This window comes from Salvelinus fontinalis, chromosome 5 (genome assembly GCF_029448725.1).
Source record: "Salvelinus fontinalis isolate EN_2023a chromosome 5, ASM2944872v1, whole genome shotgun sequence".
NCBI lineage: Eukaryota > Metazoa > Chordata > Actinopteri > Salmoniformes > Salmonidae > Salvelinus > Salvelinus fontinalis.
Genome location: NC_074669.1, coordinates 20,714,296 through 20,858,474, shown reverse-complemented (window position 1 = coordinate 20,858,474; position 144,179 = coordinate 20,714,296). Strand labels below are relative to the sequence as shown.

General features: G+C 43.3%; 3 protein-coding genes across 20 annotated transcripts; 1 reads left to right on the top strand and 2 right to left on the bottom strand.

Moving 5' to 3' along the window:
• Positions 1 to 30,891: 30,891 nt before the first annotated feature.
• LOC129855299 (protein ECT2-like) lies at positions 30,892 to 54,707 on the bottom strand. 6 transcript variants are annotated; one of them, XM_055922810.1, is made up of 26 exons: positions 54,493 to 54,707; positions 49,881 to 50,043; positions 49,655 to 49,734; positions 48,948 to 49,043; positions 48,108 to 48,290; positions 47,347 to 47,436; positions 47,101 to 47,208; positions 46,058 to 46,131; positions 45,791 to 45,921; positions 45,524 to 45,639; positions 45,081 to 45,143; positions 44,111 to 44,336; positions 43,018 to 43,142; positions 41,909 to 42,028; positions 41,729 to 41,797; positions 41,538 to 41,648; positions 41,187 to 41,283; positions 40,819 to 40,900; positions 40,603 to 40,681; positions 38,333 to 38,452; positions 37,388 to 37,526; positions 36,249 to 36,403; positions 35,375 to 35,482; positions 34,332 to 34,472; positions 33,334 to 33,684; positions 31,807 to 31,893 (listed from the first exon to the last, which is right to left on the bottom strand). In XM_055922810.1, the coding sequence occupies exons 2-25, from the start codon at positions 50,008 to 50,010 to the stop codon at positions 33,373 to 33,375; spliced, it is 2,955 nt and encodes a 984-aa protein (XP_055778785.1). In that variant the 5' UTR covers positions 50,011 to 50,043; positions 54,493 to 54,707; the 3' UTR covers positions 31,807 to 31,893; positions 33,334 to 33,372. The 6 variants fall into 6 exon arrangements, with proteins under 6 accessions (XP_055778789.1, XP_055778790.1, XP_055778785.1 ...); XM_055922811.1 differs by having other exon boundaries at positions 49,881 to 50,039; XM_055922812.1 differs by lacking the exon at positions 54,493 to 54,707 and adding an exon at positions 51,698 to 52,525.
• Positions 54,708 to 56,557: 1,850 nt separating this feature from the next.
• LOC129855296 (guanine nucleotide exchange factor DBS-like) lies at positions 56,558 to 143,896 on the bottom strand. Of its 12 annotated transcripts, XM_055922797.1 has the most exons (37): positions 143,353 to 143,896; positions 143,015 to 143,155; positions 142,061 to 142,128; positions 141,710 to 141,922; positions 117,787 to 117,870; positions 110,559 to 110,673; positions 106,870 to 106,960; positions 106,416 to 106,535; positions 105,708 to 105,824; positions 105,474 to 105,623; positions 104,728 to 104,852; positions 104,452 to 104,566; positions 104,011 to 104,130; positions 103,632 to 103,823; positions 103,015 to 103,206; positions 99,916 to 100,102; positions 98,609 to 98,715; positions 95,459 to 95,547; positions 82,805 to 82,871; positions 82,274 to 82,389; positions 80,314 to 80,383; positions 80,134 to 80,226; positions 78,069 to 78,161; positions 77,671 to 77,796; positions 76,737 to 76,961; positions 75,997 to 76,089; positions 75,551 to 75,629; positions 74,521 to 74,575; positions 74,278 to 74,375; positions 66,761 to 66,859; positions 63,802 to 63,888; positions 63,086 to 63,160; positions 62,639 to 62,728; positions 62,182 to 62,297; positions 61,405 to 61,517; positions 59,871 to 59,968; positions 56,558 to 59,127 (listed from the first exon to the last, which is right to left on the bottom strand). In XM_055922797.1, exons 4-37 carry the CDS (start codon positions 141,786 to 141,788, stop codon positions 59,036 to 59,038), a joined length of 3,768 nt encoding a protein of 1,255 aa, XP_055778772.1. In that variant the 5' UTR covers positions 141,789 to 141,922; positions 142,061 to 142,128; positions 143,015 to 143,155; positions 143,353 to 143,896; the 3' UTR covers positions 56,558 to 59,035. The 12 variants fall into 12 exon arrangements, with proteins under 12 accessions (XP_055778772.1, XP_055778773.1, XP_055778771.1 ...); XM_055922798.1 differs by lacking the exons at positions 143,015 to 143,155; positions 143,353 to 143,896 and having other exon boundaries at positions 142,061 to 142,166; XM_055922796.1 differs by lacking the exons at positions 142,061 to 142,128; positions 143,015 to 143,155; positions 143,353 to 143,896 and having other exon boundaries at positions 141,710 to 142,053.
• LOC129855298 (lactosylceramide 1,3-N-acetyl-beta-D-glucosaminyltransferase A-like) lies at positions 83,958 to 95,080 on the top strand. 2 transcript variants are annotated; one of them, XM_055922808.1, is made up of 3 exons: positions 83,958 to 84,320; positions 84,523 to 84,632; positions 92,300 to 95,080. In XM_055922808.1, the coding sequence occupies exon 3, from the start codon at positions 92,611 to 92,613 to the stop codon at positions 93,748 to 93,750; it is 1,140 nt and encodes a 379-aa protein (XP_055778783.1). In that variant the 5' UTR covers positions 83,958 to 84,320; positions 84,523 to 84,632; positions 92,300 to 92,610; the 3' UTR covers positions 93,751 to 95,080. The 2 variants fall into 2 exon arrangements, with proteins under 2 accessions (XP_055778783.1, XP_055778784.1); XM_055922809.1 differs by lacking the exon at positions 84,523 to 84,632.
• Positions 143,897 to 144,179: the final 283 nt, after the last annotated feature.

The window sequence follows — 144,179 nt, the reverse complement described above, 5'->3', positions numbered from 1 at the left end:
GCAGTTAAACTGCAAAATTACTGGAGTAAAACAAACAGTGCTATTTTGGGCGCAGTATTTGCCTCATACTGCAGTAATAATGCACTCTAACTGCAGTTATACGGCACTCTGACTACAATCTTTTTTTGTAAGGGAATACACAATAAACTTGTAATGAGGTATCTAGCTAGATGTCTATTTAGCTAACTACGCTAACAGTAGCTCAAATGTTAGCTAGCCTGCCTCACATTATCAAAAGATAGCCACCTACATAGCCAGGAATAATGTTCTACCAGAGAGGTCATTATATTCCAGTATCTCTGGTTATACTCAGTGGTGTGTATTCATGAATGCCAAGGGAAGCCAGGCTTCCCAATTTTTTTTTAATAACAATACAAAATAAAATAAAAAACATTACATAATTTATCTTTCATCTCGCTGTGTATCATCATTTTCCTTCAATTTGCAAGAGGCTGAATGTATCTTACAGGAGAAGCATCCGAAAGAGTGAAACAGCCCCCCCCCCCCCCCCCCCCCCACCCCGTCTCTCTACGTGTAGGCCATCTATCTGATGCTGTCTGGTCCAAACGAGTATGACATTGTTGCCACCCGTAACATTGAAGGCAAGGGAAGCCAGCGAGCATTTGGCCTCCCTTGATAAAAAAAAGTATAAAAAATGTGCCAATCAGCATTGAGCTAAACTGAGCAAGCACGTGATGTGGCGCACCAAAAAAAAAGTGTAAAGGGGAGCCAATTTGGATTTTAGCGTCACCCCTATCAATTTTCAAGTGAGAGCATATGTAATAGACAGAAAAACTTGAATTCTGGCTTCTCGTTGTGTTGTTGTCCTCCAGTAAAATTGTGCCTTTCCTAAATTAGCCATGGATGGAGATAGGGATTTGGACATGTGGTTTTACTTAACTCTCCATACTGGCCAATGATTATAACGGTGATTCTGATTCAACCATTAATTCATACATTGCTGTACCCCCCTGGCCTAGGAGGATGGAAGATGTTGGCTAATGTTAACTATCTAACGTTTCCCATGAATGGAAGTTAGGCTACCGAGCAAGCATTTTAGCCAAATAGCCTAGGACAACAAAAAATAAAAACGTGTACTGTATGACAGGGTGATACAGTTTCGTCAACATGAAAGCGAGTCAACATGCTTTTCTACTTGCACAAACGTGCATGCACGCACACACACACACACACAAGCACAGAAATCAGAACCATGGACAGTCACATCATATTTAGCTTGTGTTGATTGGACTAAATTGTTTTTGGTATATTTTAGTTGTCACTGTATTAGACTAAGCAGAGGTGATTTAATTATTTTGAAATGTTGAAGTTTGAACTGTGCTACAATAGTGGAGGCAGCTCCTGTTTTCTTTGTGACTTGCGGTAACTCTCTGTGGTTCTAATGTCGGGAAACATTAACTTGCTTGACTATGCTGTAGATCATGTAACTGTCTGTTACTGGACAAGCAATATGCTTTGTGGACTTCACTTGACAGAGTTTGCTATCCGGCTTTGTGATAAAACAAAGATGTGGTTGAATTTAGGCCTATATATCACAGTCGCAAGGCATATGAATTAACAGGTTATAGAGCAAACAACGCAATTATCACAACGCATGGGTTGTAATATGGCTTTTCTGGGGGGATGGGGGGGGGTGGCTTGGCTTCCACAGTGATTTTACCCATGCACCACTACTTGTAGTACTCACCACCACCGATCATGACACACCAACTAGAGTTACTGGTGCAGACTTCAGGACCGCCAAACTCCAAGCACCTATTTCGCATACTAGCTAGGGTCCTTCGGCAGGTCATGCAAACTATAGAACTTTGGCTGTGGAGGCCTTGTCATTCCGTTCAGGGCTTTTCAGTCTTCCTTCCTTGGAATAAATTAGGGGCGATGAAACAACGGAGCTCCATTCAATGAAGGGAAGCGAAGTGGGCAGAGGGGCGATTTGCACATGGAACTTGGCAAAAGGGAGCATGATTTGTTGACATAATTGTAATCCAAACCCAACCTTGATTTACTCGTTGTGACGCACTGTGTTTCCAAACGAGACTGACTTTATGACAAAAATTATCCTATTTACACTTAGAAGTCAATTTTGACACTATAATAAAAGTTTCTGACTCATATCGATTCCACATATTCTGTTTTAGGGGCAGTCACTCTTAACATTCAGAGACCAGGACCTTACGAGTGGCTCAGTGGTCTAAGGTACTGCATCGCAGTTCTTGAGGCGTCATTATAGACCCGGGTTCGATCCTGGGCTGTGTAGCAGCCGACCGGGAAACCCATGAGGTGGCGCACAATTGGCCCAGCGTCGTCCGGGTTATGGGATTTGGGGTTTGGCTGGCTGGGATGTCCTTGTCCCATCGTGATCTAGTGACTCCTGGGGCAGCCTGGGCGCATGCAGTTGTACAGTGTTTCCTCTGACACATTGGTCCGGCTGGCTTCTGGGTTAAGCGAGCAGTGTGTCAAGAAGCAGTGCGGGCTTGGCAGGGTTGTGTTTCGGAGGACGAATGGCTCTCAACCTTTGCCTCTCCCGAGTCTGTATGGGAGTTGTAGCGGTAGGACAAGATTGAGGAGAAAAAAGTGAGGAGAAAAAAGTGGTTAAAAATAAATAACATTCAGAGACCAAGCAAATTCAGAGACCAAGCAAATTGTGTCTCCATCAAAAGGGGCTGTACAGGCAAATCAAATCAAATGTATTATATATAGCCCTTCGTACATCAGCTGATATCTCAAAGTGCTGTACAAAAACCCAGCCTAAAACCCCAAACAGCAAGCAATGCAGGTGTAGAAGCAGGCCTGACCTTTGGTGAGCTTTTTGATAGCTGTGCAAACCTTACTCTGTGAAAGGCTGCTACTTATACAATCTACAATGACAGAATATTTTCCCCCTCCTCCCTTTGCAGTACGAACCCTTGAACCTGCTCATGAGTCACAACAAAGCTATTTTACCCTCAGAAATGTCAGACAGCTACAGTAGAGAGGCACTGTTATTATACTTTATAATTATTTATGAACACAAAGGAGGGAGAGTCTGATCCCTGTAAGGTTGTACGACATACCTTAAACAGGTTTGAAAGACACGTTGACTGGAACGTCTTTGAAGACATCTCCAGGAGAAGAAATAAAATGGCTGGGCTCATCTCTTGGTAATCCTAAAGAAGAAGGTACAGGAGGAGGAGTGAGAGTCGTCAGCAACTGACAACTATAAACAGCTAAAGAGCTAAAGAGTAGATGTTAGTTAGGTAAGAGGTTTATATTTAACCTCATTCACAGAGATCTGTAGACATATAAATTGCACAAGGCATCAAGTTGTGTTTTGAGCTGACACAATTAGATATCATGGAGTTAAACAGTCCCTCTCTGGGGTTGGATGTGATGTCTCTATGAGGGGACCCACTGGGCACACACAGGTTGAATCAATATTGTTTCAATGTGGAAAATACAATGGATTTTTTTTAAAGTAAACCAGTACTGTATTCATCTCATTTAAACCAGTGTTGTAGACATTGGAATTAGGATAAAACTTCAACTAAAATACATTGACTTAGCCTAACTAACAGGTTGATACATCAATAGTTTTAACATATTCATCAGAACTATGTATACGTTGAAATTGCATTGAGAATTCCGTATGGAAACGTAAAAAATATTTTTTATCCTGTATTTATGTAACGGGTGTCGTCGTCGGATGAGGAATAATCGGACCAAAGCGCAGCGTTGTAAGTGTTCATGCTTTTTATTTAAACTGAACACTAACAAAATAACAAAGAGAATGAACGAAACCAAAACAGAAAACAACTACCCACAAAACACAGGTGGGAAAAAGCTGCCTAAGTATGGTTCTGAATCAGAGACAACGATAGACAGCTGCCTCTGATTGAGAACCACACCCGGCCAAACACAAAGAAATACAAAACATAGAAAATGAACATAGAATGCCCACCCAAATCACACCCTGACCAAACCAAAATAGAGACATAAAAAGCTCTCTACGGTCAGGGCGTGACAATTTAATTTACAATATATACAGTATATTGGCTAAAGTAGGCTACTAAATAAAATGTCCAGTGGCACACAGATGAAGATGAAGCCATAGGCTACTCACCGGTGACGGCCGATGCGTTCGTCGTGGCAATAGCCTATATAAGCTACTTTGAAAAACAGTGCTGCTGTTCGCAAATTGGGAGAAAATATACTGTATATATATATATATTGGTTCTACAGACAGATTAGTACTGAAGTCCAGAGAGGACATATTAATAAATACAAAAATTCCCTCCTTATGTCGATATCTCAACCTATTTATCTCATAATCACAACATAACAAAAGTGATTTGGTCATTATCACTAGATAATCAAAAGTACCACACATCATCCATTCATTTGTACAAATGCACTATAACCACCTCATCAAGGAGCCCTGTGGCTTTGTTGATCGTAATGTTCCCCCAAGACAACAGGCAATCACATGCAAAGAACAACGCAGCCAACTTGGCTAGTCTTGTTAGCTAAATAGCAAGCAAGCTAGCTTGTTATCTATGCTGGTGGTTAGCTTGCAGAACGGATATGTGTATAAATAAATGGGACACTTTATGTTTTGTGGATAATATTTACATTTACAGTGTAAATATGTGTAAGGGGTCCCTAATGTAAACTGGATGTCTTTATGACATTGGAAAAGCCTATAAGACTGTCCCACTTTAGCTACTCCATGCTGTCCTACTTTAGCTAGCTATAGTTGGTAAAGCTGGACAACTAAAAAAATGACTGAATTTCAAAATGTTTACATAGTATTGGCAACTTTTTATATATTTTGAGGCCCCAGTACACAGAATTCACGTTTACATCACAATTTGGCACAGTGCATTATTTATGACAGTTTTATAACTTCAACATCAAAACAGAAAAAAAGTTATGCCACTGATATTACCATGTGCTTCGCTGCGTGAGCTTGCTGTTTGAAGCTTGCTCTCCTCCCCTCTATGATGTCACACCAATGAAGTTTGTGATTTTGATCATGTAGTTTCTCTAAAAGGGCTTAGTAACAATAGTTTAGATTTTCTCTTGTCAGACCAAGAAATAAACATGTCAGGATTAAGCTCTCCCAGTTAATATGATGTCCAACTCTTTCTGTGCATTTTCCTGGCATGGTTTAGGTCCACTCATTGGCGCATTGAAGCTGTTCTGGCGGCTTGTGGTGGCCTAACATCCTATTAAGACACTTTATGTTGGTGTTTCCTTTATTTTGGCAATTACCTGTATGATAAAACCTAATTTATTTATTTTTAACCTTTATTTAACTAGGCAAGTCAGGTTAGAACAAATTACTATTTACAATGACGGCCTAACCCGGCCAAAGCCTAACAACGCTGGGCCAATTGTGCACCGCCCTATGGGACCACCAATCACAGCCGGTTGTGATACAGCCTGGAATCAAACCAGGGTCTGTAGTGATGCCTCTAGCACTGAGATGCAGTGCCTTAGACCTCTGTTCCACTCGGGAGCAACTAATCGCCACTAATCCACAGCTATTTTTTAGAAGCTATTGATCCTCTGTGACAAAATTATGCTTTCTGGTGTATTTTGAGCATTAAGAGCGGGCTCCTGTGGTTGGCGGAAGCAGTAAAAAAAAAAATCTCTGACTCTGGGCCCCCTATGGGCTTGGGCCCAGCCCCTGTAAGCCTCTGAGTTAACCCTTTCCTCCAGTGGGCTAAATCAGGGTCACACAGAGTGTTTCTTGGTAGTCTTAAACAAATCTACTTTGAAACAAAAGTATACACCTCACACACATGGTTATGATCTTTAAAAAAAACAAGACACCTATACCATGTCAGATATAGAGTTGAAATGTATTACATTTTGAGTTTGCAACCCAATATCACACTTCATATACATCACAGAAGACTGAAATATAACAAAACCCTTTGACATAGAAACACCGGCTTTTGGCTGCTTTTTTTTAAATAACGTTTATTAAATATCAAATTATAAAAAAATATGAATACCATTACACCATGAGGCCACTTGAGGGAAATTTGGACATTTGACTGCAGGAAAGGGGTCTATTTCGGCCCTGTAGTCTATGTGAAAGTAAATTCGGTGTGAGGTTGTATTTATGTAGGTTGCATTGACATGTGGTTTGACCAGCAAAGGACACCATCATTTCAACGTGTAGCTAGGTATACTATAATTCATCAATGGTTGACTGGATCTTTGAAAGTTTAGAAGTAGTTGCCATTAGCCCTGTATATAGGATGCCAAATTAACTTTTACCTATGGATATCGTCTGGTATATGACGGTTGGTTGGTTGATTTAAAATGTAATCTACAAGTTATTAATATGTTGGATTCACGTCTCCATCTCAACCAAAAATGTAAGTTGAAGAATATTACTAAATCAAATCAAACGTTATTTGAAGTGCATTTAAAGTTTGATTTGATTTAGTGCTACTCTTTAACTTTGATTTGTGGTTGAGATGGAGACGTGAATCCATCAATCACTAATGTGTAGACAAACTGGATATTGGATTTGAACGAGATGTATCTTCTGCTTGGATAGTATATATACTATATATTATGAATAACATATTTAAAAGACAATATCCAAAGGTAAAAGTTTATTATTAATTCATGAATTTGGCATCCTATTTATAGAGCTAATGGTAACTACTTCTAAACTTCCAAAGATCCAATCAGCAATGGAGGAATGATAGTATACCTAGCATCACGTTGAAATTATGGTGTACTTTGGGCAAATCAGATGTCAATATAGACAACACAAACCCAACCTCAATCCAAATGTACTTTCACATACAGCTTGTACATACATGTACATATTACCTCAACTAACCGGTGCCCCCGCACATTGACTCCGTACTGGTACCCCCTTGTATATAGTCTTGCTATTGTTATTTTACTGCTGCTCTTTAATTACTTGTTACTTTTATTTCTTATTCTTATCCGTATTATTTAAACTGCATTGTTGGTTAGGGGCTCGTAAGTAAGCATTTCACTGTAAGGTCTACTACACCTGTTGTATTCGGTGCATGTGACTAATAAATGTGATTTGATTTGAGCTTGTGTAACAAAAGTTAGAGTTAATTTCAACTTTTTAATATAATTTAGGTAGTCTACGCAAATGAATATGGAAACTGATCAATGTCTGAATGTGACATGATACCTCAGCTGAATCAAACATAGCTTGTTTCTAAAGCTAAGCAGGGTACACAGAGGTGGGCATCTGGATGGTAGACTGTTTCTTATTGAAGTCCATTACCCCTCAAATACCAGTTGGAGTCAATGAATCATTGGACTGTGGCTTCACATTTTATTTCAATATATTGTACCTCTTTCTATAGGTTGATTCAAACATTCTATTTTACTCAACAAGCTCTCACTGTCTCACTGCTAAATTAATGTTTTTGATGCACCTGCTGCTCTGTGTTGTTCCATTTCTCCACAAGTCAAATGTATAAGTTAAGGGTTAAGTTTAGGCACTCATTCTGAATGGTTATGGTAAGGGTTAAGGTTTGGGATAGGGTTAAAACCCCAAAAATAAAAAACTGTGTCCACAACTGGGATCAAATGCACAACCTTCTGATCCAGAGTTATGGGATTACACTGTCCACAATGCCCTAGCAAAATGCAAGCCTACTCAATGGTAATAGCACTCACTGTTGCCTCTAGTGGCCAGTTTTGAAGGCATTTCACGACGTCCTCAGGACATGGATAGACGTTCAATTTCGACATCAATCTTGAACGACCTCCCTGTTTTACTATCAACATTGAAATAAGGTCAAATAAAACATGTCTAATAAAGTATGACTTTTTAAATATGCATAGTTCTTAAATTGGAATTAGATTGATGTAAAAACCTATTTGTCAGGTTAAGTCAGTGTATTTATGTTAAAGTATTACCCTAATTTCAATGTTTACATAAGTGGTTGAAATGAGGTGAAAACAGTACTGGTTTATGTCTTTTTCCACATTGATTACACGTCAAAATACTTTTACAAATGAAGTTGAAACAACGTTGATTCAAACAGTGTGTGCCCAGTGGGGAGTAATTGAGAATGCTCTTTTAATGTTCATTTGACAAGTGCAGTGCTTTTAAAAAATACATTTAATTGGTGCTGCTTAAAAGTCAGACGCTGCGCTAACAGTTACTGGAGGAAAAAGCATTTCATTCTCAGACAGCTGAAGGAACTCCTCTGTATTCTCTCTCTGACTGGGGCTGTTATCACCTTCAGAGAATTAAAACACTATTACGCTCAAACACATTTGTGAACAATTAGTGTCTTTTGTACACAAAAGCACACACAAAAGCACACACAAAGCACTTCAATTGACTCTGGAAGTTTTGGAATAGGCATTTACTGAAAAAAGATTGGATTAGAGCCAATACAGATGTCAGAAAGGGAGAGGACGAGAGAGAGTGCATACTGAGACTGATCTAAACTCAACCTCCAGAGAGACTTCATAAAAATATTTCTCAGAATAGTCTGCCACTGGCCTTGAACTGTTCTTTAATTATTTGTTACTGTTATTTTTTGCTCTTTAATTATTTGTTACTGTTATTTTAAATGTTTTACTTATCTATTTTTTAGATAAGTAAAACATTTAAAATAACAGTAACAAATTTAACACTTGTTTTTTCATAAAGCTGCATTGTTGGTTAAAGGCTTGTAAGTAAACATTTCACTGTAAGGTCTACACCTGTTGTATTCGGTGCATGTGACAAATACACTTTGATTTGTTTTGATTTGACATGAATTGACTGCATTTGAATTTAGCTAAACGGTTACACAACACACATTATGCAGTCCTTGTGCTCTATTCAATCTGTATCACTGCTTAAGCGTTACAGATTGCACGCTAGAAATGTAAAAGTAAATACAGTGTTTACCGTGAATGCAGTCTCCATAAACATGGGAAAATTGCCATTAATTGTCAAACGCGCTGTAAAGCTGAACTTCCGGGATACGGATTGAACACAGCCCATTGTGTTTGTAAAGGAATCCAATTTCTGGGGGATTGTGGCATGTATGTCATCATGACAATATCTGGCATATTTGTTATTCTCATATTTGTTATTCTATTCTCATTATGGCCAAGTTTAGATGATTCCTGCAGTGAGATCTTCAATGTGAAGCACAGGCCCCTTTAGGATTACATCATAAATAAATCATTAGCATCTTTATGTTCTGTGGACACACCAGCATTCTAATGAAGGAAGGACGCATGCATTAGTAGCAGGGGTTGGAACTGGAATATAACTACATTTTTCAAGGAACAGAAATGGAACCTGGAACGAAAGTGATCCATACTGTTCCGGAACAGAACCATTATTTTAAAAGCATGGTAGCCTGTTAATAACGTTATTTTACGTTCCAGGCATTTTTCCTGGTACCACAACAAAATGCTACAAAGCGCATATGCAAAGCCTATAAAAAAGCATGTCACTCAGCCTGTCATCCTGAAACATATTCGTGTATGCCTGCAAGCTGAAAATCTTTGCCCGAAGCATAGGGTACTGTACTGATGTTACAAGCTTGATTCAGACGATAGGGAGAGAGATTTTTAATTAGCAAGAGAAGAATGGATTAACTTTTACAATGCTAGTTAAGGATACTATAGGCCTAGTTATCACGTTTCACGTTGGATTTATTAACTACAAAAAGGTAAGACGTGTTTTTAATTCTGGCGCTGCTCTGCACACACAAGCATATTAGCTAGATCAAACTTGTTAGCTAGCTAGCTTAAAGGACATTCAAAGTTCCTCCATAGAAGCCGCTCCTCCTAATTATAATTCTGTGGACATAATTCAGATCATGCATGTCATAACAAGATACCCAGTGCTTCAAGCCTCCTCCTCAACCCTCTCTCTTCCCAGTTGCAAATTTTCAGTCACATCTTGCACCGTAGGCCACACTTGTTTGTCCATCACGCATGTAAAGAACTAGCTTGCCTGCTCTATCCGCACTGATTAGTGAAATAACTGAATGAGTTAAATGTAAAAAACTGTTGAATTCACAGGTTAAAAAAGGAACAGAAAGGAACAATATAAAATAATACTTTTTTTTGTTCGAACCTGTTCAGAACTTTATTTTGCTAGTTGAACAGTGGAATGAAACAAAATAAATAGTGGTTCTGTTCAGAACTAAACAATTGGAAATTAATTTAGGTTCCAATCCCTGATTAGTAGTCCCTTGCAAAAAACAACAACAACTACAAATATACATGAGTTGTACCTGATGGCTATAATACACAAAATAAGGTCAATTCATCTATGTCTTTGTTAATTCATCATTGCCATCTTTATTCCTAGTGCGTTGACCTTTCCCCTCTACTGCCTGTGTTGAAAAGACAAGACAGGGGAGGGAGAGGATGTGTAAGAGAAAGCCTTGCAGAGAATGTTAATGAGTCAGTCAGACGTCACAAGAGTAGAGCAGAGTACACCCTGACTAACACTGTTTGGTTGCCACCAAATAACTCACATCAACAAACCAGAGTCACTCGCCTTCACCTCAGCTAGACCCTATAGGCTATGCTGACTACTTCCCCTCCTATACTACATTATCTATAGCTGAGCCTGCCAGCATCAGATCCCTTATCACTAAACCAACATTGTAATGTCAAACCTTCTTTATTCCTCAAACACACAAATTGTTCAGTTATTACTGTAAGACTGTTCTGAAAATCCACATCTACAGGCTTACAACTCCAATGTCTTAAAATGAAATGAGCTTATATAGTGTGTGTAAATGTTCTGTGCTGCCGACACCAGGCTTATGTAAATAAACATCTGCTCATTGAGCAATGAATAATGTGTGACATAGAGGTAAAAATACCTACATTTCTGAAGAAAGTGTATGTGAAGAAAAACCATTTCAGGAAAGGCAGATGATTCCATACTGGAATGGTTGGTTGATTCCATGTTCCAACTGAAATCAAGAATTTATATTATCCTAATTAAAATGCTGTATGAAGTATGAAAGCGGGTGATATGTTAAGAGGAAGGAATGCCCTATGTGAGCTAGAAACCAAGACAATCTCTCACAGCAGAGCTGAGAGCCTCACAAAGTCACAGCCATGGTATGTAAACGTACAGCTGGAAATGGAGCAGAAACAAAATGCCCTAACCCATCATTACTATGGGGTCATACCACCTCAAAAAGCACAAGAAAGAGGGTTTCAACACCCACCATCTCAAATTGTTCTGAAATTGTTTTTGTTGTTAGCTTCAATATTTTGTTAAAATAAAATTTGATCTCTTATAAATTAAGCTAATTGATTGCACCATTAATGGCCATTTTAATTAATAGGATTCATGTAATATTCAATAAATATAGTTCCTAACATCCGATTTGGACCAAACCTTTTTCTGACAATGGGTTATACATGAGGGGTCCAACGAAATGGTCAAAAGACACACTCTGACCCCACATACCAAACACCAATCCCAACGCAACAACAAGTATATAGTATGAGTTCTCTATGTCTGACAAGTAGTATGGAGCTGCGGCTCAGAGTATTGTTTCTTCACCCTATGTAGTGTATTCCAAGTAAATTTGGTGTTGTTGTTTTTCTTGTTCAGAGACATTAATCATTAAGCATTTCACTCTAAGGTGTTGTATTCGGCGCATGTGACAAATACAATATGATTTGATTTGAAGTTGTTAGGATTTTGTCCCATCCTACATCCTGATATTTCCAGGTTTTGACCATTAGATGGTGCTGTTCCAGGTGATTTGTTTTAAAGAATCCCCTCCCTCTCCCGATATTAAAGGGATAGTTCACCAAAATTACAAAATTACATATTGATTTCCTTACCCTATAAGCATTTTATGGACATTGAATGACAGCAATCCATGCTTTTGGTTTGATGTTGACTCTTTGTATTTATTAAGGATCCCCATTAGCTGCTACCAAGGCAGCTGCTACACTTCCTGGGGTCCAGTCACATTAAGGCACATCACAAAATAAACAAACAAAAAACTAAATAAAACAGTACATCACATAACATCACCACACTCCTACATATCCACAGCACAAAATGTACAATACCACCATACAACAATATTAAAATGTACAGTGCCTTGCATAAGTATTCATCCCCCTTTGCGTTTTTCCTATTTTGTTGCATTACAACCTGTAATTTAAATAGATTTGATTTGGATTTCATGTAATGGACATACACAAAATAATCAAAATTGGTGAAGTGAAATGAAAAGAAATACGGAAGTGGTGCGTTCATATGTATTCACCCCCTTTGCTATGAATCCCCTAAATAAGATCTGATGCAACCAATTACCTTCAGAAGTCACATAATTAGTTAAATAAAGTCCACCTGTGTGCAATCTAAGTGTCACGTGGTCTGTCACATGATCTCAGTATAGATACACCTGTTCTGAAAGGCCCCAGAGTCTGCAACACCACCAAGCAAGCGGCACCATGAAGACCAAGGAGCTCTCCAAACAGGTCAGGGACCAAGTTGTGGAGAAGTACAGATTAGGGTTGGGTTATAAAAAAAGATCAGAAACTATGAACATCCCACTGAGCACGATTAAATTCATAATTAAAAAATGGAAAGAATATGGCACCACAACAAACCTGCCTTGAGAGGGCCGGCCACCAAAACTCATGGACCAGGCATGGAGGGCATTAATCAGAGCGGCAACAAAGAGACCAAAGATAACTCTGAAGGAGCTGCAAAGCTCCACAGCAGAGATTGGAGTATCTGTCCATAGGGCCACTTTAAGCCATACACTTCACAGAGCTGGGCTTTACGGAAGAGTGGCCAGAAAAAAACATTGCTAAAATAAAAAATAAGCAAACACGTTTGGTGTTCGCCAAAAGGCATATGGGAGAGTACCCAAACATTTGGAAGAAGGTACTCTGGTCAGATGAAACAAAACTGTAGCTTTTTGGCCATCAAGGAAAACGCAATGTCTGGCGCAAACCCAACACCTCTCATCACCCCGAGAACACCATCCCCACAGTGAAGCATGGTGGTGGCAGCATCATGCTGTGGGGGTGTTTTTCATCGGCAGGGACTGGTTAGAATTGTAGGATGATGGATGATGCTAAATACAGGGACATTCTTGAGGGAAACCTGTTTCAGTCTTCCAGAGATTTGAGGCGGGGACAGAGGTTCACCTTCCAGCAGGACAATGACCCTAAGCATACTTCTATAGCAACACTCGAGTGGTTAAAGGGGAAACATTTAAATGTCTTGGAATGGCCTAGTCAAAACCCAGACCTCAATCGAATTGAGAATCTGTGGTGTGACTTAAAGATTGCTGTGCACCAGCAGAACCCATATAACTTGAAGGAGCTGAAGCAGTTTTGCCTTGAAGAATGGGCAAAAATCCCAGTGGCTAGATGTGCCAAGCTTTTAGAGACATAACCCAAGAGACTTGCAGCTGTAATTGCTGCAAAAGGTGGCTCTACAAAGTATTGACTTTAGGGGGTGAATAGTTATGCACGCTCAAGTTTTCTGTTTTTTTGTCTTACTTCTTGTTTGTTTCACGATAAAAAATATTTTTCATCTTCAAAGTGGTAGGCATGTTGTGTAAATCAAATGATACAAACCCCCCAAAAAATCATTTTTAATTCCAGGTTGTAAGGCAACAAAATAGGAAAAAAGCCAAGGGGGTGAATACTTTCGCAAGCCACTGTACATGTGTACAGTGCATGTGTTGGCGTGTGTGTGAGTATGCATATGTGTGTGTGTGTGCTGTGTGTGTCTCTCTTAACAGTCCACGTTCCATAAGGTGTAGTGTTATCTGGAGCTTTTTATCTGATTTTTCTGCTTGCATGAGTTCTTTGATGTGAAATAGAGTTCCATGTAGTCATGGCTCTGTGTAGTACTGTGCTTTTCCCGGAGTCTGTTCTGGACTTGAGAACTATGAAGAGACTGCTGGTGGCATGTCTTGTGGGTTATGCATGGGTGTCTGAGCTGTGTGCTAGTTATTTGAACAGACAGCTCGGTAATTTCAACATGTCAATCCCTCTCACAAAGACAAGTAGTGATGCAGTCACTCTCTCCTTTACTTTGAGCCAGGAGAGATTGACATTCATGTCATTGATGTTAGCTTTCTGTGTACATTTAAGGACCAGACATGCTACTCTGTTCTGGGCCAACTGTCCCTCTTTGTGGCACTCGACCATATGACTGGGCAGTAGTCCAGGTGTGACAAAACTAGAGCATGTAGGACTTGTTTTGTTGATAGGACTTGTTTTGTTGATAAGAAAGCAGAGCAGCGCTTTATTATGGACAGACCTCTGCCCACCTTAGCTACCATTGCATCAATATGTGTTGACCTTAACTGTTTACATTCCAGAGTAACACCAAACAGCTTAGTCTCCTCAACTTGCTCTATTTCCACAGTATTCATTACAAGATAAAGTTGAGGTTTAGTGAATGGTTTGTCCCAAATACAATCCTTTTAGTTTTTGAAATATTTAGTACTAGCTTATTACTTGCCATCCATTCTAAAACTGACTGCAGCTCTTTGTTAATGTAACAGTATAACTTTAAACCGTCCCCTCGCCCCGACACGGGCGCGAACCAGGGACCTTCTGCACACATCAACAACCGTCACCCACGAAGCGTCGTTACCCATCGCTCCACAAAAGCCACGGCCCTTGCAGAGCAAGGGGCAACAATACTTCTAGGTTTCAGAGCAAGTGACGTAACTGATTGAAACGCTATTAGCGCGTATCCGCTAACTAGCTAGCCATTTCACATCCGTTACACTCACCCCCCTTTCAACCTCCTCCTTTTCCGCAGCAACCAGTGATCCGGGTCAACAGCATCAATGTAACAGTATAACTTTAAACCGTCCCCTCGCCCCGACACAGGGCGCGAACCAGGGACCCTCTGCACACATCAACAACTGACACCCACGAAGCGTCGTTACCCATCGCTCCTCAAAATCCGCGGCCCTTGCAGAGCAAGGGGCAACACTACTTCTAGGTTTCAGAGCAAGTGACGTAACTGATTGAAACGCTATTAGCGCGTACCCGCTAACTAGCTAGCCATTTCACATCCGTTACATTAAGTGTTGCAGTGATTTCACTTGCTGTGGACGCTGACGTGTATAATGTTGAGTCATCGGCATACATACATACAGTACATAAGCTTTACTCAGTGCCAGTGTCAGTAAGGGGCCTAGACAACTGCCCTGGGGAAGTCTAACTCTGCCCGATTATGTTGGAGAGGCTTCCATTAAAGAACAGCCTCTGTGTTCTGTTAGACAGGTAACTCTCAATCCACGATATAGCAGCAGATGTAAAGCCATAACACACGTTTTTTCAGCAGCAGATTATGATTGATAATGTCAAAAGCTGCACTGAACTCTGACAAAACAGCTCCCACAAGCTTCTTCTTATCAATTTATTTCAGCGATGCACGTATTGAGTGCCCACCCGTGTAAGCATGGTGAAAGTCAGTTGTTCATTTGTTTACTATAAAATAGCAGTGTAAGCAGGCTGATCGTCCGGCTGTTTGAGCCAGTAAAGGGTGCTTTGCGAGTTTATTGTGATGGCAGTGGTGTAAAGTACTGAAGTAAAAAATACTTTAAAGTACTACTTAAGTAGTTTTTTGGGGTATCTGTACTTTATTATTTCTATATTTAACTACTTTGACTTCACAACATTCCTAAAGAAAATAATTACTCCATACATTTTTCCTGACTCCCAAAAGTAATCGTTACATGGTGAATGCTTAGCAGGACAGGAAAATGGTCCCATTCACGCATTTATAAAGAGAACACGTGGTCATCACTACTGCCTCTGATCTGGCAGACTCACAAAATACAAATGCATCATTTGTGTTGGAGTGTACCACTGACTATTCGTACATTTTAAAAACAAGAAAATGGTGCCATCTGCTTTGCTTATTATAAGGAATTTGAAATGATTTATACTTTTCCTTTTGATACTTAAGTATATTTAGAACCAAATATGTTCAGACTTTTAGTCAAGTAGTATTTTACTGGGGGACTTTCACTTTTACTTGAGTAACTTTCTAATAAGGTATCTATACTTTTACTCAAGTATGACAGTTGGGTACTTTTTCCACCACTGTGTGATGGAAGGTAGGGTGTTTGTTTTTGTGGAGTTAGGTGAGTGAAAAAGGAAAATGGTTGCAAATTCCTGAGCCCATGTGTGTCTGTGAGCAGGATATCTGACAGAGAGAGCTTTCAATTTTGTGCAGTTATCAAATCAAATCAAATGTTATTTGTCACATGCGGCGAATACAACAGTGAAATGCTTACTTACAGCCCCTAACCATCAACGCAGTTTTCAGAAAATACCTTTAAAAAAGTAAGAGATAGGAATAACAAATAATTAAAGAGCAGCAGTAAATATCAATAGCGGGGCTATATACAGGGGGTACCGGTACAGAGTCAATGTGTCAATGTGCGGGGGCACCAGTGTCGAGGTAATTATGTACATGTAGGTAGAGTTATTAAAGTGGCTATGCATAGATAATAACATAGAGTAGCAGCAGCGTAGGGAGGGACAATGCAAAAGTCTGGGTAGCCATTTCATTAGCTGTTCAGGAGTCTTATGGCTTGGGGGTAGAAGCTGTTTAGAAGCCTCTTGGGCCTACACTTGGTGCTCCTGTACCGCTTGCCGTGCGGTAGCAGAGAGAACAGTCTATGACTAGGGTGGCTGGAGTCTTTGACAATTTTTAGGGCCTTCCTCTGACACCGCCTGGTATAGAGGTCCTGGATGGCAGGAAGCTTGGCCCCGGTGATGTACTGAGCAGTACGCACTACCCTCTGTAGTGCCTTGTGGTCAGAGGCCTCATATTTTTATGTATTTTATTTAACCTTTATTTAACCAGGAAGGGCTCATTGAGATTCAAAATCTCTTTTTCAAGAGCGTCCTGGCCAAGATAGGTAGCACCAAATCATTACAGACAAACAACATAAAAAACTACAAGTAATCTAGTAAAAACCATAGAATTCACAAGAGAATAACAAAATCCAAAACAGCAAATTAAAAACATTGACAGGTCAGGGAATCAGTCTCAAAATCATTCATCAGTGATTTAAAAATACCAATCGGGACAAGTTCTTCCAGTTTAAAAGTATTTTGTAAGGCGTTCCAAGATGATGGCGCAGAGTACATAAAAGCCCTTTACCAAATTCAGTTCGAACATTTGGAACAGTTAGCAGGATAAAGTCCAGCGAACGAAGAGAGTGCCCACCACATTTCTGAACAATAACAATGCCCAAATAAAAAAGTAGTAAACCCAAAATGGCTTTGTAAATAAAAGCATACCAGTGACTGAGCCTACACATGACTAGAGAAAGCCAGCCAACCCTGGTATACAAAGTGCAGTGGTGCGTACAGTTTTTGCAGTACCAGGCAGTGATGCAACCAGTCAGGAATCGCTCGATGGTGCAGCTCTAAAAACCTTTTGAGGATCTGAGGACAATTGCCAAATCTTTTCAGTCTCCTGAGGGGAATAGGTTTTGTCGTGCCCTCTTCACGACTGTCATGGTGTGCTAGGACCATGTTAGTTTGTTGGTGATGTGGACGCCAAGGAACTTGAAGCTCTCAACCTGCTCCACTACAGCCCTGTCGATGAGAATGGGGGCGTGCTCGGTCCTCCTTTTCCTGTAGTCCACAATCATCTCCTTTGTCTTGATCATGTTGAGGGAGAGGCTCCTCCTTATAGGCTGTCTTATCGTTGTTGGTGATCAGGCCTACCATCAGCAAACTTAATGATGGTGTTGGAGTCGTGCCTGGCCGTGCAGTCATGCTTGAACAGGGAGTACAGGAGGGGACTGAGCACGCACCCCAGGGACCCCCGTGTTGAGGATCAGCATGGTGGATGTGTTGTTACCTACCTTTACCACCTGGGAGCGGTCCATCTGTAAGTCCAGGATCCAGTTGCAGAGGAAGGTGTTTAGTCCCAGAGTCCTTAGCTTAGTGATGAGCTTTGAGGGTACTATACTGAGCTGTAGTCAAGAAATAACATTCTCACATAGGTGTTCCTTTTTGTCCAGGTGGGAAAGGGCAGTGTTGAGTACAATAGAGATTGCATCATCTGTGGATCTGTTGGTGCGGTATGCAAATTGAAGTGGGTCTAGTGTTTCTTGGATAATGGTGTTGATGTGAGCCATGACCAGCCTTTCAAAGCATTTCATGGCTACAGACGTGAGTGCAACGGGTCAGTAGTCATTTAGGCAGGTTTCCTTAGTGTTCTTGGGCACAGGGACTATGTTGGTCTGCTTGAAACATGTTGGTATTACAGACTCAGACAGGGAGAGGGTGAAAATGTCAGTGAAGACACTTGCCAGTTGAACAGCGCATGCTCAGAGTACACGTTCTGGTAATCTGTCTGGCCCAGCGGCCTTGTGAATGTTGACCTGTTTAAAGGTCTTACTCACATAAGCTACAGAGAGCTTGATCACACAGTCATCTGGAACAGCTGATGCTCTCATGCATGTTTCAGTATTACTTGCCTCGAAGCGAGCATAGGAGTTATTTAGCTCATCTGGTAGGCTCCTGTCACTGGGCAGCTCTCGGGTTGTGCATCCCTTTGTAGTCTATAATAGTTTGCAAGCACTTCCACATCCAACGAGCGTCGGAGCTGGTGTAGTATGATTCGACCTTAGTCCTGTATTGACTCTTTGCCTGTTTGATGGTTCGTCGGAGGGCATAGCAGGATTTCTTATAAGCTTCCGGGTTAGAGTCCCGCTCCTTGAAGCAGCAGTTCTACCCTTTAGCTCAGTGCGAATGTTGCCTGTAATCCATGGCTTCTGGTTGGGGTATGTACGTACAGTCACTGTGGGGACAATGTCCTCGATGCACTTATTGATAAAGCCAGTGACTGATGTGGTGTACTCCTCAATGCCATCGGAAGAATCCCGGAACATATTTCAGTCTGTGCTAGCAAAACAGTCCTGTAATTTAGCATCTGCTTCATCTGACCACTTTTTTATTGGCCCGAGTCACTGGTGCTTCCTGCTTAAATATTTGCTTGTAAGCAGGAATCAGGATAGAATTATGGTCAGGTTTGCCAAATGGAGTGCGGGGGAGAGCTTTGTACGCATCTCTGTGTGTGGAGTCAAGGTAGTCTAGAATTTTTTTCCCTCTGGTTGCACATTTAACATGCTAATAGAAATGAGGTAAAACTGATTTAAGTTTCCCTGCACTAAAGTCACCAGCCACATGGAGCGCCGCCTCTGGATGAGCGTTTTCCTGTTTGCTTATACAGCTCATTGAGTGCGGTTTTAGTGCCAGCCTCTGTCTGTGTTGGTATGTAGACAGCTACGGAAAATACAGATGAAAACTCTCTAGGTAGATTGTGTGGTCTACATCTTATCATGATATACTCTACCTCAGGTGAGCAAAACCTTGAAGCTTCCTTAGATATCGTGCACCAGCTGTTGTTTACATAAATGCATAGGCCCCCGCCCCATGTCTTACCAGAGGTGGCTGTGCTGTCCTGCAGTGTATAACCCACCAGCTGTATGTTCTTAACGTCATCGTTCAGCCACGACTCAATGAAAAACAAGATATTACAGGTTTTATTGTCCCGTTGGTAGGATATAAGTGCTTTCAGTTTGCCCTATTTATTTTCCAGCGATTGAACGTTAGCTAGCAGAATGGAGAACTTTGATGACCTTGTACCTAGCCTGCAAGGGCAGATTAGCCACTCGTCGCCTGATCCTCGCAAGGCATCCTGATCTCTTTCCGCAAAACCTACGTTTCCTTTTCCAGCAAATCACAGGGATCAAGGCCTGGTCGGGTGTCTATAGTATATCCCTTGCGTCTGACTCATTGAAGAATAACTCCTCATCCAGTTTGAGGTGAGCAATCCCAGTTCTGATGTCCAGAAGCTCTTTTCGGTCATAAGAGACGGTAGCAGCAACATTATGTACAAAATAAGTTATGAACAACGCAAAAAGACAAACAAAATAACATGGTTGGTTAAGAGCCGATATGGGATATACATTTTTAAATAAATTATAAATATAGTTTATTTATTGTCCTATCATGATGGAACGGTCCCCAACCCTGTACCCTAGACACCCACCTGAGCGACCCACACACTAAGGAGAAGTCCTTATCTGTTTTATAGGCCTACTGCAAGTAGCCTATATGCAGCCAAGACAGAAGATATACACGGTCAGAGACCCACTAGAGCAGCACTGGCCCCTCAAGAGTCTGAGCCTGCCTGGCAGGGTTGGTCCAACAAAGCCAAAGCCCCCGGATGAGTCAAAATAATATACAAGGAATTTCTCAAAGCTGCTCGGGGATGGAACAACTGTTGAACATCTGAGTATGTGGTTGTTTGTGGGGGAAGGGTGGGGCGTGTGTATGAGTTGTGGTGGAAATTCTAACAAAAAGAAGAGAGACTGTAGATTTCTTCAAACAGCAACTTTATTATAAGATTTGCAAAAATGGAGCAATCAACAATCACTCAAATAGTTCAGAGTTGAAATGCCCAGTGAACAGAGTTGTCTCTCTCCTTTTATAGAAAGTACATCCTCTTATCTGTGTGACAGTTAGCAGATGTGCAGAAATAGGGCCGGGGAACAGAGTTGTAAAGTAATTTAGCTCATCTGTGCAGATCAAGATAGCCATTATCGCCACCATTCTCTCTTCCTCTCTGTAATTCCCACATAGCTAAATTCCTACTGATTGTAAACACAAGAGGTCACATCCTGCGGTCACACCCAAACGGCTCATAAATCTCCACACTCAGATTCATGATTAAGTCACACAAGATAAGTTTGTATCAGTAAAAAATATTTGCATATAACAATGGACAATTATGTAAATAAAAAACAGCATAGTATGTCTAATTAAACAGCATAGTATGTAATTAATTAATTTCCTCCACATATCCTCCCTTTTGAGACTAAATCTCAACCTAATAGGAAATTACCTACGAGCATTTTCATCAAACAAGCATGAGGGGAAAGAGGGAAAAATGAAGACTGTCTTACATTACAATCGTAAATGACCTCTGTTGTCATTGAGTTTCAAACCTTCACATAGTGCAATTAATTCTCAGAAGGGGGCAAGGACATATGAATTAAACATCAGTCCATACTTCATCACCAAACACAAGTTATAATAAGCATAATTGTTAAAAAGATAACTAAGCCATAAATCAACCAATGAAGTATTGTAGCTTTCATAACACCAAATAACGACTGAACCTATCCCCAAACGGATTCCAATTGTTGTCTTGTTGGTGTTCGTTTGCGAGATCACCGCTGAGCTCTTTCAGATGTTCCACTACAATATCCAAGTTACCCTCACCCATGGGGTATCAATGTACAGCAATGGTCACCTATAATTTGGCACCCTCGGCAGGAGATGTGATGCTAATACTACAGCGAACTTCCCTTCCGGTGAGATGGCCTCCTGTTTCAAATAAATTTGCACATATATCATTCCGTCATTGTAAATAAGAATTTGTTCTTATCTGACTTGCCTAGTTAAATAACAAAATCCATCTAACCCATAACACATTAGTCACTACTGCTAGTCCACTTATTTTATTTACATTTTATTTATTTCACCTTTATTTAACCAGGTAGGCCAGTTGAGAAAAAGTTCTCCTTTACAACTGCGACCTGGCCAAGATAAAGCATAGCAGTGCGACAAAAACAACAACACAGAGTTACACATAAACAAACGTACAGTCAATAACACAAAGGAAAAGAAAAATAGAAAGATACAGTGTGTGCAAATGTAGAAGAGTAGGGAGGTAGGCAATAAATAGGCCATACAGGCAAAAATAATTACAATTTAGCATTAATACTGGAGTGATATATGTGCAGATGATGATGTGCAAGTAGAGATACTGGGGTGCAAAAGAGCAAGAGGGTAAGTAATAATATAGGGATGAGGTAGTTGGGTGTGCTATTTACAGATTGGCTGTGTACAGGTACAGTGATCGGGTAAGCTGCTCTGACAGCTGATGCTTAACCTTTCTTGGGTAGGGGGCAGTATTTTGACGTCCGGATGAAAAGCGTGCCCAGAGTAAACTGCCTGTTACTCAGGCCCAGAAGCTAGGATATGCATATAATTGGTAGATTTGGATAGAAAACACTATAAAGTTTCTAAAACTGTTATAATTATGTCTGAGTATAACAGAACTGATATGGCAGGGAAAACCCTGAGGACAAACCATCCCCCCCAAAAAAATCGGCCTACCACTATTTTCAATGGCCATCACTTTTATTATAAGACCAAGTCCTCCCAAATTGCAGTTCCTAGGGCTTCCACTAGATGTCAACAGTCTTTAGAAAGAGTTTCAGGCTGTTTTTTGGAAAAAGAGAGCGCATTCTTTGGTATTTTTCTCCGGTAAAGACAATAACGATTCTCCGTCTTAAATTGTATCATTTATTTACGTATTAGGGTACCTAAGGTTTGATTATAAACGTTGTTTGACTTGTTTGGAAAAGTTTATTAGTCATGTTTGGGATTCATTTTGTATGCATTTTGATGGAGGGAAACTGGGTGGATTATTGACTGAAGCGTGCCAGCTAAACTGAGTTTTTATGGCTATAAAGAAGGACATTATCGAACAAAAGGACCATTTGTGATGTAACAGGGACCTTTTGGAGTGCCAACAGAAGAAGATCATCAAAGATAAGGCATTTTTTATATCGCTATTTCTGACTTGTATGCGGTGCTCTGTCCTCAGATAATCGCATGGTTTGCTTTCGCCGTAAAGCCTTTTTGAAATCTGACACAGCGGCTGGATTAACAAGAAGTTAAGCTTTATTTTTATGTATTATACTTCTGATTTTATGAAAGTTAAATATTTATGATACTCTAATTTGAATTTCGCACTCTGCAATTTCACCGGATGTTAAGAAGTTAAAGTTAGAAAGGGAGATATAAGACTCCAGCTTCAGAGATTTTTGCAATTTGTTCCAGTCATTGGCAGCAGAGAACTGGAAGGAAAGGCGGCCAAAGGAAGTGTTGGCTTTGGGGATAGTTATATAGTTATAAACAAAACATGCTCAAGTCAATTGTACTGTATTATCCAGAAAGCCATATGTATTGATGCGCTTTAACATTACACATCTGATGACATGGTAAAACAAAACCCCTCCTACCAATGTTATACAACCCAAATTTAGAACGACAGTCTTCAGTGCTCCACGTTGAGTCTATCACTCAAATTCAAGACCCTCAACTTAGCACACATCGACACGGTTAGAATGTACATTTGCAAACAAGGAACCATATATTACCAGTATTAACATTTTTCATTACGGCCCCCGTTTGTCCCTGTTTTAGTGTTGCGAGTGGCATGTTAATGACAGATCGGTATCTCAATGCATTTTAATCTAATTTACAATAAATTATCGGCCTAATTACTACAACTACAATACCTCTTTCGCCATCTGGCTTGGATCCTTGGTCGACACGGCGCCCCGCCGCACCACCACGACAGGTCTGCCGACGAATACTCCATCCGCTGTGCCTTCAACCGGATTCCGTCGGACATCGGAGCAGACGCTTCTACTAACCCCGGGCTACTAACTTTAAACGCCATGTCGCCTGCGTGCTAGCGGAGTAACGACTACTCCGCGGCTTCCCTGTTCCTTCTATTGCTGCCCCCTGGACCCTATGATCACTTCGCTACATAGCTGATGCCCGCTGGACTGTCCATTAATCACGGTACTCCATTCTGTTTATTTATTTATTTATTTTGTTTATCTGTCGGCCCCACCCCCGAACTCAGGCTCTGTGTGTAGTTAACCGACCCTCTCTGCCCATTCATCGCCATTTTACCTGTTGTTGTTTTAGCTGATTAGCTGTTGTCTCACCCGTTGTTGTCTTAGCTAGCTCTCCAAATCAACACCTGTGATTACTTTATGCCTCGCTGTATGTCTCTCTCATATGTCAATATGCCTTGTATACTGTTTTTTAGGTTAGTTATCATTGTTTTAGTTTACAACGGAGCCCCTAGTTCCACTCATTATACATTATACCTCTGATACCTCCTTTGTCCCACCTCCCACTCATGCGGTGACCTCACCCATTATAACCAGCTTATCCAGAGATACAACCTCTCTTATCATCACTCAGTGCCTGGGCTTACCTCTGCTGTACCTGCACCCCACCATACCCGTCTGCACATTATGCCCTGAATCTATTCTACCACGCCCAGAAATCTGCTCCTTTTATTCTTTGTTCCCAACACTCTAGGCGACCAGTTTTGATAGCCTTTAGCCGTACCCTCATCCTACTCCTCCTCTGTTCCTCGGGTGATGTGGAGGTAAACCCAGGCCCTGCGTGTCCCCAGGCACCCTCATTTCTTGACTTCTGTGATAGAAAAAACCTTGGTTTCATGCATGTCAACATCAGAAGCCTCCTCCCTAAGTTTGCTTTACTCACTGCTTTAGCACACTCCGCCAACCCTGATGTCCTTGCCGTGTCTGAATCCTGGCTTTGGAAGGCCACCAACAATTCTGAGATTTCCATACCTAGCTACAACATTTTTCATCAAGATAGAACTGCCAAATGTGGAGGAGTTGCAATCTACTGCAGAGATAGCCTGCAGAGTTCTGTCATACTTTCCTGGTCTATACCCAAACAGTTTGAACTTCTAATTTTAAAAATTAACCTCTCCAGAAATAAGTCTCTCACTGTTGCCGCCTGCTATCGACCCCCCCCCCCCCCCCCCCCGCCGCTCCCAGCTGTGCCCTGGACACCATTTGTGAATTGATCGCCCCACATCTAGCTTCAGAGTTCGTTCTGGCAGTCCTACAATCTAAGCTAGATGCCCTCAATCTCACACAAATCATCAAGGAACCCACCAGGTACAACACTAAATCCGTAAATAGGGGCACATTATCCTGACCAACTTGCCCTCCAAATACACCTACGCTGTTTTCAATCAGGATCTCATGCGATCACTGCCTCATTGCCTGTATCCTCTATGGGTCCGCAGTCAAACGACCACCCCTCATCACTGTCAAATGCTCCCTAAAACACTTCTGCGAGCAGGCCTTTCTAATCGACCTAGCCCGGGTATCCTGGAAGGATATCGACCTCATCCCGTCAGTCGAGGATGCCTGGTCATTTTTTTTTAAGTAATTTCCTCACCATCTTAGATAAGCACTGCCCTTGACCAGCACAAAAACATCCTGTGGCGGACTGCAATAGCATCGAATAGTCCCCACAATATGCAACTGTTCAGGGAAGTCAGGAACCAATACACGCAGTCAGTCAGGAAAGCAAAGGCTAGCTTTTTCAAGCAGAAATTCGCATCCTGTAGCTCTAACTCCAAAAAGTTTTGGGACACTGTAAAGTCCATGGAAAACAAGAGCACCTCCTCCCAGCTGCCCACTGCACTGAGGCTAGGTAACACGGTCACCACTGATAAATACATGATAATCGAAAATTTGAATAAGCATTTTTCTACGGCTGGCCATGCTTTCCACCTGGCCACCCCTACCTCGGTCAACAGCACTGCACCCCCCACAGCAACTCACCCAAGCCTTCCCCATTTCTCCTTCTCCCAAATCCAGTCAGCTGATGTTCTGAAAGAGCTGCAAAATCTGGACCCCCACAAATCAGCCGGGCTAGACAATCTGGATCCTTTCTTTCTAAAATGATCTGCCGAAATTGTTGCAACCCCTATTACTAGCCTGTTCAACCTCTCTTTCGTGTCGTCTGAGATTCCCAAAGATTGGAAAGAAGCTGCGGTCATCCGCCTCTTCAAAAGGGGGTACACTCTTGACCCAAACTGCTACAGACCTATATCTATCCTACCCTACCTTTCTAAGGTCTTTCGAAAGCCAAGGTAACAAACAGATCACCAACCACTTCGAATCCCACTGTACCTTCTCCGCAATGCAATCTGGTTTCAGAGCTGGTCATGGGTGCACCTCAGCCACGCTCAAGGTCCTAAACGATATCTTATCCGCCATGGATAAGAAACAATACTGTGCAGCCGTATTCATTGACCTGGCCAAGGCTTTTGACTCTGTCAATCACCACATCCTCATCGGCAGACTCAACAGCCTTGATTTCTCAAATGATTGCCTCGCCTGGTTCACCAACTACTTCTCCGACAGACTTCAGTGTGTCAAATCTGAGGGCCTGTTGTCCGGGCCTCTGGTAGTCTCTATGGGGGTGCCAAAGGGTTAAATTCTTGGGCCGACTCTTTTCTCTGTATATATCTATGATGTCGCTCTTGCTGCTGGTGAGTCTCTGATCCACCTCTACGCAGACGACACCATTCTGTATACTTCTGGCCCTTCTTTGGACACTGTGTTAACAACCCTCCAGACGAGCTTCAATGCCATACAACTCTCCTTCCGTTGCCTCCAACTGCTCTTAAATACAAGTAAAACTAAATGCATGCTCTTCAACCGATCGCTGCCTGCACCTGCCCGCCCGTCCAGCATAACTACTCTGGACGGTTCTGACTTAGAATATGTGAACAACTACAAATACCTAGGTGTCAAACATCTCCAATCCAAAGTTAAATCTAGAATTGGCTTCCTATTTCGCAACAAAGCATCCTTCACTCATGCTGCCAAACACACCCTCGTAAAACTGACCATCTTACCGATCCTCGACTTCGGCAATGTCATTTACAAAATAGCCTCCAACACCCTACTCAACAAATTGGATGCAGTCTATCACAGTGCCATCCGTTTTGTCACCAAAGCCCCATATACTACCCACCACTGCGACCTGTATGCTCTCGTTGGCTGGCCCTCGCTTCATACTCGTCGCCAAACCCACTGGCTCCAGGTCATCTACAAGACCCTGCTAGGTAAAGTCCCGCCTTATCTCTGCTCGCTGGTCACCATAGCTGCACCCACCCGTAGCACGCGTTCCAGCAGGTATATCTCACTTGTCACCCCCAAAGCTAATTCCTCCTTTGGCCGCCTCTCCTTCCTGTGCTGCCAATGACTGGAACAAACTACAAAAATCTCTGAAACTGGGGACTTTAATGCAGGCAAATTTAAATCCGTTTTACCTCATTTCTATTACCATGTCACATATGCACCCAGATGGAAAAAAACTCTAGACCACCTTTACTCCCTCACCCTCCATTTGGCAAATCTGACCATAATTCTATCCTCCTGATTCCTGCTTACAAGCAAAAACTAAAGCAGGAAATGCAGTTGAATCGGTCGACATGGAAGTGGTCAGATGATGCTACGCTACAAATTTTACAACAAATATTATGGTTAAACGGAAATATACTAATTGATGAAAAAACTATATCTTTCAACTACTGTTTTTTTTAAACAGTCTGCTCTTTGTAAGTGATATCATAAATAGGGCTGGTGGAGTTATGTCACACATGCAGCTAACAAAAATATATGGAAATGTCTGCTCTACTCAAAATTACAACAAACTACAGTGCATTTGGTAAGTATTCAGACCCCTTCCCTTTTTCCACATTTTGTTAGGTTACAGCCTTTTTCTAAAATGGATTAAATTAGCCCACTTGGAGTTTGCCAAAAGGCACCTACAGGACTCTCAGACCATGAGAAACAAGATTCTCTGGTCTGATGAAACCAAGATTGAACTCTTTGGCCTGAATGCCAAGCATCACGTCTGGCACCATCCCTACGGGGAAGAATAGTAGTGGCAGCATCATGCTGTGGGGATGTTTTTCAGCGGCAGGGACTGGGAGACTAGTCAGGATCGAGGGATAGATGAACGGAGCAAAGTACAGAGAGATCCTTGATGAAAACTTGCTCCAGAGCGCTCAGGACCTCAGACTAGGGTGAAGGCTAACCTTCCAACAGGACAACAACCCTCAGCACACAGCCAAGACAATGCAGGAATGGATTCGAGACAAGTCTCTGAATGTCCTTGAGGGGCCCAGCCAGAGCCCGGACTTGAACCCGATTGATCATCTCTGGAGAGACCTTAAAATAGCTGTGCAGCGACGCTCCCCATTCCACCTGACAGAAAAGAACGGGAGAAACTCCCCAAATATAGGTTTGCCAAGCTTGTAGTGTCATGGCCAAGAGACATGAGGCTGTAATCACTGACAAAGGTGCTTCAACAAAATACTGAGTAAAGGGTCTGAATACTATACTATGATATTTCAGTTTTGAATTTTTAATACCTTTGCAAATATAAAAAAAAAACAGTTTTTTGCTTTGTCATTATGGGCTATTGTGTGTAGATTGATGAGGAAAAAAACAAGGTAATACATTTTAGAATAATAAGTCAAGGCGTCTGAATACTTTTCGAATGCACTGTAATTTCAGCATTGCAAAAATGGAAGAGGCAAGTAGAAGGGGGAGAAGGTAAGGAACTTGTCTGTCGGCCATGCATTAAAGACCAAAATTGGTTAAAGAAAATTGTGATAAATAAAAAAGTATACCCGTTTCATTTAAGGACCAAAGAATTGACAGCTGTGCCATATATACTGAACAAAAATATAAACGCAGCATGTAAAGTGTTAGTCCCATGTTTTTTGAGCTGAAATAAAATATCCCAGAAATGTTCCACACACACAAAAAGCATGTGGAACACAATCCATCTGCCTGACAGGTGTGGCATATCAAGAAGCTGATTAACAGCATGATCATTACACAGATGCATCCTGTGCTGGAGACAATAAACGGCCTCTACAAAATGTGCAGTTTTGTCACACAACACAATTCCACAAGTGTGCAATTGGCATGCTGACTGCAGGAATGTCCATCAGAGCTGTTGCCAGAGAGTTCAATTTTAATTTCTCTACCATAAGCCACCTCCAATGTCATTTTAGATAACTTGGCAGTACATCCAAACGGCCTCACAACAGCAGACCACATGTAACCATGCCAGCCCAGGACCTCCACATCTGGCTTAAAATAAAAAATAAAAGGGTGCTTTGCTATTCTTAGGTAGCGGAATGACTTCTGCTTCCCTCGAGGCCTGAGGGTACATACTTTCCTATAGGCTTAGATTGAAGAGATGGCAAATAGGAGTGTCAGTATAGTCCGCTATCATCCTTAGTAATTTTCCATCCAAGTTGTCAGACCCAGGTGACTTGTCATTGTTGATAGACACCAATTTTTTCACCTCTTCCACACTCACTTTACAGAATTCAAAATGACAATGCTTGTCTTTCATAATTTGGTCAGTTACGAATGGATGAGTAGGTTCAGAGATTGTTTTTGTTGTGTCACGAGTAAGTTTGCTAATCTTGCCAATTTAAAAAATCATTAAAGTAGTTGGCAATTTCAGTGGGTTTTGTGATGAAACTCCCCTAAGTGGGAAGTCAATACTGTTTTTCACCTGTTAAAGCCATAAATGCTGTAAATCCTCATGCCATGGACCCATTTTTCTTCATTTGAGACATTGATCCATGTTGTGCTATCACCGCTCCCTCAGAGGTGTCTCATTGTGCAGGCAGATAGACCAATGGCATTTTAAGTTACCTAAAATATCAGGTCGTCATTTGTGATCAGAATTAATCCAACCAAAGGAGTTGATAGAGTGAGGTCCTAATTACATTTTCATTTATGGTAATCCATCAAGGCCTTGTTGTAGGCAGACAATACCCCCTGGTACAGGAGGAACCTGACAGCTGTTTCAGGAAGAAACCCTTAATTTATTTAATTGTTACACATGCATGGATGTTTGTACGGTATTCACTTTGCAAACAGCAGACAACCTAATTGATAGTTGAAGGGTATGTGCAAATAGCATCATTAGCGATGATCAATACCAAGAGCCAATGTCAGGTCATTGGTGACAATGAAGAGCTATGGGATGACTCAGAGGTATGGTATAGTGTCTTGTCTCCAAGATGATACAAGCTCAAATGGCAGAGGGAAACTTTCATCCACAAAACTAGTTTCACCCATAAAAAAAATATATATATAAATTGAGACAATTCAGTCAAACAGTCGCATTACACAGACCTGACAGTTAATTAGGGTTGACATTTCTTTGATAGTCAAATACGATTAGATTCATGTAATGGCTCACATGTGTGGACCACAGACAAGACTATGACCCTGGAATAGTTCAAATCAAATCACTTTCACTTATGGTGGTGCTCTACTACCGATAACCCTCACCCACCCCCCAAAAAATGAAAACATTTCCACAAGACTTAAGCCCCTACAACATTCTAATCTCACCAAGGCTCATCCTCACAGTTCACCCTCTACTGGCCTGACATATCTGCTTTGTTGTGGAGGAAAGTCAAATATGAAGAGTGTGTCCTCCACCTGGTGCCTTTCCACTGTGGTATTCCCTGGTCTCTCTATGCCTCAGGGCTCCTGCACTGCCTCACTATCCAGTAGACTGCTTTTAGTCTGGCTCTTTGAACGGACTCGTGTGCTATACTGAGCTGCGGTGACATGAATACCAAAAATGTTGACACCTGAAGTGAGTTACCTGAACGTTAATAGGCCAGTAGCTGTAGCAGAAAGTGCCAAATAAGGACAATTATCACGCATTGCTTTACACATGATCACAGACTGATTGCTTTGTGCTAATGTACATTTATTGCTCAAATGGAGACAATAGAAATTGCTGCCATGTCTTGCTTTAGTGTGCTATTCAGGACAACAGTTCAACAGAGGGGTCAAAGGATGCTTAGGGCAAGCAAATGGCATCCAGTTAACATTTTCCAAATTCATTTCAGGCAGCAATTTATTGCTTCATGGTAATTTGCAAAGTGAATTCCATGCATTTCTCTGCAGATGCCTACATGGTTCAGATTCACTTTTTCCCCCTTAAGTAAGGAGGATAATACACCAAGGACATAATACATTAGAAGTAACTGACTGAATAAGTAAATGGATGAAGTTTCTCTTGCATTGTTTATAGAGCAGGACTTTGCTCTGGACGTGAGATACATGTTAGTTTTTCTATTCCTAAAAACACACAACATTCAATATTGGGCATTTTTATTAAAATTGAGTAAAACAATTCAATTACAAACCATAAAGTGACTTTGCATAATAATAGTCACTATTCAATCAAGATGAATGGGAGTTAATTATTCATTTTTTCCATTCATCATGTAAGAGAAGTCGTGAACAACATCCTATAACTGAATAACCCACCAAAAATAAGCTTAACGTTGGATCATGTGTAAGTGTATGGAATACACATAGTGGAAGACAATTATGACAAGAGGTAAATCAGAACAATTATAGATGACAGACAAAAGGGAGGCAAATGTACACATAAATAGCAAGAGAAAGAGGATTTGTATATAGACTATTTATAAAATGATTCTGGAAAATAAATGTAGTGTAATGCAACATCATCCCCTTAGTCCCTCCTGAAAAACATATCCACTTGACAACATAAAACAATCACTTACAAAATAGCAAACAGTAGCTTTTGTTCCCCTAATCCTGATCATTTATATCATCAAAAAGTAAAAACATTTCAAGAGCTTTATAAAAGCTGGAAACTATAGTAAGTGAAGCCAACAGGCTTGTTCCCAAAATACAAAGTAACACATTTATTGGCTAATCATTCAGTGAATTATATCCCTCCACGACAAAAATACAGAAAATATGTCAGTAAATATCATACCTATACATGTTAATCAAATGTTCCCAAATGTTTAAGACATGAGGTCAACTTTTAACATTGTAAGTAAACACTAAATACAAGAGTATCCATCTTTCATTTTCCAAGCCACACATTATCTGTATGAACTTGCGTTCATTAAACAATTACAGGATGTGCCAATCCGCAGTAACATTGCCGAGAGGTGAGCTAATTGAATTACAGTGAGTGGTGCACAGTGCAGAACAGCTTGCTGGGTTTCTCTCCTCTAAGAGTCAATCAGAACAGGTGGGATGTGGAGCGACTGAACGTGTGGTACTTCCTCTCAAACATGGACGGCAGGTTGACCATGGAGGGAGAGTGCATCGCCTGGAGGGAACAGAACAGGGACATTAATTAAATTAGGAAATTGATTGGGTTCCAAAACAGAAACGACCCCTTGAGTGTTAGTTTAAGGACAATGAGTTACACTGAAGGGTTAGAGATGAGCAAATGCTCAAGTGAGCACTTAAGTCATTCAACATGAGGGCTTTCTGATCACATGTACACGCTGGGACTCCTGGTGGACCTTTAAAAGCCACGGCACGAAGATGGATTGTCATGTGGTCCGCAAAAGCAATATCGTGGGAAGTGCTTTGTGAAGGATACAAGGTCGTTTTATATGGAAGTCTCATTTAATTACTTTTACATTCAGCTTTCCCCAGTGCCAGTCTGCCTTCCTAGCCAAATGTTGGCATTGAACTAATCGAGCGAGTGATGCCAATACAATATTACTATACTTCCCCCAACTTCCAAAACCATTCAACATTTTGCCATGTTGTAAAGACGTGGTTTCCTCTCTCTGTCCCTGTGCTGCTCATTACTGTGGATTAATCGGATCATTAATCGGATCTATTGAAAATGAACCTTTATATGTTACCGGGGCAACTTGGGGAGGCCAACATGAAAGGTGCTGCTGCATAAAAGCAGGGTGATTTCCGGGGAACCACAAGGTCTGGCTGGTTAAAATGCATACATATTTCACCCTCATCAAGAGTCTACCCTAAGGAAACCGGAGTGTTAACGAACGTAGGAGCGTAAACAGGTGTGCGTCATGTATAATATATCCTCCTTCAGTAAAGCTGTGGCCGGCTAAAGCCAGAGTGAGAGTAAAGGCCAGCCTGAATAGCAACCCAATTTATGCACCAGCACCTTCTCACCATTTGCTTGTTGCTATAACCACCATAACACATTCTCACTTCGACAGGGCCCAGTCAGGTTAATGAGATTTGAGGTGACATTACGGTTTAAATTTGAGGGCGCAGGATCAATAGCAGTGGCACAGCGAGGACATACAGAACAGGAGAGTCAGGACACGCATGAAGCCACTGTTTCACAAATGCCCAGTGACAGATTGTCAAAAGGCCTGGAGTGTCCATCCAAACACTAAAGCATAATGCTGCACACAACTTTGGATTTATTTAATTAGTGGAAGAAAAATGTAAATCACTGTCACCACAACACATTTTGTTTTAGAAGCCATAGATCATAACCAAATAATCTGTTGTTGTAAGACACTCCTCCATTTTCCAAAATGGATCGAGAGGGATTATGTAAAAGCTAAAAGTGAGCATCTGCCCGGCGCTGCAAGCTGATGTTAGTGGAGCTGAGTGAGTGAGGTGTGCAGCAGATAAGAGACAAGAGGAGGGAGCCCACAGAGAGCCAGAGAGAGAGAGCCACCACAGCCCAGGAATGAGGAGTTAGTGAAAGAGCCACCACCTATCCCAGTGAGTTAAAAAGGGGTATTAAACCAAGCATGGTGATGCTCACGTCAGTCAGCCGCCTATAGGAGGGTCTCTTTGCAGGGCCTCAAGCAGCCTGCCTTGTGGGGTCAGAGGGGACCAGCAGGTCCCTGCAGGCACCAGGGGGAAGCCTCTCTTTGGACGGGACCCTCCAGGAAGGGGGGCCAGCAGAGTAAGGGGGCCTGGTGGGGGTGGGTTGGGGCTTACGTGGGGACTCCTCAGGGCAGGTTGGACTAGGGGTTGGGTCTGGGGTATGAATACAGACGGGAACACGGAGGCGGGGACAGGGTGGGTGGTCCAGGGAGTTAGAGCGCTGCACCGCAGCAGCAGAGTTCTTGGTAGAACCACTGAGATTGAATGTTGAGGTGGAGCGGGCCATCTACAGTCACAGAGCAAAGCATGGGGGGGGGGGTCACAGACCATGGGAGAGACCCTGTCAACTCATAGGTCAGACACTGCATATCACACTACTGCATCAAGTTGCACTTAAAATCCCTTTTTAATAGCAAAGTTTGAGTGCAGTAGCTTTTTTCAAATAATTAGTATTGTATGACTCATCTTTTCCATTCTAATAAAAGTATAGAAAAGGTCCGAAAAAGACTGAGATAAAATAAAGCCTGACTTGATGTAGTTAGAACAGGAAATAAAGCTAAACTGAATAAAAAAGGAGAAAAGTTCAAAACAGTCATGTGTCATCATTAATTGAAAAACTGAAGCCGTTCCTTCAAAAGGAAAATGGCTTGCACTGGCAGAACAACAATTTCACCATTAGACGTCAACAATCACCTAATTACGCAACCCTTTCAGGACTATGCTTTGGAGAGCGCTGCAAATTGATTTTCAGAGAAAAACAAGGTACAATTAGAGTAACCATCTGAAAATCCTAAAATGACTCAAGATTCTTCTGCCATTGCTCTTTTATCTTGCACTATGCCCCTTTAGCCTCGACTTGATGAGACAAACCTTGTTCAAGGCCTGGACCTTTGAAGTAGACGGGTGGGTGGGTGGGTGGATGGATGGACTTACTGACAGGGTGGCACTGCTTCCAACGTGGATCATGTTCTCTGAGCTGGGGCCAGGGCTCTTGTCGTCGGAGGTGCTGTTGGCCATGAATGCTCTCTGGATTACCCGTTTGGGTGTTTTGGTGAAGGAAAACGCTCTCGTTACCTGGGGGTTAAACAATCAAACACTCAAAACCACCCTGAGACTCAAAATTATGTCAAGATGACAACAGTGGTAGGCCTGATTACCGACAACAACGAGACAGCCTATAGGGAGGTCAGAGACCTGGCCGTGTGGTGCCAGGACAACAAACTCTCCCTCAACGTGATCAAGACAAAGGAGATGATTGTGGACTACAGGAAAAAGAGGACAGAGCACACCCCCATTCTCATCGACGGAGCTGCAGTGGAGCAGGTTGAGAGCTTCAAGTTCCTTGGTGTCCACATCACCACCTGCCATCCAGGACCTCTGTACCAGGCAGTGTCAGAGGAAGGCCCTAAAAATTGTCAAAGACTCCAGCCACCCTAGTCCATAGACTGTTCTCTCTGCTACCACACGGCAAGCGGTACCAGAGCGCCAAGTCTAGGTCCAAGAGGCTTCTAAACAGCTTCTACCCCCAAGCCATAATACTCCTGAACATCTAGTCAAATGTCTACCCAGACTATTCACATTGCCCCCCCTCCCCACCACTGCCACTCTCTGTTGTAATCTATGCATAGTCCCTTTAACTCTACCTACATGTACATACTACCTCAACTAACCGGTGCCCCTGCACATTGACTCTGTACCGGCAGCCCCCTGTATATATTGTTATTTTTTTACTGCTTTAATTACTTGTTACTTTATCTCTTATTCTTATCTGTATTTTTTGAAACTGCACTGTCGGTTAGGGACTCGTAAGTAAGCATTTCACTGTAAGGTCTACACCCGGTTGTATTCAGCGCATGTGACTAATAAAATTTGATTTGATTTTGAAAATAGCTCTGTTTAACAGTCAGCTTGTCCAATATCCAACATGTGCTTGTGTGGAATACAGGAGAGATGGACTAATTCAGAGCCCATTTTACCTTCTTTGAAGTTTTCTTGATGACTCTAGAGGCTTTACTCAGCGTGCTGTCCATATCCTTTGTGCTCACTTGGACAGAGTCAGGCTCAGTGCACTGAATTAGATCTTCCTGTTTAAAATAGAAACAAGTATAAATACATTTCCAGCCCATTCTGCTTCGCTGTCAAACTGCATAGTGAGAAACTGTTGTCTGTTTTTACATGCAGCTGGAGCTCACTGGTTGGTATTCAGGGTGCGGAGAGAGCCAGTGAATCAATTAAGATAGCAAGGCCAGCCTGTAGTAGAGGTTTAAGTCGCCACCTAGTGGACAGCTCACCCCTGACAGCTGGGACTGGCTGGGCTCACCTCCGAAGCTTATTACGCCTGTTTTTAATTATGATGGGAAATACACGTCTGTCTCCGGGCAGCCAATTACTAGTTAGCTTCCTCATTCAAGCTCTAATACTACATCAGTGAAAAGACCTGTGGAGAGATAAAACAACCCATCTATGTCTTTAGTGTTAGTTCTAGTACAATTCCGCTTCTAATTACATTAATCTGTCTTCCAGTTTAACCACAGAGGACAATCTAATAGGATTGAAATGACCAAAAAGGCCACTCACGCAACATGATATGTAAGTGTACTAAAACTGGCCAAAATAATTGCATTTGTGTCCTCATCAACCTCTAAAGAGTCCATACACCATGCTCTGCACGAGGACATCAGACCGGTGAGGGATGCCTTGGTCGCTTCAGCCTGTCTGGCTGTGTTAATGAGAGGAGCAGACAGACAGGCAACATGTGTTGCAACATGTGTTCTCAGGAGGAGCCCTCCAACCCAACACGATGAGCCTATAGCGGCTCAGTGGATCACTGTCTCACTCTACATCTCTCACCGCGTCAGCCTTACAGATAGTGTTGGCTACGTGTCGACAGAGCATCTTCAGCCAGGTTGACTTCACCGTATCCTCAGTGGTCAGCTGGAAGCTGAAGAGAAGATTCTCCTGTTCCGTGGGCGGGTGCACCACCAGGGCAAAGGCATTATGGCAATCTGAGAGAGAGAAGAGAGAAATGAGCAAGGTTTGGACCACTCAAAAATGTCAGTAGTCTAGCTGGCAAAACTAATTGTTGAAAAACATGCATCCCATTTCTCTTTAAGACGCATTGAGGGCCATCTCTGGTGTATCAACATACACTGCTTGTCATTATAGTACATATTGACGGTGAAATTAAACCTAGCAGCTCCATTACAAGGCCAAACAAGCTGAGTCACTGCTAGTGGGAGAGATGTTTGCTTGATTATGTCTGGGATGCCATTTCAGTCCGTGTTGACTCCAAATATTAGGCTATCCAGTATGCTTATGAATAACATTTCCCGATACAGGGAAAACGGAATGGAGCAATATACCTGCTCAGGGAATGTGTATCGACCCAAAAGAAGCACAAACAAGGAGTGGTCATGTTGCTTAGTAATGGATGTTAAACACTGTGAGGTAGGCAGGTAAGCAGGCCATCAGACTGCTGAACAGCTAACCCTAGCCGTCTCCCTACAGATCTGCACCTTAGACACTATTTCCACCTCATTATCGGCATCTTAGATTATTTGCACTGACTACCCACACATCCAATCCTTACACAAACACAGCCACTCAGAACTCTCACACACACAGACAACGCTGCTGTTCTATTATATACTAGGTATTCCACAGCGTGACCAAGACACTACCTACTTTATATTTCTAAACACAGTGTAATACAGTCCATTTTTACTATGTTCACAACCTCTCATTTTTGACTTGACTTTTATTATTACTGTCTGATGTTCTTGTAAGTCGCTCTGGATAAGAGCGTCTGCTAAATGACTTAAATGTAAAATGTAAATGTAAATGTTCTGCATTGAGGGAGCTAGCACATAGCATTTCTTCGCACCTTTTATCCCTGCTGTAAACTGTGTATGTGACTAACAGCATTTGATAGGTAGGTAGGTAGGTAGGCAGGCAGGTAGAGAACATGCCAGGGGCTGGGGCTCACTCACCCTCTGTATCCTGCAGGTCCAGGACCCTCCTGATCTGGGACAGAGGCATGAGGGTGATGTGTTTGAGTTGGGCTGCAGATCGCGTCTGGCCCAGAGGACTCCTGAATGTGCTGATCACCTTATGTCTCTTCCGGGCAATCTGCAAATATATACACAGTTGAAGTATGGAAGCCTCAAGCCTTCACCCCTACCTAATCGCTCTCTCCAGTGAAGTGAAGTGAAGTATGTATGTATGTATGCATGTATGCATGTATGTCAGGGGAGGTAGTGGGTAAGCTGTGACAAATCGATAGGGCCTTTTATAAAAGGTAAACGGTCCCAGTCATTAGCATGTGTTTAACTGGCCTGTGTGGGGGCTCAGGCAGGGGTTGGGTCTGTCCCATGAAGGTATGGTGATATCTATTGGGGGTAGGGGAGATCTGAATACAGAGGAGCTAATCAATGAATAATTGAAGAGTGCAGCCCCTGCTCTCCCCATGCTCATTACCAGGCTGCTCTGACACTCCTGAATCAGGCCGCGTCGCCCACACCCATTCTGGGTTTGATTGCTAACCCCCATTCTAATGCAACACTTCACTAATTAGGAGCCAGATAAGAAGCTGTGTCAGCAACGATAGATTGCACACCCATAAATAATCAGCCAGTGGGGCTCTTTGCTACTGAATTTGCATTTTTTTAGCATCTCAAGTCCCAAAGATTTCATAATGTGGGGGGGGGGGAATAGAGGACGGGCAAGATTTTCTCAAATGAGCAATGGCATTAACTTGGAGGGCGTTTTGGGTGTATTGTAAAGTTATAACACCTAAAGCCATATCTGGGCCATCACTAGTCAATACGGTGAAATGTTGACCAGGGTTAAAATATTCAGCATATCATTGAGCCTGGCTGGAGTGTCAGATGAGCAGGTTTTCAATGTTGGTATTACTTCATTGATGTGGGCGTTACCTCAAGACAGTCATTGAAGAGAAAGAGTGTGACGTGCTCGCCTCGGTCACAGGGTTTGTCTCCCAGGGCGATGGTCTCCACCCTGTGGACCAGGCTGCGGTGGGACGAGAGCAGGTTGGCCTGAGGAGGAGAGAGAGAGAGAGCGAGCAGACGGGATGAATATCACACAACCAAAAAGACATCCAGCAACCATTCGTGAATAAACAAACAAACACGGTCACCAGAGAGAGCTTCATGATTCAATCACAGGCCTCATTTAAAGCGCCATATTTGGTATTAATGGGTCTAACTCTACAGATTGGTCATTTCACTGCACGGCTGATGGAGAAATTTCCATTTCCAGTCCCATTATTCCTTTAAAACCATATCATCAAACTATGTTTATTCATTTGGATGCTCTGCTTATCCAAATCAAGATAGAGCTATACTCACAGCCCAGAGCCAAAAGTATACTAATTCACTCCCTCTAGTCCCAACTCATCTCCACTATTATCACCTGAAAAGAGGACTTCAGCACACAGAAAAGTAGTTTGGTTCACACATACACACAGCTCTACACAAATTCGCCACACACACATTATCAAGTTAACTCCAACGCAATAATCCATGAATTACAAGCTATAAATGTGCAGTGAACAGTGCAAAAAATGCATCCTGTGGAAATTGGCTGAAATAAATAGGGATATCAGGGTGAACGCATAGGGAAAGGCCTGGCCGTTATGGTGCTGGAGTACAGCCATTAACGCCGTTATGGGAAAGGCCTAGCCGTTATGGTGCTGGAGTACAGCCATAACGCCGTTATGGGAGAGGCCTAGCCGTTATGGTGCTGCAGTACAGCCATTAACGCCGTTATGGGAGAGGCCTAGCCGTTATGGTGCTGGAGTACAGCCATTAACGCCGTTATGGGAGAGGCCTAGACGTTATGGTGCTGGAGTACAGCCATTAACGCCGTTATGGGAAAGGCCTAGCCGTTATGGTGCTGCAGTACAGCCATTAACGCCGTTATGGGAGAGGCCTAGCCGTTATGGTGCTGCAGTACAGCCATAACGCCGTTATGGGAGAGGCCTAGCCGTTATGGTGCTGCAGTACAGCCATTAACGCCGTTATGGGAGAGGCCTAGCCGTTATGGTGCTGCAGTACAGCCATAACGCCGTTATGGGAGAGGCCTAGCCGTTATGGTGCTGCAGTACAGCCATTAACGCCGTTATGGGAGAGGCCTAGCCGTTATGGTGCTGGAGTACAGCCATTAACGCAAAGGGAGAGGCCTAGCCGTTATGGTGCGGCAGTACAGCCATTAACGCCATTATGGGAGAGGCCTAGCCGTTATGGTGCTGCAGTACAGCCATTAACGCCGTTATGGGAGAGGCCTAGCCGTTATGGTGCTGCAGTACAGCCATAACGCCGTTATGGGAGAGGCCTAGCCGTTATGGTGCTGGAGGACAGCCATTAAAGCCGTTATGGGAGAGGCCTAGCCGTTATGGTGCTGGAGGACAGCCATTAACGCCGTTATGGGAGAGGCCTAGCCATTATGGTGCTGGAGTACAGCCATAAACGCCGTTATGGGAGAGGCCTAGCCGTTATGGTGCTGCAGTACAGCCATAACGTCGTTATGGAAGAGGCCTAGCCGTTATGGTGCTGGAGTACACCCATAATGCCTTTATGGGAGAGGCGTAGCCGTTATGGTGCGGCAGTACAGCCATTAACGCCGTTATGGGAGAGGCCTAGCCGTTATGGTGCTGGAGTACAGCCATTAACGCCGTTATGGGAGAGGCCTAGCCGTTATGGTGCTGGAGTACAGCCATTAACGCCGTTATGGGAGAGGCCTAGCCGTTATGGTGCGGCAGTACAGCCATTAACGCCGTTATGGGAGAGGCCTAGCCGTTATGGTGCTGGAGTACAGCCATTAACGCCGTTATGGGAGAGGCCTAGCCGTTATGGTGCTGGAGTATAGCCATTAACGCCGTTATGGGAGAGGCCTAGCCGTTATGGTGCTGGAGTACAGCCATTAACGCAAAGGGAGAGGCCTAGCCGTTATGGTGCGGCAGTACAGCCATTAACGCCGTTATGGGAGAGGCCTAGCCGTTATGGTGCTGCAGTACAGCCATTAACGCCGTTATGGGAGAGGCCTAGCCGTTATGGTGCTGGAGGACAGCCATTAACGCCGTTATGGGAGAGGCCTAGCCGTTATGGTGCTGGAGGACAGCCATTAATGGATTAGAGGCTCAACAAAGCGTGCCACATTCCAGTGAAGAAATGCACAAACAACTTACAGGGCAGCCGTCAACTTCATAGACGACATCAAAGATCTGCTTCTGTCCCTCTATTTTCCTCTTGTCCTCGTTTATGTGACTGGGGGGGGACAAATAAATTCCGTTAGCCAACTGATGCTACAATCACTTTATGTAAATGCATGGCTAATGAATGAGGCTTTAACTTAATTACAGCAAAATGCTTCATGCATGGCCGGTGGTGCACAGTTGACTCACGTCATAACTTCCTTGAGTGATTCGATTGCCTTCTCCAAAGTGATTTTGTCAGGGTTGTTACAGGCAGTGTGTTTCTTAATATCTGCAAAATAGATGGGTCAATGAACATTGACATATATAATTGATAGAACAGTGAAAAAAGCCAAGGGCAAACAACTGATATGACCGACAGATTTATAACAACTGTGGATAAAGGCGAGGAGCATCTATCAGTATTTCCTGTGACATTTTAGTCGGAAATCAAGCGCTCTCTTCATATGCAGGTGAGGAGAATGCATTATAGTTAGTACTTCTATCATGCCACATATGTACCATGTTGCTCAAGATTTGGCTGTCAAGTGTGTTTGTGTGCGCGTGGTGTAGTCTACCGTTGAGGAGAAGGGCGACGCTAGGCAGTCTCTGCACAGGGCGAATCAGCAGCTCCACCAGCGTCTGTCGCCCACATTCGGGCTTCGCCTGATTGATCTGGAGGCAAGAAAAAAGAAAAGAAAAAAACACTGCTGTTGAAGCACGAGGAGACCTGACAGACATGTTGCGGCTTACTTACACACACAGACAATCACTCACATTCACAACACAGACTGAGACATTTTCTTCAAGTTTACTGTACATAAAGAGACAAGCAATGAATGACCTTTAGCATGAGGCATATGGTAACTTCTAAACCTACACTCACGTGGATGTATACACAAATGTACATAGTCTCAGAGGTCACATACCTTGAGGAAAGCATGGAACCTTGGTTTCTGCTTCTCACACCTCACTATGGTCTCCTTGCTCATCTCAAAGAAGTTGACGAATGGTGGGTAAGCCTTCACCAGGTCTTTAGACTGACAGACAGAAAGGAACTGAGTGAGAATGTCCAAAATGGCTCAATACAACATTCAGAACAAAGCCCTGTTATACTCACGTATTTGAGAATGATGTCCCCGACACTCTTGTTCTCAGACCAGTCCATGACCAGCTCCTCCAGATCCGCCTGTCAAATCAACCCAATAAGCAGAGAGACAGAGGGCGTTTAGGTGACTTCACTGCAGATTAAACTCTTGTTCAGGTCATCTTGGGACATTTCAAGGAGAGAAGTGCCCACCTTTATCCTGGTGTGTACATCGAAGATCTCTGGGATGCTGCCAAAGATAGTCTTGATTTCTTCCGGAGCCAAAATGGGTCCACCAACTTGGCCTTCCTTTTCCAGGGGGACTTTGAACAGCTAAAAGGAACAGAAGTTTCAGGTGAGACTCAGACTTAACCCACTATTCCCTTAATCAATACATACACCCCCAATACAGACAGAACTATTCAGTCTGAAATAGTGAGTCCCATGAGAATGTTCATAAAAGTAGAAAGCCAAATCATTTTAGAGTGCAGGTAAGTATTAATTATAAAAGACCACCCTGCCTCCCCATCATCTTATCAAAGACATAGAAAACTCACAAACAGTGAAAGTAGGTCCCCTAATAAACTACAAGAAATGATTCCCATTAAAAAGTCCTCTGATCTAGTAAAGCTCTATTCAGCTTTCCCTGTAAAAAGTATAATCAAAAGGCTCAAAATGGCCTGGAATTACCTTCTAATAAAAATACATTTTAACAAGCGCCCAACATGTGTGAATCATAATGGGATAATTGGTATTCAAGCCCACTTCTTGGCAGGCCAGTTCACGGACTGACTTGAGGGCAGTGGACATGGGGTCAGCAGTCAGTGTTAAAGACCATCCGATGTGAAGCCGGCCATCTGTCTCCTGGGCTGGCATGGTGCAGTGGGCATGGGACAGAGAGGGGAAACTACTGGTGACTGCATACGAGTGAGGGTGAGTGGGCATGGGTCAGGGTGAAAGAGAACAAGGTGATGTACGTGGAAAAGTAGAGTACACTACACCATTTAGGAAATATGGTAATGAGGTTTGCTGAACAACTTCATTCTACTGGTATCATAGTAATGATGTAGCGAGCAGAGGAGGAAGATGTGAGAATAGGAGCGATGAGACAAGGACAGGCCTGAGGTTTGGGTCGATGAGCAGCAGAGAGCTCTGCAGTGTGAGTGGGAGCCTGGCTGGCTGACAGTCCTGATGCACACAATCCTATTCATTTTCTCCCCCACTGGTCACTGGACTCAGGCACCAGTGGGACAGCCTGATTAGGACCCTAGCAGCCTCGGTGATGCTAAGTGAGCCCAACATCCACAGCAGCAGCAACAAACCTGCAAGACTGTGGTGAGAATATCCACATAGTTGCTCTCTGTCTGGTACAACTCCTTGGAGACCTGCCATCTAGCCGACTGCTTCAGGACAGCAGGTGTAGAGCTCTTCAAGGGCCGGGAATGTTCTGGAAGAGAGCCAGGGATCGTCAAGAGGTGAATATTGATTGAGACAGTGGGGAAAAACATGTTTTCTTTTGACTACCCACAACTTTTGTACTTATTTTGACTTCCTGCGTGTCACATAGTTTAGAAAATTGAGATTCTGACATGCAAAGTGAAGGCTACTCTTCAGAAGACTTGGGGCTTTTATCTTAGCTAGTGAGAATAGTTCCAGAATGCAACTAAATGTATTTCATATAATCCCATTCCTTCATATAATTTCATCCTCAACTCTCCAGTCAACTCTCCAAGCTTTAAGGCTCAACCTACTATTCTTGCACCACTTTGATCATCTAGACAGTTCTTATATAATTTCTAATATCATGCCAAATCGGATTTCCCCACAGTGACAGTTCAACTGAGTGACCCTTCATCTCCTGGCATTCGCTGAGACAGACTGACTCCTGTGATGAGTCCCTCCACGAACCCTCCCCAGTCTCTGTGGCCGGGGAATGGCTGAGGACACACTCCCTGTCCTGAGGGCCTATGGGGGCCTCTGGGGTCCCTGCTTCCTGCTGAGAGGTGGCAGTGCTAGTGCAGTGGAAGGGCCTCTCTTTGTCCCCCTACTCATCTCCCTGGCACTCATCCTCCTCTGCCTGTTGGCCTCAGCACATCACCTCCTACGCCTGCTGCTCTCTACACTGTGCTCTGAAAGACAGGGTGTTCAGTCTCTTTGGGGGGAGTTCAAACAGAATATCAGAGTGTGCTGGTTCTTCCTGCCTCCCCCTGCAACAAGCAGTGACCGCCTCCTTAGTCTATGACAGGGCTGACATGAGACACTAATGATGCTATAATCCCTGTCTGTTTTTGCCTGCATTAACTTTTAACGAGGCCAGAGGCGCTTATTAACCACCGTTGACAGGCTAACACCCAGTGTTACCAGCCCTGTGACATGACATGTGTGGCTGATGAGTGACCGTGGCTCCTCTCTCACCTGCCAAGGCCTTGCAGGTCTCAGGGGTGTTGGAGATGTCCAGCAGAGAGCCCATGGACATGGAGTGTTCGGCAGAAGGCCTCTTGCGGGGTGGAGGGAAGGGGGAGATCTCAGTCTCCTTGGTGAGCTGGGCCAGGGTTTCCCGCAGACGCCTCCTCTTCCGGTTACTGTTGGGTGTGTTGAGGGACAGCAGGGACACAGCCTTCTTCAGCACAGGACTGTCCATCTGAGAGTAGGAGAAACATGGGCACATCAGATGAGGGTGTATGGAGAAAAATGTGTGTAAAAAGAAGGATGGCACTGTGGTGGAAAGTCATCTCTGATAAACCAGAACTAAAATCTCACGTATTTTGATCAGATGCTCGATTAAGCTCTGCAGGGTAGAGGTTCAAAATTGTGATGAGATTTGTGAAGCCATAATTTCACCTAGTTTATCATCCGTCTGCACATGCAAAGCAATTACACTTATAAGTGTCAAATCAGTGGCACGGTATCAAATACATGGTTTCCAGGTGTTTGTTGCAAATCCATTTGCTCCGTTCCGGCCATTATTATGTGCCATTCTCCCCTCAGCAGCCTCCACTGGTTTGCAAGCGCACAATACTACAATTATTGTGAATACTCAGATTTATATAAATTTGATTAAAACATTAACATGCTTTCCAAGAACGCTTTCTCTTACAATCCAGACATGGACTTTGAAAAATGCAGAGCATTGCCAATCAAAATAAACATTCTATCACAGGGATCATCCTATTTTTGGGGAGCTTTTTTGATTTGGACAAAGTTTGTATGTGAAACATTTTTGTATTTTATTTCCCAAACTCACTTCACTCCCTCCAAAGAGGGATACTCATGAGGATGTGCGCAACACAGTTTATAGAATCTTAGCAGTGTCCATTCCACTGTATAGAGGTTCGTGTAGGGGCATTAGGAGGATGAATCAGATTGACTGACAGACAGAACTTACCTTCTGATAGAAGTACATGGACTCTCCTGCTCGGGCATCCATCTGTATCGTTCCCCAGAACCACTTGAAAAAGCAAAGAAAAATTGTATTGATACAAGGTGGGGAACGCCAGTGCTCACCATCTCTGCTCAAATGACTTGTCTAGTCGAAAGGAAAATTAAATATTGATCATCCAAGTGAGGCAAGAGTTTATCAATCAATACAACCAAATACATTAAATAGAAATGCGTATTTGACATACTCCTTAGAAGAAAACAACCAGGCTCATTTTCCCAGACTTGACAATGCCAATGTTTTAGAAAATTCATGAATTTGAGGCACATGAATTTGAGGTATTATGCTTCAGTCAGACATACGGCTGATCTGGGAAATGTTTTATGTTTATGTCTGCCTACCGCCAGTACGGTGATGTAAGCTGACACCTACTACATTGAAGTGCTCACCTCCTGCTTGACAACATACAGTCTCTTTGATGGTACGAATGGCAGCTCCTTGACAGAGTTTTCCTCCACCACCATGTGAGTGCACTTCTGATCACCAACCTCCAGGTGGCTGCCACCTTGGAGAAACACAAAGTTTTAGAAACTCAAAAAGTACTCCATAATAGAAGGGAGGATAATGTGCTTGCAGAGTAGCTTTTGTAAAGCCTAGATATAACATATGAAGGAATAAAAAATAAATACTGAAAATTTAAGACCTCAGGCTAATACCATGTTTGATTGTCCTTTCCTCCATGTTGGTCTTGTCTTCGTTTGAGAAGCCCAGGAAGCTCAGCACACAGTCTTGAAAGGGGGGAACTTTGAATTCAGTGCGGAACTCTTCATCACCAGCATGGAAACTACTGTAAGAACAGGTGGTTGTCAGCCCTCATACATGTACATTATACATTGACGTACAGACATGAACGTGAAGACCACAATGAGGACTGGGAATGCAGTTGGCTTTGGCCATTGTCTGTAGCGTGAGGAGATACTTACACATCATCTCTATGCTCCCAGGCCTTATGGATCCATGTTGGGGTGAGGATGGGTGTCCCCATACACACAGCAAGCTAGAAGAGACACAGAGAGATGTCATATTAGGAGGTATATGCCACATACTGGGGTATTATGAAATACAGACTGTACGATTTTCAATTCAGTACCTTTTTGTGGGGGCTCCCTAAAGCTCGGTGGGTGGGTGCTACTGTTTATAACTAGAAGTTCATTTATTTGGCACATCTTAGAAAGTTATCTTCAGATCAGGGCTCCAACTATGCATTTGGTTTGCGAACTAAGTGGCTAACTTGCAAGATCCAGCTTCTTGGTTAAAGCAGAGACAATCCCCTCCTGGATCAAGATCCATGCTGCCTACATTTGTTTTGTGCATTATTTTGTTTTTTTACGTCAGGAAAGAAAGAGGCCCTTGTGTGCACTACCGGCAATACGATATACCCCGGTATCACAGGATAATTGGGGGGCTTGTGGTAACAGCTGGAGAGGAATGAGTTGAATGGTATCAAATATATCGAACACATGGTTTTTGATGCCATTCCATTTGCTCTGTTCCAGCCCCTCAGCAGCCTCTTATGCCCAGTATGGTACAGAAACTACTCTTTAAAAAAGAGGATTGAGGTGTTTGGCCCTCTTTTACAACAGCTGTAGGCTGTGTGCCAGGTACTGCAAGAGGTAAAAAGCTCCTTCAAAAGCCAAGGATGAAAACAGGCATGTGTATTGAAACAGATCTCATTCTTGTACTCTGTTAAGTACTCACTTTCCAATGTAAAATGTCTCAATATGTCTGTTAAGAGAGCTGGGCTACTTTCCTGTTTAAAGTGCTGGAGCAAAACATCTAAACAAGTTGAGCTTTCAACTCAGAAAACGAAGGGGGTGGAGAAAAGCGAGCAGAACCACTGAATCAATAAAACAAAAACTTCAGTCAGCAAATGAAATGTCATGTGGGGAAGAAAATAAATCACATGGATTAGGTCTATACATGAGCTCTTCCAGATGGAAGGAATGGTTAGGGGTGTTTTACAAACCTTGTATTTCTCGCCATGAGTGGAGTACGCAATGAGATGGGTGACTTTAGTGCTGAAGTCCTTCCGAATGGTGCCTCCCATGTGATGCACCAGATTCACCAGGTTTTTCTGCAGGGGTTGTAGGCAATGAGTGACATTTGGAACCAACACATATCTCTTAGCATTAAAAAGCAAACAAAACCAACATGTTTTGGTACTTGGTAGTGCTACAAATAATGACAATCAGCTTGAACGCATTCCACTTACAACTTCCTCTTTGTTGCGGAAACCGGTGAAACACAGCGACAAGTTAAGCATGGTGGTAGAGTATAGAGGACGAGAGGAAAATGGCAGGGGCTGTGTGAAACAACAAACAATATAGTTCTTATAAATCTCAGATATTGGAAACATTCCTCATGCATCCTTTCCTCCACTGCTTTTATCAAGTACATTTTTTTTTGGGGGGGGGGGGGGGGTTCTTTACTGGTCAGTAGCAAAGCTGTATGAAAGGCCTATGCATTTGTAAGTATGTGTGTGTTATGTTGATCTCCAAGTTACCAGGCTCTGTAGATAAGGGGATGGATGCAGAGGTCATTTCTCATTCTGAATACAGCCATATTTTAAGTCTTTTCAGTTTTTAGAGCTGTGATGCATTCCTTCATAGATCTACATTCATCTTGGAGAGGTGACTGGTGAGGTTTGCAGTGATCTGTGGCCAAGGGTGTGTTCATCTTCCCCAGTAATCTGACTGAGTTGAGCAGGTGCTCTGCTTAGACCCAGACAACAGTGATGCATTTCTCAGGGTTCACGGGAACAATCAAAACCCATCATATAAATCTACTTAAACTTGAAAGCACAACTTTTCCGCCATGTTTTACTTCACCTCCCGTTGCAGGCCGATGCTAAATTGCACCATAACAGTCAAAACCTCATAGCTTGAACCGGCGAGGAGTGATCCACAGCCGAGCACTGCGAGTGCCATCCCAGAGTGAGAGTATATTTCAGGAGTGATTTGCTCCTGTCCTTACCTCCTCTCGTCCCGCACAGTGCAGAACAACCGGGGGGCCCACGATCCGGTTGTCATGTTTGTAAAGATAGATGTAGTCAGGAGAGGCAAAGTCTTTGAGCACGAACACCGTCTCAAACTCTGTGTTTTCTCCATCTCCAAACTCTTTGACATCGTCGGTCTTTATGCAAGGCACGTTGATATCCTGTGGTTTAAAAAAGGTTGCTGTTAATGTGAGTAGGGACACACAAGCAGCCCTTTCATATCAATAGAGTAATTTGATAATCATGATATTATATTGCAATATGAGTGATACATTTAAAGTAGGTGAGTTTAGAGCAAACGGTAAACATTAAAGTTCAGGTACTTGAAAGCAGTTCATTAATTTGCAGAGAGACAGACCGACACTCACCATGACATTGCTCAATGCCGCATGAAACAATTTCCAGTGCTCACTCTGGTGTTATTTTGATTCGATTTAACTCAGTAAATTCAGTCGAGCAGAAATTGAATCAAGAACACAGCCTATATAAATCAGAGATCATTGAGCTGAAGAGAGAAATTATGTATGATACCTGTAAACCATATTCATAAAATACATAATCCCCCACAGAATTATTGGCACCATACATCAGAAGACAAAGCATTAGAGGAATAAACAGTGTGAACGTGTTAGATCATTTTGTTAGAGACATCTAAGCTTGGACACCAGGTGTTAACAGTATAAATCTGTGACATTTACCGGTAATTGTGAGGATACTGCTGCAGCTACACACCAATCACCTTGAGATTGCCCATGCAAAGAGACCCCCCTTGATGGATTAAAGCATGCAACACAATCCAAGCCCGAAAAAAGACCTACCATATTGACTATAGATTTTATCAATTTCTCTCCGGTCTCAGCACCCGGTTCGCCTCCTCTAATCTTAACCACTGGGACTTCCATTATTCTGACGGCCTGTAAAATGAAGCATTGACCTCAAGCTGGCGACACCAAACTGACAAATTCTCTGAACGGGCCTGTGTCATTACAACCCAGAAGGCAAGGACTTCAAACAAATGTCAAACGCTATCCGGGGGGGAAAGTTCTGCTAAATTAATAAAGTTGAAAGCAGCAGGTCGACTTTTTTGTCGAATCACTCAGCAGACTGCCCCCTCTGATTAAGCTGTCAACGAATGTGCCACTACTACAGATTGGCACACAAAATAGATCATTTAAAGAAGCCTTCAGATCGAAAAGCTTCTCGGTCGCTCAAGAGTGAACCTGTTTTATTCCTACAGTTGAGCCCTGTGCCGTAGCCTCACGTTCACAGACAAAGTTAACCTGTCTCCTCCCCTTCATCTACACTGATTTAATAGGTGGCATCAATAAGGAATCATAGCTTTCAACTGGATTCACCTGGTCAGTGTGTGTCAAGGAAAGAGCAGGTGTTCCTAATGTTTTGTATACTCACTGTACTCATTATTCAAAAACAAAATGAAAACAATCACACGCAACAAACCATAATGCAATGATGTTTCCACAATGACAACCCATACAACTGGGCTCAAACCATTAGGGCACGGTACCTGCAGTGCTTTGACAAGTGCTCCATTTTTGCCAGCTTCTCCTACAAGAACAACTCTGGTTTCGACCCGAGGTAGCATCTCTACAAGGGAATAGAGGACCAAGGGCACAGTAAATCTCAAAGGTAATGTGAAAGCAATCATAAAACGAAGTTCTTCCTGTTTTGAGTGACAGCCTCAGGTAAAAAGCAGTTAATATCACACTGATTGAGAGAAGGGTGAAACTTGCCTTCCATGTCTTCAGAGTCCAAACCCAGCAATACATCCTTAGTAGTCTCAGCCATCCTGGAGTCATACACAGAGGAGTCCACCAGCAGGCTCCGAGCCATCCCCAAAGTAACTATGCTGCTGTCAGCCATGGAAGTGTGACACGGGTGTTGGCACAATCCTGTCTAAACAATCAAAAGTTAGTAAAGTCAGAGCTTGAGGAGAGAGTGAGGTGTCAAATGCCAAACCACTTGGAATAGAAATGATGAAAATAAAATGTGTGTAGTCCATTTTATACCCAAGTGGAATTCGGGTCTTATAACATATAGGCTACCCACCTTGGGAGTTATTTGACAACATGTGCCTCTGCCTGGTGATACTTAAACCACGATTGAATGCATATCCGTAATTGGTAGACGGTTGTAATTAGTAGGCTGTGGTAAATGTCGCTTAGATGCAACCACCTTCCTTCTAAATAAATTCCAAACATGAATTCCATGTGGTATGTTCGCTTTGAGCATACACCTGTCTGTTTTAGCTAATCAGCCTTGCAATATGGGCACCATGCTATCGCAGACGAGAAGTAGAATGAAGCATGTGCGACCAAACATTGACATTCATGTTTAGCATTTCCCCTATGATTTTTTTCTTTAATTCAGTGGTGACAAAGTTAGCATGGGGGGGGGCATGGCCAATGCCGCAGTCAGCGACCAAAATTTGAGTCTGTCCTCTTGGCCGCAGAAACATTTTGCTGTTTTAAAGCTAATATCCTGCAATTCTACACATTTTGCCATGGCTTATGCAGTGTTCTTTTGCTATCTGAGTGACCCAGACATACAGTCAAATGGGGGAGATTTGCCTCGACTGTCAAGTTTTATTTTAGTGATTGCTAGACCTCAAATATTATCTTATTAAAACAAAACTCCATTATCTTTCCTACAATTTATATCTGGTTTTAGTTGTTTAAGTAGTAGATTTTTATAATTATATATTTTGGAGTGGCGGCAACGAATATAGGGGAAACACTGGGAGTGGTAGTGTCTAACAATTGGATTCTATTATTTATTGGGCAAAGCTCAGTGATGCATTCAAGGACCTCCTAATTAGAACTTTCTACTGATTATGGGCATACCGTCCAACGTTGGACACGCCCTGCTAAAAAGGTACAGTCATTTTCCGCGTCCTTAAAAAGGTCAATTCTAAAAATGCTCAACTTTATATCCATCATTTCCAGCACCACCCCAACATTAACATGTGAAAATGGCACATTTCTAGGATTTGTAGTAAAAAAAGTGTGCATTGTGATTTTAACCAATTATGAGTAGGCATTGCCTACTAATTGGTTACTGATGTCATTGGAAACACATTTTTTACTACAAAACAGAAACACCCCATTTTCACATACAGTTGAAGTCGGAGGTTTACATAAACTTAGGTTTGAGTCATTAAAACTAGTTTTTCAACCACTCCACAAATTTCTTGTTAACAAACTATAGTTTTGGCAAGTCGTTTAGGACATCTACTTTGTGCATGACAAGTCATTTTTCCAACAATTGTTTACAGACAGATTATTTCACTTATAATTCACTGTATCAAAATTCCAGTGGGGAAGAAGTTTACATGCACTAAGTTGACTGTGCCTTAATACAGCTTGGAAAATTCCAGAAAATTATGTCATGCTTTAGAAGCTTCTGATATGCTAATTGACATCATTTGAGTCAATTGGAGGTGTACCTCTGGATGTATTTCAAGGCCTACCTTCAAACTTAGTGCCTATTTGCTTGACATCATGGGAAAATAAAAAGAAATCAGCCAAGACCTCAGAAAAAAATGGTATACCTCCACAAGTCTTGTTCATCCTTGGGAGCAATTTCCAAATGCCTGAAGGTAACACGTTCATCTGTACAAACAATAGTACACAAGTATAAACACCATGGGACCACGCAGCCGTCATACCGCTCAGGAAGGAGACGCGTTCTGTCTCCTAGAGATGAATGTACAGTTACAAAAGTATCTATATCCACAGTAAAACGAGTCCAATATCGACATAACCTGAAAGGCCGCTCAGCAAAGAAGAAGCCACTGCTCCAAAACTGCCATAAAAAAAGCCATACTACTGTTTTCAATTGCACATGGGGATAAAGATGGTACTTTTTAGAGAAATGTCCTCTGGTCTGATGAAACAAAAATAGAACTGTTTGGCCATAATGACCATCGTTATGTTTGGAGGAAAAAGGAAGGCTTTGCAAGCCGAAGAACACCATCCCAAACATGAAGCACGGGGGTGGCAGCATCATGTTGTGGGGGTGCTTTGTTGCAGGAGGGACTAGTGCATTTCATAAATTAGATGGCATCATGATGTAGGAAAATTTGGTGGATATATTGAAGCAACATCAAGACATCAGTCAGGAAGTAAAAGCTTGGTCGCAAATGGACAATGACCCCAAGCATACTTCCAAAGTTGTGGCAAAATGACTTAAGGAGTCAAGGTATTGGAGTGGCCATCACAAAGCCCTGACATCAATCCTATAGAAAATTTGTGGGCAGAATTGAAAAAGCGTGTGCGAGCAAGGAGGCCTGCAAACCTGACTCAGTTACACCAGCTCTGTCAAAAGGAATTCACCCAACTTATTGTTTTAAGGTTGTGGAAGGCTACCCGAAACATTTGACCCAGGTTAAACAATTTAAAGACAATGCTACCAAATACAAATTGAGTGTATGTAAACTTCTGACCCACTGGGAATGTGATGAAAGAAATAAAAGCTGAAATAAATCATTCTCTCTACTATTATTCTGACATTTAAAATTCTTAAAAAAGTGGTGATCCTAGCTGACCTAAGACAGGTCATTTTTACTAGGATTAAATGTCAGGAATTGTAAAAAAAATGAGTTTAAATGTATTTGGCTAAGGTGTATGTAAACTTCCGACTTCAACTGTATGTTGAGGTGGTGCTCGAGATGAATATGAAGTCAAAACATTTAGACATTCCCCTTTAACCCTGTGAGACCCGCGGTTGCACAAATACAAGGTCTCTTAAATTGCATCCTTTACTATAAAATTAAAAATGTTACATTTTAGTAATTTACCAGACTCTCTTATTCAGAGCGACTTACAGGCGCAACTAGGGTTAAGTGCCTTGCTCACGTGCACAGACAGATGTTCTTATCTAGTCAGCTCGGGGATTCAAACTAGCAACCTTTTGATTACTGGCCCAACCTCTTAACCGCTAGGCTACATTGTTGTATTAGTAGCCTCTGAAACGTTACAAACTTGTCTGATACCACACTGGTACCCTAGGCAAGGATTTATTCAGTTTTTTTTTCTAGATAAGATGGGCATGGTCGGCAAGGCCCCCCATCTTGGCGCCGAAGAAAAATGTTGCATCTTCAAGCCAACTTCCTGCAATTCAACATTTTCTCAATGGAGTTTAGAGAAATGGTTGCAGTTTAAAGTTAATTTCCTGCAATTCTACACATTTTGCCTTGGAGCTGAAAGAAAATGTTGCGGTTTTAAAGCTAATTTCATGCGATTCTACAGTACATATTCTGCCTTGGAACTGTGAGAATTTTGCTGTTTTAAAGCTAATTTCCTTCAATTCAATGAATTTTGCCATGACCAATTATTATGCTTAAAGTAGCAATTACAAAATCAATACTGCTAAATTCATTGTTTTTGGAATTTTCAATTCTCCCAGACTAACAAACATCATTTTGATGTTTGTTAGTTCTCAAAGACTATAGTATTGAGGTAGTTTTGGAAATTTTGCAAAAAGGAAACATTGGGCTTAAAGGGGTGCCAAACTGAGACATGGTAGACAAGTCAGGGATTTGGGTAACATTCTGCAGATATGGACAACCAAATACTTCAAAGAATAACTTTGATGATGACCCCCCTACACATCAAAAGAAAAAAAAGAAAAGAAAAAAAAATGGCTTATGGTCTCAGAATACTGCCATTAATCTTATGGTAAAGTAAAATAAGAGGTTCTCTCTCCAAGTTCAGCCAGAAAGAAAAAAACACAAATATTACTAAAAAGGAAGTTAGATGTTCTCCATACATAGAAATGTTTTTGATAACCAATCCATATTTTAGTATTTGGCTAAGTTGATAAATATAGCTATTTCTGTCAAAATATTACTTAATTTCAGATGAATATACCATTACACAATATGTTATATCACAAATCTTTATAGAATTTCAGTTCTAACGACAAAATTGTAATTCCATTGAAAACCAATGTTGCATTTAAGAAACATTTCCAGAAAACTATTTTACAAACATGACGTAACAACGTTAACGTGACAGACGTCCCGACCCCAGTTAGCAACATCTGATTAACTATGTAACGTTAACTATCAAAACAACACAAGTTCAAGTGTATTTATGACTGCATTAACGTAGTGAAAACCCTCATCAAAGACTAGCTAACTGGTTGTTTAACAAAAACGAACCAGGCTGGCTAAACGTTAGCTACTGTACATTACCCTACACAACAACGTGTTGTTACTAACGACAACTAGTTAAATGAAACCCTAACTAACGTTAGCTAGCTAAATTCGTTAGTGTGCAAGCTAACTAACTACAGTACTTAATAAACATGGTTGCTGGAAAATAAACAAATGTTAAGACTTACATAAACCGTCGGAATTAACAACAAATAATCGCAGGTGACAGTGGTAAACTGGCTAGTCGACCAGTTCAGCTAGCTAGCTAGCGGCTGGCTAACTGAATTGACACTGTTAGCTATCTGTAGGTTATTGCCGTCTCGAAAAAGTAAATATATATATTTGCGCGTGGATAAATCTGTCAACTCGCTCAATCTGAATTCAAAAAGCAAGGCAAACAAGGCGTCTGTAATCTGATTGGACAAGAATGGGAAAGCCTGCTGAATAAGCACTGCGCGGCTTCTGATTGGCTCGTGGATTCAAACTACAATGCCCACTGGCACTGCGCAGGGCATAGGCGCTCCGTGGGCACAGGGTTGACTACGAAGTTATACACAACTTTTCATCAGATATTCTTCAAATGTATGGTCCGTTTCTATTATAGAATGCCCTCATTAAACATGGGCAAGTTAATTTAAATAAATCAACTTTCTACGTCATTAAACCTGGGCAAGTTCATTTAGATAAATTAACTTTCTACGAAGTTTAACGGGAAATAAACTTTTCAGATTTACACACAGGCAAGGCTTCAAGACAGAATACCTGTAGTACAGGCCTACATCTGCCTTTCCCTGTTGCCATCACTGAGGGTGGGTTGTGCCAACATGGTTTAAATTAATATAGGTTTAAAGTGAAAACTAAACTTAGATTAGAGGAAGGATTTTAAAATTTGGTGCAACAAGATTAATAGATAAACCTTGATTTAACGTAGGAATAGGCGTCACGTCAACGGAAACCTTGATTTAACCCAATTTAAGAGTTAATCCATGTGGGGCCCTGACAGTTTGTTCACAAAGTGTCTAACTCCAGAGCTGCAACATCGCGAGTCTTCCGGGAATGCTTGCGAAGAGACTAAACAGACCAGGCCGATGATTTTTTTTTATAACTAAATCAATATAGGCCACTGCCTGTAGTTTCCAATGGGAACAAATGAGTCATGGTGGGCAGAACTAGAAAGAAGATGGGCAGGACCAAGCACGAGCTAGCGAGATCCTATTGGTCCGTTAGAGCATATATCTGCATATTTCCGTTATGGAACGCCTCTGTGAAGTGCACTCGTAAATAACGCGATGTTTTTTACTTTGGCAAAGGGTAAAATTTTCTTAGCCCACTCTGTTCATAACATATTCTAGTTTTGGGTACAGAAAACTATATTGAGATCAAATGTTTAATCGATGAGAAATGTAGCAGAATGTCGGCCAAAATCCATCCTCTCCCACTGCCGGCCAATGCGCTGGAACGCCAAGTGAATGCTTCACATTATACATCCGGTGAAATATCTGTCTCATTGTTATATCTGTGGTTTGGGAAGTCAATGAGAGAAGTGAAAGATTCTTCCTTAGTTAATTTGATCGAACTCTAAAGAAACAACCTAGATTCGACTCAATGTCTTAAGTAGTTGAACATGTTTCTACTCCAACCTCATGAGTGAAAAACTGACACGCTTTAATTTTCGTAAAAACAACTTTATATCGAAAGAGTGTCTGATTTGACGGCTTTGACGACCGTTAGACCCGATGACGTGTTTCTAACGCTTGAGCTATCTAACGTTGCCATGACATCGCCTACACGTGTGATCGAGAAGCAGTTTTATCTCAAATATTCATAAACTTTTCCGTCGGTGGTTTTAGCCTATCGTCATACTGTACTGTCTTCGGTTTGTTCTAGGGGCAGATGCTCATGATGGATTCCTTCTGTCTGTGGTGCAGAGTTTGTCTTCACAGAACCTCTGGAAACCTGCACCAAGTCTGAAGGACAAAGTGTTGAGCTCAAGCAAGTCCCTTTCATTTTTTACTCGACTCCCAGCTTCTGTATGCCTGTTACATCTCCAGCTCTTTGTGCCAGCTCTTTTCTACTTCTGTATGCCCCTCTGGAGCTTGAAAGACACACCATAGAACAAAGCTCAATGAAGCCGTGCCCTCCACCTCCCTGCCATCCCCTGCACCGCACTTTCAATTTCAACCACTTTCTACCACAGTGATGGACTACATGTTTACATTGCAGTTATGAGCACCTTTTTTTGTCACTGCACAATTCAGATTTTTTGGAAGACTTTATTGAAGTGAAGCTCAGGAATGCCATAGTGTATTATATCCCAATGGAAACTGTAAAGATAGTGTAAATGATCAAATGTTAAATGTTTATTGCCTTTACATCTGGGGCAGCAGGTTGGGCCAGTAACCGAAAGGTTGCTAGATCAAATCCCAGAGCTGACAAGGTAAAAATCTGTTGTTCCTTCCCTGAACAAGGCAGTTAACCTGCTGTTCCTAGGCTGTTATTGTTAATAAGAATTTGTTCTTAGCTGTCTTGTCTAGTTAAATAAACATCTGGATGATACTCACCAGCAAGGAAATTTGGCCAAATGAGAAGTTCATATCATTCAAACTTTGCATCTAAAATTGTGTTGCATAACAGTTATGTAAAGATATCTGTTGGTGCACTTAAATGGCGGGTTCATGTTATGGGTGAGGGTGAATGAGGGAATAGAAGGAATTTGTCATCATTTTCATATGCTATGAATAATGCTATTGGCTATTAGTGCCAGAGACTAGATCTCTTAAGCATTTCAAATGTTATGTGCTTCTTTAAAATATGATTTAATATCAGTAGGAAAAAGCAGATAAAAACTTAGTACCAGTCACCAACTGAGGGAATACATTATGCTTTAAGTCTAACATTAATGTCTTTCTTCTTTCCCTTGAGGGAGTAGCAATGGGTAGGCAGGAATTATAATGATATAGTGGGCTGGCTGTGTTCTGCTATACCTGAAACAGCATTGATCACTGACAAAAGAGCAGAAATTAACATTGGCTTTCAAGATGCATGCATTTCATAATATACTTAAAATTACAGAAAAGTAATGTACACTTATCCATAGAAAACAGTCACAGATGCATTCTGAATTCACTCGGATTGAATGACATTTCATTGTAACTCATCTTATGAGTCCAGCACCTCTGTCTAAAAAGGCAGTTGCTTCGTGGGAATTCATAACGTCTTAGTGATATTTTTTGCAGAGGTCCGGTCTCAGAGATTAGGAACACAACATTTTTGGTTATGAAAAACAAATCCAGACCTTTTCTTTACATTCCATCTAGAGTTTCCTCTGTCTTCAGTCCCTTTGTGCATGTGCTTATACCTTTCAATGTCTTACTATTCTTAAACACCCCAAATTGTTAGAACTCCTTGACGGGCATTCGGAAGAGATTGAATTACATTGAGGTAATGCGACAAGTTCATTGAATAATATGATATTGTGAATAATGATTTGTTCTCAATGACTTACCCGGATATAATGGTCAAATAAACACATACAAAAAAATGTTTGCAGTAGCAATACAGCCTTTTGAAGCGCTTTATATTAAAAGATTGCTATACTGTGGCCCGGTACAATCTCATGTATGCTGTTATACCATATCTGGGGCATTTAATGCCATTATATGGCTTAGAAACAATGATGTTTAAACAAAAGTCAGATGAACAGTTGAAGGATCATATGAGTCATATCACTGATGGTCAAAGCTATGTTCTTAAATATACATAATATTAAAACATTCTATATTGGGGCTGTACTGTATAGCAATACAACTTCCAAATAAGCTGTACAGTACTATTGGAATATTTTCTGTACAATGGTACCACAATTTTAGTAGATTAATAAAATATGTTCAGGGCTATGTGCAATGCTTGTAAGCACAATCGACCATAAGATGGTATTTCATGAGTGAATTTACTACCATTTAACCAGGACATGCATTTGAGATTAATCCACTAGAAGCCACAATTTGAAAGAAGTTGGCATGAATACTTTTACAATGATCAGATGAGAATTTATAGAATAGTTATACACATATTTTACAATAGTGGAAAAATATATATATATTATGTATGTACATAAGATGAAGTAAATATCTATGTACTGTATGTTGTTGTTCAGGGAAAAGTAAATCTCTTGCAAAATGAGAATTCCCTCAGTTATTTATAAAACAACTGAACTGGCAGACAATTCAGCAGGACAAAACAACAACGTTTCAGGAAGTTTAAATGTTAAGGTCTTAACGCAAGAATTACAATCAAGCCCATCTCCAATTGAGTCTATGGGTCAAGCATTTTCCCCCTTGATGGAGAGAGATCCCGTTTCCATGGTAGCACTTCTTTGTCCACTATGTGTCCAGGATGACCCTCCTCACAACGGTTACATGATTAAGCCACAGGAGGGAGTATGGTGTGCAGCAAAGCCACAGCACAGTTTCTTTGACAGCACTGACTAGCAGATCATGTTCAGGTTTTGAGACATGACAAAATGGTGGTAAAAGTAACTTTCTTTAACCTCAGCAGCTGAAGCAGGGCAAAACAGTTCGGCATTTATTCTAATTTTCACTATTGACTTGACTTCAGACTTGTAGTTTTCTGTCTGAGCATAGCAGCTGAAATCGATGCCCCACTGTGAAGTTTTACCAAGTTGGGCTACCAGCATGTTCCAGAAGTTCATGTCCAAATGGTCCATCGTTCCTATCTGCTGTCCTGAGATACATCTCCCCACGTAGGGTTTTCATTTTCCTCAGAGTCAGACAGAGCTGCTGTGCACATGTCACTGAAGATATCTGCAATGTAAGGAAAATCAGAGTTAAAGATATAAAGTCACATAGATGGAGGTTAGAATCTAACCTTATGGAGGCCAAGCAACAGGTGTGAAGGGAATGGTGATTTCTGGGATTTAAACACCATCAGTCTTTTTAGCGAGGGGTTGCATAGCCTGGCTACAATGACTGACCAAACAATGCAGTTTTAATAGCCGTGTAAAAAAGGACATTATGGTGAAACACACAATATCGATTAAGATCAATATCAGTGAAAAGTGCTTCTATTAAACTTTATAGTAGTAACCAGTATTCTGCTGGAATGGTGTTTATAAGTGGTTTCGAGTGAGAAAGCTCTGCGCAAAAACGTCAACTGCCCAAGCATGGAACTCTGTTCTCGAAGAACTTAAGATGGCATTCCACTCAGTACAGACAATAGCCTGAGAGAGTCCTTGTTTTAAGAGGAAAGAGCTCCAAGACAAGCAAGGCCGTGAACTGAACACTTCAAGGGATGGCGGGAGGGAGGGAGGGAGGGAGGGAGGGAGGGAGGGGAGAGAGAGAGCATGCTGAAATGGATGACATCATGCTCTGCTTGTTCACCTCACAGCCAAAAGCTTAGTTTACCATTACCCTCCTCCCAAGCATGCACCCCGCCAAATCCCTAAGCACCGAATCAAACTATCACTTTGAGCTATAGGGTGAGTGTCTTTTTGCAATGCCATGAATGCCTCGTCATTTTACGGTGGATGTTGGTTAGTCAGAAATACCAGTAGTGTTACTGTATGAGTGACCACCTCCTGCTGCTGTCTGAAGTACACTGGGCGGTACCAGACCTGTCTTCTGAGGAATAAGATTCTTGACTAGCCTAAAACATGAAAGAGAATGTAGGCTTTAATGGAAAGGCTGGTGCAGGGCCTCACACTGCAATCGAAATGATCAGAGAGGGACTGGGAGTTAGATTACTGTCACTAGGGAGAGCTGGAGGGGCCCTGGCAGTGTAAAATCTAACATATTTACAAAGTATTTGATCAGGCGTTCTCTCTGTGATCTTGTCTATGAACTGTCAAGTCCAAAGTTGTTGTTTTTTTACACCCTGCTTCGTGTGATGGAAAGCTTGTGTATTCATTGCTTGTGGTGCTGCTTGTGACAGTTGATTGTGTCCAAAGCCTCTGTACTGCTTCATATAGGTATTTCATATTCCCAGTGTTCTGTCTGTATACTCTACAGGCAAGCATTTCATTGGACGGTGTATACCATGTGCATCCCGTACCTACGACTAATACAACTTGAAACAACCACTCTCTGGCCTTGGCCTGCTGCGAACCATCCACATGCCAATGGACAATTACGTGTGAAAGTCAACCTGAGCTTCTATTTATATTACATTTTAGTCATTTAGCAGACGCTCTTATCAGATAGCGAATTAGGGTTTAGTGCCTTGGTCAAGGACACAGACAGATTTTTCAGTTGTGGAAACTTCTGTACAATACATGTTGACTCCCATGAAAAACATACACAATTATTCATATCACTGACTGCTGAAGAGGAGAGAGGGTTGTGTGAGACCAAAGATGCAAATGATTGAAGACGGTTTTAAAGAAAAGATTGAAGAAAATATGAAATATGTATGAGCTGATGAAATATAAGCATATTCAAAGAATTTTTAAGTGCAGCTTTAATCTAATGGGGTATAGTCACCCCAAAATGCACTGCGAAAGCTCGTGTGAAACCACAAATCGCTCTCTCATCCACCCTGGCTTGCAATGGATTCTGCAGGCTATTTCTGTGAGAAGACATATCTATTATTCATTTAGGCATTGTGTTTTCATTGCCACTGGGATGTACAGATCTACTCAACATGTATGCTTTAATATCCTGAATGCCCCATCGAAATAACTAATCATGAACTTAACTTTTAATCTAAAACTACATAGCACCTACTTTTAGTCCTAAGGGAACTCTGAACAACATTGTTATTATTAGTTATACATTTTTTCCACAGGGTTTCAATAAGTGAAGAGATGTGGATGGGCAGTGTGTGTGTGTGTGTGTGTGTGTGTGTGTGTGTGTGTGTGTGTGTGTGTGTGTGTGTGTGTGTGTGTGTGTGTGTGTGTGTGTGTGTGTGTGTGTGTGTGTGTGTGTGTGTGTGTGTGTGTGTAAAAACAGTGCAGGAACAAGGATGAATATGGCTGTTTTATACCGTTGACTTGGGTCCCTCTCACTACGGCAGGAGAAATGGTTTCTCTCTGGGACTCTCATGGAGTGTACAAAGGATTGAGAGTGGGTGCTACCATCACTCACCAGTGGCCATCCTCTGCCTCCCCAAGGAACTGTACTAAATCTCCTGACTCCAGAGACAGGTCCTGCGCCGTCCTCGACTCGTATGTCAACTGGACACGGAAGCGATCATGGTCCTTTGAGCAGAGAGTGGGGAGAGACCGGAGAAGGAGAAGTGATTTAGAGGAGATACAAAGACAAACTACAACTACAAGGATAGGGTATGTGACAGTGTGTTACTTTAGAGTGTGTGTGTATGTGTGTGCACAGCAGGTCCATCCACCAGTCTCATGTTGGACTCAGGGAACATCAGTCTCAGGGTGGCGGAGTTGTGAGCATCAGTCTCAGGGTGGCGGAGTTGTGAGCATCAGTCTCAGGGTGGCGGAGTTGTGAGCATCAGTCTCAGGGTGGTGGAGTTGTGAGCATCAGTCACAGTGTGGCGGAGTTGTGAGCATCAGTCACAGTGTGGCGGAGTTGTGAGCATCAGTCACAGTGTGGTGGAGTTGTGAGCATCAGTCACAGTGTGGTGGAGTTGTGATGAGGCCCTCCATCTCTTATACATCAGACAGATAGTAATGGAAAGAGAAAATCCGGAGACGCTGGGGAGAACCGCACTAGGCTAATCCCCAGTCCTTTTGGTCTTTTAAATGTCAAGTCGTCAGCCCGCGTTAACGAGATGTGATGGTGGGAAATAATTAAGCGGAGAGGATTTCTTTCCCGGGGATTGGAAGGATTTAAGAAGAGCAACATGATGTAGGGGGATGAAGTTACCTTTCAGGATTTTTTTAAAACCCAACTTACATTTTTATTACTGGAATCATCCTCGCCATCTGAAGAGTTGGAGAGCTCCTCTGCACTCGAATGGATGGTTTCAAAGTCCTCTGTGTCCATTGAAGGCAAACACCGTTGCGTCCAGCCTGGAGAAATAGAGCACACAGAAAGAAGACAAGGTCTTGTTAACCCTTCAGTCGACGAGAAGAAGTGAACATGTTCGTCTTAAGACATGGCATTACCCATCCACTGCTATGGAAATCCACCCTTTACACATACACGTTGAACATTCTGAAACATTGATACGGACAGTCAAAGAAGGTGTGAAGAAGTTGGAAATATATAAAGGATACACACAACGCAACAAACCAACCGAAAAATTTACCACAAGACATTCAATGCCAACAAGGACCCACACAAACTTGAAACCAAAACCGTCAAAATGGGAAAAGAAGAATACAGACCATCAGTATGACTTTTCCATTACCTGGTTGAGAAGTAGATCTAGGCACGGCTGAATCTGTGCCTGTGGTGCCTTTGTGTCTGCTCGCAGCAGGGATAGCACCGCATAATGTATCTGTGAGGAAATGAGCTCTTTACAGACCACTGGGATGCCATTCAGGGAATTGATATACGCATGCAGAAATCAATAAAGGAGTCATCATCGCTCCACAGCCACACTGACTCATTACCGCCAACAAGGCAAGCAGAGGCCTGTTAATATGAAGTATTCTTGTTCAGCACTTGTTGTGCCACACTAATAACTAATACATACCATGCATCACAACGGAGCAGGCAATACTCAATCACGTACACAGACACGTACAAAGACACAAACACGTGTGTACACACACACAACCAAAATGCAAAAAAGTCCACATTAACAAAGGCTGTACATGCACAGACCCAGTGCATACTGTGACGCCATAGCTACCTTCATAACCGAACGGTGTTGGATCACTTTTTATCTCATGTCTTTTGGTCTTTCTAACATTAGTTGAAGGAGGACCTGTCAGGGTCGAAGAATTAGTAGAAAATTAGATCTATTGAGACAGTGAACCCAAATCGATGTTATTGTACATCCTCAGTTTTCATTGATCATAAGTCAATCTACTTTTTAATGATGTTTCTAGATTTTACAGCGCTTTGAGATTTCATTATGTAATGAATAGCACTATAAATGTAGAATAAATTATTATTACAAGTTATTGAAATACTTGATTGTTAGGAGGGAATATAGTTAAAGGAAAACTTCATACATATCTTTTTTATGGGGAAATTAAGTTCCTATCTAAATTCCAACAACAATTGCACTTGCTTTGCAGCTCTGAATGTCACCCCACATTCCAAATGTCAGCTTTTCAAAATTTACATTTTATTACGATGGTTTCTCAAAAAAAAGACTATTCAGTGTTTTCGCTTTTCCATTTTGTTTCATTTCTGAGAGACTGATTTTATTCATGCATCTCATGAGTCATAAATGAGTAGAATTTGTTGAGAAAATGACTTTTTTTCCTCTCCCTTCCTTCTCTCTCTCAAAGAGCTCCCTCACTAACCTGTCGGTGCCTGCTCTCAGACACTTTAAAAAGTTTGATGGTGAAGGGTGGAGAGAAAAAGAAAAAGAAAGAGAGACCGCAGGCAATCAGGTACCTTTTGTGCGGCTGGTGGCAGAGACACTGATAGAGGAGGCTACAGAGAAGCGGCGTGTGACATCTGTCTCCTTAGATGGAGGCTCGGCTGTGAAAGGCAAGTGTTAGCAATTAGCTGGGCACAGAAGAAGAGGAGGGAGGGAGAGAGACCGAGGCAATGGCAAGGCTAAAGGAGCATATTGCATTGAGGATTCCTATCTTTTCTCTGGATTGATTCCTGATCTTATACAATACTTGGTGATAACGGTCACTGTTGATTCCTCACTACACACTGTCCAGTTTATGGAGATTGGCTTATTTGCCAAAATGGCGCACGTTTTTCCACTTACCCAGAGTCAGATAAACTCATGGATACCATTTGTATGTCTATGCGTGCCCGTTATATGTTCCTGTAGACTTCCAGACATTGCGATAACGCTAGTTAGCAATTACTCCACAAACTACCTATAACTTCCTTCAAACTGCATGCAGAGACATAAACATGGTATCCATTAGTTCATCTTACTATGGGTAAGGAGATAAAGTAGAGAAGCGGTGGCAGGACCGCGTTTGGGAAACCATGGTCTGTGGGACTGAGACCGTGCAATGAGTGGAGATGACACGAGGAAGTGCAGGGCATTGCATTGCTAGCGGGTGGCGGCATTCTCACAGGCGCAGATGAGAAATCCATGGGTGGAATATGCTAACAAGATGAAATCTATCAACAACAAGTTCACACCGAGGCGTTACCTCGGCAAGCCAAAAAGTGCAAAAACATCACCCCCTCAATGTCTATTTCTCTTCAGCTTTAGCTAGCCTGCTCTGCGTCAGGGATGGCGCCAACTATACATTATTAGATTATCACCATACAAATGATGACATAGTATACACGGTAATGTTATTGCCCACTTACAAACCACAATACCCCTGTAATAGCGCCAAAGTGGTAATAAAACAATAATTAAATAAACCCATATCCCTGTTCAATTTGTTTGTTTAACTAAAAGCAGTATAATGTTTGCTGTTAAACATCTGATGTAGCGCCAAGCTATCAGTATTGTGATTAAGGATGTATTCTGTGGAGAGAAAGAGTTCTCTGCCATCGTTCATTATGCTTTTGTATGCCTTGAAGTGAACCCTAACCACTAAAACAAGAGAAAAACATTGAATCAAACCATCCTCTTAAAAAAAAAAACATTTTAATGCGCGTTTAAATGTCAAGAGCATAGCACATTACAGGCTGACATTTACTACTGCTGAGAATGTAGCCTTCATGTGTTTTCATTGCCTAGACGCCAAGGTTGTTCTTTCTATACTAGTGATGGACATTTGAAATGATTTCATTACATTGTTTTGTAACTTTGTTTAAACTTGAACACTTGTTTGATGCCTAGACTGCGCGACTCGGGAGAGGTGGTGCCCCCAGGGAGGGATAGAGCGTAAAAGTAGACACCGACTCGCGCTAGGCAGACAAACTTGTAAATGCCCATAGGTTACCCATCATCCCATCTGGCAGTGCCTGTCTTTACTGCATCAAATCGATGTAAAGAATCTAGATAAGATAGCTAGCCAGCTACACTAATTGAGGCTATTTTGCTGTGCTCCCTGTCTTTGTCAACAACAACTCCATTCGATAAAATAACAGCCTACCTTTCGGTTGCTCGTTGCAGCCTGACCTTCTCATTTAGTAACTAAACTCCTGAAAATGTCAAATCCCTTTGTCCTAGACATACAAGTATTTGGCAACTTGTGACATATACTCCCCTCCATAATTATTTGGACAGTGAAGCTAAAGAGAAAACGGATGAGAGGACGTTGCAATTTTATAACAATGTCATGCAATTCTATACTAATTTTGCCATGGGGCAAAGATATATATATTTTTGTAGTTTTACAGCTAATTTCTTGCAATTGTACCCTTTTTGCCATGGGGTGGTGAGACATTTTTGTATTTTTTAAGCTGATTTCCTGCAATTCTACACATGTAATGACTTATGTATGCCATGTTAATATGATATCTGAGTGAGAATGACTAACAAAATCAATGAGGGCCCCCTGGAGGTCAGGGCTCCTGGACAGGTTCCCTGCGTGCCTAGTCGGTATTTGGCTATGAATACTACAAGTTTAAATAGCTGGCTAGACTAACTACCAATCTACACATTTCTAGCTGACATCCCTAGCAGCCGGGGACACTAAGCGACCGCTTATGCCTGGAACCGGCCCTGTTTGTGCCTCTAACTTTCTCACTCATTAGTCATGATTAATTCATGATTATCCGTAATCACGGTAGCATCCACATTCATGTAAAAGTGTTCAGAGACATATTCTTATTTACAATAAAAGTGACTCCAAAATGACACAATACATTATTTACCATTCATTTCTGTTGAGTACAAAATTATCCAAAACAAGTTTGTAAAGTCACAAGCTTGATGTAGTCATGGTGTGCTATGAATATGGGACCAAATACTAAACTTTGTACTATTTCAATACACTATAGGTGAATGTGTCCAAATACTTTGACACATACAAGCGGTGGGACTAGATACATAAAGTGCTTTCATTTCTAAACAGTAAAACAGATATGTATGAAAATACCCTCAAGTAAAACGTGACATTCTGTACGGGCGCCTCATATAAAACATTTGATCTCGAATCCAAAATGCTGGAGTATAGAGCCAAATTAAAAGTTTTTGCTTCACTGTTCGAAATAAATACAGAGGGGAGTACAATAGTTCTCTGCTCTGAGCGAAAGTGCCTGTATGTATTAGCAGCACAACAACACACAGAGTAGCAGGCTAGGGATGAGATGACCAACAATGAGAATGAATTAGAGCAGGTTAAGTTCTTCACAACACAATGAGGGGGACCTCTTCAAAGAAGGGATGAAGCCAAAGTCAAAAGTTAGGATGGAGAGGTGGTGGTGGTGGTGGTGGTGGTGGTGGTGGTGGTGGTCAGTGGAGATGTCATGGCTTCTTTACCTGAGGGAAGAGACCTTCTGTTGGAGAGGCCCTGCAAGGTGAAACGCTTTCTAGCGAGATAACCATTGTGGTCAGGGTTATTAGTGGCAGAAGCATCAGCTAGGGAGGGAAAGGGAGAGGACAATGGTAAAGGAGGCAGAGGATAGAGAGAAAGCCCGAGGGAAGAGTAGTATGGACACCATGACAACCCTGGACATTTTGGAGACATTGACCCCTACTCAATCACCTACAGTCTGCATGAAAACTGATTCAAAGATCAGGGGTAGACCAACCTCAATCTATTTCTGAAAATAGATTCAGATGGTCACAAGTTTGAAGAGTGCTGACAAGGTTGTAAAAAAGCATGTTTATAAAGGGGGCTCACGAGTGGCACAGCGGTCTAAGGCAATACATCTCAGTGCTAGAGGCGTCACTACAGACACCCTGGTTTGAATCCAGGCTGTATCACAACCGGCCGTGATTGGGAGTCCCATAGGGTGGCTTACAATTGGCTCAGCATCGTCCGGGTTTGGCTGGTGTAGGCCTTCACTAAAAAATAATTTGTTCTTAACTGACTTGCCTAGTTAAATAAAAAATAAATAATTAAAAGACCATACTTGATACAGATGGTTGTTAATGATGGCTTTTATCTAGGTCTTTCTCATCCCTACCAAAAGGTTCTCTCTGTTCTAAATACAGACAGAGCTCTGAGATGCATAATAAACTTGACATGGAATTTCCTGAAGCCTTTCACCATATGGACTAAACCTGACCCATGATTGACCCCGCTATGCTCCATCATTAGGAAGAGAAGAGTCCTCCACAATCATGCTGTAACTGCAACGGTATAAGGATTTAGACACCTGCCAATGCCAACCCTAGAGGACACTTTTACACAATAAATAATGTATATTTTCAAAGTGGACTTTGTGTGTGTGTGTGTGTGTGTGTGTGTGTGTGTGTGTGTGTGTGTGTGTGTGTGTGTGTGTGTGTGTGTGTGTGTGTGTGTGTGATTTCAAGGACACTTTAACCACCTGCCCTGGAGGGTGTTCAAAATGTCCATTTTATCTTGTACATAATTATCACCTTCTGATTGTGAGAACACAAAATAATCACAACTCCCAGCTCCACCTCCTTTCACCAACATCACACCTCTGACAAAGGTGCCAAACAGAGAAATGTCAATGCTGCTGCTTCTTCTTCTTCTTTCCTCAGAGGTTACTCTGGCCTTCTGGAGATCTTGAGATGAGAAAATAAATTGGAGCTTTTGGATAACTATGAGAGAGAATCCAGTAGACTGACTGAGAATGTGAGCGTGGTATATACCGTATCCTTGGTAGCACAGGAGGTTGGTGGCACCTTAATTGGGGAGAACAAGCTTGTGGTAATAGCTGGGGAATAATCAGTGGAATGGTATCAAACACATGGTTTCCAAGTGTTTGGTGCCATTCCATTTGCCTAGTCCCGGACATTATTATGAACCGTCCTCCCCTCAGCAGCCTCCACGGGTTGGCCGAATCTAACAGCTGGTCAGACTAACCCCAGAAGACATGGGAGCAATGTTCCCTCTAAACTGCGCATGGGTGCGGCGCACCCACCTCTTCCAGGACTGGAAGAGTTGAAGAACTTAGAAGAAATGTCATGCTGCGCAGCGATGCAACATTTCCAATGCAACAAACCAAAACAAATCTAACTTTGCAATATTGAGTCTGTGGTTTTGTTGTAGGCAGACCCAGAGCGCAACGGAGTAGAATTCCATTGGCGGGTGTAGCTTGCTGACGAGCGGTCTTTCAATCACCTGCTAGTGAATGCGCTTTTCAGATCTGTTCAGATCAGAGAGCCGAGCTGTGCGTGTGCACATTTGTTGATATTCTTTGCTAGTTAGCGAGTTATTATCCCAACTATAGATTAGTATAGGCCAGCAATGGGGAGTTACTGCTTCCTACAAGAGCACAAAACGTGTAGGCCACATTTCAAGCTTTCTTTGAAAAGCCAGTCCAGTAAAAAGCTTTTGTCTTAATTAAAGAGGCAGTGTTGTATTTTGAGACAGGCTTTAATATGTAAATAAGCCAATAGGCAATGGGTTAGCCTACATTGTCTAATTCTCTGTATGGTAATAATATATTTTATTTTGTAAAGTGGTTTCTTGCATCATTTTTATTGGCCTGGCCAAAGCTTTTCATATGGCAGACCATTCCATTCTTGTGGGTCGGCTAAGGAGTATTGGTGTCTCTGAGGGGTCTTTGGCCTGGTTTGCTAACTACCTCTCTCAAAGAGTGCCAGTGTATAAAGTCAGAAAATCTGCTGTCTCAGCCACTGCCTGTCACCAAGAGAGTACCCCGAGTCTCAATCCTAGGCCCCACGCTCTTCTCAATTTACATCAACAACATAGCTCAGGCAGTAGGAAGCTCTCTCATCCATTTATATGCAGATGATACAGTCTTATACTCAGCTAGCCTCTCCCCAGATTTTGTGTTAAATACTCTACAACAAAGCTTTCTTAGTGTACAACAAGCTTTTTCTACCCTTAACCTTGTTCTGAACACCTGCAAAACAAAGGTTATGTGGTTTGGTAAGAAGAATGCCCCTTTTCCCACAGGTGTGATTACTACCTCTGAGGGTTTAGAGCTTGAGGTAGTCACCTCATACAAGTACTTGGGAGTATGGCTAGATGGTGCACTGTCCTTCTCTCAGCACATATCAAAGCTGCAGGCTAAAGGTAAATCAAGACTTGGTTTCCTCTATCGTAATCGCTCCTCTTTCACCCCAGCTGCCAAACTAAACCTGATTCAGATGACCATCCTACCCATGCTAGATTACGGAGGCGTAATTTATAGCTCGGCAGGTAAGGGTGCTCTCGAGCGGCTAGATGTTCTTTACCACTCGACCATCAGATTTGCCACCAATGCTCCTTATAAGACTCATCACTGCACTCTATACTCCTCTGTAAACTGGTCATCTCTGTATACCTGTCACAAGACCCACTGGTTGATGCTTATTTATAAAACCATCTTAGGCCTCACTCCCTGCTATCTGAGATATCTACTGCAGCCCTCATCCTCCACATACAACACCCGTTCTGCCAGTCACATTCTGTTAAAGGTCCCCAAAGCACACACATCCCTGGGTCGCTCCTCTTTTCAGTTCACTGCAGCTAGCGACTGGAACGAGCTGCAACAAACACTCAAACGGGACAGTTTTATCTCAATCTCTTCATTCAAAGACTCAATCATGGACACTCTTACTGACAGTTGTGGCTGCTTTGTATGATGTATTGTTGTCTCTACCTTCTTGACCTTTGTGCTGTTGACTTTGCCCAATAATGCTTGTGCCATGTTTTTGTGCTGCTACCATGTTGTGTTGCTACCATGTTGTGGTCATGTTGTGTTGATACCATGCTGTGTTGTCATGTGTTGCTGCCTTGTTATGTTGTTGTTTTAGGTCTCTATGTAGTGTTGTGTCTCTCTTGTTGTGGTGTGTGGTTTGTCCTATATTTATATAGTATTTATTTTTTATCCCAGGCCCCCGTCGCCGCGGGAGGCCTTTTGGTAGGCCGTCATTGTAAATAACAATTTGTTCTTAACTAACTTTCCTAGTTAAATAAAGGTTAACTAAATACATTTTATAAAAATCATACAATACAATGCAATGTACAGGCCCATGGTGTTACAATGTACTGGCCCATGGTGTTACAGACCAAGTAAAACATAATTAATATCAAGCTCTTCATAATGTAAAAACAATTTTAAAAGTCTCATGCAATGTAGGCCTGCATTTAACATATAGGCTAATGTAGGATATATCATAGAAATCAAAAGCTATTTCCATGTGAACATGTTATGGGATTTGCTCCAGTGGTTTTGTTGGTAGGTCTACACAATGCTCAAATTGCCACAATAGCCTATTGGCTACTGTCTAAAACTGTAAGGGTACAGCCTCAGTGTTCACTGTAAACAACATTCAAGTTTCCACTCACGGGACCTAAAATTTGCTTAGTGCCCCAAAACATTTGAGGGAACATTGCTTGGGAGGTATAGTGAGATGTATTATTGAAACTAAAGTATTTGGGGTCATGACCTCTGGGGTGGGTCCTGCTGACCCAAAAAGGAAACAGTTCCAATCAGGGAAATGGTTGGTATCAGCTACATATGGGTCAAAGCAAAAAATCCCACCAGACCACAGTACAAATCTCATTGTAGTCAAACCTGTACTGTACTACGGCTGCGTAACTGTATGACTTTAGTGTAAGGTTGGACCTGGATTAATTTTTTTGTGGTAAAGCTCAAATCTACAACAGCTTCTGTCATATTCCTTTCCCACTTTCTACAGAGGAGAAGGAGAGAGATTTTCTCTGTGAGTCCGTGGTGGGGGTAATAAAGGCCCCCATGTATCCAGGACTAAGCACCTGTCAGATCCACTTACTTCTCGAGCCACTGACGTCCAGTCACCGACTACATCCAGAGTCAAAGAGCCACTCTCCTCTCCTAACCACCACCACTCGCTCCCTGGCAGACAGACTACCGTTAGCCCAGGTCCCTCTCACTGTCATGCAGCAGCACCCTGCCGCCGGGCTCTACACGGCGTGAAATCGTACCTGTTACCTCATCCTCATCTGCCAGTATAGTGAGCCAGTGTAGTGAACAATCAGAGTGGAGTGGGGGTGAGGGGTTGGCTGGGGATGATGCCGAGACAGACAGAGCCAGTAATACATCCATCCTCTTATCTCTCACTAACAGAGTTAAAGCCCAGATGAAACATCCCAGCTAATTGTGCCATCAGTCTGGTGTCTTTCACAATGCCATTATGGGATAATTTGTAGACGGCAGATGCTGCCACTTGTTTCCAGTGATCGCAGCTGAGTGGATGCTAGTTTGTCAGGGATCGGGGGTTGGTGGTAGGGCTTTTGCGGTGACCGTATTACCACCACACCAGCAGTCATGAGTCATGACCGCAGTAAAATTCCACGTGAGTCACGGTACTCTCCTTTTATGCACTTTGGACATGCCTCAGCTCCTAATAACTGGGTACTCAGGGCACTATTGTCCCTTTAACCACTGACATCAATGCAAAATGCAATTGAAAATCACATCAAACACATATCAGCAAAACAGAAGGCCAATAGTACTTTTAAAACTCACCTCACTGCGATGATCAATTTCAAGAAAGAAATTCAACAGCAGGTTGAAACCTTGTAAAACATGGTTGTTGTGTTTTAAAGCCTAACACAACGAAATGGACAGCGCTATCCAAGGTGATGATTAATTCAAAACACCCATACAAGATCTTATGCATATGCAAGCCCCCCCCCCCCCCCCCCAAAAAAAACATAAAAATTATGAATGTGTCATTATACAATACATAGCCTATTACACATAGCAGAAAAACATAAAACTGATTTAAGATGTCTTTGGTACATAATTGGTCTAGCCTATACTCCAAAATGAAACAATTCTAGTAATCGCCTTTGAGTGTGGACTGTATTATTATGCATACTGGATGGACTGGTTACTTAACGCCTGCTACGCTCCAAAATGTCTATCCATGAGTCTGAGAGTGAACGTATAGCTCTAAGCGATGCTGTTGGTTCATTGATTGTGCAGTGCGGCTTACAGTTAGCCTACAATGAGTGAATTTGTATTTTGAGCCTAGTAATAGGGCATTTTTATATTTTCATAATTAATTGGGTGACACAGCTATACAGAATATCTCAACAGCATGCATTTCCATCTCCTCCCTCTCCATTATTCCTTTCTCGAGCGTGCAGACGGGCTGTCAACAAATATGTTACTATCGATGTCCGCGAACAGTTTTCACTTGGTTTCCCGAAATAAGCACTTAGCTGCAGGAACAAGGTTGGAGAAGCCATTGCATACAGAGTTTTGGTGGAATATCACCAGTGAGTGCATGCTCCTCAAACAGTGGTTGATGTCGACACCCCTTCAAATTAATGGATTCGGCTATTTCAGCCTCACCGGTTGCTGACAGGTGTATAAAATCGAGCACACAGCAATGCAATCTTCATAGATAAACATTTGCAGTAGAATGGCCTTACTGATGAGCACAGTGACTTTTAACATGGCATGGTCAAAGAGTGCCACCTTTCCAACAAGTCAATTTGTCAAATTTCTGCCCTGCTAGAGCTGTCCCAGTCAATTGTAAGTGATGCTATTGTGAATTGGAAATGTCTAGGAGCAATAACAGCTGAGCCGCGAAGTGGTAGTCCACACAAGCTCACAGAATGGGACTGCCAAGTGCTGAAGCGCGTAGCGTGTAAAAATTGTCTGTCCTCGGTTGCAACACTCACTACCGAGTTCCAAACTGCCTCTGGAAGCAACCTCAGCATAAGAACTGTTCATCGGGAGCTTCATGAAATGGGTTTCCATGGCCAAGCAGCCGCACACAAGCCTAAGATCACCATTCTCAATGCTAAGAGTCAGCTCGAGTGGTGTAAAGCTCGCCACCATTGGACTACAGAGCAGTGGAAATGCGTTCTCTGGAGTGATGAATCACACTTCACCATCTGGCAGTCCAACGGATGAATCTGGGTTTGGCGGATGCCAGGAGAATGCTACCTGCTCGAATGCATAGTGCCAACTGTAAAGTTTGGTGGAGGAGGAATAATGGTCTGGGGCTGTTTTTCGTGGTTCTGGCTAGGCCCCATAGTTCCAGTGAAGGGAAATCGTAATGCTTCTGTGCTTCCAACTTTGTGGCAACAGTTTGGGGAAGGCCCTTTCCTATTTCAGCGTGACAATGCAAAGAGTGTCCAAAGCTGTCATCAAGGCAAAGGGTGGCTAATTTGAAGAATCTAAAATATATTTTGATTTGTTTAACACTTTTTTGGTTACTACATGATTCCATGTTTTATTTCGTAGTTTTGATGTCTTCACTATATATTCTACAATGTAGAAAACAGTAAAAAATAAAGAAAAACCCTTGAATGAGTAGGTGTGTCCAAAAGTTTGACTGGTACTGTATGTTTTGATTTCTAAGACATTCTAAAGTTTGTATCATTCACAACTAAAGTTGCCAAATAACTCTAAATCTAGCATGTAGGACCTGTTTCAAATGATCTCTTTTATGCTCAACATGGCCACTTCATATGCGCAGTCAATCGATCCTTAATGAGAAAAATATCCTTTCTATTTTATTCAGCTAAGTTCAATGATATTTTTCTTACTATAAAATCTTGTCAGCTAATTGAACAAGCCTACAGCCTATGGCATGGAGCATAGCCAGATAACATGGGCCTACAGTAGGCCAACTCATATTCTGTTCTTCTGAAATGTATTTTCTTCATATCAAGTGTTTTAGAACTGACAAAAAAAAAAAGATTTATTGTGATGGTGTATATTAAATTGATTTAGTAAATGTTCCAAAGACCCGCATCAGCGGCTTGTATTCTAAACGTGTTCATGTTAATTAAAGGTCAATTACCGTGAGACTGGAAGTCTTTTGCATGACAATAACCGGCTGACAAAATTTCATGACCGCCACAGCCCTAGTTGGCGGGGGCCGTCAGCGGCTGTGTGATCTCTCACCTCGTTTCTGTCTCATGTTGGGACTGGGGTTGCTCCTCCTGAAGCCTGTCTCCGGGCTAGACGAGTCCGACTGCCTCAGGGCCATTTTGCGTATGTTTCTGAGTGGCGGAGAGGAGCGATATGGGACAGTCAATCACACAGCCACTATAGAAGCATTACATTCCCTGTACTTGAGAGCATCTATGCGCTGCTGCCATTCAATCACACGACATGATGAAAACGTTGTGAGACCAAGTACTCTACCTCATGGGAGCATGATACACATTCTCAGTGATCTTCTGATGGAGTTGACTAGCCTCTGTGAATGGAGAAAAAAATGGTATTGGAATAGAACATAGATTTTCAATGGAACAACATATTAGTTTAGGTTAAATTGATATAAAACGGTCAGTGAGGTGAATTCATAGGTATGCAAGTGTGTGTGTACATTTGTTGTTTGCATGCTTGTGTACATCACACTGCGTGTAGGACTGTGTGTGAAACCTGCAGTCAAAAGCAGATTGATAAAACTATGTTTCAATGCCAGGCGATAAAACAGGAGAAATCCCAGGAGTTACATAAGCCACGGGAGGGTATGTGGACCAAAACAGCGTAGTCAGACCAGAAGCCGTGGGCCAAAACAGTGGTGTAGACAGAATGGAAGCCCCTAATCTGTGTCTTTAACAGGAGGGACATGAGAGTTGACTGCCAAAGCCCAGAGGAGGAATCAAATCAAACAGCTGCAGTACAAGTCACTGCCTTGTCCTGCTATTGCACAAACCCCATGTCGCTGGGATTTTTAACATCTCACACTGGCTTATCTTGTGTGCTACTCTATGTGCTCCCCTCCCACCACTTGCCAGCAGAGACAGGCGTAAATGACATCCAGCCCTCCGTCAGGCCAGAGCCTCTTTCACTCTCTCTGCTTCATATGAGGGCTGCTGTATCATTACCCAGTCCCCTCACACATACACCCTCTCTCACACACAGGTTGTCAGTTCAGTTGAGAGTACACAATGCACAGAGGGTCGTTTTCCTGACTGTCAGGCGCTTTGGAGCGGAACATGGGGCGATTGATGCATACTACTAGGGAGGTGGAGAGAGAGGAGAGGAGGACAGGAATGTGTGGACTGTATCATCTGGTCAGGTATGTGTTCTCAAACACTGGTCTCCCCCCGCTTAACATTCACATCAGCATTCTGGGAGGCGTCAGGGTTGTGTCCAGGTGTCCGGTGTGGGAGCTGAGAGGATGGTATAAATATGCCTAGACAGAGAATCCCCACACACTGCATACCTCTGCAAGCTTCTAGCTGGCCTGTCAGAACTTTCCGGATCTCTGACACCCACATGTTCTTCACATCCATGGAGGGAGCCTGGGGAGACACACAAACACACACTATCTATATATATATATATATACACCCTCTGAGGTTTAACTGTACAGCCTTCCTCACACCAGACAGTGGATGTTTCTGTTATAGCGACGTCTGAGGAGCTACTCTGTGGGACAACACTGCCACCAAGTGGTCACAAGGAGATTATCATACAGAAAAGGCATTTGACGTCTTTATGACAAATGTCTCAAGAGTGAGAGGTATGCTTCTTAGAAAAGAATGTTGCTGAATCACAGCTCTTATTACAAAGTCTGGCATCTATTTAGTATTCTTTGGAAAATAACTAGTCATTTAAACGGAAACAATTGAGTTTAATTTTTTACGCAGAAAGTTTATGGACATGTACCTGAATGATATAAACTTCCTCTCTGCCGTTATACCAGACCTCAAACTTCTTAATGTCTCCTTTGACATTTTCGGTGATTCCCACAGCACTCATCTGAAACAGGGGCAAGGCTGTGGTTAACAACAATGACAGCTTTATATTTCTGATTTCTCCTGCAGCTTCACACAAACACACGTAAAGAAGAATTTAAAGATAGAATCCTGCTCAGAGGCTCTTGTATTCTGCAAATTAATGTAAACTGCTACAGCTTTTTAGTTCAGCTTTAATTCCAATTGAATGGCTCTATCCTGAAACAGCCCTGGGCTGAAACTTATTTTCCTATTAAGTTATGAACACCATTACTCATTGACCCAATGACAGTCAGAGTGTATTACATACACAGCATTTTATATCAGTGAGTGAGGGAAAAAAACAAGTTCATCAAAGGTTTCCTTTAGAAAACAAAGGGTTGTCCCAGCATCCCATTGATGAAATAAGGTCCTGTCATCTCAGGGCCCAGTTTCCTGCCCTGGCTTTTCATGCATCTAGATAAGCTTGAATTGAAATAGGTGGCATGTCAGTGAACTCCAAGGTTCTCAGGGGATCGGAGAGAGCCACTGTAAAGTTTCCATATGAGAAGGGGGAAGTAAGTGGAGGATGGTGAGAATTGTAGCCCCACGGACAGTTAAAACCATTCAAATCCCAGGTGAACAATTGTTATGTTTGTCCAACAAGGAACTGACCCCACAAGCCAACCTCACCTTTAGGGAGTGTTTGAAGCTATATGAGGCGGACGGCTTCTCGTGTCCGTCCGTGGTCTCCTCCCGCTTCTTACAGAAAAGCAGCATCTTATTGTAGAGGAACAGGTGCCTCTGCATGGGCTTGAAGCGGGCCAGGTCCTTCACCTTGCTGTGGCCCTTCTTGTGGTCCGTCCACACGTTGAATGAGCCCTGCATCAGGAGCTTGCCCAGCTCACTAAGGTTCCCCTGGGGATGGGAGAGGTACACAGGGGACATCAGTCCTACACCTTCACACATACAGTACACCTAGCCATAACACTCTCTCCAACAGATTAGTCAAACTGATTAACAGCAGGACTTCCTGGAACTTTTCCACAGGCCAGCAGATCCACTCTAAGATAGGAACAGTAAGGATCTAAATCGGACTGATTTTTCAAACCCTTTCACTCGAGCCAAGTCATACACCCCAGCCACGAGCTGTTCACTCCCTTTGCGTCAGGCAGACGGTATTGGAGCATGAGGTCTGATACCAACAGGCTCAGAGACAGTTTCTATCTTCAAGCCATCAGACTGCTGAACACTTGAACTGGACTTGACCACCTGCACTGTAGAACACATGCACTCATCCACACACACACACATTCATGATACACACACAGCAGAACTCCTGCTACCATACTGCACAATTGGTAGCAGAATTTAAAACACATACCCAATCCCCCCTTCCCCAAATCACATGTAAATATTGGACTATAAATTGTGCCTTCCTTACTTATGCTAAAATATTTATTATATTCTATTGAGCCATTTACTTTATGTTCGTATTGTTATGTTTTATTATTTCTTGTTGTTTTTGCATTGTCAAGAAAGAACCTGCAAGTAACCATTTCATTGGACGGTGTGTACGATGCATCTCGTGTCCATTTTACAGCTAATAAAACTTGAAACTACTGACCTCGAATCCCGTTATGGCAATTTGATGCATGGAGTCATTGACAGACTTGATGATGTCCAGCATGGTGGCAAGGGCCTCCTCCAATTCAACAGTACCCTCCTGGTTCTTACTGCATTTCAGCATCTCCTAGAGAGGAAACAGAGCCGGGTCAGGACAAAGCCAAGTGGGATAAATAATGTATCTTAGCTCCTCTCACCAGCCTCCTCTGCTTGAGAGTTAAGGTCTTCCAATTAGATCAGTCTGAAGGAAGTGCTTTGCATGTTAGCCCAGTGAAGGAGGATGTTTGAGCAGTGAAGACATTTACATCGTATCTGTTATCTGTGTGTTGCTCTCAGATTTGAATAAGCCTGTGATTGTATAGTGCTGAAGTGAAAGATTAACCTCAGTGATAAACTTGCCTTGACCATCAGTTGGTACTTGGTGATCCTCTGCACAGGCTTGAGTAAATAGGCATCCAGGGAGAGTTTGTGGTCCAGCTTCTTCTGACATTCCTGCAGTAACAAACATCATAGAATGTTTCCTGTTGCAATCATTTACAGTGCATTCAGAAAGTATTGAGACCCCTTGATTTTTTCCGCATTTTGGTACATTACAGACTTATTCTAAAATGGATTGAAAATATATATATAATTCTCATCCATCTACACACAATACCCCATAATGACAAAGCGAAAACAGGTTAAGAAATGTTTGCACATTTATTACAAATAAAAAAAACAGAAATACCTTATTTGCATAAGTATTCAGACCCTTTGCTATGAGACTCCAAATTGAGCGTATGCTGTTTCCATTGATCATCCTTGAGATTCCACCTGTGGTAAATTCAATTGATTGGACATGATTTGGAAAAGCACACACACCTGTCTATATAAGGTCCCACAGTTGACAGTACATGTCAAAGCAAAACCCAAGCCATGAGGTTGAAGGAATTGTCTGTAGAGCTCCGAAACAGAATTGTGTCGAGGCACAGATCTGGGGAACGGTACCAAAAAATGTCTGCGGCATTGATGGTCCCCAAGAACACGTGGCCTCCATCAGTGTTAAATAGAAGAAGTTTGGAACCACCAAGACTCTTCCTAGAGCTGGCTGTCTGGCTAAACTGAGCAATCGAGGGAGAAGGGCCTTGGTCAGGGAGGTGACCAAGAACCCGATGGTCACTCTGACAGAGCTCCAGAATTCCTCTGTGGAGATGGGAGAATCTTCCAGAAAGACAACTATCTCTGCAGCACTCCACCAATCAGGCCTTTATGGTAGAGTGGCCAGATGGAAGCCACTCACATGACAGCCCGCTTGGAGTTTGTCAAAGGCCCCTAAAGACTTTCAGAACATGAGAAACAAGATTATCTGGTCTGAATGCCAAGCATAACATTTTTTAGGAAACCTGGCACCATGGTGGTGGCAGCATCCTGCTGAGGGGATGTTTCTCAGTGGCAGGGACTGGGAGACTAGTCATGATCGAAGGAAAGATGAATGGTGCAAAGTACAGAGAGATCCTTGATGAAACCCTGCTCCACAGCACTCAGGACCTCAGAATGGGGCGAAGGTTCACCTTCCAACAGGACAACAACCCTAAGCACACAGCCAAGACAATGCAGGAGTGGCTTCGGGACAAGTCTCTGAATGTTCCTGAGTGGTCCAGCCAGAGCCCGGACTTTAACCCGATCGAACATCTCTGGAGAGACCTGAAAGTAACTGTGCAGCGACGCTACCCATCCAACCTGACAGAGCTTGAGAGGATCTGCAGAGAAGAAAGGTGTGCCAAGCTTGTTGTGTCATACCCAAGAAGACTCTAGGCTGTAAAGGCTGTAATTGCTTCAACAAAGTACTGAGTAAAGGGTAAAATCTCCATTTTTATTTATAATACATTTGTAAAATTTTCTAAAAAACTGTTTCCATCATGGGGTATTATGTGTAGATTGAGGGGGAACAAAAACTATTTAATCCATTTTATAATAAGGCTGTAATGTTAAAAAAAAAAAGAAAGAAAAAAAAGTGGTATAAGTCAAGGAGTCTGAATACTTTCCAAATGCACTGTCTGTCAAGCCAAATCCGTACCCTAAACAACAGGAAATGTACGTTTTTCCAGTGACATGTTGCTTAAAGGGATACTGAGAACTTCCGGCATTTAATCTACTTACCCAGAGTCAGATGAACTTGTGGATTCTATTTGTATGTCTCTGCGTTCAGTATGAAGGAATTTAACAATAGTTTCGAAAGCCAATGCTAACTAGCATTAGCGCAATGACTGGAAGTCTGCATGTACAGTAGCGTAACTACATTTACGGTAGCGTAACTTCATACTGCATGCAGAGACATAAGAATAGTATCCACAAGTTCATCTGACTCTGGGGAAGTAGAACAAGGTTCTCACAGTATCCCTTTAATGTAAACTGACACCATTATACAGTGGAATACTATATCATAACTATGACAACACTTAGACACCCAAGGAATGGGAGTCACCTGGAAGAACAGGCTGTCTCCACACTGTCTCCACAGTGCCTCTGATCGAGGCTTATTCTGACAATACTTCTCATAGATCTGCAGCTCTTCTTTCTGGAGAGAGACAGACACTTAGCAATGCAAAATAACAGCACAGTAACGGCCTTCAGTTTCCAAATTACATCAACACAAGGAACTCACCCTTTTCAAAAAGCAGGTCCCTACCAATTCTGGCCTTTCCATGCAATTTTCAAGCTCTTTGAAAAATGTCCTGCGAACAAGAAGGATAAAGTCAACTCAATTAAAAAGTTCAACACATTTGTTGTTTACCCCTTACAAGGTACATAAAGTACTGTATAGCATTGGATACAATTGCACATTCATCAGATTGCCATTTCCTATGCTGGGAAGTTAAGAGTATGTTGGGAAATTATAGCTGGTAGACAGAGTCTGTGCACTTCTGTTTGGAAAGTCTATGATGTGTAAAGTTATGGAAGCCATGGATGCCAGTCTGAACAACAAGGTTGGGATTTTTGTGGGGCCCTGCCGTTGACATTGAATTAACCTACTGAACCTTCCCAATGAGTGTCCCATTAGTATCATGCTTGGGGGTTTGTCCTGGGTTTTAAATCCGTAAGCATTTCCACACCAAGAAGTTAATACAGTAAGTCCTTCAGCTATGGACACTGGACAGTATTTAGCTGAGTAGAAATAAAACATTACACAACAGAAATTATCCACGGATAATGAAATGATAGCGTTAAGAGCTAAAACCCTGGCACTGAAATGTTGCCATATCTGATATCTATGTGTTATGGATATTGTTATTGTATAAGAAATATGGACAAACTGGAAAAGCAGGGGTGAAGGGACATGTTCATGTGTCTGCATAATATTAAATGCCCATGTGGCTAGGAGCTCTATGGGTCCCTGTGGAACCTTTTGTTTGCCCCTCTCACTGTAACCTAACCCCACCTGAGAGGGAGTGATCACAGGGCCTTGCAGAACAATGGGTGTCCATCACATGGGGCGTCACGCCTAGAATACAAAACCCTCAAGACAATACAGGGCCCACTGTCAATTGAGCTCTCTCAGCCAATCACAATGCAGGATGTTTGTTTATTTTTTACTTCTTGCTCAGAGAGATAACCTTGAAATATGCATGGTCTGATTGACCCAACAACTAAAAGTACATATCTTAGTTTAGCTTTACTAATAAACCAGAAAATCAATCAGTAGATATCAAAGTTAGCTGGAAAAAGGCTTTTTTCTGCATGCTTCAGTTAGGCTGGCGAACTCCGCTAGGCGAACCGAACGAGTGCGCTCGCATACCTTCCACATTCGCTTGAAAAACGACAAAAAAGCAGCAATAGTACTGTTTGTCCATGTTGAGACGCCGTACTCAGTATTAATCTAAGATAACTCAAGAAATCTGTCATTAATTTGGAAGTTTTTGCCGAAGAGATCTTAGTCGTGCAGTTTTACATCTAACTAGGATGCTTGGTACAGTATTTCTCAAGGGGAAACATTTGCATGAAAACAAATCGTCTATAGTTGTATGACAACAAACACTTAATTGAAGATTCCCTACTGTTGACCAATTACCGACGAAGGGGCCTAGACTTCAGCTTCAGAACTTCGCTTGCCTCGACAAAAATGTTTATGCGCACGAACAGCCGAAAAACCCTTGCCGAAGACCGAAGCAAACGTCACAAAATCTCGTCATAATACAGTATATGCACGAACTGTTCCGCATGCGGACGCCTTAACTTATTTATTCTGCTTTGTAGCATACCCTTCTGGTGATGAGAAATGTTATTTGGAGCCTTCATAGTTGGCATAGCGGTACAATGTGTTCTATATATAGTTTCCAGTGGGGAAAACTTCCCAAGCTGAGAGAAAATAAAATAACCAGTTGTACCATGTGAGTGCCAGCAGCCAATGAATGCATGGTAGGAATGTGTTAAACACAGGTCAGGTTAAGAGAAGTTGTTAGCAGTGGGAGATCAGTGAGAGGAAGAAGGCTATCTCTCAGGATTGTCATGTGGAAGGGGGGATGGGGACCATGCCAATCCTTTTTTCTTTTGACGTCGCAGGCACATTTGTCAACTCACTGAATATGGAAATGTAATTTAGAACGAGACAGAGTAAATTAGGTCACCTGTTGTGAAATTCATATATTTCTGGGAGATTGCCAAACAGTACATCTTTCTTGTTCTCCAGGGCTGCGGGGATGAGGGGGGAAAGCTCTGTGTTGTCCAGCTCGGCAGCATATCCCTGGAGGAAAAAAAATCACATTGAAAGCTAATGAGTAATGGTTCTGTGAAAACAATGATAATGTCAATGCTTCTTTGATAATCTGAACCCAATAAAATCCAGTCCTCCACATGGCTTTACACAACACTTGAGTGAACTTCAATCAATCACTGACAGTTTGCGTAGCCTAATGACTCATCTAATCAATAAAGACAGCACATTTTAAGTTCAACAAAAGTTCACATGGCATTCTGAAATGGGCAGATCTAATGCAACATTTACACTGATAGTCAATTCGATTTTTAGAACAGGGTTTTATTTTCCCTAGGTGCAGTAAACAGAAAGGAGTGCTTTCTCTACTGTCTCCTTGACATTATTGCCACTAACTGGCAGCGTTTCACAGTCACGAGAGAGCCAATTAAAGTAACAAACGCACCTCTATGATGCTCTGCAGCTCCTCGACGTACAACCTCTCAGTTTCAATAAGCTCGTTCATGATGTGTCTGGGGAGGAAAAATACAGGATCTGTCAATACACAACAATTGCAGAGAAGCCCTTTAGTCGTATTTGTCAATGCAGATAGATTAATGAAACCCATAATGAGGACATCAACTGCCTCTCATACACTAAGTGCTTTGTCAAAGTTCTAAATGATCATCAACATCATCATCAGGTTATTGTACAAACTCAAAAGAGGCTCTGCTAAAGACAACAGTACAGCAGCCCAGATAGGAGGTACAAGGGGGGGAAATTAGACCTTTGGAGAATGAACCGAGGAAGTTGTCATAAAACCAACCATCTTGAGCAAAGCTAACATTTCCAGACTTTAATGGCCCCTTTAATGTGCACATTTGTATGAGTTCTGAGGTCTTGATTTTTATGTGCCATCACGAGCCCATCGAGACACTGAGTGGTGTTTGATGTATGGTCACATTTTATAGGTCAATAAAGCTCCTCCAAAAGCCCCCGCCAATCTCACAGAGGCAAGCATCTGTTATATCATAGGTGACTGCCTCCTAAGTCCCACCGCAATAAGAGCTGTGCATATCGATTTTGGAAGATCCAGCATCATGTGAATAAATATTATGGACAGAGATGCCTTGATTGAAGCCCTGGAGGGAAACTGGTCCATGACGTCATGTGCCTAGCCTGTTATTTGTGCTCCTAGGTAAAATAATTTTTATTGAGCACCCTAGTGGAGTGTTTAATGATACATACTCTTCCATCCTCCCTCATGTTGCTTACAGCAACACTAGCTAAGCTATTAGTGCATAAAATAGCTTAGATCTCCACACACCTCTGTGTGCCTAGAATTAAGTCAGGGAGCAAAGATAACCTCCTCCAACAGAAAAACAATGCCATAACTATATAAAACAAATAATGTATACATATCATGTACTAGAAGACAATGCCAGAGTTTGCCCCTGTGCAAACCCTCTCCTAATGTGACCCTCGGGAACACTGAACTACCTTTATTGTGCAGAATTTGTAGTAGGTGATGCAACTCAGATGACACAAATTCCAAGCTCTGGCACTCTGGCATATGATCCATCTTCAATCCTACTGGTTGGCTTCACTGATATGATAACGCAGAGAGAGGATCATAGACTGACTCAGCTGAGGCAGGCAGGGAGAGGGGAGGTACAGGGGCTGAGCTTTCCCCCTCAAGCCCAGCGGTTTCCTCCCCCGCACCCATTCTGCTCTCTCAGTCTTTCACAGTCACACAGTGTAGAGACATATAGACAGAACAGCTCAGGCAGGAGAAAACCACTGGGAGGTTGGCAGGCGGCTGGGGGCTGATGCTGCCATTCCTTACACACAGAGGGGAAAGAGAGAGCGGGAAGGAGAGAGAGAGAGGGAGAGAGATTGCTCATCTACAGGAAAAGAGGGGCAGGGGAGAGTAGTTTTCTGTACTTTTCCCAGCAACACGTGGATGGAACTCTCACAGGCTGGTAAGTGATCTGGGAGAGGAGAGGGAGGTGGTGGGGGGATTGTATGTGCTAGCTGAAAGACTGTTTATATTAACTTAAGCTGCTCAAAGCAAAAAAGGTGTCGACTTTCAGTAGAGGGTTTGAGAAAGAAAAGTCAGACTGTGAAAAACTAAAAACAAATCTATGCTCATGTCGCACTCCTGAATTCACACTGCTTTTACAGTTAGCCTGTGGTGAGATAACAACTAACGGTAGAATCATCGCTTGGATGAAGGGGAGAAAGGAGGGGAAGAGGCCAACACCCTTTCATGGAATTGGAACCCAACCCTCTTGGTAGGTTTTAAAACAATAGACACAAGAAATCTAACAGAATGCAATATTTTCTTTTGACTCAAGAATGATATGGAATTTATGTCATTTAAAAAAATCATAACATCTCCTAACACAAAAAATAACTCCATTTAGGTGTTTTAATCTGACTATTCTATTGTGTTTTAATCTGACTATTCTATTGTGTTTTAATCTGACTATTCTATTGTGTTTTAATCTGACTATTCTATTGTGTTTTAATCTGACTATCTGAACTTACTTAGAACCCAACTTAGCACAAAACTGTAGTTGATTATACTTCTCTATAGATGCCTACTTCATTCTCAAACTATCGTTGTTGAGCTGATGATTAATAAACCACATTCATGTCGCCAAGAGTTTACATTCTTGGACTTATATTCTGGGAGGTTGGCTCAAAGATATTTCCCCCTTTCAAAGGAACTGCGTGGGGACAGTTGGCTTTACAAGTCATTGATCAGTGAAAAGATGTGCATTGGTAGGGATTTATGTTTCACTAGTCTAGGGGTGGGCAATAAATTCAAGTTTTAGATGTTCAAGATTGGTCTGTATTTAAAAAAAAAAAAAAAATCCCCACCCTCCCCCCAATTGAAAATTAAAAAATAAAAAACCTCCCCTGAATAAGCTCACGGGCCATATGCAACCTGCGGGCCGTATGTTGCCCACCCCTGCACTAGGCCTATCATTTAAAATATATTAAACTTTGTAGCCTATAATAACGCTATGGTGAACTTCTGTTTTAAATAGTTTTGAGAGAGAGAAAATACAGTACATGACCAAAAGTATGTGGACACCTGCTCATCGAAAACCTCATTCTAAAATCATGGGCATTAATATGGAGTTGGTCCCCCCTTTGCTCCTATAACAGCCTCCACTCTTCTGGGAATGCTTTCCACTCGATGTTTGAACATTGCTGCGGAACATGCTTCCATCCAGATGTTGGCGATTGGGCTTGGCTCGCAGTTGGCATTCCAATTCATCCCAAAGGTGTTTGATGGGGCTGAGGTCAGAGCTCTGTGTAGGCCAGTCAAGTTCTCTCGACAAACCATTTCTGTATGGACCTCGCTTTGTGCACAAGGGCATTGCCATGCTGAAACAGGAAAGGGCCTTCCCCAAACTGTTGCCACAAAGTTGGAAGCACAGAATCGTCTAGAATGTCATATGCTGTAGCGTTAAGATTTCCCTTCACAAGAGCTAAGGGGCCTAGCCCAAACCATGAAAAACAGCCCCAGACCATTATTCCTCCTCCACCAAACTTTACATTTGCCACTATGCTTTTGGGCAAGTAGCGTTGTCCTGGCATCCACCAAACCCAGATTTGTCAGTCGGACTGCCAGATGGTAAAGCGTGATTCGTCACTCCAGAAAGCATGTTTCCACTGCTCCAGAGTCCAATGGCGGCGAGCTTTACACCACTCGAGGCGACTATGGGCCTTGCGCATGGTGATCGTTGGAACTCAGTAGTGAGTGTTGCAAGTGAGGACAGACGATTTTTACGTGCTATGCGCTTTAGCACTCGGCAGGCCCATTCTGTGAGCTTGTGTAGCCTATCCCTTTAGCCAGTGTTCCTCCTAGAAGTTTCCAGTTCACAATAACAACACTTATAGTTGAAGCTCTAGCATGGCAGAAATTTGACAAACTGACTTGTTGGAAAGGTGGCATCCTATGACGGTGCCACGTTGAAAGTCACTGAGCTCTTCAGTAAGACCAATCTCCTGCCAATGTTTGTCTATGGAGATTGCATGGCTGTGTGCTCGATTTTATATACCTGTCAGCAATGGGTGTGGCTGAAATAGCCAAATCTACTAATTTGAAGAGGTGCCCACATACTTTTGTCTGTATAGTGTATATTCTTGTTGTTTTGGTCAGGAATATTCACAATTCCTAAAATGTCAACCAAACAAATGCAACCTTTTGTGATTACAATAACCTAGAAAGTAAACAACAATCTAATTTCTACCTCTTATTGACACTCATATGTGACACCCAGACATGGGAGGAAATTCTAATTGGGAGTTGAATGTTATTTGCGTTGGGACTGTTGGATAGATGGCAATCATGGTATTGACACAAGGTTATATGATGCATGCTGTCAGGGCCGCTCATTGTTGTGGGCCACTGCCTAAATCTGCTGCTGTAATGATTTTTTTTGTCATGATGACTGTTTTGTTCAGACCTCAGCAATTCCATGCACTCTGTTAGTTTAAAGCCCCTCCATTATTGAACTTTCGCTGGGTTGGCTTATGCATTCATTCACAAAAGATTCGGCAACTACAGCTATACGGTTGAGAGGGTTAAGATACTTCACACTGTGAACAAGCATCTACAGAGGATGGCCTCTGACAGATAAATACTGACAATTTTCCATCATCCTTTCAGAGATAGAGCACAATGGGATGGAGTGCCTTCAGAAAGTATTCATACCACTGGACTTATTCCACATTTTGTTGTGTTACAGCCTGAATTCAAAATGGATAACATATATTTTTTTCTCTCACCCATCTACACACGATAATGACAAAGTGATAACAAGTTATGAATTTAATACAGAAATATCTCATTTACATAAGTATTCACTGTATCACCGAGTCAATACTTTGTAGAAGCTGTGAATCTTTCTGGGTGAGTCTCTAAGAGCTTTCCACAACTGGATTGTGCAACATTTGCCTATAATTCTTTTAAAAATTCTTCAGGGTCTGTCAAATTGGTTGTTGGTCATTGCTAGACAACCATTTTCAGGTTTTGCCATAGATTTTCAAGTATATTTAAGTAAAAACTGTAACTCGGCCACTCAGGAACATTCACTGTTTTCTTGGTAAGCAACTCCAGTGTAGATTTATTTTAGGTTATTGTTGTCTTGAAAGGTGAATTCATCTCCCAGTGTCTGGTGGAACGCAGACAACCAGGTTTTACTCAAAGACTTTGCCTGTGCTTACCTCCATTCTACTTCTAATTTTATCCTGAAAAACTCCCCTACGATTACAGGCATACCCATAACATGATGCAGCTACCACTATGCTTGAAAATATGGAGAGTGGTACTCAGTAATGTGTTGTATTCGATTTGTCCCAAACAATACACTTTATATTCAGGACAAAAAGTTAATTGCTTTGCCACATGTTTTTGCAGTATTACTTTGGGGCCTTGTTGAAAACAGGATGCATGTTTGGGATAATTTTTTTCTGTACAGGCTTCGTTCTTTTCACTCTGTCAATTAGGTTAGCATTGTGGAGTAACTACAAAGTTGTTGATCCATCCTTAGTTTTCTACTATCACAGCCATTAAACTATTAAAACTGTTTTAAAGTCACCATTGGCACCATCGTGAAATCCATTAAATTCCTTCCTCTCTGGCAACGGAGTCAGGAATGACGCCTGTATCTTTGCAGTGACTGGGTGTTTTGATACACCATTCAAAGTGTAATTAATAACTTCACCATGCTCAAAGGGATATTCAATGTCTGCTTCTTTTTTTTCTACCAATAGGTGCCCTTCTTTGCGAGGCATTGGAAAACCTCCCTGGTCTTTGTGGTTGAATCTGTGTTTGAAATTGACTGCTCGAATGAGGGACCTTATAGATAATTGTATGTGTGGGGTAAAGATATGAGGTAGTCATTCAAAAATCATGTTAAACACTATTATTGGACACAGAGTGACTCCTTGCAACTTATTATGTGACTTATTTAGGCTTGCCATCACAATTGGGTTGAATACTTATTGACACAAGACATATCAGCTTTTCATTTTAAATTCATTAGTAAAAATATAAAAATACATAATTTCACTTTGACATTATGGGGTATTGTATGAAGGTCAGTGATATTAAAATAAAATAAAAAACAGGCTGTAACGTAACAAAATGTGGAAAATGTCAAGAGGTGTGAATACTTTGTGAAGGCACTATAAGCATGGGAAAATAACAGATACACTGCATCCAGAAAGTATTCAGACCCCTTGACTTTTTCCACATTTTGTTACGTTACAGCCTTATTCTAAAATGTCTTAAATAGTTTATTTCCTCATCAATCTCAAATCAAATTTTACTGGTCACATACACATGGTTAGCAGATGTTATTACGAGTGTAGCGAAATGCTTATGCTTCTAGATCCGACAGTGCAGCAGTATCTAACAGGTAATATCTAACAATTCCACAACAAAACCTAATACACACAAATCTAAGTAAAGGAATGGAATAAGAATATAAATATATGGATGAGCAATGACAGAGCGGCTAAACATGCAATAAATAGTAAAGAATAGATTGTGAAGGATACAGTATATACATATGAGATGAATAATGCGAGATATGTAAACATTCTTATAGTGGCATTATTAAAGTGAATAGTGTTCCAATTATTAAAGTGGCCAATTATCAAGTCTGTTGGTAGGCAGCCGGCTCTCTGTGCTAGTGGTTGCTGTTTAACAATCTGATGGCCATGAGATAGAAGTTGTTTTTCAATCTCTCTGTCCCAGCTTTGATGCACCTGTACTGACCTCGCCTTCTGGATGGAAGCTGGGTGAACAGGCAGTGGCTCGGGTGGTTATTGTCCTCGATGATATTTTTTGCCTTCCTGTGACATTGGGTGTTGTAGGTGTCCTGGAGGGCAGGTAGTTTGCCCCCGGTAATGCATTATGCAGACCACACCACCCTCTGGAGAGCCTTGCGGTTGTTGGCGGTGCAGTTGCCTTGCCAGGCGGTGATACAGCACGATAGGATGCTCTCAATTATACATCTGTACAAGTTAGTGAGGGTTTTCTGTGACAAGCCACATTTTTTCAGCCTCTTGAGGTTGAAGAGGCGCTGTTGCACCTTCTTCACCAGACTGTCTGTGTGTGTGTGGACCACTTCAGTTTGTCGGTGATATGTACACCGAGGAATTTAAACTTTCCACCTTCTCCACTGCTGTCCCGTTGATGTGGATAGGGGGGTGCTTCCTCTGCTGTTTCCTGAAGTCCACAATCATCTCTTGATGATGACATTCAGTGAGAGGTTATTTCCCTGACACCACACTCCCAGGGCCCTCACCTTCTCCTTGTAGGCTGTCTCGTCATTGTTGGTAATCAAGCCTACCACTGTTGTGTCTTCTGCAAACTTGATGATTGTGTTGGAGGCGTGCATGGCCACTCAGTCGTGGGTGAACAGGGAGTACAGGAGGGGGCTGGGAGCGCACCCTTGTGTGGCCCCAGTGTTGAAGAACAGTAGAGTTGAGATGATGTTTCCTACCTTCACCACCTGGGGGCGGCACGTCAGGAAGTAAATTGAAGTGGGTCAAGGGTGACAGGTAAGGTGGAGGTGATATGATCCTTGACTAGTCTCTCAAAGCACATCATGATGATAGAAGTGAGTGCTACAAGGCAATAGTAATTTAGCTCAGTTACCTTAGATTTCTTGGGAACAGGAACAATGGTGGCCATCTTGAAGCATGTGGGGACAACAGACTGGGATAGGGATTGACTGAATATTTCCATAAACACACCAGCCAGCTGGTCTGCACATGCTCTGAGGACGCGGCTAGGGATGCCGTCTGGGCCGGCAGCCTTGCGAGGGTTAACACGTTTAAATGTTTTACTCACGTCGGCCACGGAGAAGGAGAGTCCACAGTCTTTGATAGTGGGCCGCGTTGATGCACTGTATTGTCCTCAATCTACACACAATACCCCATAATAACGAACAAGCAAAAACAGGTTTATAGAACTTTTTTCAAATGAATAAAATAAAACAGAAATATCATATTAACATAAGTATTCAGAGCCTTTACTCAGTACTTTGTTGAAACACCTTTGTCAGCGATTACAGCCTTGAGTCTTGCTGGGTATGACGCTAAAAGCTTGGCACACCTGTACTTGGAGAGTTTCTCCAATTCTTCTTTGCAGATCCTCTCAAGCTCTGTCAGGTTGGATGGGGAGCGTTGCTGCTCAGCTATTTTCGGGTCTCTCCAGAGATGTTCGATCGGGTTCAAGTCCAGGCTGTAGCTGGGACATTCAGAGATTTGGCCCGAAACCACTCTTGCGTTGTATTGGTTGTGTGCTTAGGGTCGTTGTCCTGTTGGAAGGTGAACCTTCACTCCAGTCTGAGGTCCTGAGCGCCCTGGAGCAGGTTTTCATCAAGGATCTCTCTGTACTTTGTTTCGTTCATATTCCTCTCGATCCTGATTAGTATCCCAGTCCCTGCTGATGAAAAACATCCCCACAGCCTGATGCTGCCCCCACCATGCTTTACCGTGGAGATGGTGCCAGGTTTCCTCCAGACGTGACGCTTGGCATTCTTGGTTTCATCAGACCAGAAAATCTTGTTTCTCATGGTCTGTGAGTACTTTAGGTGCCTTTTGGCAAACTCCAAGTGGGCTGTCATGTGCCTTTTACTGAGAATTGGTTTCCGTTTGGCCACTCTACCATAAAGGCCTGATTGGTGGAGTGCTGCAGAGATGGTTGCCCTTCTTGAAGGTTCTCCCATCTCCACAGAGTAACTCTGGAGCCCTGTCAGAGTGACCATTGGGTTCTTGGTCACCTCCCTGACCAAGACCCTTCTCTCCTGATTGCTCAGTTTGGCCCGGGCGGCCTGCTCTCGGAAGAGTCTCGGTGGTTTCAAACTTCTTCCATTTAAAAATGATGGAGGCCACCATGTTCTTGGGGACCTTCAATTCTGCAGACATTTTTTTGTACTCTTCCCCAGATCTGTGCCTACAGACAATTCCTTCGACCTCATGGCTTGGTTTTTGCTCTGACATGCACTGTCAACTGTGGGACATTATATAGACAGGTATGTGCCTAGCCAAATCATGTCCAATCAATTGAACTTACCACAGCTGAATTCCAATGAAGTTGTAGAAACATCTCAAGGATGACCAAAGGAAACAGGATGCACCTGAGCTCAATTTTGAGTCTCATAGCAAACGGTCTTAATACTTACTTAAATAGAGGTATTTCTGTTTTTAAATTCATTCATTTTCCTCAGCAATAGGCCTACATCCCATTGTGCAAAAAAATGTCAACAAAAACATGTAATGTGATGATGTTGAATCAACGTGGAAAGCTGATTGGATTTGCAAAAGTCTTCAACGCAAGGGAATTTAGTATTTTTTTCACCCAACTTTTAATTGAAATATTAACCTAAATAGAATGACATGGTGAATTTTTTTGTAGGGAGCTCTGAGCATACGCGTTTTGACAGCTTTGCGTCTTCAGTTTGGAATCGTTGGAATATGAGTTACAATTTCGCCTTCAGCTTTACTGTCATTCTTTCACCCCGGTGAGTAGGTTGATTGAAAAGCCACGGTACCAGTCTGTATTTATAGGCCTACAATCAACATTGCATTTTGACTGTCCACGCATTGTGAACTAAATGCGATTGCTCGACCCACGGCTGTTGTTGCTGTTTGGGTAGCCTACCTTGGGGACGTGAGGATGGATGCCTCGTTCCAGGTTGGACAGAATAAGCATGCTTGATTGACGCCGCCCTGCGGTTTTCGCACTTTAGCACTGTTGAAATAACTTCAAAATTATTTACCGGGTTTAGCCGGCGTGATGGATCAAGCACATCTAGCGGTTTCATTCACATCCTCAGAATGACTCAATAACATAATATTGACTCACAATTTCAAATGCATTTCCTATTAGTGCAATATGATCATATTTTTGTCTTTCTTTTTTCAGATCCTATGATGTGGAATGCTTTGTGACTGTGTGGACACATAACAAAACGGTGATGACTAGAGACATGATTGTCTCAACAATACAGTCCCAGTAGAGAGCAGAGTGGAGAGGTGTCAGGAGGAGATGAAATTTAACTGAAGACCAACTTTTCTCTGAGGAGCCCATGTCTCCCGTTGGGCAAATATGATGGAACTCAGACACTCCCAAATCATTTGGAATAATTGTGAAAGTAGCAGCCTGTCAAACGCAACAACCTATTGGACTTGACAAAAAGATAGAAAAGGGGGGGGCAAGGGTAGGAAGGTTGAAGAATGTTTTTGAATTTCAGAAGGATCAGAAAATGTCAATGTGTGCAGCTGGTGACGACGTGCTTTGTCCTGTCCGTGTTGATGGTGTGCTGGGAGCAGCTGGACCACCATGTGGTGAGCCATATGAAGTCCTACTCCTACCGCTACCTGGTCAACAGCTACGACTTCATCAACAAGAGCTTTGGCATCAGCCAGAAGGAGGCTAAGAGCCAGAGCAACTTCCCATACCTCATCAACCACCATGACAAGTGTGACAGCAATGAAGTGCTGTTGCTGCTGTTTGTCAAATCTTCCCCAGAGAACCTGGAGAGGAGGCAGGCCATCCGGGCCACCTGGGGGAATGAGGCCTACACCCAGAGGGAGTTGGGGGCCACCGTGAGGGTGGTGTTTGCCCTGGGGGTCCACCCCAACCCCCAGCAGAGGGGCCATGTACAGAGGGGGCTGCTGGGGGAGGACCAGGTCTATGGGGACCTGGTCCAGCAGGACTTTGTTGACACCTTTCACAACCTCACCATCAAACTGCTGCTGCAGTTCCGCTGGAGCCACAACTACTGCAGCCAAGCACGTTTCCTCATGTCAGCCGACGACGACATCTTTGTCCACATGCCCAACCTGGTGCACTACCTGCAGGGCTTAATCCGTCAGGGGGCCCGGGACCTCTGGGTGGGCCACGTGCACAGGGGAGCCCCACCTAACCGCCGGAAGGACAGCAAGTACCACGTGCCTTATGAGATGTACAAGTGGCCATCTTACCCAGACTACACGGCGGGGGCAGGGTACGTTGTCTCAGGGGACGTGGCTTCCAAAATCTACCAGGCCACTCTGTCCCTCAATGCCTCGCTGTACATTGATGATGTGTTCATGGGCATCTGTGCCAACGCCATGGGGATGTCTCCCCAGGAACATGTTTACTTTTCAGGGGAAGGGAAGGCCCCCTATCACCCCTGCATCTACGATAAGATGATCACCTCTCACGGACACGTGGCAGATGTGCGGTACCTTTGGAAGGCAGCGACGGACCCCCAGATCCATGACATTTCCTCTGGTCTGTTGGGAAAGATGTACTGCACAGCAGTGAAAGTAATGCTCCTCTGTAAACCTTACTATTTAAATACCTACCCATGCAAAGCAGCATTTTCATAGTGTATTGTAAGGCTGCACAGAATGTCAGTCTTTATTTTCTTTTATATTTCAGTGTCTACCGCTGGTATCATTTTCTAAATAAAGACCAAAGCCTTGTTCTTGAGCATATATTCACCACTCCTGCCTTGGCTTGATGGATACTGCAGTTGTACTTTGTGCTTTAGCTAACTGTGTGATGGTAAACAGACTGTTCGTGTTCTTGGCTGCATTCAGGAACATTTTGGCTGGCTGCATGAAGTCGTAAGGGAAGAATAATTTGAATAAATTACCTCACTAGCTGACATTAGGGTTTTTATTCAGTTTTCTATTGCTCATTGAATTAAACTGGTTGAAAGTGTACCGTCTGTATCCTACTAATTTTACCTTCACTCTTATCTCTATAGAGCCAACTCCTTTCTTCCCCTATTCCCTGGTTTCACTTCTCCTAAAATGTCAGGCTGCAAACCATGAGCAAACACAATTAGCTTTAAACCACATCCTGCTCACTAAATCATTCCATATGAACTCGGCTCCCCCATCTCTCCCTGTCTTACGGTCTGGGCCCCCCAATAAGGTAACATACAGCATTTAGTGACTCTGCAGAAAGGAATTCACTGTGAAACTAACTACTCTCTGAAATAAGCTAACTAACCCCACCTTCAAACATAAAGCACTTCACAATGTTTGCTAAGGGTCTTTAACATTCTCTACAATTATAAATCTGGCATGAGTAATAAAGAAATCTGAATGATTGGCAGTGAAAATGTGGATTTAGTATGTATCTCTAGCGGCCCTAGCCTACAGCAGGGGTTTCCCAAACTCTGTCCTTCATTTACTTCTTGCGGTTTTTATCTGATGCTATTTTATGCTCCAAAAGAGACATTGTCAGGGACATCACAGCCTATATGTGTATTTTATGAAAATCTTGTGTACAAAAAAAAAAATATTGAATAAATACCCAGAACTGTTACAGGACATTTAAACATATCAGGTGACATACCATATGTACATAAGCTTCTGTACGTCTCATTTCAATGTCATGCAAATACACATGGCCTACAGTGACTGCTTCTAATGCCTGTGCTCGGCAGAGGGGAGGGCAAATATCATTCACTTCCTGTGCCCATTTTATTTCTGTCTTTCAGCCACATCCCTTTGAGCCACTTTCTCACTAGTTCAGAACCTCAAGAGGTTTCCAAATATAAAAACTGTTGAGTCAGAGATTGTACCCATGCAACAGGGAGTATACTCTTACGAACCGTAACAGTTACAATAAAGACAAGATAAATAATGTGATTGAATTATCGAGTATTAATAAACTTAGTATGCTCCATATCAGGAGGCACTGTGCAGGTTGAAATTAGAGCAGGAGACATTCCACACAGCAGTCATAAAGTGTGTGGTAACCTGGGTGCTAACAGTCAGCCGGCAGCCTTTGCCTCAATAAATGTCTATCTTCATCATCGCTACAAGCCCTTTCTTCAGACCACTGTACTGTAAATGCTATGCTATTCTAACCTCGTCTTTCAATTTTCACTCTCTCTGTGACCTATTTCAACGTTTCTTCAACTAACACCAACTAATGGTTGAGGAGAAAGCAGTCCCTTGTAAAATGTCATAAACCTCAACACTAGCAACAGTGTGTGTATGCAGTGGTTTTGAAAAAGAGCAGAGAGAAAGAAATAGATAAGATACTGTATATGGACAGGGAACAGAAAGAGACATTTACCTCCGTCTGTTTGAAAGACTCTCCTCTGTCTCGTTCGTCACCAGGACGTGGCTGGAGCCTCCCTGGCTTGCCTCATGCATTACCTCAATCTGAGGACACAAACACACATTGTTGCAGTCATGGACAGGTGAAATGGTGACACATACTGTATATACCTTGGAGGCCCCTATTTCCTTTCAAACGTCACCCTCATAGTCATAGTGCTAACATTTAGATAAGATGAGAGGCTTATCATGCATGACTAGAACTTTATGCAAACTGGAAATCATATATCCTGAGGCTGCTGCATTTATTGTACCTGGGGATTTTAACAAAGCTAATCTGAGAACAAGGCTACCTAAATTCTATCAGCATATCGATTGCAATACACGAGCGAGTAACACACTCAACCACTGCTACTCTAATTTCCGCAATGCATACAAGTCCCTCCCCCGCCCTCCTTTTGGCAAATCTGACCATGACTCCATCTTGTTGCTCCCCTCCTATTAGGCAGAAACTAAAACAGGAAGCGCCCGTACTTAGGTTTATCCAACGATGGTCTGACCACGCTTCAAGATTGCTTAGATCATGTGGACTGGGATATGTTCCGGGTAGCCTCAGACAATAACATTGACGTATAGGCTGATTCGGTGAGTGAGTTTATAAGGAAGTGTATAGGAGATGTTGTACCCACTCTGACTATTAAAACCTACCACAACCAGAAACCGTGGATGGATAGCAGCATTCGCGCAAAACTGAAAGCAAATATAACTGCATTTAATCATGGCAAGGCAACTGGAAACATGACCGAATACAAACAGTGTAGTTATTCCCTCCGTAAGGCAATAAAAAAGCAAAGTGTCAGTATGGAGACAAAGTGAAGTTGCAATTCAACGGCTCAAACACGAGACGTATGTGGCAGGGTCTACAGACAATCACGGATTACAAAAAGAAAACATTGACGTCTTGCTCCCAGACAAATTAAACAACTTCTTTGCGCGCTTTGAGGACAATACAGTGCCACCGACACGGCCCCCTGTGGGCTCTCCTTCTCCGTGGCCGACATGAGTAAAACATTTATGTGTTAACCCTCGCAAGGCTGCCGGCCCAGACGGCATCCCTAGCCACGTCCTAAGAGCATGTGCAGACCAGCTGGCTGGTGTGTTTACAGACATATTCAATCAATCTCTATTCCAGTCTGTTGTCCCCACATGCTTCAAGATGGCCACCATTGTTCCTGTTCCCAAGAAAGCTAAGGTAACTGAACTAAATGACTATCACCACGTAGCACTCACTTCTGTCATCATGAAGTGCTTTGAGAGACTAGTCAATGATCATTTCACCTCCACCTTACCTGTTACCCTTGACCCACTTCAATTTGCTTACCGCCCCAATAGGTCCACAGACAATGCAATCGCCATCACACCGCACACTGCCCTATCCCATCTGGACAAGAGGAATACCTATGTAAGAATGCTGTTAATTGACTACAGCTCAGCATTCAACACCATAGTACCCTCTAAACTCATCATTAAGCTTGAGACCCTGGGTCTGAACCCCGCCCTGTGCAACTGGGTCCTGAACGTCCTGACGGGCCGCCCCCAGGTTGTGGAGATAGGAAACAACATCTCCACTCCACTGATCTTCAACACTGGGGCCACACAATGGTGCATTCTCAGCCATTTCCTGTACTCTGTGTTCACCAACGACTGCGTGGCCACGCACGCCTCGAACACAATCATCAACTTTATAGAAGACACAACAGTGGTAGGCTTGATTACCAACAACGAGACAGCCGACAGGAAGGATGTGAGGGCAGTGGAGTGTGGTGTCAGGGAAATAGAAAGAGATGATCGTGGACAAAAGAGATGATCGTAGACTTCAGGAAACAGCAGAGGAAGCACCCCCCTATCCACATCGACGGGACAGCAGCAGAGAAGGTGGAAAGTTTTAAGTGCCTCGGTGTACATATCACCGACAAACTGAAGTGGTCCACGCACGCAGACAGTCTGGTGAAGAAGGCGCAACAGTGCCTCTTCAACCTCAGGAGGCTAAATAAATGTGGCTTGTTACCGAAAACCCTCACTAACTTTTACAGGTGCACAATTGAGAGCATTCTGTCGGGCTGTATCACCGCCTGGTAGGGCAACTGCACCGCCAGCAACCGCAAGGCTCTGCAGAAGGTGGTGCGGTCTGCATAATGCATTACCGGGGGCAAACTACCTGCCCTCCAGGACACCTACAACACCCGATGTCATAGGAAGGCAAAAAAGATCATTGAGGACAATAACCACCTGAGCCACTGCCTGTTCACCCATCCAGAAGGCGAGGTGAATCAAGGCGAGGTGGGGTCAGTACAGGTGCATCAAAGCTGGGACAGAGAGATTGAAAAACAACTTCCATCTCAAGGCCATCAGATTGTTAAACAGCAACCACTAGCACAGAGAGCCGGCTGCCTACCTACAGACTTGATATCATTGGCCACTTTAATAAATGGAACACTAGTCACTTTAATAATGCTACTTTAAGAATGTTTACATATCTCGCATTACTCATCTCATATGTATATACTGTATACTGTATCCTTCACTATCTATTCTTTACTATCTACTGCATCTTAGTCGATCTGTCACTGCTCATCCATATATTGTATACGTATATTCTCTCATCCCATTCCTCTACTAGATTGTGTGTATTAGGTTTTGTTGTGCAATTGTTAGATATTACCTGTTAGATACTGCTGCACTGTCGGATCTAGAAGAATAAGCATTTCACTACACTCGTAATAACATCTGCTAACCATGTGTATGTGACCAATAAAATGTGATTTGATTTAGTGTGGCACATTATTCCTATTTATCAGACAGACGTGATGTGGTCAGGGCAAAAGGTGCGCAATTGATTTGAAACTAGGGTTTCTCATCCCCGCAGGGTTCCCTTAGGAAAGGCAGGAAACAGAAGATGTCTGAAACAGGACACCCCCCATGACTTCTTCTCCCAGACTCCCATTGACCAAGAGTTATGGTCTGATGAATTATACAAGAAGAATTGGCAGAACACTGTCATACAAATGGACCAGTGGCTAGCCAAAAAACCAGATGGTTGTTGTTGTTGTCAATGAAGTTGAACCAGTTCAGGTTCAATTGTCTAGAGGATGTCCACAGGTCTTACCTTGAGGCTCCCTTTGACTTTGCGGCTTACATTTTTCCTTTTTGCAAGCTCAGCTTCCGTGGGCTGCTTTGTGGCACTAGAGTTCTCTGAGATCCTTCGACTGAGTGCTAGAAATGGTTACAGAACAGGGATGGGAAAAGGAAGAAAGTATTTTTTTAAATTAAGCGGAATGTTTGACATGAAGACATAGAGACATCTAGGGATCCTGTTTGAAACATCAGGCGTTTTGCCATTCTCTCTGTGTGGAACTGTCACGTTCGTCGTAACGAGGAGACCAAGGCGCAGCGTGATTAGAATACATTCTTTTTTATTTAACGAAGAATACTGAACAAACGGGAAGCTAATATGACTAGTGCGAACAGGCAACTAAACATAGAATAACAACCCACAAAACCAAAATAGAAAATGGCAACCTAAATAGGATCCCCAATCAGAGACAATGACAAACAGCTGCCTCTGATTGGGAACCAATTCAGGCCACCATAGACATACATATACCTAGACATACTAAAACCCCATAGAATTACAAAAACCCTAGACAGGACAAAAACACCTCCACAATACAAAAACTAAACCAACCACCCTTGTCACACCCTGACCTAACCAAAATAATAAAGAAAACAAAGATAACTACGGTCAGGGTGTGACAGGAACAACAGCAGGAGGCCCTGGCCCAAAGCTATGTCCTCCTCCTGTAGTAGGTTGAGTACCACAGTGAATACAATAGACTTCCTTTAAAAGCCTCAAGAAGTAAGGTTTTAAATACATACTTTGTCTTAAACTAGAAAATGACTGTGAAATACAGACTATGTTTCAGTTTCAATAGCAATAAATAGGCTCTACAATGATCTTTCATTACGGGCAGGTAAAGTTTGTGGTTAGGTCATGTGGGGGGAGACCATTACGATGGAAAGAGGTTTGAACTTTGTATCTGTGCCATTATGGCGTATGTGACAGCATGGGCAGCGCCATTGAGGCTATCTCCATTTTAAAGTAGTCTGTTTTCTTCTTATTTTGTGTTTGAAAAAAGTGTAAATCTAATATAGGTGATTTACCGCCACAAATCTTGTGTCATTACTTTATTGTGGCCACTATATGGCAGTGATATAGCTTAAATTAATTTACAAACCACAGCACCTAATTTGAAGAAGACAATGCTCTGATCATTGGCTGATTGCTGCCAACCCATAGGAATCCCCACCCAGTTGATTACTTTAAAATGGTGGATGCTCTCAATGGCAATGCCAATGCTAAAAGGGGTTATATCTAAGTTGAGTCCTTTAACTATCTCTATGGAGGATACTTACCAGGGGCAGGGCAGGTAGTCCTGGGTGTTTTGTGGGGCGCAGGCCGTTTGGGAGAGGACTCAGGCCGGGGGGCCACAGGCTGGACGGGCCGGGTCTGTTTGGCTGACAACTTCTTCAGACTAACCTGTCTCTTCTCAAACATCTCCTGTACATCGTCCAGCCTCTTTAGAGCCTTTTGTACATTAGCCTGATGGAAAGCACAGATCAGGGATCAACAAATATGACCATTGTTCTTCTGTAGGCTGACAACTCCAGGAATTAGGATTCCATGAGTGAATTTTTTTATTTTATTTCACCTTTATTTAACCAGGTAGGCAAGTTGAGAACAAGTTCTCATTTACAATTGCGACCTGGCCAAGATAAAGCAAAGCAGTTCGACACATACAACAACACAAAGTTACACATGGAGTAAAACAAACATACAGTCAATAATACAGTAGAAAAATAAGTCTATATACAATGTGAGCAAATGAGGTGAGATAACGGAGGTAAAGACAAAAAAGGCCATGGTGGCGAAGTAAATACAATATAGCAAGTTAAACACTGGAATGGTAGATTTGCAGTGGAAGAATGTGCAAAGTAGAAATAGAAATAATGGGGTGCAAAGGAGCAAAGTAAATAAATAAATACAGTAGGGGAACAGGTAGTTGTTTGGGCTAAATTATAGATGGGCTATGTACAGGTGCAGTAATCTGTGAGCTGCTCTAACAACTGGTGCTTAAAGCTAGTGAGGGAGATAAGTGTTTCCAGTTTCAGAGATTTTTGTAGTTCGTTCCAGTCATTGGCAGCAGAGAACTGGAAAGAGAGGGAGCCAAAGGAGGAATTGGTTTTGGGGGTGACCAGAGAGATATACCTGCTGGAGCCCGTGCTACAGGTGGGTGCTGCTATGGTGACCAGCGAGCTGAGATAAGGGGGGACTTTACCTAGCAGGGTCTTGTAGATGACCTGGAGCCAGTGGGTTTGGCGACGAGTATGAAGCGAGGGCCAGCCAACGAGAGCGTACAGGTCGCAGTGGTGGGTAGGATATGGGGCTTTGGTGACAAAACGCATGGCACTGTGATAGACTGCATCCAATTTATTGAGTAGGGTACTGGAGGCTATTTTGTAAATGACATCGCCGAAGTCGAGGATCGGTAGGATGGTCAGTTTTACGAGGGTATGTGTCACGACTTCAACCGAGGCAGGCTCTCCTTCCCGTTCGGGTGGCGTTCGGCGGTCGTCGTCACCGGCCTACTAGCTGCCACTGACTCTTTTTCCTCCCCCCTCCTTATGTGTTTATTTGTTACACCTGTGTTCAGTTAAGTGGGTAATTAGTATGGCTTTATTTGTCAGCCAGCCCGTAGGCGTCTTTGTGCGGGATTGTTACTTTGTAAACCTTTTGGATTTCGGGAGTGGAGATTGTATTTGTGGACTGGGATTGTTGCTCGTGTCGTTGGACCGTCGTGTATGTTCACCCAGTTCGTCCGTGTTGGACATTTGTGTTGGACAGTTGGGGATTAAAGACTCAACTTATTGAAGCTCTGCTGTCTCCTGCGTTTGACTTCGCACCCCCCCGACACCCAGGTCGTTACAGTATGTTTGGCAGCATGAGTGAAGGATGCTTTGTTGTGAAATAGGAAGCCAATTCTAAATTTAACTTTGGATTGGAGATGTTTGATGTGAGTCTGGAAGGAGAGTTTACAGTCTAACCTGACACCTAGGTATTTGTAGTTGTCCACATATTCTAAGTCAAAACCGTCCAGAGTAGTGATGCTGTACGGGCGGGCAGGTGCAGGCAGCGATCGGTTGAAGAGCATGCATTTAGTTTTACTTGTATTTAAGAGCAGTTGGAGGCCACGGAAGGAGAGTTGTATGGCATTGAAGCTCGTCTGGAGGGTTGTTAACACAGTGTCCAAAGAAGGGCCAGAAGTATACAGAATGGTGTCGTCTGCGTAGAGGTGGATCAGAGACTCACCAGCAGCAAGAGCGACATCATTGATGTATACAGAGAAGAGAGTCGGCCCAAGAATTGAACCCTGTGGCACCCCCATAGAGACTGCCAGAGGCCTGGACAACAGGCCCTCAGATTTGACACACTGAAGTCTATCAGAGAAGTAGTTGGTGAACCAGGCGAGGCAATCATTTGCGAAACCAAGGCTATTGAGTCTGCCGATGAGGATGTGGTGATTGACAGATTCAAAATCCTTGGCCAGGTCAATGAATACTGCTGCACAGTATTGTTTCTTATCCATGGCGGTTAAGATATCGTTTAGGACCTTGAGCGTGGCTGAGGTGCACCCATGACCAGCTCTGAAACCAGATTGCATAGCGGAGAAGGTGTGGTGGGATTCGAAATGGTCGGTGATCTGTTTGTTAACTTGGCTTTCGAAGACCTTAGAAAGGCAGGGTAGGATAGATATAGGTCTGTAACAGTTTGGGTCAAGAGTATCCCCCCCTCTTTGAAGAAGGGGATGACCGCAGCTGCTTTCCAATCTTTGGGAATCTCAGACGACATGAAAGAGAGGTGGAACAAGCTAGTAATAGGGGTTGCAACAATTTCAGCAGATAGTTTTAGAAAGAAAGGGTCCAGATTGTCTAGCCCGGCTAATTTGTGGGGGTCCAGATTTTGCAGCTCTTTCAGAACATCAGCTGACTGGATTTGGGAGAAGGAGAAATGGGGAAGGCTTGGGTGAGTTGCTGTGGGGGGTGCAGTGCTGTTGACCGGGGTAGGGGTAGCCAGGTGGAAAGCATGGCCAGCCGTAGAAAACTGCTTCTTGAAATTCTCAATTATAGTGGATTTATCAGTGGTGACAGAGTTTCCTATCCTCAGTGCAGTGGGCAGCTGGGAGGTGTTCTTATTCTCCATGGACTTTACAGTGTCCTAGAACTTTTTGAGTTTGTGTTGCAGGATGCAGACTTCTGCTTGAAAAAGCTAGCCTTGGCTTTTCTAACTGCCTGTGTATATTGGTTTCTAACTTCCCTGAAAAGTTGCATATCACGGGGGCTGTTTGATGCTAATGCAGAACCCCATAGGATGTTTTTGTGTTGGTTAAGGGCAGTCAGGTCTGGATAGAACCAAGGGCTATATCTGTTCCTGGTTTAAGGGAGCACTGCACATACCTTGACTTCACCGTTGAGGACTAGCTCATACTGGTTGTGGATGTTCTTGAGGTCACTCAGTTGGTTCTCCTTGGCCGTCTCCAGGAACTTCTCAATGTCCTGCAGGGCTGCCTCAGCCCCTTCCTGGGACTGGCACTTGTCCACAGCCTGAGAGGCCAGCAGGTACACCCCCGACTCACACCACTGGTTCACCTGCAACCACCCGAGAACACATGGATGAATGAACAACTACAGTAGGTACTGTCTAGGCTCCATATCAGTAGTATATCTAAGCTCCTTTGCATGGCACTAATGTATATTTTGAACTACTAAAAGTATACATAAATGACATGTATAGTTGTTTAGGAAGCAAAAAAGAAGGTACTGATTATTGTATGGGACAATATACTGAACAAGCGTTTTTGAAACAGATAATGAGTAAATGTATTTATTGCTTTGCTGAAAAAGTGGAAGTACCACTGACCTAGACGGAAGAGGGAAACTTTGTGAAAGTTATTTGAATTCATGAGATCATGTGTAAATGACATGTATAACCATGCAAACAATCTCTCCCTGAGGACATTGCCTTTTCTGACAGCAATATAGAGATGAGGAGCCTCTTATGTTATCCACCCCACCTTGTCTATGCCTTTGTGTATTTGGCGTGATTTGGAGAGGACGTCATACTTCTTCTGGGCCTCGTTGGTGAAGTCATCACAGATGTGTCGGAGCTCCACACACTTGGGCCGTATGGAGTCCACAGAATAGTGGTTGCTCTGAATCAGCTGGTCCCCGTGTAGGGCATGGAGCTGGGCCTTCTCTAACGACTCCTGACATGCATCAGACAGAGAGCCATTCATCTCACATGACCACATTCGTGTTAGGCTCACATTCAATACAATCCAAGGCTGATGATCACGTGCTAAGCAAGACATAGTGGATACATTGTGCTTTGTATTGTATTGTAAGGTTTAGATGTTACATCTCATATAACGTTTGTTATGTGACTGGGCTGACCTGAGCCTTCTCCTCTAAGGTCTTGAGGTCCTTCAGTAACATCTCTACCAGGGTGACACAGTCCCCAATGTCTGACAGGGCTGTCAGAGTCGCCATCAGACTGTCCAATGACACTTTCACCTGGGGAGGGGACACAGAGAGAGCAGGAGGTTAAGGATGTATGTACAGTATTTCCAAACACATATGCTTGAGAGGAAGCGCTATATACTGTAAGTGTGAAGTTGCAAACATAAAAAAGCATGTGTAACTAAAACTGAGAAAAGTGAAGGGTGAGTAACTATTTTTGGACAAGGTGTTACATTGTAATGGCTACTTCTAATTGCTGTCTCTGGGGGAACACAAATAGCCAGGCTGTGTTCTGTCCAGCTTTCTTTGTTAACGTGATTAAGCTCAACCCGCTGACTACAGCAGTCAGCGACTCTGTCACAGAAACATACGTACCTCTCGGAAGTCATGCTCAAAATGGCGTAACTGTAGGCACTGCTCCAGTTTGAGGTGATGTTTAGACCAGAACTGTTCAAACGCGTTTTCTGTCTCATCTAGCTGGGCCAACAACCTGAAATACAACATGGACATATGACATTATATGCAGCATCTTTCTCCACCTCTGGAATATACTCGTAGTGAGAAATTCAATAAGTTAAATCATTTGTGAACCGAACACATACAAATGATTTAATTAGGAGCTTCCATCTCCAGTAGGTCCCAGTAACCAACCTTTCCACAGTGGTGTGGTTCTCCATCTCGTCTGGGTTTAGCTGGTGGTTCTCAGACTTGGCAGCCTGCTCTTTGATACAGCCCAGTAGAGTGGTTCCCTGTTTCATCGCTAATTTCAGTTCATCCTGTCAAAATGAAAGAATTCATTAAATACCATTATAAAGCGGGTGGTTCAAGCCCTGAATGCTGATTGGCTTAAAGGTTGCTAACCAGTTTATAATAGCAATAAGGCACATCAGGGGTTTATGGTATATGCCCTATATACCACGGCTAAGGGTTGTATCTAGGCACTCCGCGTTGTGTCCTGCTTAAGAACAGCCCTTAGCCGTGGTATATTGGCCATATACCACACCTCCTCTGGCCTTATTGCTATTATAAACTGGTTACCAACATAATTAGAACAGTAAAAATACATGGTATACAGTCTGATATACCACAGCTTTCAGCCAATCAGCATTCAGGGCTTGAACCACCCAATTTATAATGGTATTGCTGGTTTGGGAACAGAATACTCTGATTATTATCTAGGCCATTGAGGTTGTGGTTAAACTACAATGCCACAGGCTATGATAGAACCCATTCCCCGGTGTATTTGATCACACTACTGTATGTGAATGTAACTAATAGTAAACTAACAAATATCAACACAATCTTCAGGTGTTGAGGATGTTAGCCATGAGTAGAAGTGAACCATTGTAGGAAGCCAGGTTCAGTAGTATTATGTTGACGCTGAAGCAGAGCCCCACCTTGAGTTTGTCGTGCTTCTCAGTGTGAGTAGTGAGTAGGTCTTTGGTGCACTGCACATCATTGGGCAGCTCCGTCTCTGCCAGGTCTGTACCGAACTTCTGCAGCATTTGAGCCGTGGTCTTCACCGTCACAGCAAAGTTCTCAATGGCCTGACAGCAAAAACACACACACTTGTATTGTTTCCAGTGAGTCCAGAGAATAACTGGTGTAAGGCCAATGTCATGGTAACTCACTGTCCGGCGGTGGATCCACTGGCTGTGACAGTAGTCCAGGTTCCCACCAAGCTCACATGTTAGCTGGCCCTTATCCACATAGCCATATAAGTCAGATAGGGAGTTGAGCATCACAATCTGTAGGGAAACAAATTCACATACATTACTGTGTGTTATAGATGTTCGGGCATCTTCTGCATTATCAGTCTGGGTTTTCTCATCTGATTTTAGGGTTAGACAATAATTGTCACGGCATAATGTTAATACAGTCTTCTGTGTTTTTTGCTTTACTCCATTTCTCTATTTCCACTTCCTCACCAGATGCCTTGACTTGAATTCTACAACACCTGAGTAAGGATGACACACACGTGCGAGGTGGTGAGGAGTCTGAGGAGGAGTTGCAACTTTTATCTTCGAAAATGTGTACAGTTACAGTATACTGTAGGTGTCTGGGGATAATGCAGAAGAATTGGCCTTCACCAAAAAATGAATGAAGTAAGGGAAATACAGGTGCATGTTGTCACATTCTACAGCTTTCCATAAACAAGGAAAACATGCAGTGAGTACATAGTCATTGTTCTAGCAGTTAGTTTACAGGTGAACATCACACTCCGATGCAACACTCCACATGACATTAGGTCAATCACTATCTCACACCCAGACACAGAGGAAAGGTTTCTAAGATGATCTACGAGTTGGACAGGGTGAGTGGTAGCGAAGCATTCTTACCGGTACCTTCATTTTAAAGTCATCCCGGTGCAGCTTAATGCCAATGTCAGCGATGGCCCTCTGGAAGAAGCGGGAGGGCCTCAGCACCAACACCAGCTGGAGGTTCCCTGGAAATGCTCCCTAGTGGACACAGGTACAAAACAGCTTCATACCGTCTCATAGCCTTGTGTGGAGTTAGCCTTGTGTGGAGGGAGCTTTGCTCTGCGCTTACTTTCAATTGAACATCTCAAGAATTTGCAGTAGATTATACTCCCCCAAAAATGATTCATACAATACTTCCTGATATAGGAGCATTGGTAGCAATAATATTTTACAATGTTACATGATGCTGAGATAAAATTGCTTGGTCCCATTCTGTCTTGGTCCCACCGTGAGGAGTTAAAGCACAAACAGACTGGATAACCAGGCAAGAGATAAAAGCCCTGTCTGAAGTGAAAGATGGACATCGTCCTACCGCTATCCGCGTCAGCGAGGCCTTCACTGAGCTCCATTTGTCCCGCCTGCGGTCGATGATTATAACGAAACCGATGCTGGCCACGTCCAAACTAGACAAAGGAAAGATGGAAATAAACACATGCGGTAGGTGAAGCTATCCAAGCATGCAGTCACAAGACATATCCAAGAGGGCACTACAGTACACTGCTGTGCTCTGTCTCTGTACAGTTTAAACAGAGTTTACACAAAATCACTTCAGCGCTCTCTGAACCAGGCCATTATAGTTAACAGTGTTAGAGGAGCTGTGTAAACTTGTGTAATGTTCGGGGTCTTTTACAGGGAAGAGGTTTTTAAGTGAGGGCCATTAACATTCTTAATGTGTTACTCTGACAAAAAGGTGAATATAGTTGCTCATGTCTAACATCTTAATGTGTTTTCTGGCCTAATATAATTCCTACTAACTGAGCAACTTTTGTGTATTTTCCTGGCTGCGAGCAGCTGACATGAGGCAAGATTAATGGTCCTCACGATGTATCGTGAGAGAAAGAATGACATCCCAGATTGTGCCACAAATGTCATTGGAGGAGAGTTTTTCACAAGACACATTTCTCAGGATGTGGAAAAACATTGAAAACGAATTGAAAATGTTACACCTCAAGAAATGTGTCTTGGGAAGTACCTTTGGATTTGTGGTTGGATGGGAGTAAGCCAGAACCATATCCCATACAGAGGGGATGTAATGGCATTTCCTACTGGGCACAAACTAGTTGGATCAACATTGTTTTAACATAATTTGTCAATGTATTGTGACATGGAACCTCCGTGGGAAATAATTGAATTTGAAAAAAGTAATCAACTGTTGTTTTGAGGGTGAAATGTCAACCACAGGATTATGTCATAATCAAATTTAAACATAGACAAACCTTGTATAAAATATGTTGAATTTGTACCTTTAAGACCTCAGAGTCCACTATCAGAAAAAAAACTACAGGCAGGGCATCCCCTCCTACTGGAGAATTGATCTATTTACAGCTCAAGGCCAGCCCTGCTTAGCTATGATATTTGTCACTGACTATTGCCAATATTAGATCATGAGAGTGGTTGTTGAGAGATCTCCACTTAAAAATGAAATAGATTCACTGTTGCTATTGAAGTCATTCCAAAGGGTAGGTTTAACAGAGAAAATGAAAAGTGACCGTACTTTCACTCATATTTCATCATTGATGCTATTCAGGACTATATACTGTAGCATTTGCAGTCATCAACAGCAATTGTTTCAATTCAACCCAGAATTCAACAACAAAAAAAGAAAATACAATAGGCCAAGGGTTTCAAGCACGGTTTGATTTCAAATGTCATTATATTTTGTGACATTGAATTATGTTTGGTTGTCAACGCAACCAAATATTAAAATTTGAAGGAGATGCATATATTCTGCTTGGATAGTTCCATCTGTGCCACTAATTCAATACTATCTTACAAACTAATGCAACATTCAACCTTAAAATAAGTAATACATCCATGGCCACATTGAGGTTTCTCTAACTATAAATGTGTTATTATGTAATCATATAGAGCATGCATGTTCAAGACAGCATGCATAGGTCGTCGCAGGTCTGTGGAGATCATCACAATTGCTGTAATAATCTGCACAGAATGTCAAACGGCATTCACCACTTGTACTTTTAATGTAATTTCAAATGCAATCCAGGTCATTTGGTTCTGCTTTTAGATGGAGCTCAGTATTCATCTGTTGTATAAATAAATAAAATATCTGATATTGTATTCACATTAGATTTTCTTTTAAATGGTTGAAAGCACATCGATAGACATTTGGGTGACAACTAAACCAAAAATGTGAAATTGTTTCCCCATTCCAGATGGCACAATGATCACAAATAGGAAATTCAACTAATTTAGGGCTGTCTTTTTGAGTGGGTAACAGGTTTTAATCTCGCTGATCAACGTCTCAACCAAATGTTACCCCATTATCCACGTTGAAATGATGTGGTGTACCCAGTGGGTTACGTCTATATAAACCAATGTCTTTCTTCAAACCACACTCTTTAAAAGCATTGCATCACTGTGCTGCTATAAGCATCACTTTTTAACCTGCTATTACCAAATATATAGTAGCATTCAGTGCCAGATCCCCGGAACAGGATCTGGCACCTCTCAGTTTTGGACTGTTTTGTTCCAGAACCCATTTGCCAGGATCCGGTACCTCTCTTGGCATACGTTTTTTCCCCACTATTTGCAATGTAATAAAAGCAATCAGAGCAATCAGAGTTAGTTCAGGTTGACTCCTCTGTAATTATCCTGCCCATTAAACATCGTAATGTGAAAACATGCCTGATATTCTAAAAATGGATTTGTGTTGTGCCCGCCCGGGTTTATGGTTTACGCAAGATTGTAGCCTATGTAGACCAGAAGCGAGCCTGTATCTCTCACAGATCGAGAATGAGATTCACTTTCTATGATCTCTCTCTGCTCTGATAGACATGATTCTGCAACTCATCTCTTCAGCGTTGCACTTCCTCATTTCTTTCCTTACTGAATCACAGCCGCCGAAGGGTACTGGAGGTGCTGCAGCCCCCCTGATTAATTGAAATAGGCTACATTTGCCAAAGTTATAGAATTACTCCTGTCTGATCATAAATACATCAAATAAATCAGAACGCTAGACCAGGAGTAGGCCTATAATTTAGCAACAGAGGATCAATAGTTTATGTAAAAAAATATATATATAAAAAAAATGCCTAGCTGTGGATTGTGTAGCCCAATCACTGGGCATAGCCTACAGTCGGGAAGGTGCGGGAAATCGGTCAGTGAACAGCATGCAACCAAAACAGGCCTTTCGCAAATATTTATAATAGGCCTACAATTGCGGGTAAAACACAGGTTGTAAAGCAAATGGATCCTGCTGTAAAGAGACATCTAATCTGTCCGTAGGCTACCAAATTATCAACTTCCAATTAGCCCTGTTAAGGGCTGGGCAGGGCTAATTGTTTTACAAAGTCAAACAAGAGAGATAGGCTTTTGGCAGGAGCGCATCGGCCATGGCTGGTGAGTGAGCTCTGCATCATTGGGTCAGTCAGTGAAACCGGAAAGCTTTTTTAGAGTATAATTTCCTCCTCTAATTGTATAATATGTGTCTCCAAACACCTAGGCCTAGGCTATTGATGGATTCGAGATAAGGTCGTTTAAATTGATCTCAGATTCTCAGTTTGTCAGTGTTAAAGTAGACTGTCATTTCGATAATTTGTGAGGTATTAAAAAAATATTCTGCTAAAGTCTCCAGTCATCTAAAATGATGAAGAATTGCATGAAATACGTTTATAAAAATGTCAACTTTTTTCCCTGACCCTAGGCTACAAAATATTTGCCCAATGTGTGCAACTTAAGCAAGCCCGTCTATTCAACTGCTATATGCCAGTATGCAAAAGCTATGATAATGCATGCAATACTTTATTCTTATATTTTTTTCATGCGTTCTGGTCCCTCAGAGGCCCCAGATCACCCCGCTCTTGGGCCCACTTTTTGTTCTGGCACCTCCCAATTTACAAATTAAGCACTAAGCCTCTGTTCTCCACTGTGTTCTCCACTGTGGGAAAATAAAGTGCACCAAAAGTGCTATATTGATCTGAACTGCATAGGTGAATATGCATGGTTGGAAAGAAAGCTTTAAATGCATTGCTCCTACTATACCTGGGGATGCTGGTCAGATATGTTACAACATTCTGGAAGTCCTCCGCTACGAGGTCGCCGAAGCCTGAGTACTCAGGGAAGGTGATGATTGGGGCACCATCTTTCCCTCTTCCTCCTGCACACAGAGGGGTAAAACAATTGGTTGTTATAAATGTGTCCGTTTTGTTACATTCATTCGTTTACACCAGACATTGACAGGAAAATAAACATTAATTGGATGCAGTCCTACATTCAGCTGTTACAGATATTATTGGTGGCTGTCAATAGAAAAGTAATATTTAAACTAATTAACCACAAGGTGGTAGCATTGGGTTAAATAATGTCAGCATTGTTTGCCAATGTTTGATATAATTTGATAATTTTTTGACAATTAAGTCATTATTTAATTATTTGAAACATGAAACTTAACAAGTTTGATAAGTGAATATGTTGCTCTAACTGAAAGAAAAGGTTCTTATTAAATCCTGAAACAAATGAAGCAGCCATATTATAATGCATGATCCTATATCTCTACAATGAGAGATTGATCAGTCAAACTATGAGAAAGCATAGTGGAGCAGCAAGGCCACCATTTATCTAAAGTGTTCCACCTCACTCAACATCATGCCCCCAGTGCTTGCATTCATGGGTGGAGATCGGGGACTAGGGTTTGGTCTTATTATCTAGGTAGAATTCTTCTCAACATCAAAACAGTTCCGTTTAGGATGACAGAGGGGAACTGCTGTAAATGGTATCTTTGTGCACGGCCTTTATTTGCCCGAGGCAGTCAGATTTTTTACTTAAGGCTTGTGTCTGGGCACTCGCTTTATTTGGACACATTACTCTCATTCCTGTGGAGCACGTCAAGAAACATTGCCTTTGATATTATTGGTGAGGTAACGGTAGCTCTTTACTTTCAACACGCATTGACTAACTTCTCCTCCTCTCCCTTCTCTCAGTCGGTTCTAAAAATGTACCAATCACACAGACAATCATAACACCCTCCTCCCAAACTCCAACGCTGTCACTGTCTTTGTGCTAAAAGCAGCATTTTGTTCATTTCCTGTGCCATCTCGCCTGCCATCCATCCCACAGGGTGACATCTCACCTATCAGTCCTCCCAGCCAGACACATCCAATTACCTGCTGATGGCAGAAGAATCCATACCTGCCACCACAGGAGATCCTTACACATGTCAGGGCTTGTTGTCTACTTCTCTCACTGACAACAACACTACATCAGATAATAATCAGAGTTAGAAAATACAGCGCTGTCTGGAAAACTCCAGTAAGCGCCACCTCTTCAGGTATAAGTACTGCCTGAAAGTAATATTGGAGGAAAACCCACTGAGAATAAAAAAACAGCTTGCGGTGTAGGTCATAAAACATTCTTGTGTTTTTTCCAGAGTTAAATTACATAAGTCTGAAAGCTAGCTTTTCTGAGCTAGGGTTTTTAGACTGAGGCATAAGCTTGGCAGAAGTGCAGCAGGCCGACCCCTGGTGGTTTGACATGGGTGGGAAGGAATGGAAACGATCCCTGTGGAGGCAGAGGCTTAGGTGTGGACGTCCCGCCCAATAACTACCCACAACTCCCTCTGTTATTGTCCCAGCTTAGGCCCTACACCTCTGCCACTTCTATGTCTCCAGTAACTAAAATATGGATATGCCAGAAGATTAAGACTCATTTATTTGTGCTCCAAGAAGGTTATGAGGGAAATAACGCAGAGATGGAAAATGTTTGAGAGAGTCTTCTGGGTTGATCTGTGAGCATACAGATATGATATAGGGGACTCAATGTTCTCACATACGTGTTAATAAGACTATGCGGTACTGTATGTGCAGTTGAAGTCGGAAGTCTATATACACCTTAGCCAAATACATTTAAACTCAGTTTTTCACATATCCTGACATTTAATCCTAGTAAAAATTCCCTGTCTTAGGCCAGTTAGGATCACCACTTTATTTTAAGAATGTGAAATGTCAAAAATAATACCAGAGAGAATGATTTATTTCAGCTTTTATTTCTTTCATCACATTCCCAGTGGGTCAGAAGTTTACATACACCCAATTAGTATTTGGTAGCATTGCCTTTAAATTGTTTAACTTGGGTCAAACGTTTCGGGTAGCCTTCCACAAGCTTCCCACAATAAGTTGGGTGAATTCTGGCCCATTCCTCCTGACAGAGCTGGTGCAACTGAATTGGATTTGTAAACCTCCTTGCTCGCACACACTTTTTCAGTTCTGCCCACAAATTTTCTGTAGGGTTGAAGTCAGGGCTTTGTGATGGCCACTCCAATACCTTGACATTGTTGTCCTTAAGCCATTTTGCCACAACTTTGGAAGTATGCTTGGGGTCATTGTCCATTTGGAAGACACATTTGCGACCTAGCTTTAACTTCCTGACTGATGTCTTGAGATGTTGCTTCAATATGTCCACATAATTTTCCTACCGCATGATGCCATCTATTTTGTGAAGTGGACCAGTCCCTCCTGCTGCAAAGCACCCCCCACAACATGATGCTGCCACCCCATGCTTCACGGTTGGGATGGTGTTCTTCAGCTTGCAAGCCTCCCCCTTTTTCCTCCAAACATAACAATGATTATGGCCAAAGAGTTCTATTTTTGTTTCATCAGACCAGAGGACATTTCTCCAAAAAGTACGATCTTTGTCCCCGTGTGCAGTTGTAAACCGTAGACTGGCTTTTTTTGGCGGTTTTGGAGCAGTGGCTTCTTCCTTGCTGAGCGACCTTTCAGATTATGTCGATATAGGACTCGTTTTACTGTGGATATAGATACTTTTGTACCTGTTTCCTCCAGCATCTTCACAAGGTCCTTTGCTGTTGTTCTGGGATTGATTTGCACTTTTCGCATCAAAGTACGTTCATCTCTAGGAGACAGAACAACATCTCCTTCCTAGGCGGTATTACAGCTTCGTCGTCCCATGGTGTTTATCCATGCGTACTATTGTTTGTACAGAGGAACATGGTACCTTCAGGCATTTGGAAATTGCTCCCAAGGATGAACCAGACGGTTTACAATTTACAATTTTTTTTCAATTTTTTTCTGAGGTCTTGGCTGATTTATTTTGATTTTCCCATGATATCAAGCAAAGAGGCACTGAGTTTGAAGGGAGGCCTTGAAATACATCCACAGGTACAAATTATGACTCAAATTATGTCAATTAGCCTATCAGAAGCTTCTAAAGCCATGACATAATTTTCTGGAATTTTGCAAGCTGTATAAAGGCAAAGTCAACTTAGTATATGTAAACTTCTGACCCACTGGAATTGTGATACAGGGAATTATAAGTGAAATAATCTGTCTGTAAACAATTGTTAGAAAAATTACTTGTGTCATGCACAAAGTATATGTCCTGACCGACTTGCCAAACTATAGTTTGTTAAAACTTTTTCTTAATAGGGGGCGCTGTTTTCACTTTGGGAAAAAATCGTGCCCAAATTTGTCACGCCCTGGCCTTAGTATTCTTTGTTTTCTTTATTATTTTAGTTAGGTCAGGGTGTGACATGGGGAATGTTTGTGTTTTGTTGGTTTTGGGTGTTTTTATGGTAAAGGGGTTATGGGGTGTAGTTATGGGTTTGTGTTGAGTGTAGATGTCAGAACGTTTGTAGCCTGTTGTATGTGCACGACGTTTATTAGCTTCACGATCGTTTGTTGTTTTTGTTAGTTTGTATTAAGTGTTTCGTGTTTATTTTATGTCATCTTTAAAATAAAAGAAGATGGCTTATTTTCCTAAAGCTGCGTTTTGGTCCATCAATCCTCCACACGATCGTGACAGAATTACCCACCATAGGACCAAGCGGCATGGAAGGCGGCAACAGGACCTACCTACACAGGATCTCTGGAGTTGGGAGGACGAATTGGAAAGAGATGGACCTTGGGCGCAAACTGGAGAATATCGCCTTCCTCGTGAAGAGGGTGAGGCAGCCACAGCCCAGGAGAGGTGGTTTAAGGAGGCAGCTAGGAGACGTGGATGGAAGCCGGAGAATCAAGCTCGAAACCGGAATTATGAGGGGACACGTCTTGCACGGAAGCCCGAAAAGCCCGTGAGTAACTCCCAAAAATTTCTTGGGGGGGGGCTAAGGGGTTGTGGGCCAAGGGCAGGTAGGAAACCTGCGCCTACTCCCTGTACTTACCGTGGAGAGCAAGAGTACGGGCAGACACCGTGTTACGCAGTAGAGCGCACGGTGTCTCCTGTACGCGTGCATAGCCCGGTTCGGTACATTTCAGCTCCACGTATCGGCCGGGCTAGACTGAGCGTTGAGCCGTATGTCATGAAGCCGGCCCAACGCATCTGGTCACCAGTGCGTCTCCTCGGGCCGGCGTACATGGCACCAGCCTTACGCATGGTGTCCCCGGTTCGCCTACATAGGCCGGTGCGGGTTATTCCACCTCCCCGCACTGGTCAGGCGACGGGGAGCATACAACCAGGTAAGGTTGGGCAGGCTCGGCGTTCAAGGGAGCCAGTACGCCTGCACGGTCCGGTATTTCCGGCGCCACCTCCCCGCCCCAACCCAGTACCACCAGTGCCTCCTCCACGCACTAGCCATATGGTGCGTGTCTCCAGCCCTTTACCACCAGTGCCTAAACCACGCACCAAGCCTCCTGTGTGTCCCCAGAGTCCTGTGCGTCCTGTTGCTGCTCCCCGCACTAGCCCTGAGATGCGTGTCCCCAGCCCGGTGCCACCAGTCCCGGCACCACGCACCAGGCCTACAGTGCGCCTCAGCCGGCAGGAGTCTGCCGTCTGCACAGCGATGACAGAATTACCCACCATAGGACCAAGCGGCATGGAAGGCGGCAACAGGACCTACCTACACAGGATCTCTGGAGTTGGGAGGACGAATTGGAAAGAGATGGACCTTGGGCGCAAACTGGAGAATATCGCTGCTCTCGTGTGAAAGGTGAGTAATTGTCTATGTAAGAACGTTAGTAGCCTGTATGTTTGTGCACAACGTTTGTAGCTTCACGGTCGTTTTGTTATTTTGTTGTTTTGTTAAAGTGTTTTTGTGTCGTGTTCATCTTCGTGTTATAATAAAAGAAGATGGCATATTTTCCAACTGCTGCATTTTGGTCCGTTAATCCGCCACACGATCGTGACAAAATTAAACGGCCTCGTACTCTGTTCTAGATCATACAATATGCATATTATTATTACTATTGAATAGAAAACACTCTGAAGTTTCTAAAACTGTTTGAATTATATCTGTGAGTAAAACAGAACTCCTTTGGCAGCAAACTTTCAAACAGGAACTGAAAATTCTGAAAATGGGGCTCTGTGTCAGGGCCTGCCTATTCAACTGGCTTATATTTATGGATCTGTATGCACTTCATACGCCTTCCACTAGATGTCAACAGGCAGTAGAATGTTGAATGGGGCGTCTAGCTTGATGTGAGACCGAATGAGAGCTTTTGGAGTGACAGGTCCGCTCTTTTGTCAGTATTCAACTGCGCACCAGGGAACCTCACATTGTGTTCTGAAAAGCGTTAGGTATACACAACAAAATGCTCCGCCTCTGATTTTATTGGATACATATGAGAAAAACATCATAAAGTAGGATTTTCAACCGAGTTTGACCAGTTTATTCAACGTTTATTGGGAATTTTGGAATTTTTCGTTCCAGGCGCAAAGATTTCTTGGACATGTGCCCTCCACATGGCTAGCCAAAGTTGCTAATTTGACAGAAGAAATGGACATTCTAAAACAAAACAACTGTTTATTCTGGAACTAGGACTCCTTGCACAACATTCTGATGGAAGATCATCAAAAGTAAGAGAATATTTATGATGTTATTTCGTATTTTTGTGGTTTGTGTTGGCTCCAACAAGGCGGAGAATTGGTGAGCGCTGTCTCACAATATTGCATGCTGTATATTGTACTAAAGTTATTTTTTTAAATCTAACACAGCAGTTGCATTAAGAACCAGTGTATCTTTCATTTGCTGCACAACATGTATTTTTTTGTAAAGTTTATGATGAGTTTTTTGGTTAGATTACGTGACTGTCCAAAATTTCTCCGGACCATTTGGTGGATCATAGCAACGTATTCACAATGTAATACCAGGACTTGTAGCTCTAAATATGCACATTTTCGAACAAAACATAAATGTATTGTATAACATGATGTTATAAGACTGTCATCTGATGAAGTTGTTCAAAGGTTAGTAATTAATTTTATCTCTATTTGTGGGTTTTGTGAAAGCTATCTTTACGGAGAATAAATGGCGTTGTGTATTTGGCTATTGTGGTGAGCTAATATAAATATATATTGTGTTTTCGCTGTAAAACATTTTAAAATTCGGAAATGATGGCTGGATTCACATGATGTTTATCTATCATTTGCTGCATTGGACTTGTGATTTCACGAAATGATATGATATCCCTGTCGCGTTAGGCTAGGCTATGCTAGTCAGCTTTTTTGATGAGGAGGATCCCGGATCCGGCAGGCTGACTCGTTAGAGGTTTTAACAAGAAATTTGTGGAGTGGTTGAAAAACGAGTTTTAATGACTCCAACCTAAGTGTATGTAAACTTCCGACTTCAACTGTATGTATGTACACATTTACTACTTCCGCATCCCAAAAGTGGCCATTTCAGGCACTGAACAAAGCTTGTGAATATAGTCAGAGGAAATAGTTCACGGTGTAATGTGATAATGCTGTTATTGTCATGGAGCAGACCAGACAGGAGGCCGCTGAGGCGAGAACGGCTCATAATAATGGTCGGAACAGACCAAATGGAATGGCATCAAACACCTGGAAACCATGTGTTTGATGTATTTGATACCATTCCACTGATTCCATTCCAGTCATTACCACAAGCCCGTTCTCACCAATTAGGGTGCCACCAACCTCCTGTGACCTCTGTCCACTCTGGGACAGGAAGTCATTAAGAGGCACTCCTATTGATCAACAGTATTTTAAAAAGGTTCAAGTCTGCTCACAACTCAATCATGATTTAAGGTCAACACCGGAAATGGCCTTTTAACTAATGTGACTCGAAAGGATATGATACATTTCCTTTTTCTCTCCGCGATCCAAATGAATCATGAAACATTGCAATGTGTAGTACTATAGAAGCGATCACATCTCTCTAAGTGAGCATAATAATAGTCATTTCCATCCTTCGGACATCCATCTTTCCTCCTTCATAAAGGGAGAGGAACTACAATATCTGCCTGTCTGTGTGTGAGGGAAGCAGGATTAAGGAGAGGAGACAGAGCCCCTAGATACATACCTGAGAGCAGGGCAAACTGCCGGTGCAGCTGCTCTATGATGTCGACAGCCAGCAAGGGCCTGATCTCTTGCTGCATGATCTCATCTGGGGAGGGAAACAGGAGAATGCCTCCAGTCAGCAATCACAATATCATAGGAGAAAGAGCAGTATTATTAAAACACTAGCGTACAACATGTCCCAACTAATCAAGCCCCGAGGCCATACCCTGGCCCAGTCATCATCAGTGGACAAGCCATCTACATCAGTGGAGGCTGCTTAGGGGATGACGGTGCATAATAATGGCTGGAACGGAGTAAATGGAATGGCATCAAACTTCTGGAAACTGTGTGTTTGATGTATTTGATCGCATTCCACCTATTCCACTCCAGCCATTACCACAAGCCCTCGCTCCCAAATTAAGCTGTTACCAACCTCCTGTGATCTACATGTCTGACTAGTCAGCTCAGTATGATCTGTGGGAAATGAGGGCAAGGCTGGGCGCTGGACCTTTCCACAGTGTCTGTTCTCTCTCCAACAGTGGTCTCCATGTGTAACGCTGCCCCTCGCAGTCAAGACCTTTAGCTGTGAATGCAGATGAGCTTTGTGTGCCTTTGTTAGATTTCCATTACAAGCTGCAGTAGCGACTGTTGCCCCCTTTCACACAGATCATTCTTTCATTGTGTTGTTCCTGTAAGACTTAGTAGCTATTCTGGATGATTGGAGGGGAGGAGGGGAAGGAGGGTTGATGAAGCTCCATCAGTCTGCCTTAATGGTTTGGGGTCACCCTGGCCTGAAGCACACTGCAGCTAGCTTTTCACTGTGAACAAAACACCCTCTGTCTGGCCATGGTATAAAGGAGTGTATTAACACAGACTGCACTTTATCCAGTCCTGGTCCTCCAGATGTTTCCCTATAGTCAGATCACGTGGTCAGGATAAACTCCAGGCCCTAGTCAGTCATATCTGCTGTATTGTTAGTCTGGTGGGTGTGTTGTCCACACAGTGTTGATTCTGTTGCAGGTTGTGCCAGCAACATGTGGAGACACCATGAAATAATGCCTTGGCAACACAGAAGGGCGCCATTCTCTGCGCTCCACCCACCTCATCCCAGTGTTCACCTCACCTTTTGCAAGGGAGCCTACAGCCTTCTCCATTTGCTCCAATGAGCAGAAACACACACATTCACTCTCCGCTACAGGAACACATCTACTGGATATGAGGACTTACAGTACATACTGTATTTTCCCCTAATCCAAGCTGTGTGGTAAACTGAATGAATTTATTATTGTGACGTGCCATTAATGAGATATTCAAGATTGTTGATCGCATAAGGGTCAAAGTGCAATGCAATATTGTCAGATATGAACTTGACGGACAACAATATAACAACCTCAAACTTGTATGATTCCCATTTGAGAGTTGCACTGTATGCACCATTTTCTCTGCCTGGAAAGTACATCATTTATTTAATAAATGTTTAACGTTAGTTTACCTCAATATACTATACAGAGGGCAAGCAGGTTTCCTTGTAATCATTAGCTATGGTGAGTTATATGATCATGTACAAGGTCCTTGAATTCCTTAAATCAAGTAGCCTACTTCACTTTACCCTACCTTCCCTCTAAATCTATTTAAACAAAGGCTCAGTAAAGCTAAAAAAAAAGCATCATTGCGTAGCCTACTAATTAACAACATTGCAGCTGTTGAGAAATAATGAGTAGAGGACTGGATAAATGACACAAGCAATTACAACAGATGTTATATATTTGTAGCCTACATAACTTTTATACACGCAACAATCTAATTTTCACACAGTTGGCACCAGGAAAAAAAGCCTGAAGCACACTGGCATCTCCCCCACAGAAAACTGCAAAACAACTGAGGCATTTTGTCCCTCAGCATTAACTACGGACAGACAGGCAAGAGTCCCTTGATCTCCTCAGAGGAAATGCTGAAGAATGTCTCAGCCTCTTGGTATACTGTTGTAATGGAAATCAAGTCTAGGACCAAGGCTAGCAACATAAGTGACAACAAACGTGTGTCTCTGTTTGGCATGTAAACACCCTATAACTCCCGACAGAGAGCCAGCCAGCGAGCGAGGGGAGTGAAAATACCTTACCTATGACAGGTCTGGTTCTCTTCATCGCAGTGCCACTATAGTTGGGTGTGAGGAGAGAGAAAAGTCACACTAATCCAGGCGACGGGGGTAAATCACACAGCCAGCAGCGGAAGTTAGTCAAAACAATTTTTTCAACCATTTTCATCCCCTTTCTCCTCTTCGGACTTCCTGAGTAAGTAACCCAAGACACACACATTCCCCACTTACACACACCCGAACACACACATACCCAGCTCGCAAAGTATTTTTCTAAGGAAGGAGTGCATCTGTTCCTTTGGGCAATTTTTTCAGCCCCAGCTGTGTCTCACAGCTCCACTCTATTCTCTCACAAGACTCTCTCAGCGCACAGCAGCCACACAAGCAACCTATCAGGACTCAGGGAGGAGGGAGAAGGAAAACACTGCTTACTGCCTCTTTAAGTGGGGAGCAGCCCCAAATGTTAACTATACTTCTGAGAAAGAAAAAAAGAAAGAGAGGATCAAATCAGAGCGTTCCGTGTTGTGCTCTGGTGTTCTCCTCCCTTCAGCATCATCCCTCTCATTAAAGTCACGTGCTGACTGTGCACCCCTTTCTGATCTGACTATGTCCTTTCCTGTATCTCCTCTCTTCTCCCCCCTCCCTCCATCCATCCCTCTTCTCTAAAAGCAGCTGCATGGGAAGACAAGGGTGTTTATGGTCCTAGAGGAAGTATGTCCCAAAACACCAGTGGCAGCTACTGAGGCATTGTATGTTAAATAAGCAGCTTTCCTTCCTATTGTACACTGTATTCCAAAATAGTGAGATTCACTGAAACGTGCTGTACAGTTTGCCACATGAAATGTGTTACAATATTCGCACAAAGGACAACATGAAAACCATACTGTTGTAAATCCGATTAAATGTTTTAATGGACCTGAATGTATTGTATAATTTCATAAACACGTCATTTAAAATAATCTCACTCCATGTGGTACTTTGAATCTATGTCAGGGTTTAGACTTAAAACTCTACCCTTTATTTTGTAAACAAACAAAACAAACTCTACTACCCCCCCCCCCCCCCCCCCCCCCCCAGGGAGAGCAGGGAACTGTGCACCTGCATGTAGCCTAAATAAGAGCGGGAGAGAGAGAATGTAGCCAGTAGATCTGGTATTATGGGATAATTAGCTCTGTGTTTAATCACTTGGCTGGTCAGCAGCAGTCTACAGCAGGGAGATCAGCTGTGTCTGAACGGGTAGACAGGAAGTTAGCTAGACTCCCTCTCTGCCCTGTCGACCTGCCTGCCTGAGCCACCATGGATTTCACACACAGACAATAAGCCTACTGTTACAGGGTTACGTAACAAGAGGCCATTATTGAGGACAAAATAAGGAGACAGCCAATTGTTCAGAAGGAGTGCAAATCAATATGTTGATACATTTTCCATTGTTCTCTTTCCAAACAGAAGACACACGCCACAAATACACTCAAGTTTTCTGTATGTAAAACTATCCACCTCCAGGAGAGGACAGTTGATAGGCTGGATTAGCTTCCCTAATGAGCATCTTAAAGCAGTGGACTATCTAACACAAATCATCCCCTCAGCGGACCAGCGGACCACAGCACTGTTTTTTGAGCTCCCCTCCCATCAACATGTGACTGTAAAGACACTCAGCCAACCAGCCCATGACGTTCCTCATCCAGTCTGATCCCTGCCACACGACACCCACCCACACAGATACACACACACGTGCGCGACAACACATACATACAGGTGTGTGCGTATAGAGTAACACATTTAACTAAATGGACATTTAACACAGAAGCACAATCAAATTATATGCATAAAGTATTGTATAAAAGTAGTCCATCCTTGTCATTTAATAGTGGTTGATACAGCCTCTCCAGAACAAAAGCTTCTGTCTTAAAGGAAACCTCCACCCAAATAAGATCTTTTGGTATTTTGTCCATTGTTGACAACACTCACATTTTCACTATATGTAACTTTCAAAATACAGAACTCATTCCTGTATGATGCCTTTTGCATCATATGATGCTGCGTTTTGCATCATATGATGCAAAATGCGATTTCTGTATTTTAAAAGTTACATATCTTGAAAACTCAAGTGCTGACAAGCAAAACACTTAGGGACTATGTCAACAATGGACGAATGAAACAAATACCAAAAGATAGTTTTGGGGTGGAATTTTTCTTTAACTAAAGGGACATGAGAATCTGTGACCAACACTCCATTCTGAGCGCAGCAGGAGCCCATAAAACAGAGTGAGGTAGTGTTTTTTGGAAGAACTAGGTCAAGCATCTCTCCACCACCGCCCTCCACCAGTGCTTTAAGAGGAGGAGAAGCCCTCACGCTCACACTGATATCTACACACAGGGAGAATTTGAGACTGCTAATATTTCTCTCTGTAAGAAGATCAAATAGAAAATCGAACATCCTCTTACAATATGTGTCCAGTACTCTCCATCATTGTAGTAGTAAAACTACCTTTAAAAGGTTAGTCTAACTGAATACATTTGGTAGAATTGATTGTGTTTATACAGAAATCAATGTATTCCATTTGACTTGCGTTGCTAATTTTCTCACAAAGCAGTGCCACATACAGTAGATCTGTACAGTACACAATTCCATATGTACCCAGGACATTTTCATGGTCATGGATCTACGAACAGTACTGATGTAATCTCAATATTGTTGGAGAGGAAGTTTGAATATAGTAGATATTTGTCCGTAAATCCACATACGTCCAAAAGAGCACGTTTCCCATTGACACTCAGGAAAAGGGCGGTCGTGCAAGAAAACAATAAAAGGATGTGTCAGACAGGTCCATTTATCTTCCAATAACAAAACTCCCCTAGTGATGGATATCAAATGAAAGCTAAGCCAAAACTGTCTTTGGAAGTTGGACGAGCTCCAGATGTGTAATGATCTGGACTTCAGGTGGAGGGTATACCAACCAACCGATTAGATAAAAATAGGACAACAAATTGGGATTTTGGCCATGAATTTTGGCCAACATTCATGTGGAAACTCGTTCTAGGAACAGAATGAATGGACGTCATTATGGTGCTGAGAGATGAAAGGATCTCTGAGGAAGAGACGTCACAGCCATGTGATGGTCGATGTGGTTTCAGTCTTACACTCAGGACATTAAGATGGATACCCCATTCTCTTATTAACAATCAAAAACTTCTCGGAATTGCACTTGGACAGATACAGAAACAGCTTTCTGGCAATAAAATGTGTCACTTTGTTCCGACTAAAGAACATTATCTCAGAAACACCTTTGAATGCAGACAGTCCAGGAAGAGCAAAAAGTGGCACATATCCTTACTTGAATGTACCCAAACAATTTAATTGCATTTATATCTTCAGATACACATATTTTGAACCAGATGCCCTGAAGGACATAGGCTTGGCAGCTAACTGGATACCATAGGTGACTATTTGCTTCAGTTACAAGGGATAATCACACATAAGAGACAGTGCATGTCTAGGCATTGAGGGTTTGTGGCACCATCAACTGCTTCTGGGTAGGTTATTTTGTGACGTCATTCAACTTTTCCAGCTAGTGTTTTCCAACATATTTAAAACAGTCAGACAGGACATCTTTATCCAACCATAGACACCATGATTCAGATTGTCATTCTTTTTAAACATGGAGACATTTTTTCTGCTGTCATTGCCACTTCTCCACAGAGAGAAACATTAATAATTGTGCAAGCTTGCATGCATGGTATAAGACGCGTTCTACTCAAGTGTTCTTTAAAAGGTTGTTGTGATGTGGAGCTTTCTATCCAGGACAATGCAAGCCATTTGACATGCAGATAGGAAAGCAACCTGGCATATAATAAGCATGTCTGAGAAGGTGAGAACTGCCATGCCTATTCATAAAGGCATCAGTCTAATATTAGAAGGTAAGGCATACCTCAGATAACAGCAGCAGCAGACTAATGAAATCTCACTAAAGCATTTACATATAGCAGGGCCTTAGCAGCATCACATCAATCAACAAGCCCAGCATTATGGTTAGAGCGTTGGACCAGTAACCAAAAGGTTGCTGAATCGAATCCCCGAGCTGACAACGTAAAAATATGTTGTTCTGCCCCTGAACAAGGCAGTCATTGTAAATAAGAATTTGTTCTTAACTGACTTGCCTAGTTAAAAAAAAACTGACAGGGGGATGGAGTGAAGGAGAGGTGCTGAGTGGGAGGTTGAGAGGGAAGAGAGGGAGGACATACTTCTCCCTGTGGCTGACTCAGTCTTCTGACACACCCCCAGAAAGCGGTGGTAGGACTCCATCTCCCCGGCAGAGATACGCACCATGGAGGAAGCGCCACGCGTGTGCCTCCCACATGCCGAACACCGTGAGGGGATGGTCTGGTACCGCTGGGAGCCGTCCATCCTCCCACCACAGCAGAGAGCCAAAATATCTGCACTACTCATCTCTGAGATTGTGTGCGTTTGTGTTCAAGAGATGGCTTTCCTGCACACCAGCCTGTGTAGTTCCTTCCTACGCAGTGCCTAGTGTAGTCAAGGTCAGTCCAGACTCCAGCCAGGGAGACGGGGACGGAAAGAGCTCGGAGCGGCTACCAGAGCTTCACTCTCCTCCCAGGCTCAGTCTTCCTGAATCACCCTGGTCTGCTTTTCAAGTCCCCTGGACGCTCTTCTCTTACAGTGCCTTCCATCTGATAGTCTGTCTCTCAGCGCAGCACATCTCACACACACACACATAATGTACACAGTACGCACACACCCAGTCCCCTGCCAGCCTCTACCACTGCAATTATTTATCTTCAGTCCCGGGAGCCAGTGAGCTGCTGCCTCTGACCTCTGCCTACGTCTCTTCCCTCTCTATGCCAGGCACATGCAACAGAGGATAATCAAAAACCCTTCTTATGTAACCTCTATATAAGCTTAGGTGACTTCACACTCAGGGGAGAATCTAACAGTGAAATGCACCATGTATTTCTCTGTGAAGCACAACATGTATGCACAGAAGCAACGGGTAACTATACTGTATAATACATTCCAATGTGAATTGATCAGGCATTTTGAATTCCCCAGCTCTATTTGTGACCAGGTTCCCACAAGGTGTTCACAGGGTAATCACCGGCCTCTCTGTTAGGTCACATTGCTGAACGTCTTAAGCCTGTAAGCACGCAGAGCTCCTTACTCAAGACGTCACAAGGAAAAACAACTCCACTCAATCACCAGCCCCTACCTACTGCTATCTACTGAGCAGGCTTCTCCAGTAGCACAACTAGCTTACATCACATCTGTTTCACACCACTCGGAGGCAAAAGAGCCATGGAAACCAGACCTGTATGAGTGTGAAAGAACATGTAAATTAAGGTTTAAAGTAGGTAATCCAGTCACTTACACATAACTGAGCCCATGGCGAGGTCTTCCTGTCTGGACCGAACCAGACCGTTGAACACTACAGTCCTGCCCTGGGGGCTCCAGCTGTGGTTATGGAAAAACTCGCAGAGCACCACGGAGCAGATTCCTTACAATGTGTGTGTCTGTGAGTGTGTGGGTGCATGTGTGTGTGTTCTGTCAGGGCTCTCGCCAGAGGTCTGAGTTCAAGTCTTGTGACCAGTGGAGCTCAGGAGACTGGCATGGTTTACACCAATATCCTCAACTATACCCTGAGGCACTGGGGCTTCCCTTTCCTCCCCCACCCAGCCCAACATTCAGCCTCTGTGCTGTGGAGTGCTGTGTGTGTGGACAATGTGCGTCAGGAACACAGCACAAAAGGCACTGCTTTTCCTCCTTCTGGCTGTAGCTCATTTACTGTCCTTGTCTCAGAAGCACTTTCTCACTCCACCCTCCCAAGACACTCTCATTGGCGAAGGGCATGTACTTCATGAGAATAATAACACACAAGAACATTATCAGTCATACTCAATCATACTACGTTACACCCATGGTCATAGCACTTGGTGTAAGTTTGTAGAACTGCTATTGTAGCCTACTATCTGACATTTTTTTAACACTCATTTACAAATCTGCGTCTTCAGGCTTCACCACACTGTGTGCCGTAAGAACTTAACCATTACATCATAATGTGTCCATTTAGTGTCAAAGTGATGACCAATGTGTGTGATGCTATAGTCTTGATGTTTGTCACATGGAATAGGAGCCAGTGGCCTTCCTGCTTTTAAAAATACATAATACACAGGTCTGTATCTTAAGCTTACCTTTCCACTGGCTGATAAACATAGATCACTCTCGCTAGCTAATCTTAGTACACTGGTCTATTCAGGGACGACTTTAATGACAGTGATAGGCCTATATTTGGCTTTAGTGTTTACCTCTGCACGCACCTACAATACACATTTACTACAATAAACAGCTCAGTCCAAAAAGATCTCAAACATTCAGTGCACATATCACATAATCTGATATTGCCACATTTTCAATTTAATGTAATAAAATATATATGTAAAAAATTAAAGACGCAATGTCCCTACAGTCTTTATGGATGACTTTGAGATACGACTCCACAGACTATGCTCAGATAGTTGGTCTCCCAGGCAGAGAGAATGGGTGTCTACAGACAGACTTATATTCCTAAGTGGTGTTGATGTGCAGGAGGTCACTAGTTCAGATGTTTTACTCACAGTGATGATGTCATCTGAGAAGAACTACAGTGGCTTGTGAAAGTGTTCACCCCCTTGGCTTTTTTCCTATTTTGTTGCCTTACAACCTGGAATTAAAAAGGATTTTTGGGGGGGTTGTATCATTTTATTTACACAACATGCCTACCACTTTGAAGATGCAAAATATTTTTGGGGTGAAACAAACAAGAAGTAAGGCAAAAGAAAAAGAAAACTTGAGCGTGCATAACTTTTCACCCCCCCCCCCAATACTTTGTAGAGCCACCTTTTGCAGCAATTACAGCTGCAAGTCTCTTGGGGTATGTCTCTATAAGCTTGGCACATCTAGCCACTGGGATTTTTGCCCATTCTTCAAGGCAAAACTGCTCCAGCTCTTTCAAGTTGTATGGGTTCTGCTGGTGTACAGCAATCTTTAAGTCATACCACAGATTCTCAATTGGATGGAGGTCTGGGCTTTGACTAAGCCATTCCAAGACATTTAAATGTTTCCCCTTAAACCACTTGAGTGTTGCTTTAGCAGTATGCTTAGGGTCACTGTCCTGCTGGAAGGTGTACCTCCATCCCAGTCTCAAATCTCTGGAAAACTGAAACAGGTTTCCCTCAACAATTTCCCTGTATTTAGCATCATCCATCATTCCTTCAATTCTGACCAGTTTCCCAGTCCCTGCCGATGAAAAACATCCCCACAGCATGATGCTGTCACCACTATGGATGGTGTTCTCAGGTTGATGAGAGGTGTTGGGTTTGCGCCAGACATAGCGTTTTCCTTGATGGCCAAAAAGCTCGATTTTAATCTCATCTGACCAGGGTACCTTCTTCCATATGTTTGGGGAGTCTCCCATATGCCTTTTGGCGAACACCAAATGTGTTTGCTTATTTCTTTCTTTAAGCAACAGCTTTTTTTCTGGCCACTCTTCCGTAAAGCCCAGCTCTGTGGAGTGTACAATTTAAAGTGGTTCTACGGACAGATACCCCAATCTCCGCTGTGGAGCTTTGTCTCTTTGTTGCCTCTCTGATTAATGTCCTCCTTGCCTGGTCTGTGAGTTTTGGTGGGCGGCCCTCTCTTGGCAGGTTTGTTGTGGTGCCATATTCTTTCCATTTTTTTATAATGATTTAATGGTGCTCCGTGGGATGTTCAAAGTTTCTGATATTTTTTTATAACCCAACCCTGCTCTGTACTTCTCCACAACTTTGTCCCTGACCTGTTAATGGAGCGCTCCTTGGTCTTCATGGTGCCGCTTGCTTGGTGGTGCCCCTTGCTTAGTGGTGTTGCAGACTCTGGGGCCTTTCAGAACAGGTGTATATATACTGATATCATGTGACAGATCATGTAACACTTAATTGCATACAGGTGGACTTTATTTAACTAATTATGTGACTTCTGAAGGTAATTGGTTGCACCAGATCTTATTTAGGGGCTTCATAGCAAAGGGGGTGAATAGATATGCACGCACCACTTTTCCGTTTTTTATTTTTTAGAATTTTTTGAAAAGTAATTTTCCTCATTTCACTTCACCAATTTGGACTATTTTTGTATGTCCATTACATAAAATCCAAATAAAATCCATTTAAATTACAGGTTGTAATGCAACAAAATTGGAAAAACGCCAAGGGGGGGGAATACTTTTGCAAGACACTGTCACGACTTCTACCGAAGTCGTTGCCTCTCCTTGTCCGGGCGGTGTTCGGCGGTCGACTTCACCGGCCTTCTAGCCATCATCGATCCATTTTTCATTTTCCATTGGTTTTGTCTTGTCTTCCCACACACCTGTTGTCAATCCCATTCATTACCTGTTGTGTATTTAACCCTCTGTTTCCCTTCATGTGTTTGTCAGAGATTGTTCTTTGTCAAATGTTGTGTTTATGTGTATAGGTGTGCGACGGGTCATCGTACCCATATTTGTTTTATGTTTTCCTATGAGTGTTATGGAGCAGGTTACTGGGACTATAATTAAAAAACTCCATTCTACACTCTATTTGACTCTCCTGCGCCTGACTTCCCTGCCACTTATACACGCAACTGTGACAGAATCTCTGACCAGATAATATATGAAGTCAGCAGGAGAGGACACGACGTCCATGGAGGTGGAAAAGCGCGTAATGGAACAAGCGAAGGAGATGGACTGTTTGAGCGCTGTCATGGATCGCATTGTCCAGAATATGGATCGCTGGGAGAGACAGGGAGTTTCTCCAGCGCCTCCACTGCCACAACTGGGATTTACCTTTAACGCGTTTTCCCCACATGAACCTAACAAAATCCGTTTACCCCTACCCACGGGTTACAACGGAGATACTGCCGGCTGCCAGGGTTTCCTCCTTAAACTGAACTTATATCTGGCCACGGTCTCCCCAGTACCATCCGACCGGGAGAAGAGTTCCACCCTCGTCTCATGCCTTACCGGGAAAGCCCGGGAGTGGGCCAGCGCTGTGTGTAGAGAGGAGAATGCGGCGTTGGACCATTTTGAGGAGTTCACCCTTTATTTCAGGAGAGTATTCGACCATCCTCCCGAAGGAAAAACGGCGGGTGAGCTCCTCTATCATCTGAGGCAGGAGACGAGGAGTGCCCAGGAGTTTGCTTTGGAGTTTAGGACCTTGGCTGCCGGCGCTGGATGGAGCGACAGGGCCCTGATCGACCATTACCGTTGTAGCCTACGAGAGGACGTCCGTCGGGAGCTGGCCTGTAGAGACACCACCCTTAACTTCGACCAGCTGGTGGACATGTCCATCAGGCTGGACAACATGCTGGATACTCGTGGACGTCTAGATCGGGGTCTGGTTGTTCCATCCTCCCGCACCCTCTCTCCCGAACCAATGGAATTGGGAGGGACGGTGCGCCGGGAGACCGGAGGGGGTTCCCGCTCGAGCACCATCTATGGTCGCAGAGATCACACTGCTGGTCGGTGCCGGGTTGGTTCCTCTGGGAATAGAGAAGGCAGGCAGGGCACTCTGGCATCACCCCAGGTGAGTAGGCACCATTCTCATCCAGAGCCCTCTGTTGCACTTATGTTTGTCTCTGTCACTTTTCCGGATTTTTCCCTGCAGTCCCAGTATAAGGCGCTAGTAGATTCAGGCGCGGCTGGAAATTTCATTAATAAAAATTTAGCTCATAGTTTAGGGCTCCCTATTGTGTCTGTGGATATGCCTGTCCCTATTCATGCCTTAGATAGTCGACCATTAGGGTCAGGTTTTATCAGGGAGGTCACCGCACCGTTGAATATGATAACGCAGGAGGGTCACAAGGAGAAGATTAGTCTTTTTCTTATTGATTCCCCTGCGTATTCTGTGGTGCTAGGTCTACCCTGGTTAGCGTGTCATAACCCCACTGTTTCTTGGCCACAGAGGGCTCTCACGGGGTGGTCGCGAGAGTACTCAGGTAGGTGTTTAGGGGTTTCCGTTGGTGCTACTACGGTGGAAAGTCCAGACCAGGTCTCCACCGTGCACATTCCTCCAGAATATGCCGATTTGGCTCTCGCCTTCTGTAAAAAGAAGGCGACTCAATTACCACCCCATCGACAGGGGGATTGTGCGATAGATCTCCTGGTAGACGCTGCATATCCCAGGAGTCACGTGTATCCCCTGTCGCAAGCGGAGACGGTGGCTATGGATACATATATCTCTGAATCCCTGCGTCAGGGGTTCATTCAGCCATCCATTTCACCCGCCTCTTCGAGTTTCTTTTTTGTGAAGAAGAAGGATGGTGGTTTACGCCAGTGCATTGATTATCGAGGTCTCAATAAAATCACGGTGAAATATAGTTACCCGCTACCTCTGATAAATACAGTTATGGAGTCAATGCGCGAGGCACGCTTCTTCACAAAATTGGATCTCAGGAGTGCGTATAATCTGGTGCGTATTCGGAAGGGTGATGAATGGAAGACGGCATTTAGCACCACCTCAGGTCATTATGAGTACCTGGTCATGCCATATGGGTTGATGAATGCTCCATCAGTCTTCCAATCATTTGTAGATGAGATCTTCAGGGACCTGCAGGGTGTAGTGGTGTATATAGATGATATTCTGATATACTCCGCTACACGCGCCGAGCATGTGTCCCTGGTGCGCAGGGTGCTTGGTCGCCTGTTGGAGCATGATCTATATGTCAAGGCTGAGAAATGCTTGTTCTTCCAACAATCCATCTCCTTCCTAGGGCATCGGATTTCCACTTCAGGAGTGGAAATGGAGAGCGACCGCATTACAGCCGTGCGTAATTGGCCGACTCCAACCACGGTAAAGGAGGTGCAGCGCTTTTTGGGGTTTGCCAATTACTACCGGAGATTTATCCGGGGTTTTGGTCAGGTTGCGGCTCCCATTACCTCACTGCTAAAGGGGGGCCCGGTGCGCTTGCAGTGGTCGGCTGAGGCGAACAGGGCTTTTGGACACCTGAAGACTCTGTTTACCTCGGCGCCTGTGTTGGCTCATCCGGATCCCTCTTTGCCATTCATGGTAGAGGTGGACGCATCCGAAGCTGGGATAGGAGCAGTGCTCTCTCAGCGTTCGGGTGTGCCACTGAAGCTTCGCCCCTGTGCTTTCTTTTCGAAGAAGCTCAGCCCGGCGGAGCGAAACTATGATGTGGGGGACCGAGAGCTGTTAGCTGTCGTAGAAGCCTTGAAGGTGTGGAGGCACTGGCTTGAGGGGGCTAAACACCCTTTTCTCATCTGGACTGACCACCGCAATCTGGAGTACATCCGGCAGGCGAAGAGAATGAATCCTCGCCAGGCAAGGTGGGCCATGTTTTTCACTCGTTTTGTGTTTACTCTTACTTACAGACCAGGCTCCCAGAACGTCAAGGCAGACGCATTGTCTCGGCTGTATGACACAGAGGAGCGGTCCATGGATCCCACTCCCATACTCCCAGCTTCGTGTTTGGTGGCGCCAGTAGTGTGGGAGCTGGACGCGGACATTGAGCGGGCGTCACGTGCAGAGCCCTCTCCTCCTGAGTGTCCAGCTGGTCGTCTGTACGTTCCGTCTGCTGTCCGCGACCGATTGATCTATTGGGCTCACACGTCACCCTCCTCTGGTCATCCTGGGATAGGTCGGACGATGCGCTGTCTTGATGGGAGGTACTGGTGGCCCACTTTAGCTAAGGACGTGAGGATTTATGTTTCCTCCTGCTCGGTGTGCGCCCAGTGCAAGGCTCCTAGACACCTGCCTAGAGGTAAGCTTCAACCTTTACCTGTTCCTCAACGGCCGTGGTCGCACCTGTCGGTGGATTTTTTGACTGATCTTCCACCTTCACAGGGTTACACCACGATCTTGGTCGTTGTGGATCGGTTTTCGAAGTCCTGTCGTCTCCTCCCTTTGCCCGGTCTCCCTACGGCCTTACAAACTGCAGAGGCCCTGTTTACACACGTTTTCCGGCACTATGGGGTGCCTGAGGATATAGTGTCTGATCGGGGTCCCCAGTTCACATCAAGGGTCTGGAAGGCGTTCATGGAACGTCTGGGGATCTCGGTTAGTCTTGCCTCAGGTTTTCACCCCGAGAGTAATGGGCAGGTGGAGAGAGTTAACCAGGATGTGGGCAGGTTTCTGCGGTCCTATTGCCAGGACCGGCCGGGGGAGTGGGCGAAGTTCGTGCCCTGGGCAGAGATGGCCCAGAACTCGCTACGTCACTCCTCCACTAACCTTACTCCTTTTCAATGTGTATTAGGGTATCAGCCGGTTCTGGCTCCTTGGCATCAGAGTCAGACCGAGGCTCCTGCGGTGGACAATTGGTTTCGGCACGCTGAGGAAACCTGGGAGGCAGCCCACGTCCACCTTCAGCGTGCCATAAGGCGCCAGAAAATTGGCGCAGACCGTCGCCGCAGTGAGGCCCCGGTGTTCGCACCAGGGGACAGGGTCTGGCTCTCGACCCGAAACCTGCCCCTCCGCCTGCTCTGCCGGAAGCTGGGTCCGCGGTTTGTGGGGCCGTTTAAAGTCCTGAGGAGAGCGAACGAGGTATGTTATAGGTTACAACTGCCCACTAATTACCGTATTAACCCCTCGTTCCATGTGTCTCTCCTCAGGCCGGTGGTGGCTGGCCCGCTCCAGGAGGCTGAAGTGCGTGAAGTTCCTCCGCCTCCTCTAGACATCGAGGGGGTCCCGGCGTACTTTGTTCGATCCATTTTGGATTCGAGACGTCGGGCGAGGGGCCTTCAGTACCTCGTGGACTGGGAGGGGTACGGGCCGGAGGAGAGATGCTGGGTTCCGGTGGAGGACGTTTTAGATCCTTCTATGTTAAAAGAATTCCACCGCCTCCATCCGGATTGCCCTGCACCTCGCCCTCCGGGTCGTCCCCGAGGTCGGTGTCGACGCGCTGCTGGAGCCGCGCGTCAGGGGGGGGGTAATGTCACGACTTCTACCGAAGTCGTTGCCTCTCCTTGTCCGGGCGGTGTTCGGCGGTCGACTTCACCGGCCTTCTAGCCATCATCGATCCATTTTTCATTTTGTCTTGTCTTCCCACACACCTGTTGTCAATCCCATTCATTACCTGTTGTGTATTTAACCCTCTGTTTCCCTTCATGTGTTTGTCAGAGATTGTTCTTTGTCAAGTGTTGTGTTTATGTGTATAGGTGTGCGACGGGTCATCGTACCCATATTTGTTTTATGTTTTCCTATGAGTGTTATGGAGCAGGTTACTGGGACTATAATTAAAAAACTCCATTCTACACTCTATTTGACTCTCCTGCGCCTGACTTCCCTGCCACTTATACACGCAACTGTGACAGACACTGTATATGTTCAGTTCAACAATATGATCTTGAATCACAGTATTGGCATTATGTATTCTAAACCACTATGCTAATGAAACAGCATAAAAGACTAGAAAAGCAGCAACACCTGCTGTACAAGGAGAATATCGGAGTATTTACACTGTTTGTTTTTCTACTTAAGGTCAGAGGCAGGGAGTAAATTCCATGATATGACATCACCGTGTGGCTCTGTCAGCAGAAAGTTGGCCTTTGCCATTGGGACATGTGCTCTAAAAACATGAAAACAGGAACAAGACACCGCCATATAAAAAAACGTACTCATGTTTGGATCCGGAGATCACTCTTCCTGTCGCCCTGCCCACTCTATCCGTCCTCTCAAATGCTCCCTGGACCGTCACTTCTTCAGTTCTGAAGCCTACCCAGCCCTTACCCCCACCCTGCTCTGTCATCAACGAATGACAGAGCGGCCACATACTAGAAGCCCACACTGCATAGGACCAGTGCAGTAAGGTCAGGTTCTCCTAGTGTCACTGGCATCTGTCAGTCACTCCTACCTCTAGAAAATACACACACACTGCACACACATAGGGAGGGTGATGAATAGTATTGAATATGTGAGCTCTGAACAGCACCGTGCTGGTAGTAACGAGGTTCAGGATCACACACACTGAGTCAGATACCCACACAGTGTCTTTTATTGCTTCCTGCTACTGTAATGGGGCTCACACATATATATCTGCATGTCAACACAAGGTCACCCTATTTTTGAAAGATACATATTGGTATGCATCTGCTAATCCTCACAATCAATTTTTTATTCTCTCGTTATTGCAAGGACATAAATAACCAAGTCCAAATAGCATATACAGTATTTATTTCACATTCTATTTGACATAAACATGTTGATGAACAACCCTACCCTAACCATATAAAATGATATAAAAATCAGTGGAAAAAGCTAGTTTCAGTGCCATTTCAATTATAAATGTCGTCCCTAGTTCAGAGTTGTTGTGAACATCTGCACTATTACATTGTGGCAGTGAGCCCCACTTATCAGTGCAGGAGCAGAGCATGCATCAAAGCTCTCAGCCGTGAGAAGCACTGAGGGTAGGAAATCGACTCAAAGATCAGGTATGCTATGACTGCACACAATATACTGCAACCCCTTGCGAAATAGATTAAGGATCTGGTAAAAAAAAAAAAGAATCCGCAGTGCTATTGATCATGAATTGACACCGTAGCCTCTCACAAACAATGCCCTATCGGGGGTGAACAAACCTTCCCACCCACCTTCAGAGAGGAAAGGGTTACAGAGGTCAAGGTCACAGAAGGAGAATGGGGAGTAGTAATCCCCAGTACTCCCTCTGTCTGTCCTAGCCTTACCTGGCCTGACTTTTGTCTTCTACCTACATGTCCTCTGTTTTTCAAAGCCTGCTGTGAAGCTTGACCCTGCGGATCTGAGTTGATCTGAGGGCCACCCTGAGCCCTTGAAAACTGGAGCAGTAAGTCCATATTAGAGTTCGAAATTAGGCCAGACTCTTAAAATAGATTTATGACTCAATGGGCTATTGTTCCATTGTGTTACTGTGAGCACCACTCAAATACTGGCCAATGCCCAAAGGGGGCTGTGTGAAATAAGACAAACGTTTTCCAAAGAGCCCTTTTCACGTAAATGAGGGACAAATGGGAAGCAGTGTGAATACAGCCTACGTCATAACAACAAGACTGGGCTGGCTGGGTAAACAAGACCAGAGCTGTTATTATACCAGGAAGATCTATGGCTGGAACACCTACCCAACCTTAAGAGGTTTAAATATGTTGACAACCTCTGAGTGAAACAAAATCCAACAGTCTATGATATGTCTACAGATTAAATGCACTCAATGAATGAACATCGAATCACTGCAATTAATCATTTATTATTCCACATAATCTAAAATCCAAAAACGGAGATAAAGTTGATGGCATTGTTGTGAGGGGATATGATTTCAGAAGTCAGAGGTGAGAAAGGAAGGCATCTGATCAGGACGTTTGAGATGATGAACACCAGGGCTGCTGTTCCAACAGGAGAGAGGATGACCTCCTGACCTTTCCATTGTTCACCTCTCTGCATATGAGATAGAATCTGGACTTTTTATAGATCTCCTTCTGTGCCAAGGAAGGCTTATGAATGGACTATCAGTATTACAGAAGGACATGGCACAGGCGCTCATGGTGACATTTGGTATTGATTTTGGAAGATAGCGATGGCCCTTTGGCTGCTAAGAGGATGAGGGGTGGGGACACAGATAAAGGGAGGGACAAAACAATGCTGCTTTCTATTTATCCATTTAACTCTTTATGATGTACATAGAGTCTCAATAGATTCATTGCTTACTGTAAGAGGATATAACTACTATAGCGCCAGAGTTACAAGCAAAATGAATGACAGACAAGTAAGCCAACAGTCATCCTGAGAGAAACCATAAACATGCTCACACAAAATACATAACGTCTAGGATCGAGGTCTGTGCGGTAGAGCCAGTGGAACATGTACATTGTCACTGATCACTTGGTGAGAATCTGCCAAGAATGGTTACTCATCTGTGGAAAGAATGTTTTAAACAAAATGCCTCTGAAAACCACAAAGTGATTACACTGACATTTTAATGCATTTTCCAGCCTTAGTGCCTTTACGATTCCCTGTCAGCTGTGTCTTTAGTCTGTGCTCATGTTTTGATGTGGTTGTATTTTCTGTTTATATAGGCCTATAGACTGTTTCATTTCCCTGTGTTCACCACATGTATGTATCTGGGGCCAGCCTTGAGTAGCCAGACCATGCTAATCCCGTTAGTTCAATTAGCAAAGGATGACCGATGCCACACATTTCCATTGTTCTACTCTACTAAATAGTACAGAAGGCAGCCTGAAATTAGGGTTACTGCTACACAGGGCCAAAATCTTTGCACACTATGAGGTTAAGAATGTAATATTTTCTTATATGATTTGGAGTATGAATTCTTCATATTAGATATCCTTGGGACGTGTTGTGGAGGATTGCCCTGTACACAAGAGGCATTGCACTACTGTAATTCCTTGGTTGCTAGAGGCAACAAAACATAACATACTGTGCATCATCTTTTTTTCCTGAAAACTATTTGAAGGTCCATTTCAAGTACCGGTAGGTATTTTCCTGTAAATATAATTTGTTTGGAAGAGCTGTGAGAGGACTTGTAACAGTCCTGACCTGTTTTATGTTGTTTTTATGTGTTTATGGTCAGGGCGTTAGTTTTGGGTGGGCAGTCTATGTTATTTGTTTCTATGTTGGTTTTGGTTTGCCTGGTATGGCTCTTGATTAGAGGCAGGTGGTTTGCGTTTTCCTCTAATCAAGAGTCATATTTAGGTAGGGCATTCTCACTGTTTGTTGGTGGGTGATTGTCTCCTGTGTCGTGTAATGTATGTACCATACGGGACTGTTTGGCTGTTCGTTTCGTTTCGATGTCGTCTGTTTCCTGTACGTGAGTTTATGTTTAGTTATGTAAGTTTATGTTCAGGTTTCGTCAACGTCGTTTTCTTGTTTTGTAAATTTGAAAGTGTTTTGTGTTTCGTGTTGCCATCGTCGTATTTAAAATAAAAGATGGCTTATTTCCCTCAAGCTGCATTTTGGTCTGAAGATCCTTCTCTCCTCACCTCGTCCGAGGATGAGGAGAGCGACAGCTTAACAGAATCACCCACCACGCTAAGACCAAGCGGCAAAGGGAAACTAAACGGAGTAAGGGACAGGAGAGAAAGGAGCAATGGACATGGGACGATGTTTTGGATGGAAAGGGTGTCTACACATGGGAGGAGATCCTAGCTGGTAGAGATCGCCTCCCATGGGAACAGCTGGAGGCACTGAGGAGAGCGGAGGCTACCGGAGAGAGGAACCGGAGCTATGAGGGAACGCGTCTGGCACGGAAGCCAAAAAAGCCTGTAAGTAATTCCCAAAAATTTCTTGGGGGGGGGCTAGGAGGTAGTGGGCCAAGGGCAGGTAGGAGACCTGCGCCCACTTCCCAGGCTTACCGTGGAGAGCGGGAGTACGGGCAGGCGCCGTGTTACGCAGTAGAGCGCACGGTGTCTCCTGTACGAGTGCATAGCCCAGTGCGGGTTATTCCACCTCCCCGCACTGGTAGGGCTAGATTGAGTATTGAGCCAGGTGTCATGAGGCCGGCTCAACGCGTCTGGTCTCCAGTGCGTCTCCTCGGGCCGGCATACATGGCACCGGCCTTACGCATAGTTTCCCCGGTTCGCCTACATAGGCCGGTGCGGGTTATTCCACCTCGCGGCACTGGTCGGGCGACCGGGAGCATTCAACCAGGTAAGGTTGGGCGGGTTCAATGCTCAAGAGTGCCAGTACGCCTCCACGGTCCGGTATTTCCGGCGCCACCTCCCCGCCCCAGCCTAGTACCTACAGTGTCTACACTACGCACTTGGCTACCAGTGCGTATCCTGAGCCCTGTTCCTCCTTCACGCACTCTCCCTGTAGTGCGTGTATCTAGCCCGGTGCCTCCAGTTCCGGGCCCACGCACTAAGCTACCAGTGCGTCTCCAGAGCCCTGTACAAACTGTATCTTCTCCCCCTACTAATCCTGATGTGCTTGTCCTCAGCCCGGTGTCACCAGTGCCGGTACCACACATCAGGGATAGAGTAGGCTTTGAGAATACAGTGTGCCCTGTTCCTGCTCCCCGCACTAGTAGGAAGGTGCTTATCCTTAGCCCGGTGCCTCCAGTTCCGGCACCACGCACCAGGTCTACAGTGCGCCGTATCCGGCCAGAGCCATCCGTCTCACCAGCGCCATCTGAGCCATCCGTCTCCCCAGCGCCATCTGAGCCATCCGTCTCCCCAGCGCCATCTGAGCCATCCGTCTCCCCAGCGCCATCTGAGCCATCCGTCTCCCCAGCGCCATCTGAGTCATCCGTCTGCCAGGAGCCTGCAAAGCCGCCCGTCTGCCATGAGCCTGCAAAGCCGCCCGTCTGCCATGAGCCTACAGAGCCATCCGCCAGACAGGAGCCGCTAGAGCCGTCAGCCAGACAGGAGCCGCTAGAGCCGTCAGCCAGACAGGAGCCGCTAGAGCCGCCCGCCAGACAGGATCTGCCAGAGCCGCCAACCAGACAGGATCTGCCAGAGCCGCCAACCAGACAGGATCTGCCAGAGCCGCCAACCAGACAGGATCTGCCAGAGCCGCCAACCAGACAGGATCTGCCAGAGCCGCCAACCAGACAGGATCTGCCAGAGCCGCCAGCGAGCCATGAGCAGCCAGAGCCGCCAGCGAGCCATGAGCAGCCAGAGCCGTCAGAGAGCCATGAGCAGCCAGAGCTGTCAGAGAGCCATGAGCAGCCAGAGCCGTCAGAGAGCCATGAGCAGCCAGAGCCGTCAGAGAGCCATGAGCAGCCAGAGCCGTCAGAGAGCCATGAGCAGCCAGAGCCGTCAGAGAGCCATGAGCAGCCAGAGCCGTCAGAGAGCCATGAGCGTCGAGAGCCGTCAGCCTGCCATGAGCGTCGAGAGACGTCAGTCTGCCATGAGCGTAGAGAGCCGTCAGTCTGCCATGAGCGTCGAGAGCCGTCAGCCTGCCATGAGCGTCGAGAGCCGTCAGCCTGCCATGAGCGTAGAGAGCCGTCAGTCTGCCATGAGTGTCGAGAGCCGTCAGCCTGCATGGACCTGCCAGAGCCGTCCAGCCAGGACCTGCCAGAGCCGTCCAAACAGGACCTGCCAGAGTCCTTCAGCCGGGATCTGCCCCTTGTCCCGGTGTTGCCCCTTGTCCCGGTGTTGCCCCTTGTCCCGGTGCTGCCCCTTGTCCCGGTGCTGCCCCTTGTCCCGGTGCTGCCCCTTGTCCCGGTGCTGCCCCTTGTCCCGGTGCTGCCCCTTATTCCGGTGCTGGTCCTTATCCTGGTGCTGCCCCTTGTTCCGGTGCTGCCCCTTGTCCCGGTGCTACCCCTTGTCCCGGTGCTGCCCCTTGTCCCGGTGCTGGCTGTTTTATTTTGGGGAAAGTAGTTTTAGGGTGGTCAGTGGAAGGGGTAGACAGAAGAGGGGAGTGACTATGGTGGTGTGGGGACAGCGTCCTGAGCCGGAACCACCACCGTGGTCAACTGCCCACCCGGACCCTCCCCTGGACTTTGTGCTGGTGCGCCCGGCGTTCGCACCTTGAGGGGGGGGTACTGTAACAGTCCTGACCTGTTTTATGTTGTTTTTATGTGTTTATGGTCAGGGCGTTAGTTTTGGGTGGGCAGTCTATGTTATTTGTTTCTATGTTGGTTTTGGTTTGCCTGGTATGGCTCTTGATTAGAGGCAGGTGGTTTGCGTTTTCCTCTAATCAAGAGTCATATTTAGGTAGGGCATTCTCACTGTTTGTTGGTGGGTGATTGTCTCCTGTGTCGTGTAATGTATGTACCATACGGGACTGTTTGGCTGTTCGTTTCGATGTCGTCTGTTTCCTGTACGTGAGTTTATGTTTAGTTATGTAAGTTTATGTTCAGGTTTCGTCAACGTCGTTTTCTTGTTTTGTAAATTTGAAAGTGTTTTGTGTTTCGTGTTGCCATCGTCGTATTTAAAATAAAAGATGGCTTATTTCCCTCAAGCTGCATTTTGGTCTGAAGATCCTTCTCTCCTCACCTCGTCCGAGGATGAGGAGAGCGACAGCCGTAACAGGACTATGGTCTGTAGTATGATCATTCTAATAATTCTGTTTAATAGAGGAGTCAGCCGCTTGAATTCTACATCATTTCTATCATGAATTATTCATAAAATCCATACGCCGTTACCCTAAATTACACAGCCTTCACACTCTGGCAACTATGATGTCACCTGCCACCAATGAGAGCTCAGATAAGGCTTGCATCTTTCGCTTTCTTTCTCTCTGAGTCATGGAGCCTGTTACAAGGTTTAACTGCAATAATATCTCTGATGTAGTGCTGCTGACATCAGCTGCCAAGCTCACCATTTCCCACACACGGCTTTTATGGTCAAATATGTGATTGAATCTGCACAGCTCTACATCCCTTACAGATGAACAGAGGGCTGTGTCTTTGATTTTAAATAAATCAATAGAGAATAAATGCCACTAGCAGAATAACATTACTATTGTCGGTCTCTTGTGTAGCAAGGCAATCATCTTCAGTATAGGGAAGCTCATTATGAACCTTTAATTAAAGGACACTGTGGGGACCATTAGGTCAGATTTGTATAATAAAGTGTTATGATGACACCAATCTATAACGCTCACCATATAACATGACACTGACAATGATTAAATTATGGTTAATGAGTAAAGGAGGAGGACCTCCAAGTCTATGGATGTGTTATGTGTAGGCCAAAGACCACCCTACGGGTGTTATAGTGAAAATAATTGGGGGTCTCTGATAAATTGGGGGGCGTGAGAGAGGCAAACGGCAACACAGGAGAGGCCGTTTCCATAAATCAATAGGGCCAATGCACACAAGCCTGGGCTATCTCAGTTTCTATGGTAACTGGCTGTATGGTCCCCTCCCCAATAGATGGCTGCTGCCTGACTGCTTCACGAGAGCAGTGATAGAATACACTCCGTAACAATCTCCAGCGTGGCACAATAACCTACTTCCTCTGCCCAGCCTGGAAGACCCGGATGTAGAATATGGAATGAAGGAGAACAAGAGAGGGGGAGATAGGAATCTAAAGAGATGTATACTAGGTTTTGCTGTCTTCTGTGGCTAATAACAATTGAGTATCATAAAATATGTAATGAAACCCATAGATACCGGTAAATACTGTATATCTATCTCCATGATGATACACATATTGGCTCTAAAATGTGGTTATAGTGATTTAGAATTAAACTCATAATAAGAATAGGATAGGATTATCAGAGAATAGAAAAGTAATTTTCAATATATGACAATCATACTTTCTGATGACACCCACTCACTGTGATGTGCTGTGACAACTAGTTATTACACATCACACCAACCAGCATGGAATGACAAGTTTGACTGGAGTGGAACATGTTGCGTCCATTATAAATCTACACAAGAATAAAATATAAATCCACAAACCAGATCCCAATTTTGGGTGGCAGGTAGCCTAGCCGTTAAGAGCATTGGGCCAGTAACCAAAAGGTTGCTGGTTCGAATCCCAGAGCAACCTGGTGAAAAATCGGTCAATGTGCCCTTGAGCAAGGCACTTAACCCTAATTGCTACTGTAAGTTGCTCTGGATAAGAGCGTCTGCTAAATGACTCAAATGTCAAATGTAAAAAATGTAGATGAATAGTAGACAACAACATGCTACATGGTTATTTGTGTAAGGCTGACTCTGACCTTGAACTGTTTAAAATGTAAATTGTGTATAAATTGCAACAATTATGATCAGCCCAAACCTGACATTTCTATCCGTTTAGACCAAATATTCACACATGTATCTCTATAGTCAAGCATTTCATATCTAGGCATCTCTAAAGATGCTGTCTGGAATAGGGAGACCATGCAGGGAGCAGCTGCTGGGTATCCCCTTGGCTGATGGCTCATGGAGGGATAAAGACAGGACACTCACCGACATGTGTGATGACACAGCCCACACGTTGCTGGAACTCCTGCAGAGACATCTCATCTTCTATCAGCCAGCAGAGCATCTCAGGGTGTGGGCAGTATCTGCTCTCCTCTCTCCCCTCCTCTTCTCTTCGGTCCACTCTCCTTCGTCAATCCACTCCCTCACCGGAGCCTGAAGCACCCTCCTCACACAATGCCTCCCAGTCCGCAAGCACCTCTGAGGGATGATGTGAAAGAAGGGAAGCAACTTGAGGGTCTGAGGATACCTCTAACCACTGAAAATATCTCTTCACGTCAAAAATGACAATACAATGCAGCATAGTATGTGTGCGTGTCATTAATAATGGATACTCACACACCCACACTCACTGGGTGAGCCAATCAGGAGGATTTCACGGTGCTTTCAGGCAGATGCTCGGCTTGCTGTAATAAAGGCTGAGTCAGACACCAGGAAGCAAATCAGAGAGCTGCTACCTGCCTTGGGGAGATAGGGGGCTAATGAATACACTAACACAAAACCTGGAGATATAGAGCCACTGGAACGGAGCTAAAGTACCTCATGGGCCATGACGAAAACTTTGTTTCAAGAAAATGATTTAATTCATTATTATTATTATTAATAATTATGAAAATTATTATTGTCTAAATGGCAAACATTATAACAGAAATCCAATTATGATATTCAATAATATTATATCAATTTAAAATATAATATTGTAAGTAAAGGATTTGATTTTCAAGTCATCCATTTTAATAATGGAAATATGTAGGCTGAAATTGGCTACTAGCATACAAAAACTAAATATGTAGATATGACTATTAATACACTTAGCATTACTATTGTAATGTCATGAAAGAAAGCATCATCAATAGGCTGTTTACCCTTCTTTTTGGTTTTGAAACCCCATCCAATAACCAGTGGCGGTTCTGGGGGGGGGGTGGGGGCAACAATTTTGGACCCCCTTGTGGCCCCCCTAAATGTGGAGTATGAAATCATTTTTACATAACTAATTTTTGCTATCATTCTTTTTTTACATCCGTTATTAGACAGTGGCAACGATGATGATTATGAACATGGTCTTTTGCCTGCTAATGCCTGCAATGCAGTGAGGAAAACGATGACAACAATAATGTCTAATGTAACTGGCCCCTCTAACAGTACAACTGGCCCCAGCTTGGCCCCCTCAGTTGAAATGGTCTACAACCGCCACTGCCAATAACAGCAACCCACCCCTCTACTATTCTATCCCACATTTTGATGAAATCCAGCCAAGAGATGAAATGCAAGCCAAGAGCATTATCGTCTTACCACATGCCAGTGCTCTTGGGACCGTGGCGATTGCCTAGGAGATGAGCATTGAGAAACCGCCCAGCAGACATCTGCGCTCCCACTCCATTACCACTGGAGACAATCATGTGACGCATAGCTGGGCGTGACAGCTGGTCGTGACTGGTGATGAGAGGCATACAATAATATCAGAATGAAAATGTGTAGGCTATAGGCCTACATATTATTTTAACTTATTTCACCACTTATTTTTCATACATCATTCCTAGTACAACAGCAATGACCCTCCCTGGGGTCTATGAAGAAAAGATAGAGGAGAGGAAGCCACTTCTGACTTTTGAAATGCTACTGTCGCTCACCTTTCTGATTGTCGATTCAGTCAAGGTGACTAGAGGCAGCCTTGTTTTGGTTAATTGTGTAAATGAAGAACAGACGAATAGTGCGATGCTGTCATGGCGACACGGTCGATGGTGGTTGGAACAGCGCGCTTGTTTGAAATGGAAAAGCGTTGCGGTAGCTATTGATAAAGACGATAGTCAAGGCGAAGCCGCTTCTTTACAAGTGGGATGCACTGTTGAGCTTTACATCCCGAGGGGTGCGTGCTGATTGTACAGAGTTTGTGGCAGCTGGTTAAATGGTGTCCCTTGAGAAGCCAAGAACAATATGTATGTCAAGAGAAGTGCAGTATTATCAAAAGGAGACGTATACTTGGAATATGGAGGAGGAATGGAGGGAAAATGAGAGGCAGAGGAGGTCTAAGAGAGAGAGAGAGAGGAAGAGGGTGAGCTTGAGTTAAAAATGGCGTAAAAAACAGAGATGGTTTGTTAAATAAGAAAGGTAGAAAGTGCAAGCAGAGTGAGCAGAAGACAGGAGGAGAAATGGAAGTGAATGAGGGAAAAGTATCAGAGGTGGTAGGTGTGGTGAAGTTCTCTGAGCCCGAGGCTTGCACTGAGGGTCAGGATAAAGATGAGTCTGTGACAGTAGGAGTGAAGTTTTTGGACCTTTGCCTTTTGGCTGATCCATTTGTGGTTTCAGGGTGGGTGAAAACAGAGTTGGGTGCTGTGAAATCGGTGAGGGTAACCAGGAGTGGTCTTGTGATAATTGTTTGTGTTTCTGCTGGTTAGAGGGAGCAGGCGCTCCACGTTAACAGAATGGATGCAAGAGATGTGAATTGTTTTGCTCTCTA

Coding starts and splice junctions, on each gene's coding strand:
- LOC129855298 (XM_055922809.1), top strand. CDS start 92,611: ATGTTTTTGAATTTCAGAAGGATCAGAAAATGTCAATGTGTGCAGCTG.
- LOC129855299 (XM_055922810.1), bottom strand. CDS start 50,010: ATGGCTGACAGCAGCATAGTTACTTTGGGGATGGCTCGGAGCCTGCTG. Junction 47,437..48,107: donor ACTGTGCGGGACGAGAGGAG/GTAAGGACAGGA, acceptor TGTTTCACACAG/CCCCTGCCATTTTCCTCTCG. Junction 34,473..35,374: donor TCAAGAAAACTTCAAAGAAG/GTAAAATGGGCT, acceptor TTTAACCCCCAG/GTAACGAGAGCGTTTTCCTT.
- LOC129855296 (XM_055922797.1), bottom strand. CDS start 141,788: ATGCTCTGCTGGCTGATAGAAGATGAGATGTCTCTGCAGGAGTTCCAG. Junction 104,131..104,451: donor TTGAGCATGACTTCCGAGAG/GTACGTATGTTT, acceptor TCCCCTCCCCAG/GTGAAAGTGTCATTGGACAG. Junction 59,969..61,404: donor GAGGCAGAGGATGGCCACTG/GTGAGTGATGGT, acceptor TTCATGTTTTAG/GCTAGTCAAGAATCTTATTC.